Consider the following 144,179-nt stretch of genomic DNA (forward strand, 5'->3'; position numbering starts at 1 on the left):
AAGTCTAGTTGTTTGGTAATAATTTCCAAAATTGGGGCGGGGGGGACGACTCTGAAAGAAACCTTTAGCTGTTTCATCCATAAGGCGTTACCCCAAAAATCTAACCCACCATCAGGAACACCTGGGAAAATTAATGAGCTGGCTAGTGAATCTGGGCCACCATTGCCCTCCATTGGATCAAATCAGAACTGTTCAACTATGGGTCACAGGCCCTATACTGCTAATGGAGATTCTCCTTCAGATCAAATGGCAGGAGCTCATGCGCTGGGGGCAGGAGGGTCTGGGTTCCATCACCGTAGATTGGCAGTCGCCATGGAGTTCTGAACGGCCAAGGGTGTGTGGCATAGCAACAGCAGAGAAGTTCCCGAATGGCCAGAGATTTGTTACAATACTACCTTATTGCCCGCAAAGCTTGTAAAGAAAATGGTGCTGCGGAGGCGGCCAAACACGATAGCGTGGCTAACCCTGCCCTCGGCTAGCTGCATGCCAGGCCTGCTGTGCTGCTGGGGAGAGACGTGCCCACGTCGCCAAGGGCAGAATTTAGCATGTGGCCCTTCATCATGCAGATGGGTGCAGTTTTGCTCTAAAGGAGGAAGAGCAAAATATGATCCGGGCGGCTCTTCTGCTTCCACCTCCGGCCGGCGTGTAGAGCGAGGATGTGCTGAGTGGAGAGTACTCAGCTCAGAGCAGAGGGACAGGAGGGAATAGGGGGAAGGGGACAGTTTGTACATTTCCGGCACTTAGGTTTGTAAATGGATTTAAAAAACAACAACACAAAAACCCTTCTTCTATTTTCCAAGCCTGTTAGGTTTTATCTATGGCCTCATCTACTTTAGCAAGGGTTTGGATGGATGGAAGGAAGAGGGTGTATGGGATGGATGGATGGAGGCTGTATGGGGATGGATGGATGGATGGATGGATGGATGGAGGAGGGTGTATGGGATGGATGGATGGATGGAGGCTGCATGGGGATGGATGGATGGAGGAGGGTGTATGGGGATGGATGGAGGTTCCCCGAACGGTTGTATGCAATTCCCCAAACAAAATCTGTTGTACTGGCAAAAGGGTTTTTTTGTACTGGTCTAACTCCATCTACTCTGGGCTTTTGCCAGTAGAGCCACAGCAGTTGAGAGGGGATTTTTTCCAGGTGCCCGCCCTCGCCAGCCGGCAGGACGTGGAAGGGTTGACCAGTCCTGTGTCTGCAGGAGGAAAAGGGGCCATTTGAGGTCATTGCGATGACTCCGCTAAGAGGGTGACTATCATTCCCGTCAGCCCCAGCCCCCCCGTCCTATGTGGCGGGTAGATGACTTGTGCCACCCCATACTGGGGGGCACAATCTAAAATGGAGAACACATGACTGCCCTGCGTGTCTCCTCTGCCCAGTGACACTCTCCCCACCCCAAGCCACTGCGCTCTCCCGGCCCCATGTTACCTGCAGGGATGGGGGGGGGGGTTTGCGCTCCCCTCCCCCCCATGTTTGGCAGCTCTCCCTGGCAGCCAGGCGGAGAACAGGATGGAGCCACTTCTGCCTGAGAGAGCCTGACTGGGAGACCTCAGCAGCGGCCTGCTCCGTGCCTGGGCTCGGCTGCCGGGGACAGGGGCAGAGCATGCCGGGGGGCGATGGGGGACTCCAGCTCGCTTACGGGGCCTGGGCAGGGGCTGGCCCACTGCCGCCCCAGCTGCCGGGCAGAGGGGCCAAGCGAGCGGAAACATGCTGGAAGGGAAAGGGGGCCCCTCTTTCTCCCTGCCCCCTGCAGGCCAATCGGGGGGGGGGCACTTGACCTTCCATGCCCCCCCTCCACACGGCACCTGGGACCATCCCTGACAAGGTTTTGCTAAGTGAGCTGCTCTGGATCAAAGAAGAATGACTTCGGGGAAGCTCTGGGCCTGTTCTGCAGAGCTCAGACTAGATTGCAGAGGTCCCTGCTAGCTATACAATCTAAGACCTGCCCGGGGGGAGATGCAGGCACATCCCCACACCCCCGGCCAAGTAGGGGAGCAGGCATCAATCTCTGGGCAAAGAGCCCGTCCCAGGCAGGCGCCTGGCATGGCAAGCCAGGCGCAGCAGGGAAGATGGATGTGAGCGGGGAGGGACACAGCCAGGGAACCCCGGGGGAAGCAGGGTGGGACTGTCGGATGTTGCAGCCGGGAGCAGGTCGGTGCAGGGTACAGGGAGAAGCAACAGAGGGGCCCCTATGAGACACAGAACTACCTGATCCTGGCCTGGAAGCCTGCAAGCTGTTTGCTTTTAATGGAGGACTAGCCTAGACAGGCACTAGACCCAGAGAGCCTTAACTGTCGACTGGACTGCCCCAGGGGCCCACATAAAACCCACTACCGCTCCCTTTGAATTGCAACTCTGCACGGAGACTAGTGCCACCTCTCCCTTTTGCGCCACCCCTTCCCATTAGCCATGCGTCTGAGCGGTGGGGCGAGCGCCGCCGCCTCCCATGCCGACAGTACCTGCCTCTGAGCTGTGGCTCACCTGGCATGTTACTGGACCTTCCGCGGTTGGGTGCACTCCAGCCCTGAGCCGCTCTGAAAGTGCTGCCCGTGTGGCCAGCCCCAGGAGTTCACAAGCCAGGAGCCAGGCCCCAATAATCATCAGGTTGACTTAAAAAAACCCATATGGTTGAGCCTGTGGGCACCGCAGCGGCAAGCTTTTCTCCATGACCACGAGGACTCGAAACAGACGCAGGTTTTGTTTTGTTTTAAATAAAAGCCAAGATTCTCACGTGATCACCTGACTCCAGGAGCTGGGGCTTTAAAACCCCCCACCAAATATCACGATGGTTTTCAACACTGATCTCCCCTCCTCAGCACAAACCTGGCCTGAGGTGCAGGGAAAGTAACTGACCTCCTAACCCCACACAGAGAGTTAGTGAGAGAGTAGGAAGCAGAACCCAGGACTCCTGAGATACAGGCTCCCAGCTCTGGCCACTAGGAAACCCGTCCCACTCTGGAATTAACTTGTAGGTTAATAAAAGCCATTAAATGAGGTAGGATCCTTTCCCTTTATCTCTGTCTGTGCCCATCACAGGGGTAACCGGCCTTTCCAGCCATTTACTTCCATTGCTCCTGCAATACTAGGTCAGTCACAAGCAATAGAGTAACCTATGTTAGAAGTATCTAGGTTAGTCGCTGCCATCCAGAAAAACATAAGCCAGATTCCGCAGCAGAAACGAGCCCGTTCCCCCCGTCTGTCAGCAGCCCCCCAAGGGCCCAGCCAGACCCCGGTGCTACGGCTGGATTTGGCCCCGAGTTTTCTGGGTTCGTTCAACCCCCGAAGTCAGAGTGAAATTGTCTTGGGGAAGCGAACCTGCAAGAAGTGTGACAAGGGGGAAAAAAGCATTCTCGGATTCTGTAGGGCTTGTAGAAAATCGGGGACGCAGACAATAGGCAGAATGGGTCAAACCCTGGACCAATGGCACCATAAGCATAAGCCCCTGCCACTTGTCTTGAACTAAAGGAGCTAACCTTAATTATTGGTAAGCAGCAGGAATTTATCTTCATTGGGGTCAGCTACTGGAGGGAGACAGGCAGCTGCATTTAGCCAGCACATTGCATCCTCGTTGCAGTAGCTGAATTACTCACACTATTAATAGTTGGAAGGTGGAGCTCATTTCTGGTTTCTTGCAGTGATAAGAGCTGATAACGGATTCCTTTTGCATCAGGTCTTATGATACAATTGTTTGGAGAACTTCTAGCATATGCCATGAGATGGAATTGCTGGCTTTGTGTTGATTAAATCAAGCTATGTCCACAGCCATAAACAGACTTGCGCACAACTTGAGTTCCAGCTTTGTCGTCCTGTTCACCAAGTCTGGATCTCTATACATCGCAGAGATCTCTAGTGACTAAATAATATATTGGAAGTAAATACCATTACAGTGTACACAGGTACACATGCTGCCCCTGACCATCACAAGTTGAAACCTCGGCTCCATCACCAAAACATCACTGCTGAGCATCAGCGAGTGTAGCAAATGTGACGGGGAGCAAAGAGAGAGACCTCTATCTGCAGAAATGACTGGGCTCCAGCCCATTCAGGGCTTTGAATATGAGGCCGTTGGTTAGATTCATGTACCAAGTCTGTGGTCTGCATGACAGAGGAAGAAGATGCGGATCTGGGCACGCCAGTGTCAGCAGAGTGTGTCGAGTCCATGCCCCCCTAGCAGCCTTGCAGAGACGCTGACTGAGACGTGATCAGACTGATCTCTGCAGGCTCCTAGCTCCTCTCTTAAAGAACCAGCACACTTACCAGCGTTTCCAGGCTGCTGCCACCTCCCATTCACTGGGGCTCCTCCGAAGCCTTGCACTTACCACCAGCTCAAGCCCTGTGACAGCAGTAAGTAATGGGCAATGGCTGCTATAGCTGGGGTCTCCGGCTGGTAAGAGCATCTGCCCCCAAAATGTACAGTTTGCAGAGAGGAAGGACAGCCTGGTGGTTCAGGTGTTAGCCTGGGACATGGAAGAGCTGGGTTCAATTCCCTGCTCCTGCTCTCTATGGGCCACTTTGTCTCCCTCTGCCTGAGTGCTCCATGTATACAAATTATGTTCTGCTGGGAGCTCAAAGCGTGAGCTTGGGAAGGAGGAAGCGTGGTTAATGCGGCTGCCCCCGGACTGAGCAACAGCAGATACTGTGGCCTTATAGCGGGAAGAAATCAGTGATGCAGTCTGGGTATTTCCCTAGTACACACACCAAGCCCTTGGCCGGAGGCAAGCCCCTATGTCAGGAATCTCTGCCCAATGCCTGGATCCCAGGTGGCAATTCTGTCCCCCAGATTGACCCTCGTTGGCGAGATGAAGGCACGCAGCAAACTCCTGCTGCTTCCAACCGCTCCCCCAAAGAAACTCCCAGCGTTTGTCCAAAGCCCCCCAGCTGCAGGCTAAGAAAAAGACTTGAGACAGCCTGTCGAACAGCACTGCCCAGACGCTTCCTCCATAATAATGGATTGGTTGAGGTCAAACTATTTGGGGGAGAATTTAGGGGGCCACCATCTTCGTCCTTAAGGGAAACGGAGCCGCTCTCCCCAAAAGATCAGAGTGGGCATAAACTTCCTGACTCTCACTCCCCCACCTAGCTGCAGTAACTGCAACCACAAGTGCCATTTTCAGGCAGAGAGGATTAAAAGGACACACCCCACTAGTCTCAAATGGGGGGGGAGGAGGGGGAAATGTGATGAGACTGGGGAAGAGCTAAATTTCAATCTCGTGAAGCACAGGGTTTGAATACTGGGGTATGAACAGGGCACCTCTCTTTGATGCTAACCACCTACAGACCCAGAGGCAGAAGGTCTGGGCTTTACCCCCCAAACCCTTCAGGAGAGGTCAGCGGTCTCTGTTTCTCCAAGGCTTTCACAGGATGAGTGCCCCAATCCAAGGAGGACACCCTCCTTTTGACAGATGTGATACCCACACACTGCAGCATCAGTAGTATTCGCTGCCGGGGTTTAGAAGACTACTACTATGCAAGATACCCAGGAGTGAATTGCCCCTCTCTTAGAGCCATGGGAATGACTAGCGACTGACCTATATATAAACCTGACCTAGCTCTATATAAAATGGACCAAAGCAGGAGAACAAGCTACAGGAAAACAATGAATTGGAAAGATGGCCTACTGCATGGCCGGGGACTCAGGGCTTTTATAACCTCACTGAGGACACTGGCACATGTCACAGCTGTTTTCAGTTATTGCTGTTCAAACCATTCCAGGACTCAGGGAACTGGGATGTGAGATCACAGGCTCAGGGAATTGCAGAGGAAATTCTCAACCAAGTCTGAGTCCTTGTCTATCTCCTTTCTTCCCAAAGGGCCAAGAGTCTTACAGGCATTGGCCCTGACCCTTCAGCCCCTTATACAAAGAAGTGTCTTTGTGCTACTCACATGAAGAGAGACCTGCAGGACCAAACCCTAAAGAAACAGAGAACCAACATAATGCAGCCACCTCTAGAGAGGAGCAAGCCAGCCAGCCAGCAACACCCAGGCTGGTGCGGGGAAGAGGAGCGGTGCTGGTTAAGGATACCGGTGCAAACGCTTATTCTTCAGAAATGTGCCATGCAATCTTTAATATCTATGCCGTCATTGGGGCTTAAGAACCCGTCTCACTTTATGAAGGGCTTGTCTGCCTGGCAAGTTACTGTGTGCAAGCAGGGGTGTGAATGCGCAGTGCACCGGCTTGGTGCACAGTAACATCCCACCATGTCTGCTTCAGTGCAGCGAAAGTCCAGCTCAGCGTGTACAATGACTTCAGCACTGCTGTGCTGCAGATTCACACCTGGGCCTGCTAGGCCGTAACTGGCCGTGTAGACAAGTCCTTAGATGCCTTGTCATTCTCTCGCTCTCATCTTGCCGGATGTCACCCATCCTCAGCCCCAAGTTACCCATGTTCCTCATTTTATTAACACTATTTATGTGGGACAAAGGATCTTACAGTCATTTACATGGAGCAGAGAGGAAGGATGGCCTAGTGGTTAGAGCGCTAGCCTGAGCTGTGGGAGACCTGGGTTCATTCCCAGCTCTGCCACAACCATCCTGTGTGACTGGCATGAGTCACAGTCTCCTGCCTCTCTGTTCCCACCTGCCCACTGGGACCAGTAGCTGGGCCTGGCCTCCTGGGGGTGCTGAGAGGGTAAATACATTACAGACTGGGAGGCACTTGCATACTTCAGTGAGGTACCCCATCACTGAAGTATGCGAGTACCTTAAATGGATAAATACACTAAAGGAATCAATTCCACAGCATACTACTTTCCAGGAATAATTTCTTTGGATCCCTTCTTCTGGGTCTGTCCCAGACCGAGACCTCATCTAGGGTTGCCAGGTGTCCGGTTTTCGACCGGAACACCCAGTTGAAAAGGGACGCTGGTGGCTTTGGTCAGCACCGTTGACCAGGCCGTCAAAAGTCTGGTTGGCAGCGCAGCGGGTGCAGGGGGGCTGGCAGGGTCCCGGAAGCAGCCGGCATGTCACTCTGGCTCCTAAGTGCAGGGGTGGCCACGGGGGCTCCACATGCTGCCCCTGACCTAAGCAACGGAGGAAGGGATGATGGAGTGGGTGAGGGGGGGTGGGCAAGGACAGGGCAAGGGTGTTCAGTTTTCTGCAATTAGCAAGTAGGCAACCCTAGAGCCCTCATCAGGTTTAGAGATCTGATCACAGAGGGGAAAATGTAGCAATTTTGATGGACAAATCCCATTTTCTTTTAGCCAAAAATGCAAAAGAAGGGGGGCAAGTTCTAGTGGGAGAAGTGACTTTTTGATCCCCCATGGCTTCAACCTGCCACGTGTTCAAACCTGTAATCAGCTCACATGCAGCCTCTTTGTTCTTAAAGACCCCATGGGATGAAGTGGAATTACTGTAATTATTTTTAATGATGCCCATGTGTGCCTCAGTTTCCCCTAAATGTAGCATTGTTACCCAGTTGGAGGTGGGGGAAGGGATTAAGTTTGCTTCAGGGCAAACTAAAATCCATAGGTAGGTGACACCTCCCTTTCTGGGTAGAATGAAGAGTTGTTAAGGAACTGGTTGAAACCAGCCCAGATTAACAGCAGGGGGCCAGAGAGACAAGGCCAGCTCCTAGGACTCAGGGAATTCCCTCACCTCTCAGCTGGGAGGCTGAACAAAGACCCCCACTTGAGAACAAAAGACTGATAAGTGTAATGGGGGGCGGGAGGTAAAGTGCTGGCTTCTGGAGGAAGCTGGGAGCTCTCTCACCTGGAAACTGACTACAGCTTGGCTGGGCTCTGGGCTCCAGGTAGGGCCAAGCGATCACCTTAATTTCTCTGGGCTAACCTGAGGATTGCCCATGCTGTCCGCTGACGGGATAATAAACGCGCCTGTTCTGAAAACGCTGCCCGAGTGTCTCTGCAGATGCTTGGTGATCCCTGAGGAGTGGACAAGTCTCCAGCAGGGCCTGTCTCAGTTGGACTCTCATGGTGTGAAGCCAGAAGGCTCAAGCCCAGAGATTCAGTCTCAGGAGGTGGTGAGGCCTGATAGGAAGAGTGAGACCCCTCTGGGGTCTGGGACTAAGGGGTTCTTCCAAGAGACTGTTCCAAATTTGGGAGCCTATCACAGATCCCAAGGATCTGACACACCCCACTGCAGCCGACTAATCCCCCAGTCACCTATTACTAAGATAAAACCCTGCTGATGCCTCACAGGGAGTGGAGCCAGAAGGAAGCAATGCTGCTTTCCTAAGCACATATTACTTCTGCATGTACCCTTCCTTAGCACGTGCTTGATGTGCAGAAAGGCGAGCCCTGGCCCCAAAAAGGTACAACGCAACTGCCTGATCCAATTCCCCGTCCACTGGGAGCTGGACTGGGTCCTAAACACACACGGCGCAGACGGAGGAGTGGGAGAGGAAACGTGAGCACAGATTACATTTCTTGCAGTTTTCTACTCTTGTCTATCCACCCCCCCTTCAGCTCACTCACTGAACACAAAAAAAGGCTAATCCTCGATTCCTAAAGGACTAATCTTAAACCAGCTGCCCATCCCATCCCTTTGGCCTGCTACCCCTCCCAGCCGCCAATACCCCCAGTTTCCCTGCAGACATCACCAGCTCACTCAGGTTTGGCTCCGCTAATGGCCCTGGGGTGGGGGTAGACCCGAGACCCTGAGGGGTTTTATCGCTGAATGGACACATTATTATTTGTATTACTGCCGCACTTCAGAGCCCCAATCAGGGACCAGGGCCCCCTTGTGGTAGGTGCTGTACACACACAGACTGTCCCTGCCCTCTAAGAGTTGACAATCTAAGTCTAAGAAAAGTGACAATCGATGGCAAGCGGACAGACGGGCGAATACAAGAAAACGATGAGACAATACGGGTCAGCATGCGAGGTGCTGGTCTGAGCACTCCGGCGGCTTTGCAGGTGTCCAGGTTTTGGAGGCCTCATGGCAAAGGAGAGTTTTGAAGGCAAATAATGAATTTGGATTGTGAGTGTTTACCAGGGAGCTTCTCTCAGGCACAAGGGAAAGCACCGGAGAAAGCAGGTAGGTGCTTGTTTGGAAATGTAACGAGTGGGCGATGGAAGCTGACGTCATGGGCCGATCGTTTCTCTGCTCCTGGGGCTTTTGCTCCCTCCACTTGCAATTTCATAATAATGCAGTCCCCAGGCTGCGCTAGCGTGCCAGGGTGCTTAGACGCGAGGGCGATTGGCGCACTACAGCCATGTACAGATGAAAGGCTGTGATTGGAGATTGGAAGAAGGAGCAGAAAAGGTGAATTTTGAGAACTGGGAGATGGAGAAGACTATGCAAGTCCCACCCCCAGCCAAGATGAGCCACGTCCAAGACCCTAGGCACGTACTCGGGGGAGCTAGCCCGTCCCACCACTCGCACACTGGTGACTACATCCTATTTTTAGCATGTTAGCTCAATGAGAACCAGCGCGTCAACTTGAGCCGGTAACCACACCCCCAGCAGTAAGGGTAGACGTCCTATGGGACAAGTGTTCTGATGCAAATGTTGCCAGCAACAAGCCAAGGGAGAGAAGCCTGGGGAAGATCAGGCAGGAGAAAACAGAAGACCCATTCTCTTGACATTTTCCCTTGCGGGGGGTGGTCAGCAACTCTTTACACGTTTCCTGGGCAAGAATTACTACACTGATGCAGGTCGAAGCATGTGCAAGTTATTAAGTGCTGGGCCAGATCACGGCCACTGGCTGCACCGGCAGAGGATGTTTATGTCCTAGTTTTTATAGAGACTTTTTTTTTAAAGATACTTTATTTTTCTCATTGCACAAACACTTGATGGGGAAAAACTAACCTGAATCTGCTGCCCAGGCACCAAGAGTGTACGTGGACTCAGATCATGGCAGCACTTTCCAGACTGCAGAGCTTCCTTTGAAACCTGGTCTGGATCAAATCCCACCTCCAACTCCCACAGACGGTGGAGCCTTTACACTCCAGATGTGAAATCCTGGCCCCACTGAAGTCAGTGCGAGTTTGGCTATAGACTCCGCTGAAGGAGTCAAAAAGTAAAATGGACCACAAGGGTCAGCTAGTCTCAGCCTCTGCCAGACGTAGGGTTTGTTGTGTCTAAACACTTCGCTCATCTCAAATTGGGGGATTAACCCACAGACAACTGCCCAGCTCGCATCTATGTGAAACGGTTGCTTTCGAGGGATTGTTTTAGGGGACGCCTAAGGGATGGTAGTGTAGGAAGTGAAGCCAATCCCACACGCCTTCTCTTCTGCTATTGGAAACCCTTGCTGACCTCAGGCCTGTGCTCCTCAGCTGACCCACCTCTCTGCTACGGGTTTCCAACCCCACCTGGGCTGGTTACCAGAGTGACAGGGAGTGGGGCAGGGCAGCCTGGAGAGGAGATGGATGGACCCCCCCGAATGGGAGCATTTTGTGAGGCGTGTAAATGTGGGGAGAGGGGCTTTGTTCAGTTTGAGGTCCCGCCGCTGGCGATATAAGGCTCCTCTCCACGCCTGGGGGAACGGGAGAGGAACCACACCAGACTTGTCCAAGTTGCCTCCACTATCATCAGGGCTTAGCAGGGTTTTAGGAAGGACCTATTTCCCTTTTACTCTCCGGGCCGTACCCGGGGCTGTCGCAGTTATTAGCTTAGCTCAGAACTTCCTACAATAGACAGCATTTATTCAGAAACTAACGTCTCACCAGTGAAAAGGGCCAGCTGGTAATGTACATCAGTTAAACAAATTCAGGGATGATCCTGGAAGTCGTTATTCAGTTTGGTTCCGCTAACTGTGATTTCTGGGACACAATGGCCGTCGGCTGCTCAGAAACCAGCTGAGAACGCTGAAGCCTTCGATTTAGATATAATTCTGCTTATGTAATGACATCAGCTATGTTGCGTCTCTTCCCTCAGTCTGGGCTGCTCAGGATATTTGCATGGGGAAAAACAGGATATGAGTGTGTGTCTCTGAAGAGTTCAGATGGGGAATGGGCAGGGACGTTACAAAACAAAAGACCCTGCTTTCTTCACGTTCTTGCTAACTAAGGATGTTCGTAAGATGAGAGAAGCAACAGACAAATGTGTTTATGACAGCAGAAAACTTGAGGCTTTTCACGTCTTTTTCCATGAGGCATCAGAACGGATGCTTTCCCACAAATTGCACTTGGCATCACATGAAGTGAAAGTTTGGAAATCTTAACGACCCTGTAAAAGAATAAAGCCAAACCTACTGTAAGCAGATTTCGTTCTGTGTCCTGGTGGGAATGCAGAGATGAGCAATATGTGATTATAGGGGGAGGGGTTCGCAGGATGGTTTGAGAAGACAAAAATATGACCAAAGATCTGGCCAGGTCTTTATACGGTGATCAGCACCGTTGTACCTTAGCATTGGGATAGCCTGGTTGAATGACAATTTACTCAGGGGAAAACATAAGGACTTGAATATTTCAAGGGTTTAAACATACAAGGGAGGAAAGGAATTGCTTGGACAATGTGTGTTTGGGGAGGGCAATACCTCAGGCAACATCTACATGAGACACTAACAAAAAAACTTCCCACTGATTCAGCTGCGTCAGTGCAGTAGGCAGGGCACTGAACTAGAACTCTGGAGACCTGGGTTCTATTCCCAACTCTGGCACATCACTGCCCCACTCTGTGCCTCAGTTTCCCCTCCCACTCTCTGCAAGTTCTCCAAGGCAGGGGCTGTCTCTTGCAGTATGTTTGTACAGCACCTAGCACCACAGGGCCTGATCTCAGTGGAGGCCCCTAGGGATGGTTATAACACAAATCATTAATAGTGTAGACAAGGCTCCAGTGATGACCAATATTTTTAGACTGTCAGTTTAAACGTGCTCGCTGACTGGACGCTGGTATGCCGAGGGAGAAGAGGAGCAAATTTATCCCTGGGGTAATTACTGACTCCCATAGTGTGAAGACATTTTTTAAAAATTGGAAGGCAAATCCTACTGAGGAAAACAGAAAGGAGCATAAACTCTGGCAAGTCAAGTATAATTAACCAGGCTAAAGCAGAATTTGAAGAGCAACCAGCAAACACCACAAAAAACAACAGCAACATTTTTTTTTAAGTTAATCAGAAGCAGGAAGCCTGCCAAACAATCAGTGGGGCCCCTGGACAATTGAGGTGCTAAAGGAGCACTCAAGGAAGACAAGGCTGTTGCTGAGAAGCTACATGAATTCTTTGCATCGGTCTTCACTGCAGATGATGTCAAGATTCCCACACCTGAGACCTTCTTTTTAGGTGATAAATCTGAGGAACTGTCCCAGACTAAGGTGTTAGTAGAGGTGGTGTTGGAACAAATTGATAAATTAAACAGTAATAAGTCACTAGGACAAGATGGTATTCACCCAAGAGTTCTGAAGGAACTCAAATATGAAATTACAGAATTACTAAGAGTGGCATGTAACGAGTCGCTTAAATCAGCCTCGGTACTAGGCGACTAATGTTACAGTGGTTTTTTAAAAAGGTTTCAGAGGCGATCCTGGCAATTACAGGCCAGTGAGCCTAACTTCAGTACCAGGCAAACTGGTTGAAACTAGTAAAGAATAGAATTCTCACACACACACAGATGAACACAATATACTGGGGAAGAGTCAACACGGCTTTTGTAAAGGGAAATCATGCCTCACCAATCCATTAGAATTCTTTGAGGGTGTCAACAAACACGGACCAGGCTGATCCACTGGATATAGTGGACTTGGACTTTCAGAAAGCCTTTGACATGGTCCTTTACCGAAGGCTCTTAAGCGAAGTAGGCAGTCATGGGGTAGAGGAGGGAAGGTCCTCTCATGGATCAGTAACTGGTTAAAAGACAGGAAACAAAGGGTAGGAATAAATGGTCAGTTTTCACAGTGGAAAGAGGTAAATTACAGTGTCCCCCAAGGAGCTGTATGGGACCAGTGCTGTTCAACAGATTCATAAATGAGCTGGTAAAAGCGGTAAACAGTGAGGTCACAAAGTTTGCAGATGATAGAAAATTACTCAAGATAGTCCAAAGTTGACTGCAAAGAGGATCAAAACTGGGTGACTGGGCAACAAAATGGCAGATGAAATTCAGTATTGATAAATGCAAAGTTATGTACATTGGAAAACATATTCCCAACTATATATATAAAATGATGGGGTCTAAATTAGCTGTTACCACTCAAGAAAGATCTTGGAGTCATCATGGATAGTTCTCAACATCTGCTCAATGCGCAGCAGCAATCAAAAAAGCTAACAGACCCACTAGGAGCCATTAAGAAAAGGTAGATAAGACAGAAAATATCACATTGCCATTATACAAATCCATGTTACAGCCACACCTTGAATACTGCATGCAGATATGGTCGTCCCATCTCAAAAAAGATATATGAAAATTGGAAGAAGTACAGAGGGCAACAAAAATGATCAGGGGTATGGAGAAGCTTCCATATGAGGAGGGATTAAAAAGACTGGGACTGTTCAGTTTAGAAAAGTGATGATGTAGGGGCGATAAGACAGAGGTCTATAAAATCATGACTGGTGTGGAGAAAGCGAATGGGGAAGTGTTATTTACTCCTTCACATAACATAGGAACCAGGGGTCACCCAATGAAATTAATAGGCTGCCGGTTTAAAATAAACATAAGGAAGTACTGTGGAACTTGTTGCCAGTGGATGTTGCGAAGGCCTAAAGTATAACTAGGCTCATAACAAAAATTAGAAAGTTCATGGTTGCTTGGTCCATTAACGGCTATTAGCCAAGATGGTCAGGGACACAACCCCATGCTCTGGGTGTCCCTAGGCCTCTGACTGCCAAAGCTGGGACTGGACGACAGGGGATGGATGACTTGGAAGTTGCCCTGTTCTGTTCATTCCTCCTGAAGCATCTGGCGCAGGCAGGACACTGTTGGAAGGCAGGACACCGGGCTAGATGGACCACTGGCCTGACTCAGTATGGCTGTTCTGATGACCCAAAGGATGGATTTGGGCCATGGGGGGAGGGATAGCTCAGTGGTTTGCGCATTGGCCTACTAAATGCAGAGTTGTGACTTCAATCCTTGAGGGGGGGGGCCACTTAGGGATCTGGGGCAAAAATCAGTACTTGGTCCTGCTAGTGAAGGCAGGGGACTGGACTCAATGGTCCCTTCCAATCCTGATATGCTAAATACAGAACTTATTTATTTAGAGGCTTTCCAATGGTGCTGATCATCAGAGTACCTGAGCACTTCACTGACTTGCAGGGAGGAAGGGAAGTACTGTCCCTATTGTACAGATGCAGAAAGTAACTTGCTTAAGGTCACACAAGATGCCTATGGCAGGAGCAGGAATTGAACCAAGGTCTTCCTACTCACAGTATCTTAAGCACAAGCCTTAAGCACAAGGCCAACCTTCCTCTCAAACACAACTTTCAATGTACCTAAAAGTTGGCCTTTAACCTTCACTTAGCTCCTCCTGCTCCAGTGCCAGACCTGTATCCCCCTTAGTCTCTCCTCCTCCCCCAAGAGTGTGTACTTTTCACCCGGGATCTTCTGTGACACACTCATTTCAAATTACCCAGAGTCTCCTGCTGCACAGAGACAGCCAGGGCTCAAGAAATGTGGACGAGGTGTCTAGCAAACAAGTCCTCCAGCTGCACCCTTACCTGGAGAGTGCGGTTGTAGGTATGGGGAGGGCTCCCTCTTCCATGGATGGGAGGAAAGACCCAAGGTCTGTCCCCTGGTTTCCATGTCCAAGCTGGTAGCAAGCCCCAGATCGGCTCTGTCCAGGTACCAATGCACTTCTTGTTAATAGCGTGAGTGCCTTTGAAGCCTGCTCTCCTTGAAATTAACGTTAATTAATGCTGGAGTTAAAGGAGGCTGTACTGTAGAGGCACTACAGTGCAATACTTTCTAGAAAAGTACCAGTGCCTCACCAGTGCGTGGGTGTGTTCTCTCTTCTCATCCCCCTCTCCTTTTTCCTGCAGAAAACCTAGGAAATTAAATGCAAACACCTCTGTTCATGTAATACTAAGGTTGCATAGTTAAAGGAAATGCAAAGGTTAAGACTCCTACAGCAATGCTAATTCTGCCATGTTTTCTTCCTGTATACAGCATAGTGTGTTTAATATAGATTCCTCCCAGGGAGGTATTCAGAGAGCACTCATCACTTGGTACCGAGCATCATGTTCAATGTACACTGCCCCCAACAGAGAAAGTGCAATCTGGCCAAGTTAGCAAAACTGCAAGACCCTTCACTTTCACATTTGCCAAGTTTATTTGGACTGTCAAATCGTAAGGTTGCAAAACCCCCTAAATTAACGCATTTCATAAGCCCCAGAGAAAGCTGAATTTTCTCCAGTGACTAGTCCAGTAGCCACCTTACTTATCCCTTAGCTGAGGATGGCAGCATGAACAATGGCTCAGTGTAGCTCAGAGGCCAATGCAGCGCTTGCAGCAAGATGTGGTTTATTAAACGGAATTCAGTGTGACACTGGGAAAGTAAATTGATTGGAACGAATTGTAATTACAACTCGGAATGGCTGCTCTATGAATGAGAAGCAAACGGATCAGTCAAGAACCCAGCAAGCTAATGCAATGTGCTGACGGTGTTATTTTCTGCATTTAGAGGATTCTAAATGTTCTTGAACATCTGCAGCTTTAGAAGAGACCAAGGCCCCTCACGGTTGAGTGCTTTGTGAATTCCCAAAAGGCAGATAAAGCAATGGAACCTCTGAACATTTTGGAAGCTACAATTAAAGAATACAAAGGTGCTATGGTACTAAGCTAATGACAATGTGAATTAATATACCCTCCTTGTGGGGGAAAGACCGTGGCATGCTTTATGAAGAAGGGAAAGTACCATTTTCCATTTTATGGAGGTGGGAACCCTCAACCTGTCGCATTGCAAGTCTGTGACAGACCCAGAGTTACAGCCTACGTCTCCTGACTCGGGGGAGAGCCTTTCATACACCATGCGGGTGAAGTGCTAGTGACTCAAATGAGTTTTGCTCTTGACATCAGTTGGAGCGGGCCCTTCGGCAGATCCCAGTCCAGGCCCAAGGATGGGATGAGCGGTTTCTGTTTGCTCTGCCCAGACCTGGCCCATACATTCATTCTAAACGTGGCATGGGCAGAGAACCAGTTAATGATTTCGGTATTTTCACCTTGGCCCCAGCAGAGCGCTTTTCAATGAGTGTCCAGCTAAGCTCGCCATCAGCAGTGCTGCCCTAGCGGGACTGAAAGGACTTCCATAGGGAAAGGGTTCCCAACAGGACTAGGCCACCTCCAGAGGCGCTCACCTGACATACAGTTGATCCAAAAGGTCAGCTAAAAAAATAGTTAAGATCTCTCAGTTTCTAGCCCTGCGGCTCCAACTTTGACTCAACACCCAGCAAAGGGTCTTCAACATGCACCAGAAGGTTATGGCTCCGTCCTTGCCAGTCTTTCCCTGCTGCAGACATTCCTTTGGCGTTCATTTCCTCTCTCTTTTTAGTCCTGTTGGACACAAGGTTACACAACACTCACTGGGGACGGGTAAGAAAGAGCAGAGAGCTATTTTCCTGCAGCAGACAGAGCACTTGCTAGATAGGGTGGGTGATAACTTTCAAATACCTGCAGGCCCCTCCGCTCCGGGCAGCCGGCCAGATGAACCGAGCCAGCCCCAACCCTCGGAACACAGCTGTTCTCTGATCAAAAACAAATCAAACAAGAAATGCTGCGTCATTAATTCCACCCGCCTGGCCATTGCGCTGCCCCCAGCGGGGTTGCCGCTGCCCCAGTTTGCCCCAGAATGTGAGAAAGACCCATAGTGAGCCCTGTAATATGGGGTGGTCGCTACCCGAGCATCCACCCCTGGCCTGCTTGCCCCTTCTTCCGGGCTCTGTAAAGATTCAGTCCAAAGAAAATTCCCATTCGGGGTCGAATTGATTCAGTCCTCACGTGCACACTGGTCTTCCAGGGCCCCAACCCCAGGTCAGTGTCTCTCTCCCCTATTTCGCAGAGCTGGGTCACGGCTCAATGTCTCTACAGGAGCCAGACTTGCTCCCTCGAGCTGCTACTTCAAGCCAGCTTCTCAGGTTTCTGTTTTCGGAGCATCCCTTCGCTGCAGCTACCTCTCGCATGTGTAACCCCTTAAGTAATCGGGGTTGGCTTGCCCCAGACACTCCAGCCATGAGGGGGCGACCCCAGATACGACCAGCGCCTGCCAATAGTTGGTGGGGGGGGGAGGGGCAGAGTGAGGGCAGCTGGCTTCAGCAGTGTTACTGGGCCTGCTCAGTACAAGCCAAGCAGCAAATATGGGAGCAGGAGGGTGTGTGACCCCACATGCCCCCCACGTCAGGTCTGGGCAATCCCTGCCCCTCTTACAGTCCCATTTGCCAAAGCAAAGATTCACTTTAGAGGACACGTAGTATTGCTACTGAGCAGCCTCAGTTTCCCCATTGGGTGTGTGTAGGGGGCGGGGGAGGTTTAGCCCCCTCCAAGGGCTCTCTAGGAAGACGAAGACCACAAATCAGGCCACCCCCCTGGGAATCCTGTCTGAGGCCCTTTCCCAGACACCACCATCCATTTCTTGGCTACACTGACCCTCTTTGCAGGACCCACCCACCAAGCTGAAGGGGGATGGCTAGCTGGTGTACAAGCACCGCAGCCCCATTTGCAGCTTGTGAAGGACGGTGGCTTTACCCTAGTGCTTCATCCCAGGTGGACATGACTAACCTCCCTGTGTTCCGGCTTGCCGGGGGTGTGGGTGAGTGGGGCACTGGTGGCAGGTTGGGGAATGACTTTGCAACAGGTTTCATTTCCAATGTCAAGCCACACGCCTTGGAGCAGGAGAGATGGGATCAAGGCAAACTGAATCAGAGCCTGATGGGAAGCATGACAATGAGGGTTATAGGGAATCCATCATTCTGTGAACCTAAAGGAGGAGGAGGAGGAGATGGGGGGTTGAACCGCACCAGAGGGAGAGAAGTGCTAGTTTCTTGCAATCACATCTTAGAGGGTTTCCCCATTTTGCTGGCCTTGGTGTAGGCATAAAAAGCAGACGGAACTATCCCTCAGGCTGGTGTTCTGCCCTCAAATTAGCTTGGCCCACCGGCAAAACTTGCTCACCAAGTACGTGCGACAGAGAGAAAGAGACAGAAGCTCTTGTGCCCTTTTAAAATCTTGAAACATTTAGAAAGTAGGCAGATTAGTGACGCTCCCAAGGTCATTGGTACAGAGATCCAGCAGCCTCTTGGCTCCTGATCCAGAATGAGAGTTCAAGGCAGGTTATGGCTGGGTGCCCCAGACGCCACTTGCTAACAAATTTAGCGCCGTCTGCTAATTTCACCTTGGTCATAACAATGATCCAGTTTCTCGGGTTTCCTAGCAAGCTTCTACGGTATTACTTGAGAAGCTGATAAGGGCTGAAATACCTCTCCCCTTCACCCCGGCCCAGCCCTTGAATTAGGCAGACATGATCTACTAAAGCACCAAACACTCAGGCTATGGCTACACTAGCACTTCTGTTGGTCGGGGTGTGCTCTCCCGCCAGCATAGAGCACCTAAACGGGAAACCTTACAGCTGTGCCGCTGTAAGGCCTGTAGTGTAGACCTGGGCCTCTCACCTTCCTTTCCAAGCCAAGGAACAGTCAGCTAGTCACTAAATGTAGAGCATTTCACATGAGGGCGTGCCCTGAACTCAGCAGAGACAGAGGAACGGATTGCAGATCCGAAGTGATGGTGGACGGAGGAGCAGAAGCACAAAGTAAGACAGATGATGTTTTAGGAAATTCTGGATTGGGATCAAAAATACTCTCTGGATTTAGGTTTAAGTTCATCTGCTGGGATAGAGTTTCAATTCCTGAATTTTGTGTGTTGTGTTCTCTCTCTCTCTCTCACACACACACATGCACAAAAAGTTTAAAACAACATGTAATAATCCTGTAACCACATTATGAGCAATTACAAAACAGCCTTACGATGAGTTTGTGTGTGACCATTGATGTTCTACTAAAGTCAAAAATGCCCAGCAAATGCACAGGGCTGACACTTCAGACCATGATAATGCAATTCCACTTTCCAGGCAGTGCATATCAGGGTGGCTAAGTTCTGATTGCTCCAGTTACCTTCTGCCTAGCTAAATTCTTCTGTAGCTTCAAACGGCTCTTCTCTTCCTGTCCTAAAGCGATGGATGCTGTGGATTGCCGAGTACTGTTGAGAAGTTACTGGGGTTTACCCCACAGGCAACTGAAGTTCAATAGCGAGTGAACAGATCCTACTATAAATATTTTTAATACCACAGAATCGTTCAGAAATAGGCAGTGTGTGCGTGTCTATTTAAACATTACTATCACTAGCACCTGAAGCGTGTTGTCTGCATAAATTGTTTGAAACACAATCACAAGCCAGACATATTAACTCACTGTCTCTATTATACAGATTTATCCACCCCACCCTCCCTTCATGCCTTGTATTGAGCAAACCTTAAATTTATACTTACTGCTCTGAGTGTCACAGAAAGAACCAGTGGGTCTATGTTTGGTTTGTTTGCTCTCCACCTGCAGAGTTACCCTAGGGTCATTTTCTGGAGCCAGAGCGCAATATTTTGCAAATTAAGATCAAGTGAAAGCCCATTGTCATAGCTTTTAGGGGAAAAAAATCCTATAGAAAGATATCGAACAATGAAAAATTATAGAGTTGGTATGTCTCACTGAGCCTGGCTATGCCCTTAAATGCCAGAGATTCTGGTACCACCCTCAGCACCGTACTGTCTTTGCTCAGGAAATAGAAAAGCTAGTCTCAAACTCTGGGCTAAAGACCACAGTTGAGCACTCCACTGCTCACGCTCAGTGGAACTGCAATGGGGTATACAAACCGCACCGGGTTAACGAGCTGCAGCGGGTTCAGCCCTGCGAGGCTCATAGGAAGGGGTTAAAAGGGGAGAGCACGGCTCAGGTGCGGCTGGCTGGGAAGGAGAGCAGAGCTCTAGCTAGCACTCAGAGCCGGCTGCCTCTCACAGCCTCCCTGAGGCGAGGGAGGCCTTATACCTGTTCGTTACCGGCGCCTTGTTTGCCGCTGTGGGGTAAAACTGCAGCAGGGGGAGGCCCTGCCTGAAGGGGGCAACAGCCAAATAACCCCCCTTTTGGCTTGGTTAGTCATGGTAGCGGTTTGTCCTGAGCTCAGGAGCGACCCTGGTCCCATGGGGTGGAGAACACAGGTCACAACCTCTCCCTGTGCAAGGGAGAGTCCACCGTGACCCAGCGAGTGAGACGGGCAGAGGCAGCCCCAGCAGCTACTGCCAAGCTGCCCTGGGCACCTGGTGAGGATGCTCCCAATCAGCATGTGGCCACCCCCCCAGATCTGGCTCCTTGAGGCTCTGTGGCCACACGCAGCCTCCTGGGGCCGACTTCCCACAGTGTCTTGGATCAGCAAGTTGGATCGGCTCCCCATGGATGTCAGCAATTCTCCCCAGCTAAGCTGAGAGAGAAACTAGAAGGCAGGAAACTGACGGTGATGGGGAAGCGTGAGAAGGAAATGGAGTTGGTGGCTGCAGGCTGCTCCCATCATGAACACAGAGCAGCTCTCCTGACTTGACTCTCCAAACCATGCTCTGCTCCCTGCCCGAGGACGGGCAGCTCCACAGTGAGGTGCTACATCTGCAGGTGGCAGGGCCAGAAGAGAGCGCCATTCCCATCAGTCTGCCAAGGGCCAATGGTCTGCTTCTCACGCGAGCACCCAGGCGCCAGTGCAGATACTGCTCGTACCTGGAGTGCAGCTGCAGGCAGGTGTGGATGGCAGAAAGCCAGAAACAAGCTGTTTGGGCCAAAGTCACCATCCCCATCCAAATAAATGGGGCTGAGGCCATAGAACTGGTCTGTTCAGGGTGTGGCCAAATTCTTCTCCTGGACCACTCAGTAGAGGCCAGAGGTCCCGGGAGAGACTATAGAATTACATTCCGGGGAATGCAAAACTCCACTCAAGTATGCAGTCCAACTGACCCTACAGGAATGTACAGGGACCCCTGTAGTAGGGCTGGCCTCACTTACCCAGTTATTCTAGTTCAGGACTGGGAGTACTCTGGGAAAGTATGGAAGAGATTTGGAGAGCCTTCTGATACTATGACCCAGGCTGCCTCAGCAGATGGGGGCCAGGAACCCAGGAAGCTGGTAGGTGAAGAGGCAGGACCTGCAGAGGGGAGTTCCAGACAACAAGAGGCCCCCTCAGACTCCCAAGCAGGTGAGGAGCCAAGGGTGCCCCCTTCAAGCATCAAACATTTTAATGTGCTGTTCTGACTTTGCAGGAGGACAATGGAGAGATGAGACACTGAATCAGTTGGCCATTGTGAATGGAGAGGTGACAAATTCCCCTCCAACCCCTAATCAAACCAGGGATTCCTGTGGTTCAGAATCGGAGCCGAGTGGCTTTACTGTCCAGAGAAGGACAACCAGGTGGGGGAAGTATGAACACAGCTCACAGTACTGCAGCTATAGCATCAGGATGTCTTATGATTGGCAGGACACTTAGGCCGGGAGAAAATCCTGCTCAGAGGCAGAGTCCATTTCTTCTGGCTCAGGATCTGTAAGGAGATCAGTGAGGTCTGTGGCTCTTGCCCCAAGCATCCTAAAAAGAGTTTCAAAAGCTCCTCTAGTCCCTCTCCCTTTGAATACACAGGGATGGACTTGGTTGGGCCCCTGGAGAACAGTGCCATATGGCACCACGCTGGTGACGCTGTATTATTCCATGAGGTGCCTGGAAGCAATCCCAATATGCTCTAGGAAGGCTAAGACCATCGCGACCAACTTGATAAAGGTCTTTGCCAGGATACGGGTGAGCTGGGAGATCTTCACCGACCCGGGGACCAACTTAATGTCACAGCTGATGAAGGAGTTATGTAGCCTGTTAAAGATTAAAACCACCCAGACCTCCTTGTACCACCCTTAAATGGATAGTCCTGTGGAGTGCTTATACTAGACACTGAAAAGAATGCCCAAGAAACCTTGGGATGCCCAATAGCCTTGTTCATAGACCCTTATCTGCTAGAGTTAGGAGCCCACGCAGCATCGCCTATACACATAAGGGAGAACCTTCTGCCAGCACAGAAAGTCCAAGTGCAGCAGACTCATTCCCTTCTTTTTCACCTGAATTAGGGCAAACCCACTTAACCTATCACACTATCGAAACTGAGCAGGTCACAGAGGTAGACACACCCCATCTTCCTGCAAAGGAGCCAGGGGAAGTTGTTAAACAGGAGCTCCAAGCCATGCTGGAACTGGGAGTTACCGAGGAGTCCCATCGCGAGTGGAGAAGTCCTGGAATGTTGGCCATCAAACTAGATGGCACCTCCCAGTTCTGCATCAGTTTCTCCCACGCCCAGAGTGGACAACCTGCTAGAGTGGTAGGGTGAAGCCAATTACATCACCACACTGGCAGATGCTTCTTGCACCCAGATCCCATGAGAAGTCTGGCTTCTCGGCTCTGTACGGGCTCTATCAATGCCAGGTCATGCCGTGTGGCCCCCACAGAGCACCTGCAACCATTCAGCAGCTGATGGACTGGGTCCTCCAGCCACAGGCCCAATACGCCATAGTTTATTTGGATGATGTGGTCATGTATCGCCATGGCGGGGAGATCCACTTAAATAACGCGGTGGCCACCCTCAGGTACCTAGACGACACTGGGTTGATAGCAAACCCAGCTAAGGACAAAATAGGGAAGGAGAAAACCACCTACCTGGGGTACACGTTGGGGAAGGGCCAGGTCCAGCCCCTTGTCAATCAAGTGCAGACCTTGAAAGCTTGACCCGCTTCCCCCACAAAACCGGTACAACAGTTCCTGGGACCCGGGGTCCTATCTCTGCTTTGTGCATGGATTCTCCACCACAGCAACCCCCCATCATGGGCATGATGGAAGGGCCTAGGAAGGGCTGCTGGTCAGAAGCTTGTGAAATAGCCTTGCTGACACATGGATGGGTAGGAAATCGGTCGCTTAACAGTCTAGATATCCCCTCCTATACATTAACTGGAAGCTGAATCCCCAAGACATGGCATACTCCATCACTGAGAAGGAAGGCCTGGTGATGAAGTGGGCCATGGATACACTCTGATATTATGTCTTCGAAACCCATTCACCCTGATCACAGATGACAACCCCCCTATGACGGCTAACTGCCATGAAAGACAAGTACCCATCCAGCTGTACTCAGTTAAGATACAACATAAGGTGGGAAAGGCCTCCCCAACTGCCTGCATATCCTTCCAAGGCAGTGGAGAGAGCTGATGGTACCATCTTAAGGGGGAGGGTGTGAGGGACGAGACACCCCACACTGGCCAGGAAAGGGTTAACGAACTGCTGTGGGCTCCCTCAGTCCCACCCTACAACCCCTGCAGCAGGTGTCAGGCTTGGAGGGAGGGGTTAAAAGGGGAGAGCACAGCTCCTTTAGGGTTAGCTAGGAGGGAGAGCAGACCCCCGGCCCCTACTCTGTGTGAGGGGCCTGGCTGGAGCCACGAATTTCTTGAGAACCTGCTGCCTTGTCAGAGCCTCTCTGAGGAGAGGTAGGCCTGATGCAGGACTGTTGTTTGCTACCAGCGCCTTGCTGCGGTCGGGTAAGACTGTGGCAGGTGGTGCCCTGTGTGAACAGGGTGGCAGCCAAATGAACCTCTTTTTGTTCCGTTACACCTGGCCAAGATTACACTAGTGATTTTCCCTGAGCCCATCTGAGACCCTGGTCACAGGATCTTTCTACCACAAGGGTAAAGATGGTTGGGGGGGGGGGGGGAAATAGTTTGTGCCCTTTTTGCTTCTTTATGATCTACAAAAGCAGCCTGAAAGGGTTTTTTAAGCACAACAAAAGTCCTTGTTTCTCACCTTAGAAATGTCAGAACTATCAACTCATTTTCCTTTTTTGCTGGAGAGGATCTTGAAGATTGAGAGAACTGAAGTGGGAGCTTCCTTACCCTTAAACTGAAAAGGCAGGAGTGTTGCAAACTAACTGTAGTAAGATGAAGCCCTGGAACAGAAACCCTTATATCAGAGGCCCGGTATGAGGCCTGAGCTAAAATAATGGTCAAGACTTTGCTAACATAAAGCAAAGTTAAGCTGTGAGTGAGAGGCAGGCCCTGCTCACAGAAGCTGGCAAGGAAAGGGCTGATGCTGCAAAAAGAGACATACCTAAAAGGTACTGGACACCAGATATCAGAGCATTCACATACTTGCACATTCCACACAGATAACAAGGAACAGGCTGACCCACCCTAAAGACAGGGTCAAAAGGGTAATATGATGGATAGAGTTTTGTTCGAACCAACATGTACAAGGTGAGAGGCGGCACCTTACTGCGTAGAAGGGTTGTACCTCAATAGGTCAGGAGTGTTGTGTAACTTGTGAATGCACCCCTGGGGCGGTGTCTTTGTCTGGCCTAGGTGGCAGTGGACAGTCCCGCGACTGACTGAGCCGGTCCATTGTCAGGGAGCACATATGTACTAGCAAAACTGTAGACATCTGATCCGGGAAGCTAGAGACTGTGTTTTGTTTGACAATAAACCTGGCGGGGTGCCTTCGTACCTTATCGGAGTCTGTGGTCACTGGGGATTCTCTCGGGTCTGCTGTGCCAGCGATCTGCAGAGCTGGGGCAGCACACAGAGGGAACACACGCATGCAGCCGACTGTTATCAACATTGAACAGAGCAGAGCACCACACCAGTGGCCACCTGGACCACACTAACAAGGAGAGCTTTTCTCCTAAAGGTCTGCGAGGCCAGATTCAACATGTGGGATGTAGGGAGGAAATGTTCAGGGAGGAGAAGGTGGAGGTATAGGATTCTTATCATTAAAATCCTGCTTTCTGAAAGTTGTTAAATGCTTTTTAAGCTTCCTTGAAATATGTGAGGGAGAGAGTTTAACAACTTGCAGGTCAATTCTGTAGATGACAGATTTTAGTTCTCTCCCCAAAGGGAAGAAATGATCAATGAACACAGCAGCTGGTGACAATTCTCCATGGGGGAAGGGTGAGGAACAGAATTCCTAGGCTTCCAGCAAATGATCAGTTCCCTACTTGTGTGAGCCACGGTAAGTCTGGTCATACTATACAAAGAGCCAGTCAGAACAATTAATGTGCCATAGAGTATTTTTTAAACCACATGCACACACCATAGCATGGAACGGGCTTTGATGAATCTCAATGAAAGACTGTTTCAATGCATCCTAATGTAGAAATTGCAATCCTAGTTGCAGTGACCTGCTTCATGTAAGGCTGTTTGTGGGGGAGGGGAGAGAAATAGCTGCCCTTTAAAAAAAAGTTGCCCATTACAGACGAACAAGCACATACTAAAATGCGCTATCTTCTGTAGAGAGGAAAAGTATTTAAATGAGACAAATCCACGTGTTACAAGCAGAACATTGTGTATCTCAAGTAAAATGTAAACACAGATTTTTCTTCTCCGTTCACAAAATGACACACATGCGAGTGATCAGAAAAGGCATTATATTTGGTTTCCACGTTACTGAAAACTGATTTTGGTTTCGATCAATCAAATCTGAATGCCTGCGTCAAGGTTTCAATTTCCCTCCGTAACAGTAATGTTCAAGACGACCATAAGTAAAGGAAAGCCAGAGGGAAACCCAAGCACACTTCATATATAACTTGACTCCTGCCCTCTTCCACAGGAATGCTCCAGGGAATGTTAGTTTCAGCGGTTTGTTTTTTTTTCCTTCGGGTTATACTAACAAAAACTCTACTGTTTATTAAAGCAAAGCTACAGTAAATTTTCTTGCAGTCTTACAGCAGGTTTCATATGACCAGTAGGACATGCATGCATGTATTGCAGTCACACACATACACGCTCAGACATTATACAGTAGCCATTTGCCACCTTACGAAAAAAAAAAAGAAAAAACCCTAGACATTCATTTCTTGTAAGTGGTCAGCATTAGAATCGCACCGAACTTTTGGATTTAAAAAAGAATACTGCACAGATCTCCGCTGTAAGTAATCCTTTTGCAACGGACGGAGCTTTTGTCTCCATTTGTTCAACACGCATCACTGAAACTTGAAGGCACACTGGTCAAAGACAGCCCTGGTTTTCATTTTGTCATCTTAACTAAAGTGCTGCCCTAAAGGGACAAAAATAAAATGAAAAAAGGCCAAACCTTTTGCAGCACACAAGTTGAATGTCATTTAGAGACACCACAGTACTTGGAAAGGCAGCCCAGCTGCCTGGTTCTAACTCATAGCTGTGCTCTGAGAGGCATTGATTAAAGGAATATATTTGCCTGGAAAAAAAAAAAGTATGTAAAGGCAAAATCTGCCACCCTTTTTGCAACTTGCATGCTATAGACTAATATTCCATCTGGAAGAAACTGGTCCTTCAGTTACCAGCTTCAAGTGGGGAATCTCCTACCCCCCTATCTGTTGCTGAAGCACCAGAGATTACAGCGCTGTTCTGATGTAGTGATTTCTCGATTCGGGGAAATGTGGATTAGCTCTACTCCCCTCAAGAGCACTAATCAAACCAGAACTCTCGGGCTGCTGACTGCCAGTGCTATCAGAAGCTGTGCGCTTCTGGGAAGACACCTGGAGGGTGGAGCCATACTGCATTTCTGATCCTCACAGGGTTAGACTTGCTGAGCTTCATGACTTGCAAGATAAAGCAGGTTTTGGAAAACTAAAACCAAACAATAATAATCCATCACCAAAATCATCATTAGGAAAGTTCCATTTTACAAAGGTCTCCTTTTGAAACCAAAGTCCCTACTATGTGTACAAGGAGGGATGTGATTTTAAAAAAACAAGAGCAGTTGCCCGCCCTCCCAAGCAGTGCTTTTGGGGATCTTCCCAAAATTACATCTGGGGTGAGAAAAAAGGTTGTGTGACCTTTTTAAAAGTTGTTCTTAATCCTTTTACAGACTCTCCCTTACAACTCAGCCACTTTAGCTGGGAGAGTGATTAGTATGAGAGTTTGGAGAGTCCTGTTCGTTTATGGTGTTCAGGAGGACACACACCGGCTGCCGAGGCAGATGGTGGTGGTTATGTTCACGGTGCTGCTCTTCGGAGGCACTGAAAAGCCCTTCTTCCTCATCCCCATGGAGGCGGCCACTGCAGCTGTCACAGAAGTCCAGGGACCCATCTGAAGTATCGTCGATGAGCCCATCAAGCTCCTTAAGGTCGTCGTCATGGTGGCCCCGGTTGCAGACGCAGACTTCGATGCCTGAGTCGCCAGTGAAACGGCGGTGCCTGCCAGGAGTCTTGTCCTTGGCATCGGGAATAGCGCTGTTCTGGTCTAAGCTTTCACAGCTGTAATCTTTAAGCAGTTCCTCCTTGCACTCGGAATCCTTATCCGGGAAGGACACAGGATCGGCCATCTCCTCCAACTCAGCTCCGGTGCTGGAGTGGCCTGGTTCCGTAGCCTGCATCTTGGTGACAGTTCGTTCAACCAGTGTCATGGAGGATTCAGGGTCCCGGACACTGAGGGACCCAGTGCTGTCAGTGCTGCTGTTATTACCACCTGGTGGTGGAGGAGAGCTTGTCTGTGCTGGCTGGAGGCTTCTTGGAGTATCCGGGATTGTGCTACTGCTGCCCGCCGGGACACACTGCTGATGTAAGGCACTATATGGTGGGGGAGGGGTTGGAGGTCGGTTCACCACTTCCTCATAGGGAGGTAGTAAATAATTTGGCAAAAATCCTAAAATGGGGAGGTAGAAGTTATTTCATGTGCAATTTCATGACATTTGTTATTTAAAATAGATCACTGTCATTCACGTAATTTATGATACTTTGCCCATCTCTAGCAGCTTCTAAACCAGCAGTTCTCAAACTGTGGGTCAGGACCTCAAAGTGGGTCGCAACCCCATTTTAATAGGGTCACCAGGGCTGGCTGGGGCCCGGGGCCAAAGCCCCACCTCCCAGGGCCAAATCCCGAGGGTTTTAGCCCTGGGTGGCGGGGCTCAGGGTGGAGGGGCCCTGCTGCCTGGGAGTGAAGCCCTTGGGCTTCGGCTTTGGCCCCTCAGCCTGGGGCAGTGTGACTTGGGTTTTGCCCCCCTCTTGTCCCCCAGGACGGTGGGGATCAGGCGAGCTCAGGCTTTGGTCCCCCTTCCTGGGATCGTGTAGTAATTTTTGTTGTCAGAAGGGGGTCGTGGTGCAACGAAGTTTGAGAACCCCTGGATTCTAAATCAAGCAATAATGAGTTAGCATCATCCCCTACGTGAGGCTGTAATTATCACATTTTAGAGAAGGTGAAACTGAGGCACAGAGAGACAACGTGACTAGATCAAGGTCAGAGGGAGTCTGTACAGAGCTGGGAATAAAATCCAGATCTCCTGACTCCCTTTCCCATGCTTAGCTACTAGACCACCCTGGACACAGCACTATAAATTACACCAGAGAATAATCCTGTATTGGTTGCAGGAAATTGATTAGGTGACTTCAGAAATTTCTAGGCTGGGGTTCTATAATCACTGGTGTTTACATTTCCAAAAAAAAAAAATCAAAGATTTCACTCCTGAAGGAGGCAGCAATTACAAGAAAATTAAGAGATTTGTCCACATTTTGTTTTAACATTGGATTCAGTATTTGTGGTGTGGCCAGAGCGAAACCCTATCACCGCGAGTGACGAGGGGAACATTATATTTGTGCTTATAATGCACCTACAAATCAATTAAATATTTTCCTAAGCAGGCAAAACAGGCTAAAGTGGACTGAATTAAGCAACTGATCAAAACACTCTTTAAAAAGTATAACTTCAAGTGAAATGTCCTTATATCATAATACACCAGGGCAACTGCACTCTCTCCTCTTTCTGCCAATATAGCTCCCCCAGAGGCAGTACCAGTGGATCTGTTAACTCACTGGAAATCTAGCATGGTCTAGTAGGCAGAGTATAGGATTGGGAACCAGGAGGGTCCCAGCTGAGTCACCATTCCCACCTGGCCCCTGGGTGACCAACCTCTGTCAAGCCACTTTCTTTACCTCAGTCAAACCAGCTGCAAAAACAGGTTACATAGCAGGCGTATCAAAGATAGATCGCTCCAAGCTTTCCTGAATATGGGCTTTTAAAACCTCTCCACAGCTCCAGGAAAAGGTACAGGTAACCCAGGAGCAGAAAAATGCCCTGTTGCTGGCACAGTTCTGCTTCCAGAGTCAGCAGGGCACATGTTCCAGGCAGCTAGAATGTACCACCTCCTCTCCACAAGCCACAGGTCAGGCAGCAGCAGCCCCCAACCTCCCTCTGCCCCAGCAGCTTCTCCCCACCTCCACCCGACATGGCGAATTCTTTGGTCTTTACTCTTTCAAAAGCCAGCCTGCTCCCTCTTGCATCTAGGAAGATCTGTAGGAAGTACATACGGAAATAAAATGGCAGGGCTGAGTAGTTATGGGCTTCTCGGTAAGCAATCAGGTTAATCTCGTGCTGCCGCTGCTGTGCCTGGAGGCGGTGTTTGGCACGCCGATGATGGCAAACGCAACAGCAGCTTAGTATGATGATGATAGTCCACACCAGCCAGAACCCTGGGAACAAACAGGGAGGGAAGAACCGGTTATTTACAGTGCAAGTCATTTCCTTGGGGGCGGGGGGGGAATGCGAAATACACACAAGACGCAGTGGAAAAGATTATGGGATAATATTTAAAGCAACGAGGTGCAAACCTAAAGCTGCAATGTCTGCAGATGTTCATACGTTACACTTGTGTTCAAAAATATACAGGCTCCACGGCAATATACTGACCCTAACCACAAACTGGGCAATTTTATGTGTGCTTCAGCACTCGAAAGAGCAGAGTTCTGGGAGAGATCACGAGCATGCTGGGGACACAGCTCCAAGTTGTCCAGGCACCGTGCTTCCTGTCAAACATCTCACCCATCATAAATGTTTGTTCTAGCCAAAAAATATGGTTCCATATAGAACTGATGATGGCAAAACAGATGACTCTAGAGTGGAAGGATACTTCATCTTCAAAGGACAGGTCTCACCCAAGCAGCAGTATACATCGGCACTGAGTTTTTCTTTTCCCCAACCCCGCTCTGGCCCCCACTCCACTCCCTCCTGAGGCCCCACCCTTGTTCCGCCTCTTCCTTCCCCTGCTCTGCCCCCTCCCCAGTTCCCAGCCTGCTTGCTGCTCTCTTCCCTACCCAAGCCCCTCTCCTAGCCGTCAATCAGCAAATCAGGGGCGCCTCCAAACAGCTGTTGCTGTTTTTTTTCCGGGAGTGCTCATGGAGTCGGCGCGTATGGCAGTATATGAAGAACTTGTGGATCTAAAGGTGGAGGAGGCCTGGAATTACTTCAAGTCAAAGTTGCAGAAACTATCAGAAGCCTGCATCCCAAGAAAGGGGAAAAAAATCATAAGCAGAAGTTGTAGACCAAGCTGGATGAGCAAGCATCTCAGAGAGGTGATTAAGAAAAAGCAGAAAGCCTACAAGGAGTGGAAGATGGGAGGGATCAGCAAGGAAAGCTACCTTATTGAGGTCAGAACATGTAGGGATAAAGTGAGAAAGGCCAAAAGCCATGTAGAGTTGGACCTTGCAAAGCGAATTAAAACCAACAGTAAAAGGTTCTATAGCCATATAAATAAGAAGAAAACAAAGAAAGAAGAAGTGGGACCGCTAAACACTGAGGATGGAGTGGAGGTTAAGGATCATCTAGGCATGGCCCAATATCTAAACAAATACTTTGCCTCAGTCTTTAATGAGGCTAATGAGGAGCTTAGGGATAATGGGAGGATGACAAATAGGAATGAGGATATGAAGGTAGATATTACCACATCCGAGGTAGAAGCCAAACTCGAACAGCTTAATGGGACTAAATCGGGGGGTCCAGATTATCTTCATCCAAGAATATTAAAGGAACTGGCACATGAAATTGCAAACCCATTAGCAAAAATTTTTAAGGAATCGGTAAACTCAGGGGTTGTACCGTACAACTGGAGAATTGCAAACATAGTTCCTATTTTTAAGAAAGGAAAAAACGGTGATCCAAGTAACTATAGGCCTGTTAGTTTGACATCTGTAGTATGCAAGGTCTTGGAAAAATTTTTGAAGGAGAAAGTAGTTAAGGACATTGAGGTTAATGGTAATTGGGACAAAATACAACATGGTTTTACAAAAGGTAGATCGTGCCAAACCAACCTGATCTACTTCTTTGAGAAGGTAACAGATTTTTTAGACAAAGGAAATGCAGTGGATCTAATTTACCGCGATTTCAGTAAGGCATCTGATACGGTTCCACATGGGGAATTATTAGCTAAATTGGAAAAGATGGGGATCAATATGAAAATTGAAAGGTGGATAAGGAACTGGTTAAAGGGGAGACTACAACAGGTCATGCTGAAAGGTGAACGGTCAGGCTGGAAGGAAGCTGCTAGTGGAGTTCCTCAGGGATCGGTTTTGGGACCAATCTTATTTAATCTTTTTATTATGGACCTTGGCACAAAAAGTGGGAATGTGCTAATTAAGTTTTCAGATGACACAAAGCTGGGAGGTATTGCTAATACAGAGAAGGACCGGGATATCATACAGGAAGATCTGGATGACTTTGTAAACTGGGGTAATAGTAATAGGATGAAATTTAATAGTGAAAAGTGCAAGGTCATGCATTTAGGGATTAACAACAAGAATACTGGTTATAAATTGGGGACACATCAGTTGGAAGTAACAGAGGAGGAGAAGGACCTCGGAGTATTGGTTGATCACAGGATGACTATGAGCCGCCAATGTGATATGACCATTAAAAAAGCTAATGTGGTCTTGGGATGCATCAGGCGAGGTATTTCCAGTAAAGATAAGGAGGTGTTAGTACCGTTATACAAGGCACTGGTGAGACCTCATCTGGAATATTGTGTGCAGTTCTGGTCTCCCATGTTTAAGAAGGATGAATTCAAACTGGAACAGGTACAGAGAAGGGCTACTAGGATGATCCGAGGAATGGAAAACCTGTCTTATGAAAGGAGACTCAAAGAGCTTGGCTTGTTTAGCTTAACCAAAAGAAGGCTGAGGGGAGATATGATTGCTCTTTATAAATATATCAGAGGGATAAATACTAGGGAGGGAGAGGAATTATTTAAGCTTAGTACCAACGTGGACGCAAGAACAAATGGATATAAACTGGACAGTAGGAAGTTTAGACTTGAAATTAGACGAAGGTTTCTAACCATTAGAGGAGTGAAGTTCTGGAACAACCTTCCAAGGGGAGCAGTGGAGGCAAAAGACATATCTGGCTTCAAGGCTAAGCTTGATAAGTTTATGGAGGGGATGGTATGATGGGATAGCCTAATTTTGGCAATTAATTGATCTTTGATTATTAGCGGTAAATATGCACAATGGTCTGTGATGGGATGTTAGATGGAGTGGGATCTGAGTTACAGAGAATTCTTTCCTGGGTGCTGGCTGGTGAGTCTTGCCCACATGCTCAGGGTTTAGCTGATCACCATATTTGGGATCGGGAAGGAATTTTCCTCCAGGGCAGATTGGCAGAGGCCCTGGAGGTTTTTTGCCTTCCTCTGCAGTGTGGGGCACGGGTCACTTGCTGGAGGATTCTCTGCACCTTGAGGTCTTTAAACCATGATTTGAGGACTTCAATAACTTCGACATAGGTTGGGGGTTTGTTACAGGAGTGGGTGGGTGAGATTCTGTGGCCTGCGTTGTGCAGGAGATCATATTAGATGATCATAATGGTCCCTTCTGACCTTAAAGTCTATGAATCTATGAGACCCTGACAGATTGCAAAGCAAGTCTAACATTTAAGGACAGAGAACAAGTCTGATATTGATCTGACTAGAGACTAACACTTCTCATTAGTAAATTATTGAATATGTAAACTTTGGTGTGACCTGGCACACACATGAAAGGGGTGGACATGGACGACGACCTTGAGGACTTTACCTTCTGTGGCTGCCTAAGAGATGGGATATGGGAGGCTCTGGTGAGAGGAGACGGGTGGGGGGGACTAGGGCTTGTGCCTCCTGCATGGCATGGGGTTGGAACAGGGGAGCCACAGCAGTGCCAGGCCCGCAGAGGACCTCCCGGGGTCTCAGCTGGGGTCAGCTCTAGGGCCGTGTTTTTCAAAACGTGGGTCGCAGCATGTAAGGAGCTGGGTCACCTTGCTTTGGTTAGCACCACCGACCAGGACGTTAAAAGTCTCATTGGTGGTGCTGCCCAGCTAAGGTAGGCTAGTGCCTACCTTTTCCGACACTGCGCTGTGCCCCGGAAGCAGCCAGCAGCGGGTCTGGCTTCTAGGCGGGGAGGGGGGGCCACGGGGCTCCGCACGCTGCCCCGTCCCGAGCACTGGCTCCGCACTCCCATTGGCTGGCTTGGGGGAGGGCTGGGGGTGCCTGCGGGCGAGAGTCACGTGGAACCAGACCTGCTGCTGGCCACTTCCGGGGCGCAGCGTGGTCCGCGGTGCACCCCGGCTGAGATGCTGACCGGGAGCTGCCGGAGGTAAGTCTGTGCCTCAACCCCGTGCCCCAAACCCCTGTCCTGAGCCCCCCCAAACCTGGAATCCCTTCCTGCACCCCAAACCCCTCATCCCAGGCCCCACATCAGAGCCTGCGCCCGCAGCCCAGAGCCCTGACCCCCTCCCACAACCCAACCTCCTGCCCCAGCCCTGAGCCCCCTCTCAAACCCAGAGCCCCTCCTGCACCCCAAACCCCTCATTCCCAGTCACACCCCGCAGCCCTCACCCCCCACACCCCAACCCTCTGCCCCAGCCCAGAGCCCTGACCCCTCTGCATCCCAACCCCCTACCCCAGCCCTGAGCTTCGCCAAACCTTTTGGAGTGCAGCACCTTTGATAATCCAAAAGGAAACTTAAAAAAAAAAAACAACACACCAGTGTTTTCCACTGGTTGTGGTCACTGCTGCTTTCATTCTCTCATTCTGGACAACATAAAGTCAACCGTTCAAACTCTTTGGTTTTTGTACATTAACACAATGCTTTTTCACAAGGGAATTTTAAAACAAAATTCTTTTATCCAACTCTCTCCAAAAAGCAAACCAACCCCAACCACTCTACACCAGGACAATATTTTTAGAAATATTTGTTTTACATAGGATTCCGCCTTCCTAGCCACAATATTTAGGGGTGTTTGGTTCATTCTTTTTAAACCTAATTTTTGGCCTAACTTACTTAGCAGCGCCCCTTTACAAATAAATATATGTGTGTGTATATATATATATATATATATATATATATATATATATATATATACACACACACACACACACACAGGTGCTGAGAGCATCTCCATAGTTAATGTTGCAAAAAGATTTTCCTATTAATGGGACCTTTGCAATTTTCTATTACACTCTCTCTTTCTCACACAATATATATTGACATTAACGCCCACTTCCAATGCTGTAATTATACACTAACAAAACTATTTTTTGCCAAGTATAAAGTTGTATTAATAACTGAAAAAAATATGAAATTCAGGAGGTCCCCTCCTGAGAAAAGAAGTGTGTTTATTTTTAGAAGGTGGGGAGAGGGAGGAAGAAAAACCTAGGAATCTCAGGAACGAGCAATCATTCATTTCAAACTCAGGACAGAAAGTAGTGCACCACAGCACTAACATGGAATAATTTCACTGTTCTCAGTTCAAACAAACAAATACAATATACTGTGCCTCCACGTTCTTAGAATGGCACCTTCTCTTGACATCGTGAGATACACAAATCAGCCCAAATTCCTATCTTGGCCAAGCAGATTGAAGTATTGGATCTCTCTTTCATTATACAATTAATTCTCCTAGAGGAACGGAAATCTATCTTGTGCCCAAAAGTGTTAATGTTTTATGAGTACTCTGCATCTCCTGATATCTGTAGGTAAGTCGTATTTAAAGCTCCCATGCAGTTTTTCTAGCTAGTCCACTCTGCCGGGCTTACTGTAAGGGTGACAGAAAAGAATGTAAAAACAATGAGTCCTTGTGGCATCTTAGAGACTAACAGCTGTATTGGGGCATAAGTTTTCGTGGGCTAAAACCCACTTCACCAGATGCATGGAGTGAAAAATACAGTAAGCAGCATATATATTACAGAATGTAAAAAGATGGGAGTTGCCTTACCGAGTGGGGGGGCTCAGTGCTAACGAGGCCAATGCAATTAAGGTGGACATTGCCCATTTCCAACAATTGACAAGAAGGTGTGAGTATCAGTAGAGGAAAAATGACTCTTTGTAGTGACCCATCCACTCCCAAATTTGTTAGTCTCTAAGGTGCCACACAATCTCCCTGTTGTTTTTGCTGATACAGACTACCACTCAGAAAAGAATGTGAACTTTTGAGTAACAAGAGTGACAAGGAATGCCTGTGGCACTCAATGTTCCATCCTGATGTCAGAATTTTGGTATTTCTCTCCCCCAGTCACTCCCACTCCAAAGAGGCCTTTATCCAGAGATTGCCCCACTCCAATCTCCAACACTGCCTGGAGGGACTGATTTGCAATCAGCACCTTTCCGGTTGAAGAAGAATGGACAGAGATGTTATCCACTCACTGAAGCCCTAGCTAGACTAGAAAGTGAGAAACCAGTCACTGAAATCAGGTCTTTCACATAGCATCATTATGGAGCCAGCACCATGGTCGGCCTAGATTTCATTTAATCACCTTTCTGAATTTAATCTCGAGAAGAAAAGAAAAAGAAAAGAGGAGAAAGATTTGGAGAAAGTCATCCACATCCATATTCAAAACACAGCTCTGAATTACCCCCACCCTTTCCCAACTGTTACAGGGTTGTTAAAATAAACAAACGCAGATTACTGCAGTACATTTTATCAGTGAATTTCCCCAGGAATTATTCACGGACTGGTAAGCTGTGCATGTTCAGCTAAGATGTGCTGGAGAGATGCCACTGGTAAGCAATTGCAGCTGAGGCAGCAGAATTCTTCTATTGGGATAGCTGCTCCCTCCCACGTCTTAGTCCTCCAGATACAAGTCAAATATTTCTATATGAATCCTATTGCAAAGGAATCCAAAGTGCTTTCCAAGACAAACTGATAGATAAGCTGGAGGAACTCAAGTAAAGCACAGTTACCTCTGGGGTGAAGTGTGGCAACTGTACAATGCACAGCAATATCACACAACAGTTCAGGATAGTAAATTAATGCTGGATTCCACTGAAACTGCAGCTGGACTTTGAGGAAGGCAGAACATAATTAACTGGGTTGTTGTCTGACCAACACACCAGGAACAACACACCCTATTCTTATGGAAAGGGTCATGGGATTGTTCTTGAACAGAAGCAATCAAGACTTCTGCTGTATTCCTCATATGAACTTCTGGAACCAGAGCCAGCAAACACCATGTGGAAGGACTGGTTCACTGACCAACACCACTTCTTGCATCTTGTAGGTATTCATAGGTGGCCTCCCCACCATGCCCCAATTACTGACTCAGCCCAGGCCAGAATAGCTTGTTCGATCAGAGGATCACAGTGCAAGATGTTAAAAGTTGCAGGCCATAAAAATCTTAAAACCTAGCAAATATTTAGTGCAATGATTTATTTGAAGTGAAAGTATGACTAGAAGGCTAAGCGCAAAGATGTCTCGTAAGATACATTGAAAATACTGTACTGTGCTTACGAGGGGGGGAAAAGCACATTAGGGAGTGAACGGTACATGAGTGCACCGAGTGTTGACTGACCTGGAATGAGTGATGGTGCAAATGTGAACAGAAACACCTGCAGGATCATGCAGAGAATAGGTTGTTCTTTCTGGAGGTGGGGGAGAGTAGGGGATTTCCAAAGTCACCCCCTCAAGACTGGCCACGTAGCAATTAACAGAAAACCCACAGAGATGAAAAATGGCGAGAGAATGAGCTATTGGTTGACTGACGGTGATCCTGAGCTGGCAAAGCATGGCTGAGCACAATGGCAGAGGCTGCACTCCTAATTTGGAGAAACATTCATCGATTCCAAGGCCAGAGGAACCATTATGACCATCTAGTCTGACCTCCTGTATAGCACAGGTCATAGAACTTCCCCAGAATAATTCCTAGAGCAGAGCTTTTAGAACCACCACCAATCCCCTAAGCATGGCCTGCTTTTTGTTTCCTACCCTTGGAACATGAACACAAAAGAAAACGTGTTTTCCATTACGCACAGGATAAAATATACTTCTGGAGGGACTAAATAAAAGCCTTTCAAGTGTTGTTTCAAAGACCGAGAAAGCAGAGAGCAAGTCTACCTCATACAAACAATGGGGGAGATATTCAAAAGGCAAAACAGAAGTCTGGCACCCAACTCCCAATGAAAGTCAATATGAGTCAGGCACCTACCTGCCCTCTGTGCCTTTGAAAATCTTCCCCTGATGTGTTTCAACAACTTTCTCCCTCCGACGTGGAAGATACCTGCTGGCTTCATTTTGGGCTGAGCAAAATTATCCTTCCAGGGAAGGTGATAAAAGAACAGGCAGGGATCAAGCTACCCTGAGATGGAAAGTGCCTTCTTTGGAAGAATGACCAATCACTTCTTGGCCTATTGGTCAATGGCGTCAAGATCTCTCAAATAGACAGAAATGACAGAGCGTCTCATGTTCTTGGTTAAAAAGATATACAGGACAATCATCAAATTCACGGAAGTTTCAGAATATTTCTCAGTTCACTAAATCAGTTTAGTCAAAAACAGAGACTGTCCTCGTCTCAAAAAAGGTCTACCTCTGAGACAGACTGGTATCAACAGCAATCTGTGGAGAATATGGCAATAGTGATGCACTCAAAAGTGTTTATTGCATCAGTAACAGCCAGGGAGTTAAGGTTTTCCACAAGAGCTCTGTGCCACAAAGTGTCAAAAGCTTTTATTAAAAGATATTCATCAGCTCCATACACGGCATCAAACACACTGTCCAGGTAACAACAGTATGAATACTGATCGCAGCCAAAACAGATGCTATACTAGGATTTTTGTGGGTGGAGGTTCTGTTCCCAATACAATCAAACACTTTCTACTACACATCGGTGTATTTGGCGATACCTATAACAACATTTCACCAAGAGGGGGGAGGTCGTCATTTTCTGTCTCACAACAGGATGCACAAATACCATGTTCACCAAGGGCAACATTCCAAGCAAAGATTTCACTGAGGGAAGCTCCTTTTATCCAGTGCAAAATGGAAAACATGTTTTCTTTCATGTTCGTGTTGCAAGGGTAGAACAGAATAATCTGCCCTAGAGATCACAGTAAACTTAGGTAAATGCCACTGTTCTGTTGGCAGGAAACTCACTAAGGCCAAGCCAAAATATACCACAGAGGGCTTCTCTGTCTGACAAGCACGTTGGGTAATGATCTTGGATTCACAATATCTGGTCCAACAGGAGGGGATGTGGGGCAGTTTCACTGACTGAAAGGCATACTTCCAAGTAGCAGCATCTTCCTCAAAGATGCTTGAATAAAAGCTAGTTGAAGGGTCAATATTTTTGTCACCCAAGAATGGGAGACCACTTTAATCAATGTCGCAATCTTGGTGTAGTGGAGTTTTGCAGATCGCGCCAGGAAAAGACATCTCTGACCTCAAAGGCCATGTCAATATCCTGCCTTTTCAGAGAGGAGGCTGCTCTAAATCAGTACCGTCCCTTAAGAAGGGATTATGAGGCTACTGACAAAGTGAGTGATCATACAACGGTAGAAGCTGCCAAGTGTAACAAATATTTGTACAGTGGAATGGTCAAAACTCCAGCCCCTGTTTATTTGCCCTCAGAGCTGCTGACTTGAACATGTGATGGACGTTAACTGCAGCTAATTCTTAGCCTCCTGGATGGTGGTGAATATACACACGGTGCAACTACGGTATAAAACCTGAAGAGACACATAACAAACAGTATTGAACATCCCTGCTCGTAGCTTCATCATCTTTCAACAATATGAGGCAGCAAATCAGCAAATGCTATTTAAGTCTCTGTCCTGGGGAAAGATTATTTAGAGATAAATAACTTCTTTATGCTCCAGATGAAACAACAGTGCTACAGGCCTAGTGAGGACCAGCCTAGGACAACTGATCCCCAGTCTCGGTTACTAGAATACAAATGGCAAGTTGAACAACGGCCTCAAATGAATCCAAGGTGCACATCAAGTTTCAGAACATGTCCAGGCCACTGGAGAACCAACTCCAAGATAATATTTTACACAGGCAAACCAAAGTGGCGAGAGGTGCAGAAGAAGGTTGGAAGTAAAATGACCATTGAGGATATGTCCACACTGCAATTAGACACCCGTGGCTGGCCCGTGTCCGCTGACTCAGGCTAGCCAGACTCGGGCTAAGGGGAAGTTTAATTGCGGTACAGACGTTCAGGTTTAGGCTGGCGTCTGGGCTCTAGGACCCTGCAAGGTGGGAGGATCCCAGAGCTCAGGCTGCAGCCTGACCCCATCTACACCGCAATTAAACATCCCCTTCACTTGAGCCCCTCAGTCCGAGTCGGCTGGCCTGGGCCAGCCCCGGGTGTCTAGCTGCAGTGTAGACATACCCTAGGAAGGGTTCCTAAGGAACTATCCTGCCTTTCCTTGATGTTTAAGAGGTAAGGTAGTTGAGACTTGGCAAGACTGTTGCTGCTCCTATATAATACATCAGTAAAGAGGGCCAAAATCTCTGTACTGTATATCTCCTCCATTACCCTTCTATCTGTGACTCTTACCAACCTACATTGAACAGCTTAAGATGATTTTGCCAAACCTTTATCTTCTGAAACTGGCTATAAACGGTGAGACAGTAAGTGACAAAATTTCAGAAACGTTAACAGTGACAAGTTGTTTTTTATTTAATTTCTCCTTCTCTGTTTTAGTCTAGGCTTCTAAATGGCAGCAATGGATTGAAACACTAGCTGATACTGGAGCAGCAAAGCTATCGAAGGTACAGAGGGGGAGAGCCAAGCTAGGTAAGGAGCTGAAAGAAAAGTAAGGTGTAGCACAACCCTCTATAAGGAAAACGGACACAGGTATGCCGAAGGACAGATGGGGGTGAAAACAAAAGAGGACAAATCAAAGGGAATGGGAGACTAACAAACTCTTGGACATGAATCTCAGTTACAAATCCTCCCTGGAATATGCACGTGTTGCAGCATCGAGAAGGTTTTAGAAACTAACAGGGTCTCAGCACAAATTTCCGGACTGAGGATTTTTTTTGGGGGGGGGAGGGGAATAAAAACAACAACTCTCTCTCACTCTCTCAAGGTTCCCGGGAACGCATGCAGAGGGCTAAGTGAGAACATGGTTCAGAACAGCAATAATATAACTGGTGCTGTCTGCAAACGGAGAACGTTTTTCATTTATAATCCTTCTCGCAGTGGCTGCATATTAAAGATTTTTTTGCTTTCAGAATTGAGGTGATCAGTATCACTGCTCAGGGGTAAAAGCAGCAGAGGAAACGTAGATCTAGAAATAATTCTAACTGCCAAGAATTCTTGCTCACTGAGCACCTATCTGTATACAAGTTCCATAGAATAAAACTGCCAGTAAAACACAGTGGCTACTCAGTTAAACACTCAAAAACCATGAAATGCCAAAATTAAGATTGCACATGCAACTTGACTCGGCTAATTGCGCACATGTGTTATGATTCATTCTTGATACAATTAGGCTAGTCTTCCAATGTACAGTATTTTCCTACAAGCCTAAGTTGTTGGTTTGGTTCGGTTTTTTTTACACCCTTTAGGGACTATTTGCCTTGTCAGGCATCAGACTTAGGGCATATCTACACTTACCGTGGATTGATGCGGCGGCGATCGATCCACCGGGGTCGATTTAGCGTCTTCACTAGACCCGCTAAAACGACCGCAGGTCGCTCTCCCGTCAACTCTGGTACTCCAGAGGAATGAGAAGCATAAGGGAAGTCAACGGGAGAGTTTCTCCCGTCGACCCAGTGCAGTGTAGACACTGCAATAAGTCGACCTAAGCTACGTGAATAACGTAGCTGGAATTGCGTAATTTAGGTCGACTTAATCCCATAGTGTATACCTACCCTCAGACTTCAAGTCCAGAAGGGCTCATCGTGATCAGCTTGTCTGACATACTGCACGTTGCAGGCCCCAGAACCTGACCCACACATTCCTGTAATAGGCCCATAACCTCTGGCTGAGTTACTGAAGTCCTCACCTCTTGATTTACAGATTACAAATTACAGAGATTCCACCATTTCCTCCAGTTCAAACACCAGCAGCCCCATTCTGCCCAAGAAGGCAAAAACACCCCAGGGTCTCTGCCAATCTCACCTGGGGGAAAATTCCTTCCGGATCCCAAATGCGTTAGATCCTGAACATGTGGGTGAGATTCACAAGCCAAGCACTTGGGAAAGAATTTTCTATAGTAACTCAGAGCTCTCCCCATCTAGTGTCCCATTTCTGGCAGCTGGAGATATTGGTAATAGTTACAGATGGGCCATATGCCACCGTAGGCAACCACCATAAACTCAAACTCAGTATTGAAACAAGTTAGGGTTTTTTGCCCCTACTACTCCTCTTGGAAGGTTGTTCCAGAGTTTTACTCCTCTGATGGTTAGAAACATTTGTCTAATTTCAAGCCGAAACTTATTGATGGCCAGTTTATATCTATTTCTTATTCCGCCAACATTGGCTCTTAACTTAAATAATTCCTATTCCTCCCCCTGGTGTTTATTCCTTTGATGCATTTATAGAGAGTAATCATATTTCCCCTCAGACTTTGTTCAGTTAGGAAAAACAAGCCAAGCTCTATGAGTCTCCTCGCATAAGGTAGGTTTTCCATTCCTCTCATCATCCTAATAGCCCTTCTCTGCACCTGTTCCAGTTTGAATTCATCTTTCTTAAACATAGGAGACCAGAATTGCATGCAGTATGCCAAATGAGGTCTCACCAGTGCTTTGTATAATGGTGCTAATACTTGTCTCTCTCTACTGGCAATACCTTGTCTAATGCACCTAGGATTGAATTAGCTTTTTTCACAGCCGCATGACATTGGCAGCTCATAGTCATCCTGTGATCAACCAATACACCCAGGTATTTTCTCTCTGTTGTTTCCAATGGCTAAGTCCTCAGCTTGCAACAAAAATTCTTGTTTTTAGTCCCTAAATTGATGACCTCAGACTTTGCACTATTAAATTTCATCCCATTTCTATTCCTCCAGTTTTCAATTTTATCCAAATCTGCTTATGTTATATTCCAGTCCTCCTATGTACTGGCAATACCTCCCAACTTTGTGTCCTCTGCAAATATCACTAGCACACTCCCACATTTTGTGCCAAGGTCATTAACGAAAATGTTAAATAAGATTGGTCCCCTGACTAATATAGTGTCTGACTTTATTGACTCAATGACCAATAGCTATTGAGGGTGGTCTTGTGGTAAAAGACCAAGAATAGGTGTCAGGAGACCTAAATTTGATTCCCAAAGCTGCTATACATTTCATTTATATAATATAATAATGGAGATATCCCATCTCCTAGAACTGGAAGGGACCTTGAAAGATCATCGAGTCCAACCCCCTGCCTTCACTAGCAGGACCAAGTCCTGATTTTTGCCCCAGATCCCTAAGTGGCCCCCTCAAGGACTGAACTCACAACGCTGGGTTTAGCTGGCCAATGCTCAAACCACTGAGCTATCCCTCCCCCTTAAATACTTTGGACAGGTCACAACGTCTGAGCCTCAATTTCCTCATCTGTAAAATGACAGTACCTACTTCATGTGTATCCTCTTCCTCCTTTCTCCATGCTCAGAGATGACATTTCAGCTTCAACATTCAAAAATGACACCTTGGGACAAAGGCTGAGCTCAGAAATTTCCAGCAAATTATAAGCAAATGAAAAGGGGATTAAAATGGAAACCGTTAGCAACCTCTCTACAGTGGCTACTGCCCTCTCACTATTTACCACTTGGCTAGCGCCTCCCAACTGGGGATTCCAAAAGCACTTTAAAAACATGAAGGCAACTCAACACCTCTGCAACGTAGGTGTTCTCTGCATTTCAAATCCTCATCTAAAAGAAAGGAAGGCTCTATTCAAAGCAACATTCTCCATTTCATCTTCTCCTGGGGCTTAGCAACAGATAATTCAGACTGTAGAGCTATATTTTTTGGCACCAAGGCATTCAAATTTTGTTTTACTAAGGGATGGGTGGGGAATCTGGACCAAGCTGCTATCTAATTTTAAACACAGCCTGTCCACCTGCTTGACATATGTTCTTTATTCCTCCACTCCACCCCTTAACAAAATAATACAACGATTTTGCTTCCTATTCTGCCCCCGCCGCCACACACATACCATCATCTCCTTTAATTGGTTCATAACACTACATACCTCTCACTCCCAGTTATTTCTAGAACTTTTCAGACCCCCTGATTTCTAAACTAAGACTCCCTCCAACTCCTGAAAGTGGAAAGAGAACCTGTTTACGGGAACTACTCCCACTACCCACAAGATAGGATCATACTACAGGAGGCACGTCCGGCCTGCACTAAGTTTCTTTCCATTCCAAAAAACATTTATTCACATAGCTGGAGTTGCGTAGCGTAGGTCGACTTACTGCGGTAGCGTAGACATAGCCTTAATGTGCATTGCAGGAAGTACAAAGAAGTAACAACAACAACGTAAGTATGTGTTGGGAGGCGAGTGTGAGAGACACTGTCGCATGAGAGAGAGAGAGACAAGACAGGCAGGAGCGTGAGAGACTGTGTGTGCTGGCTGCTGGAGAATTCTATAAAGAGACAGCGCACACCTTCTCAAGGCACTTACCTGAAGGCTCAGACCACAGCAGCTCTCCTGCTACTGAGCTCTGTCCCTCCTCCCCTGCTCTGTGGAGATGGGGTACATGGGGAAGGAGGGGGTGGGGGAAGGGGGCACCCTCACATGTTTAAGTGTAAACATACTCTAGATCTGACATCTCCAGGCCTTGTGAGTCAGCAGATGTATTTGCAGCATAAAGCAATCCTGTCCTCCGACTCAATTAGAAGACAAAATATGGGCAATCTCAGTTCCTTAGGTAAAAAAATTGAGCTAGCAAGGAGTGTGGACAACAGTGTACATGAATCAGCGCCCCATATACCTACTCTACATCCATGGACTCTGCCCAGAATCCATTCCTCACCAGAGGAATTGTGCTCCGAATCTGAACTTATTTTTAAAAAAAGATGAAATTTCTAGTCCTGATGCTTAAGAAAACCTTATAAATAAGGCTACAATTATGTCACGGAATCCATGACTTCCAGAGATCTCCGGGACATTTTTTGCTTCAGCCCTGAGGCAGCTCTCACCTGCTGCTAGCAGCGCTCCCCTCCCCTCCCCCCGCACCTCCCAGCCCCTGGGCAGCAAGGGGACCTGGAGCTCCCCGCCTCTGCAAGGGGACCCGAGACCCCACACAGCTGCTGCCGTGACGCCCCCAAAAGCTCCCTGCCACAGCAGGTGGCAAGAACCCCCAGAGCTGCCCAGCTGCAGCGGGCATGGGAGAAGGGGACCCCAGAGCTGCCCAGCCGTTGCAGGTGCTGGACCCTCCGTCCCTCCCCATTTTGTCAGGGATATTTTTAGTAAAAGTCAGGGACAAGTCACAGGGTTCTGTGAATTTCTGGTTATTGCCCGGGATCTGTCCCTGACATTTACTAAAAATATCCAAGACAAAATCTTAACTTTACTTCTAAACAAAGTGAATCAACTGTAAACCAACCCAGTGTTGTACAGTACGTCTGTTGCAGATAGCCTAAAATAATGAAAGATAAAGCTGTGCTCGTCTCTGAAGCTAAACACAACTGCCTGAGCCAAATGGAGAAGGTTTTGTTGTTGAAAACTCCCAAGTACTCTGTCATGGCTGTTGGTAGGAAGTACCACAGCCATTACACCAGAAGATGCCAGGCTAACCAGGCCTAATTACCACAACACTCTAGCCCAACCCAAAGCAGGGATCCAGTTGTTGCCACTGCTATAGTACAATTCAAAGGAATTTAAGGAGGAAACCCAGAAGAAGGATCAGAAAGGCTCATGGTCATGCAGATTATGAAGGGAGTCTATAAAAAAAAGGGGACTTACACCAGAGTTCATAGTAGTAGTTGCAACACTGTGACTGTCCACAACAGTGGCCTGTTTCACATATATAACTTTGATTGTTGACGCCCAGGCAGGTTTGCTTGTCCTAAAATTAAACACAGAGACACACAAGTTACTAACATGATATTTTTAAAATATAACTATATAACGCCTTCCACACAAGGCTCTCAAAGCATTTTAAACATATGCATTAGATTTCTCAAGACACTAGTGAGGTACGTAAGTATTAACTCCAATTTACACAAACAGAGAGAGAGCGAAAGCACTGCCCAAGTCTATTCCATAATTGAGAAGAGAATCCAGGTCAACCAACTGTATGTGGTCTTTAACGACTAGACCATGTTGCCTTTTATTACACACCCTCCGGGTCATTTTTAAGATATCACATTTTGTGCTCTGGACATTTTGTACATAGGCGAGAGAGATTTTGTTCCACATTTTACTTTGTTGTATTACTGAGGCCGTGTGTCAGGCAGAGGGAATGCTTTATAAATAGAGAATGTTGTAATCCGAGTGAGAACTGCTTGAGTTTATTTAAATCCAAGTGGCAATTACGGTATATTCTTGTAAAATTCGGCTCTGAAATTATTCTCTTATAATTAGCAGCCTAGTTGATATAAAATCAGCTTTCCAGTAAAGATTCTTCCTGGAAGCTTCAGCATTCTAGGAGTGGAGCCAAATCCGCTGTACTTTATCACCTTGCAGTCTTCCCTCGCTGTGGTTCTCAACCTGCAGCCCAGGTAACACATTGTGGGCCGCACGTGTGGCCCACAACGATAAATCGTTGAGAACCACTGGTTTACGTGTTACTACAAATAGGACTACACGTTTAAGTGGTGTGTTTTCAAGTACAGACCATAATAGGTGAAGAACATCTGTCATATTCTTGGTTTTACCAAGGCCAACAGGTTCACTGGATACCCTGTGTATTTTTTATTCCTTCATTTTAGGGGTTTTTTTGTTTGTTTTTTTTTAACCAAGTGGTATTTCACTTTCGTTGAACATACCACTCAGACCAATTATAGTTCATGTAAATGAAACCCCATACACTATATATATATATTTTTAAAGACAACATTCTATTTTTGGATTCAAGGAACATGTGAGTATCAGTATTAAAACATTCCCACCCCTCCCGCCAACCCAATCAAGAGTTAGCACACACCACAAAAGCCACACTTCTGGCTTCAACTCCTCAAGTGCCTGCATCGAAGTAGCAGTGTAGTTTCTAAAAGAAAAACCTCCTACGTCCCCTTACACAGCAAAAAGAGCCCTGCTCCATTTCTTCCATAAGAAGAGCTCCCAGAGCCTTGCAAACTGTAAAGGAGTTTTTGAGCATGTGCACAGCTTCATGAAAATACAGAACAGTGTGCTACTTTCCCTTCATCTGAATTGGGGAAGAGGCCATAAAAAGATATCAGCATTCCACCTGCTTAATAGACAGAAGGAGAGAGGGCTGCCTGTCCTGCTAGCTTGGCAGAGGCAGCAGAACCTTCTGCCAGACAAACCTGCCTAGGGTGACCAGACGTCCCGATAAAATCAGGACTGTCCCGATATTTTGGGGGTACTGTCCCGATATCCGCCAACAGCGCTTTTTTTTTTTTTTTTTTTTGATCCAGCGGCAGGGACTGACTCGTTTTTTGGGGGTTTTTTTTGGCCCCCCCCGCCCAATGTGTCCCGATTTTTTTCTTTCCCTCATCTGGTCACCCTAAACCTCCCAAAGAGCCTGGCTGCAAGTGACTGCTTTTTCCACTCACAACCCTGCTGCTAGACTTGCTTTGAAATCAAGTTAGTTCAATCATGAAGTACTAATGCAATTAAACAGTGTTACAAAGTGTCACGCGTTTTATGTTCTTTATTGGAGGGGCTTTTTTTTTTTCTTTTTTTTTTTTTAAATGGTAGATGCAGAAAGCAGATGTCCCACGCCTTGATAGGGTGAAAGGTCTTTTCCACCTGTAATTTTCTAAGATGACAGTCAAATGTGCAAGTCACTCTGCTGAGCTATCATAGCATTTTATATTTCAATTTCTTTAACCACAGCATTTGTTTCCCAGTGTGCAATTATGGTCAAGGAAATAACTAGAAATGCCACATCTCACAATGTCTCTGTGGCCGATGTATCCCAAGTCATATCTGTCCACTTACTAACCATTTTTTCTCCTATTAGCCACGCAGCAGCAATGCTATTGGAGAATGAACTAGATCCTTTCCTGGCTCATACATCAACAGAATTGAGACTTAAGGTCTAAATCAGGGGTAGGTAACCTATGGCATGTGTGCCGAAGGCGGCACACGAGCTGATTTTCAGTGGCACTCATGCTGCCTGGGTCCTGGCCACCGGTCCGGTGATGCAAACCTGATTTAGAGAGTCTCCCCCTCGCCCTCTCCCCCGATATTCAATGTCTTGTAGGCACAGAAGGCTGCATGGAATATCACATTTTCCTCTGTTTATATGGCAGGCTGCCACCCACTTAACTCAATCACACAGCCTGAAAACCCTCTTTTCCCACAAGGCCTGCAAATGTTAAACTTACTTCAACAACATGCCATTCCCATTCAGATTATACGAAAGATTTAAGTTATCACTATCCCAAGTCTCCGAACATGTTCTTGTTGGGGCTTTGTGATTTAGGCAAAGCTTTTCTTGGGTAAGGGATGCATTTATAAACACTCTCTTTAGACTATTATTCGGAACACTAAACACATGGTGCTTCTATAATAATTAAGGTAGCCTTCAACTGCAGCTCTTTTAAATGAAGATTAATTTTTACAAAATTCCAGCCATTGAATTATTAGTTACCAAGATACCCCAAACAATGTGACTCTTATTTCAAATGTCTCCTGGGCAAACACCATGTATCTTTATTATTAATTATTAAAGTGAGGCACGAAAGGGGGGGAGGGGAAACAGGTGTGGGCAAGACAAAGGACAGGAAGACTATTTTTGTAATAAGCGAATGCATGCATGCAAAAAATTATTGTCTCACGGAGGCAAAAATTAAAGGATTAATGCATTGTGCTAAATTGCTTTTGTGTCTAGCAGCTATTTTTAGACAAGTAGTTGTAAAAGTCATTTTAATCAGAGAAAGGACTTTCTGTGCTAATAATAATGGAACAATTAGATAGTTGCAGTTTTAAAAAGGACACCGGCAAATGCCGCTTTTTGTTTTGTTCTTGTTCTCACGTGTAAGTTTTATTATCAGAAATGGGAAAAAAAAAATCTTAGCGGACCAATTTCCCCCCTCGTTTTATTAAAGCATTATTCTTTCCCATAGTTACTAGAGCTGCAATGCAGGGGTTCTATTGGACACTACTGGCTGTCAAGTGGCAACAATTCGCAAGCATGCTTCTCCCACCTCAACCTTCACTGGGCTAATAGCAACCATTCTTCTCTGCTGGTAACCTCTCCACAGTTATCCATTTACTGTCACCTCCAGAATACCTTCCTGCAGTGGAGTCTAGACGGGACTACTCTGGAAGGCCATTCAAACTTCGGCTTAGAGCAGAAAGTGCCAGTCTGCTTACTTAGCATTTTGGGCATGCCCCCGTTACATCTATTCTGCAAAGACTGATTGGCTTCCAACTAGTTTCCAGGTACAATTCAAGGAGTTGGCTCTCCCCATAAAGTTCTGTATACTCTGGGTTCTAGGTACATTACAGACTGCCTCTTTTAGACTATCCTCCAAGAGCCAGGACCTATCTGGGACACAAACTGAGCCAGCGTTAGGGGGTAGCAAGCAGGGCAAAATCCCACGTCCCCATGCCACAGGACTTCAGCCCCGAGCTGCAGGGCCAGGGCTCCAGCTTCAGCCTGGTGGGGCTGGGGCTTTGGCTTCAGCAACATTGCAGAAATCCAATGTGTGAGCAGGTAAGGAAGGCAGGGTGGGGGCCCACTCCTTAGTTTCTGCCCTTGGCCCCAGCAAATCTAATGCCATTCTTGCATGTGAGCTGACAGAATGTTGATACGTACCATTTTGGGGGCAGGCGTTTTCAGCGGCGGGCCCTCAAGCCCGGCACTCAGTTCCTACGCCCCCTTGGTACGACAGAGCCAGCCCAGCAAGCTGACGAGCATGCTGCAAGGCCCATCTATTGCTCGGGATTTTTCTGAGGGTGAGTTGGCAGAGTCCGAGGAGCCTTTCTGTACTGTTTTGACACGTTCATCTGGATTATTTTTGCATTACACCTATAGTATTTATTATACACACTATATAAATACATAAAAGTAAACTTGGCTATTTTGGTTCGTTTCCCCGTAGATGATAAACCCACTGCTGTGTTGATAACTCCACAACTAACGGGGACGTGCAAAGCTGTTTTTATTTACACCTTGTATAAATAATGATTTAAAATTATATAGTACACTACTTTCAAAACTGTATTAATATGGGCTAATTAGGATTTCTATAAACACTTCATATTCAGAGTGCTTTACAAACACCCATCTGGAGGTGGGCATATGCGGAACCTGAGACAGCATCGTTAAGCGATTTGTTTAAAACCACAGAGAACACTAATACATCTGTGCTGGGATTAGGAATCAAATTTCTTACTCCTAGTTCTGCACGCAGACCTCACTGTGTATCCAAGTCATAAACTTAAGGAAGGTCAATTTTGAGACTAAACTACTTAATGTCTCTAACCTTCACACATATGGTACCTGAACGGTCAGTCACAAACAAGCAATAAATAAGATTACATTTATATAACTATAGAATGAGAGAGACAAGGTAGGTGAAGTAATATCTTTTATTGGACCAAATTCTGTTGGTGAGAGAGACAAGCTTTCGAGCTTACACAGAGCTCTTCTTCAGGTATAGGAAAGGTACTCGGAATATCACAACTAAATACAAGGTGGAACAGATAAGGAGTTAACACACGGCACAAGAGACCAGTCAAGAGGAAGTGGGCAGTAACACGTCTACAGTCGTAGGACAAAGGAGGGTTATAGTGGGTTACAGACTGTTGTAATGAGCCATTAATCCAGTGTCTTTATTAAGTCCATGATTTTGGTGTTTAGCTGAGTTATGAATTAAGTTCCCAGGCTTGATTTTAAAAGGTGTTGGGCAGGTTTCCTTGGAGGATGAGGTCAGAGGGATTTTTTTTCTCCCTTTACTGAAGCATGCTTTCTTGGGGTATTTGGGTGGCCCGGTCCTGATGCAATCTACTTATCTGGTGGTATGTCCTTGTTTGGCAAACGCGGTTTTAAGTGCATTAGGTGTGTATCTGGACTTCTCCTCAGAGCACATTCGAGGGTCTCTGTGTTTAGCTGTAGCTAACAGATTTCTTGACGTGTTTGGGGTGATACTGGATCTGGTTTCTTGTATATAATTGTCTGTAGGATCCATTATTGAAACTGATTGTGGTGCCCAGGAAATTGATGCTGGTGTGGGAGTGTTTCAGACAGAGTTTAATGGATGGGTGGTGGAATTCTATGAGGGAGTTCAGGTCATCTGTCCAGAGGATGATGAAAATATCATCAATATATCTCAGTGTATCCTTGATTTAGTGATGCATTTGTCCAGAAATTCTTCCTCAAGGCGGCCCATGAAGAGGTTGGCACATTCTGGGGAGCTGTCCTACTATCCAGGGCTGTTCCCAAAGTTTGGAGAAAAAGTGTTTGTTGTTGAATATAAAAAACTGCTATGGGTGAGGATGAAATGGATGAGTTGGCAATGTTTGGGGTGGAGATCTGAGTGCTGTCCACTGTCTTGTAAATATTTGTGACAGCCAACAAAGCTGTCCTTATGAGGGATGCTGGTGTATAGGGAGGTGACATCCAAGGTGGCAAGGGTGGTGTTCTGAGCAAGGTTAGCCCTGTAACCATGACACAAACATCTTCTTGATAACATTCAGAACATACAAGAAATTTGAGTTTACACACACCCCTTTAAAACCCCCCCCCCCCCCAAAATCTTCAACTACCACCTCTGATCTGACCACCCGCGCTGCTTCCCGCAGCTCCCATTGGCCGGGAACAGTGAACGGCAGCCACTGGGAGCTGCAGGCCGCTGTGCCTGTGGATGGTCAATGTAAACAGTGTCTTGCCGCCTGCCAGCGGGTTACCCTGACGGGCCGCAGGTTGCCCACCACTGCTCTTGATGCACTATCCACTGATGTGGAATAGCACTATACAAACAAAAAGCATTTATTAATGTATGGTATTTTCTCCCCAAATCATGCTTTGGTGTTAGCTGCTACTGATTTAAAGTGATTCATAAGGATTCATGACTCCCTCTGAAATCCATGAATATACAAAAATTTCTGGCTGCTCTCCACTTTCCATGAGGTTTCACAGATCTCAGGAAAGACCCTAACAAGCAGCGACTACATTAATCATGGCCACGTTCTTTTCTTAGTATGAAAATCTCATTAGTTGTGGTCACCAGTCCTTAGCTGCTGACAGAATCACAGAAATGTAGGACTGGAAGGGACCTCGATAGATCATCTTGTCCAGTCTCCTGCACTGAGGCAGGACTAAGACTTAGCTAGTCAATCCCGGATAGCTGTTCATCTAACTTCTTCTCAAAAACCTCCAATGATGGAGATTCCACAACCTCCCTAGGTAATTTCTTCTAGTGCTTAACTACCCATAGAATTAGGAAGTTTTTCCTAATGTCTAACCTAAATCTCCTTTGATGCAATTTAAATCCATTACTTCTTGTCCTGTCCTCAGTGGTGATCCTCTTTTACTAACCTGAAGACTTATCAGGTCCCCCCTCAGTCTTTTCTTCAAACTAAACAAATCCAATTTTTTCAATGCTTCCTCATAGTTCATATTTCTAAACCTGTAATCATTTTTTGTTGTGCTCCTTTGAACTTTCTACAATTTCTCCACAACTTTCCTGAAGTGTGATGCCCAGAACTGAACACAATACTCCAGCTGAGGCCTAATCAATGCGGAGTAAAGCGGAAGAATTACTTCTCATGTCTTGCTTACAACACTCCTGCTAATACATGCCAGAATGATGTACACTTTTTTTGAAACAGTGTTACATTGTTGACTCATTAGTCTGTGATCCACTATAACCCCTCATAGTATTCCTTCCTAGGCAGTCATTTCCCATTTTGTATTTTTTCATTGATTATTCCTTCCTAAGTGGAGTACTTTGCATTTGTACTTACTGAATTTCATCCTATTTATTTCAGACCATTTCTCTAGGTTTTCAAGATCAGTTTGACTTCTAATCCTCTCCTCCAAAGTGCTTGCAACCCCTCCCAGCTTATCATCGGCCAACTTTATAAGTGTACTCTGTATACCATTATCCAAATCATTTATGAAGATGTTGAATAGCACAGACTCCTGCGGGACCCCAATCAATATATCCTCCCATCTTGACTGTGAACCAGTTGTGCACCTACCTTATAGTAGATTCATCTAGTCTGTATTTTCCTAGTTTGTTTATGAAAAGGTCACGTGAGACAATATCAAAAGCCTTACTGAAGTAGAGATATCACATCTACTGTTTGCCCCCATACACAAGGCTTGTTCCCCTATCAGGGAAGGATATTGGGTTGGTTTGACATGATTTGCTCTTGACAAATCCACATTGACTGTTACTTATTATTTTCTAGCTGCTTACAAACTGATTATTTGCTCCATTATCTTTCCAGCTATCCAAGTTCAGCTGACAGGTCTGTAATTCCCCAGCTTGTCCTTATTCCCCTTTTTATAGATAGGTACTATATTTGCCCTTTCACCCGTCCTCCACAAGTTCACTTAACAATTCCCATGATGAGATTTGGGAGAGTCACCAAAAGGACTTTTATTTTATCATTCTAATTCAAACTAATTTTCCTTATCTGGCCTCACCAAACTACCCAAAATCAAAGTAACCATGCTCACTTCACAAGTTTCACTCTGCACCATTGTGGCTGGTCTTCATCATACAGCATTAGTCTATGTTCAAGCACTGAATTAAATTGAGACACTGACAGATATGGCAATTTCCTGCAATATCCTTCAGAGAGCTTACGGAATTAAGTTTAAGTAGGTTTGGGGTCCACTGTATGGTATTTGTACGATTGTGGGCCAGGATTGTATGCAACTTCTAAGAGGGGAATGGGGATACGAACCCAGGGAAGTGTTATGAACTTCAATGTAGTATACTGAACAATGTGCTAAACAATGGGCTTACGGGGCAAACGGTGTCAAGTGGTTTGCCTGGGAATCCGTAGGGGGAGGTGAATGCTAATTCCCCTTGTCTCCCCACCTTGATTATGCAAAAATCCAGCCTTTTGACGCTACACCTTGAGAAGTGGACCATTGTCTACTGATAACCTGTTCCCAGAGTCTCAGGATCGAAGGCGCAAGCTGTATAAAGCAAAGACTAATCTATTCATAGGTATGCTAGTTTGGAGTGAAGGCTGTTATTACATGAACCTGTAACAGACACAAGATGGGTGAGGTAATATCTTTTATTGGACCAACTTCTGTTGGTAGAAGGGACGACACCACGGCAATGAACTTGTTACTACAGAGAACTCCCTTGATTGGGGTTTGATGGAACTGATTCTTGCAGAGTCCTTGTTGGGGTAATCTCTGGTAAACTTATTAGCATGCTTGTAAATTCTTTTATTGTATTTAATGTGTTTTTACTGTAATGCTTTCACTTTAAGAATAAACGTGGTTGCTGATAAAAGTCTGTATGGTACCTTATAACTCACTACACTGTTTGTAAGTCTTCAAAGAGAAAACAATGCTCAGACACTGGCCTGTTTAGGCAGTCTGGCTTGCTGGGAATATCACAGCATAAGCAGCGGACTGGGCAGCCTGGAAAACCTTGGTCAGGAGGGAGAGAGACATGGATCTCTACACAGGAGAAGTGGTGGCTGAGAGGCATGGAACCTAGGGTGGGTGCCCTCCAGGAACTAAGGCGCACTTGCACTGAACTTGACATACAAGTGGATGAAAAAGGGGAAAGCAGTAGAGAGGCCATATTTATGAGCCACTATTAGTCAGAGTTAAGGAAGTAAATCAGAAAGCCTTCATAAAATGGATAGACACAAACTTTGTATTTCGATTAATTCACAATCAGCTCCTATACTATATATTTTGTAACCCTCCAACAGTAACAAAAGGGGAGAATGGGTGTCTACCAACACACGAAAAGTGTCCAAGAATCATCAGCCATAAAAACTCATAAGCAAATCTATCAAATGCAAGTTTGTGTCTTGATTTTATTAGGTTTCACATATCAGACTGTAACTAGCCATTGGCTAGTCCTGTCCATCATTAATACCTCATGACAGAGTACACACAAGGGAACTGAAGTAAACCAGTGTCTGCGCTGAACTAACGAGGGCTTACGTGGCTGTGGGTTTAATGAACTAGTCTTTTACTGCTGAAGATTTTAGCTGAAATGCTGACTCAGGTCACAAGTGCAACTGCATTTAGTGATTCATCACTGCCCTCAGTTGTGCATGTCATAAATTCACTTTATAATCTATTATACTCAAGATAATCTCTGAGCTGTAAAATGGTACCCAGTCAAGGCCAAGTCTCGCCCTGGACTCCAAACTGTGCAGGGGAGACCCCCATATACTCTGGGGGCACTAGGAGCCAGATAGTGCCCCTCCTGCTCCCATCATGGGTCTTGGGGGAGAACAGCAGAGGATGAGGAGCCAGCCATAGATTCCAGCTGGTAGAAGCAGGAGCAGCCAAAGCAGAGACGGCTGCACATTCCAGTCAAAACTCATTCCAGTCTCAGACTTCCTCTGCCCTGTGCTGATCAGCTGTTTGCTCCCATCCGCCCCCTCCCTCCTCACAGTCTCTTCACTTTAGCTTCCCTCCACAGCCACTCCTCCAACCCTCTTCTCCCCTGCCATGTGCTTCTCATCTTCACTTCCCTTTCCAATTAGCTGATCTAGCTAAACCAGTGGTTCCCAAACTTTAACAATCAGTGAACCGCTTTCACTAAAATGTCAAGTCTCACGAACCCCCTCCTAAAAATGAGTATTTCCAGGGATTTTCTCCTTTACCTGAGTATAAATTATAAAAGCAGTGCTCTTGGAAATATAAAAATTGTTTTATTATATGCTTATTACACACTATTTATTAATTATTATCATTAAAGTATTTTTATTACATTATGAAAACAGCAACACTCTTCCACGATCTCACTTTCGTAGCTTGTATCACTTTGAATAAGCCTGTTATAAGACCAGGCGCCTATGTTTCATCAAGGAGTATCAGATATGAAATAGCATGAAGGTATTTAAGAAGCCAACTCAAAGAGTTCCTCCTACACAAGCATTCAGGTTTTGAGCAATCCTGGCAAATAATGCACGTTACAACAGAGCTTAAACTTGTTCTTCATAATAATTTTAAAAATACTAGCTGCCTATTTAATTATAAAAACAGCAAAAAATATCCACCTCCCTTTCCATTTCTTATAAGGAGTCTTGAAGTTTTAATCTCCACAGTGTGATAGAGATGCTTGCTTTGATCTGCTTAGCTCTGACCGCCATTAGGGAATTTTTTCCCGAAAACCCCTTGTAACATTTCACGAACCCCAGTTTGGGAACCACTGATCTAAACTTACTCCATGCCCACAAAAATCATGGAACTAACCTGCTGTTTTTGCTGCCATCAATTGTTCACTCTTCTTCTGTATTATACACCCCTTCCCCCATCCTGTGTCTGTCTTGTCTATTAGACTGTAAACTCTTTGAGGGCAATGGGCCATCTACTACTGTGTGTGTGTATGGTGCTTAACACAATGGGGTCCCACTCTTGAATGCCCCTTAGACAACACCTTAATAAACCTGAATAACAACAACAGCCAGCTAGCATTGCAGGCCAGGACTGAGATGCACTGGCAGAACCATAAAGCACTGGACTAGTAGAGATAATGCAACCCAAGACTGCATTACATTGGCCAGGCTGTGTGCGGCACTAGATTAACCTTGTAGGTACCGTTGCTGGTCAGAATTGAGGCATAATTGTGAGAACTGTGCAGTGAACTACCCAATATCATTACAGATCTTCATTTCTAGAAGCGCTAAATTCCTCAGACACATGGGAGAAAGGAAAAATTAACAAATATTTGCATTTAAGTATTGTGACTTCGCCAGCATCATTTAATGCAAGCATGACTAGGCAGGAGTTGGGTAAAGGTGCAAATTATGATCATTATGTAACAGTAACTATTGGAATCTGTGGGTATTGATCTGTGCCACATCACACGGACAATAACCTCTTGTAAGCCTGACCCAAATCAGGTGACTGGGGCTAGGGAATAAAGAAGTCTTATCAACTCTCCTGCACGCTATACCTTTAGTACAAATGGTGACATGTTAAGTTTTACCTTTTAGATATGAAAAAATGCCAGATAAAAGGAATATTTTGAGACAAGTGAGCACCAAAAGTTGACAGTGTAGTGAAGTGTAAAGAAAACATACATCAAAGCTGCCCAAACACAAGAGAAGGGCCCCCAAATAGGAGTTTCAAAATACACTGCTTGGTGCTTTGCTACTGCTGGCATCATGAGAACAATATTTAACAAACATTTAATCACCAAGATTAATTGGCCACAGTGGACCCAACCTTAGCGACCAAAGCACAACGTTAGAGGTTTTATAAACACAGTTTACCTTGTGAACAAGTTGGCTCACTCATTCACTTCTATGCTTGAGAGAGACTCAACCTTTCAAGAGGGTACACTGTCACTTTAAAAATCATGCTGTACATTTTTATCCAATATTAAAGTCAGTTTTCACTTTTGAGTATAGAAACTTTCATTTTCAGGTCTTTAGTGCTGCAGTGTCTGGGCTGTAAGCATGACATGGAAATGTTTACTTGCTTAAAAACTTTTTTTTATGCCTTGAAGGAGGAGTCCTTGCTGTGTCCTGACTCCTCCCCATTGGTAATGTCATTTCCAGGAAAGAGCTATTTAGAGAACTTTTCAGAACTCGCTTGGCTTTTTTTTTTTTTTTAGTTGACAGTATTTTAAAGTTTAACCAAATATTTTTTTTAAATAAAATTAATCCAACGTTTTATTTGCCTTTTGGTTTTTGAGTCGTTAGGTTGTACTCAGGTCACGTTCCCCTCCGCAGCCAGGAGGACGAAAAACTCACTTTTAATGAAAGTTGGGATTCTTACAAAATCAAATGCGGTCACGAGCTGGAGCTTTAAGAAACACCCGAATACCACAAATATCAGACCTGAAGAAGAGCTCTGGGTAAGCTCGAAAGCTTGTCTCACCAGCAGTAGTTACTCCAATAAAAGATATTACCTCACTACCTTGTCTCTCTGACACAGTCTTCACATTCTTTTATCTTTGAAGGGGAAGTAAACATTTCATCTTGAGTGCTTTTTCTATCCAGTTGTTTTGACTGGTGTTGTCCATTGTTGCTGCTATTAGGGTTTCCAATTTTCCTTCTCAGCAGCTCTTCCCTGGCAAAAACACTTCACCAGGAAATGTGGGGCCAAAGAATAAAAGCTGCTCAAGAAGTTATTCCAAACGGAAGCAACTAGACCAATGTATTAAGGCCTGCAATGAGTGGAGTTAGAAAGGAGGCTCCACAGGCACATTTCCCTCCCAAGATCTTATTCTTCCCCTTCATCCATATTTAGTCCATTTGTTAGACTCAGTTCTGCTAGGGAAGAGGTTACATTCAGTAAAGCATGTAACTGAATCAAAACAATGGAGCAAAACTTGATGCTGTTTTAGTTCAGATCAAAATATTCTTAAGATTCATAGAAGCTGAGGGAATCAGACAAACTTTTAAAGGGCAAGATCAAATTAAAAGAGTTGCAGAGATCTATGACTCTAATATTCAAGAGAACATTTGCATGAGGCTCTCAAAAATAAATCCAGAACCTCCAACCTTTGTACATTAGGTTAAAGGAGTGATCTGAAACAGTATCCTCTTACAAATCAGCCTTTTTAATTAGAGATTTCAAAAGTGAAATTTGAACCGATCGTCACTCACCAACATTTGAAAATTCAACGGGGCATAAGGGATCAGTAGATAAAGGGGTCTAGCAAATCACTCTATTTTTCTACTTTGCAGTGAGTTTTGAAACAGATTCAAACAAACTTTTTTTTCCTGGGTGCTTTTAATTATGTGGCTGCATTTACAGTAAAAATGTGTACACCTGTTGTCCAGCTGACAAGGGTCTGGAATTTTCAGTCCTGTATCATGAAAACCAAGGCACTCCTGTCTACACTATGCTCTGTCACTGTTGCCAGGACCAGCTGAACACAGATTTTTCCAGTGTAAACAAGGCTTCTGCTAGCCCCAGGCATTAATGAAATTCTCATCCTTGCAAAAAACTTGATTGAGCCCTGCCTGATATATTACATAGCAGTGCAGAACACTACGATTAGACCAATAAGGAGCACAAGTTCTTGAGAAGACTGTAGCTGACTTAACCTTGCATGCATTTAAATTCTTCTAAACTGTAATATACTTGTCAAAGTTAAAAAAATAAAAAAATTAAAAGTGAAGACCTGGAAACATTTTTTGAAGAATAAACAGTGAAGAAAAGCGGTTATCTACAGTGATACAGGATAAAAGGGATAAAGTTTGGGTTTAAAGTTCTACACAACAAGAGGACACAATGATATTTTCCAGGATTATTCTCGTATTGATTAGGAGTGAAGAGCAACCTTGCAAGATTTGCCAGCTCAGGCAGAAACTCTACTCACTTCACCCCCTTTACCAAGATTTTTGACAATGAAAAACAGACATTTTACTTGCTTGTCAAAAAACTTGCCCAGTTCGGATAAGAACTTTGCAAGGGTGGTGAAAGAGGCCTTCAGCTCCAGGTTGGATTAAATATTTAAACTTTTTAATTGCTGTTAAACTATTGGTTACTCAAATGCAAGATGCTTTAATCTTTTCAAACCTGATCCAAGCCCACTGCAGTCAATGGAAAGATTCCCACTGATTTCAATGGGCTCTGGATACAACAACCCTACTTTATTTAGTACCAAGAATTAAATGAATTGAGAATAAGGCCAAGATACTGAAACAACAAATTCTACCAGCAAACAACACTCATAAGCCCCAAGCACAGGAGGACTTAAAAAATCCTTAAACTTGTTTCCCTACTAAACACTTAAAGACACTCAAAGACACAACACTGTTGATCTTTCCTGGATTAAAGGCTTCTAGTAGACATTTCACATTTGCTATTTACAGGACTTAAAGTGACCTAGCAAGGATGGCCTGGGCTTTGATCCTAACAAGTTTAATTACACAAATGGTACTTGACATTTTATTATATGTATTATGCAGCCATATTCCATGCTGATGGCACTAGCTCACAAGATAAGCGGATTCAGACCAATATTGAACCAAACTCCTATCATGGTGTCAAGAATGTAAAAGGTACTCCTTGAGGAGTCTCTCTCTTTACAAAAGAGGGGGTTGTAACTGCTTGTGGCCATTTTGAGCTCCATAACACTTGTTGTAAGTGTCCTGGCCAGATGCCAACTGGGGTAATTTTAATGAATTCCCCCTACAGTTTGAATACCATATTTTTCACTTCCTGTCTCAAAAACTGTTCTGTAGTTCCCATCATGGCCTGATAAACAGTTGCTCAATACCACAGGGAACTCCACTTCAGTGGTATGTGAGGTGATTCCTGCACATCAGTTATCTACAGGAAATTATCCCAAAGCATATAACCATCTTCTGTCACCTAGAAACTGACAAAATTGAAGTTGGTGTTTTTCCTACACATTAAATGAAAAAATACTTTCCCAACACTGTTTTTACCCACAAATGAAGGACAATCAAAATATACAGAAACCTGTTCTTGAGACACCACCAGCTGTTTCCCCTTCCCGTTTATGCATTATGTACCTAGAGGGTGTTTTTTTAAATGTATACCGCAAGTGGAACAAAGATAGATCAGCAGTCAGGTCTCCAATATTAAAATACCCCGTGTTGAGCTAGACAGATGAGTAAAGGGAACTCAAGAGCTCCTAAACTCTGGTTTTGCATGCTACCTGGCTACCATGCAATAATCACCCTCAATTTTTTTTTTTTTTTTTTGTGAGGGGGGAGAATATCTTCATAGATTTACAAAAGTAATCTTAAAAATAAAATATATTGACATCTGATGCTGACCCCACTTCAAAAGCTGTACTGATCTTGCAGAATTTTATTACAAATCGAAGATTTACTTAAAATCCTTAGAATAATTTCTTCAAAGGCTGAACAGCTCTTCCATACCTACTGCCCACACAACTTTCAACCACAAAGGTCTTTCCCACCACAAAGCTATGACAGCACTGTATTCCCTGTTCAACTCTGAGATTTTCAAGCAGATTCTATTTGGATTCGGTGTGCTAACAAGTGAACCATTATTAGAGCCATTATGTTCAACTGCAAAAGGTCAATGGGTTAGAGGTAGGTCATCATGTAAAACTGTTTTAGAATCAGTGAAAAATAAATAAAAACACCCTACATTTGGAGAAAAAATAAACTGGTAATTGATAAAAGTGACAAGGCTGCTTATACAGCAATTTGCTAAAAGTTAGACTCTGCTGTCCTTGTAAGCAACAGAAAGTGCCTAGTTTAAAATGCCTCGATTGGCTTGGTATTTTAATACTATATTAATAACTATAAAGCTATTTATTGTACATTACTGACTTTAGTAGTGTTGAGGACAGTTTGCAGTTAGATCTCTAGACAGACATGCCTCCCAGACCAAAACAAGTTTTAGAACTCTCAGAAACTTAAGAACAAATAGTTGGCAATGTACTCCCAGTCAGGGAGCAGCGGGTCAGTTGCTACTGTTTCTCATTCCTTGTTACATTACCAAATATAAATTGACTGTTTCTTGTTAAAACACCAACTTTCCAAAGCTATTAAATAAGTCACCAAATCCAGGATCTGCGCCTTGCTAAAACAGGCATTGTGCACATGTTAACTCTTTGCCATTTTCTGTTTTGTCTCTTCAGTGAGTTATTTTGCTACACAGCATGACTCCAGATAATAAATATTACCCATATATTAAAAAAAAAAACCTCTCCAAACACTGACAGAAGTTTTAAAGCAATGTAAACACATTTCCATATTAGGGCCTGTGGAAAGTAGACGTTAACAAAAAAAAAAGAGAGAGGGAGCACACAGGAGAATCCTCCTTTGTTGTGAATCTTGCAACAACAAAAGCTTGTTCTCCTGAACTGACGTTTTGTTTCTTCTTTGCTAATGAAAAGAAAGTTGTCTTGCAACAGCACCACCAAAACACACACACACACACTTTTACTTCTCTCCTTGGAAAGTGAGAAAATATTTTCTAAAACACAAAGTTCTCCACCGGAACCGGCAGCAACCAACCCAACCCAAACTAGTTACCTGTCTCAGACCCAAGAGGAAAGGCATCCTGCATTCTCATCATCCACACTAACGCTTTGGAACAAAGGAATTTTAAAGTCCCCCAACAACCATTTCCTCCGCTGATGTGCGCGGGGTGCGCCTGCGATCCTAGTGAACCCAGGGCTTCCGCGGCCGGGAATGTTAAGTAAACAGGGTCCCAGAACTCAGCGTGCACTCGGCTCGCTCTCCGCCCTTCCCCTCGTTCTCCTCCCACACCCTGTGACATCTCAGACGCAGCCGAGCTGTAGGGTTTGGCCAGGGGGAAATGACATCAGTTCAGACAGTGCGAAAAACTGGAGACAGCTGCTGATTAACAAGAAAAGGGCTTGCGACAAACTCGCGATGCAACTTGGTATTTAGCAACCCTGCTCTATGCAGGGGCACGAACCACCACATTTTGGGTGAACAAGGAAAACTCTCCTGGCTCTAACCAGATGCCCCAAATGGAATAAAAACCTGGATTAAAGAACAGCTCTTCAATGAATTAAAATCCCCTAAGCAAGAATACCTCAATTTCTCCTCAAAAATGGCAGTCTAGTTTGGATGTGGCTCCTTTGAGCCCCTTTGTAGTCTGCACTACCAGGCAGCGTTTCTGGAAGATGGATCAAAACCAGAATCTCCAAACTTGGAGGATTTGGCTAAAATGGAACACGGCTCTAAACCACTCCCCTGGTTTTGCCCACTTTGATTCTTTCTTTCCATAGTTCTTACTGCACTACTGGCAAATTCACCACCACAAACAACACCTCGCTTACTAAATGGCAAAGCCGCCATTTCTTTCAGTGGCAGCCGGACTGGGCCCCCACGCAAGACTACAAAGGGGTGATGCGGAAGCTATTTTTATCCTTGCCATGCAGTGAGAGCACATTGCTGTCCCATAGCGCCCTACTTCTGGGCATTAGCCATCTCCACACTTTCACACCAATGGGAGGCTGTACCTCGTAAACAAACTTATCTAGTCACCGAGAATGCCAGTCTTGTTTGTCCTCTCATAAACAAGCGGTACAGCAAGTTCTACAGCAGCAGGGGAGATGACACAGCAGACAGTAATCTAAATTTAAACTGTCTATACCTCCTACTTTAAAAGTTCAGCAACCCCCGCCCCTTTTTTTTGTTTCTCTTAAATCAGCAGCTGCTCTCAGCTGTCATATGCCAAACTAGAACACTCATCACTCCCATGCGCAGAGGCAGCAACTAAGCAGGTATTTAACAGAAGGGAAACTTCTCTTTTATTTGATCTTCTCAGCCTCTAGGCTGCTACAAATTAAAGATATTTGGGAAGGATCAGAGCAGGAGTCCTTTATGTACAGAAGCCTATTAAATCCCTTATTGGGAAATACTGGTTTTTAAATCATTTCAGGACTTTAAAAAAATGAAACTACTTACAATTCTTATAAATTCTGATTTTCAATTGCATGACATTTTTTAAAAGCCTTAAAAACAGCCAAACCCTTCACAGGCAAGTTTGGTGAGCACTAGTCTGAGACAATTACCCCCTTTTCAAACTTCAACACTCCTGAGCCACTGTTACCATGTTCTCTTAGAAGTTCCTGAATTGTTTCCAAACTGAGCATGTAGTTCTGGGGGTTCTCTGAACACAAACAGGGTGGGAGAAATGTAGTAAGTATCCTTCATACTTACACAACACTTCCTCCAAGCATTAGAAAGCCCTCTACAAACACTAACTAATCCTCTAAACGCAGAATTCAGTGTTACATGGTACCATCCCCATTTTATCAACAGGGAAACTGAGGGACAGAAGTTAGTAGTAAGTTGCATCTGCTCAGGTATTGGATTTTCTACCTTTTGCAAGTTATCAGAACTTTAAATGACCAGTCCAAAAAGTTACCCCGATGTTGATTATGCCACATAACACGTGGCTATAAACTCATGGATGAAACATTCAAACCATCATCGGTTGCTTTGCCAAGCAAATGGACAACACCAATGATAAACAGGAGCACGTTCCTGTTTTGGTCCTGGGAAGGTAGGGGCTCTTTTGCCAACATCTGAAGCATCTGGTCCTGGCCACTGTTGGAGACAGGACACTGGTCTAGGTGGACCACCAGTCTGTTCTAGTCTGGCAATTCCTATGTTCCTACTGTTAAAAGTTGACTCTCTGACAAGCTGGCAACTTCAACTGATTCTCCCTCTCTTAGCAAATCACACAAGAGTCTCCAGTACATATGCAAAAGATAAGAGCTCAGCAGTAAATCTAGCGACTCAAGATCCAGATTCTAGATACACAGTAGAAAAGGAAGTAACTGATCTTAAAGTAACAGCTTCCCAGCTTACTTAGCGCCACTCCCTCAGAAGGGGGCTTGATGCTCTATCATTGGACGAGTGAAGTTTCTCTCTTCTCTCCATGGGACGGTTCTATGCTGGGAGCCCTGTCACTGCTTGGCCCTTCCTTTGTGTGTTGGGGTGCCAGCACCAGCTCCAGCGATGATGCGGTCAGGGCCAGAGGAGCTGGTGCTGACACCAGTGCCAGGTCTGTTGGTATTGGTGCCAAAGTGATAGCTGGCAGATATGGTGTTGAGAAAGTGACAGCCAGTGCTGATGGTCCCAGCCTTGAGCTGATCAGAATCAATGTGACTGGTGTAAAATTCAAAGCATTTTCCTTCCCGGTCTTTTTTGTACCCCCTAAAGCCTGGGGTGTGGCATCTGCCTGAAGGGGCACTTGCTGAGGATGACCCTTTGGGTTCCTTGGAGGTGAATGATTCCTCCAGGTCTAAGACCATGCGCAGGTGTAGCTTCAGCCACGTGTCCCTCAATTTGCAAGTGATTGATAAGATGTATTTTCACTCTGAGTGCTTATCAGGGATGTGGCTCTTCCCCAGACAGAATAGGCATCAGCTCTACTGGGGAATGAAGTCTGGCAGCGCTTAAACCCAGGTTTAGAGTCTGCCACGGTGGTAGGCATGACGCACCTTGTTCCACTGTGCAGGGGCGTGTATGGGGAGAGGTGTCTTTTGTTCTGGTTTTAGGAAATGTCCAAAGTAGAGAACTGAAGATAAGGAGGGGTGAAGAAGTATTTGTTCTCCAATTAAATCTAGAAGATGAGTTTGAAACAAGAAGAAAAGTAGACGGTTGGACACTTGCCAGATTCAGTCTTGCTGCCTCAGGCGGTAAGAGGGAATGGAGGGAGGGTGGCAGCTGCAGTTGCTCCAGTCCTTTATGCCCTTGCACAGAAGCATGAAGTGGCACTCATGGCCTTGATGGACTCTGCAATTCAAAAAGATCCCATCTCATAGGCAGTGGGATCCACACTGACCCACAGTTGAAGAACACAGTGTTCCAGGTAATGGTATGCCAATGATTTTATATGAAGTAACAATATTTTCTATATTACTCTCCACCGCATTTCTCATGCATCCTAACGTGTTTTTCTGACCACTACTGCACATTGAGCAGAGATCCTCATTGAGCTGTCCACAATGACGCCCAAGTCTTTCTCTGGAACAGATACAGTTAATTTAGAATCCCATAAAGTGTATGAGTATTTCAAATTATTCCCTCCAGTGGGCATTACTTTGCATTTATCAACATTGAATTTTATCTGTCATTGTGTTGCTCATTCACTTACTTTAGTGCTGGTCTTCATTATGGGGAGATCCACGCTGCTACAGTTGATGCAGCAGGGATTGATTTAGCGGGTCTAGTGAAGACCTGCTAAATCAACGGCAGAGTGCTCTCCAGTCGACCCCGGTACTCCAGTTCTCCGAGAAGAGTAAGGGAAGTCAACCAGAAAGCATCTCCCGTCGACTCAGTGCAGTGAAGACACCTTAAGTCAACCTAAGCTATGTCGACTCCAGCTGTTATTCACACAGCTGGAATAGCGTAACTTAGGTTGATTTACCTCCGTAGTGAAGACAAGCCCTTAGTTAGGTCCCATTGAAGTGCCTCAGTCTTCTCTGGGCTTGATAATTTTAGATCACCTGCAAGTTTAGGAAAGCAGCAGGAAACCCAGAAGAGAACGGTTAAGATTTGTTCTTACCATTCAGTTTTACAAGAAATATAGAGGCTCTACTTCCTTTTGTATTGGCTCTGGGACTCAGCATGAATAGGTTTCCAGCCAAGTATCAATTCTGCATGGTGGATACTTGGAAGAAAACTGAAAACTCTGATTTACTGGGAGATGATAAATATAAAGAAGAGTCAGCAGTAATTGTCTCTTCCACAGCACCACCACATTGGGTGTTACTCCTTGAAAACAACACTGTGAAGAGTAAAACAGCACAGACTACAGCTAAGCATAGCAAAAGCCCCTTGAAGAGTTCTACAAATGTACCACAACTCAATCCAACCTTAAGCAATCTCCTAGGCATGCCACCCACCCCCAATTCTGACAATACACCTCAATCTTGACTTTTACCACTGTCATTATTCCACCTGTGGGTGTCTCAAACAGGAACGTTTATGTTATAGAGACAAATGCTGATAGGGACTCAGATGACACCACCAAACCAGCCAGTTAATCTGCTGGTCTACCTAGCCCCCAGGTTTCTCTGAAGTTTCTGTTGCCATCTAACAAGAAGAAACCAAACCTGTGACTAGACTGCTATAGGAAAACAGAAATACTGACAGAGCTCCAGCATAAACTTTGAGGGGTGCCTCTCCAAAAAGAGTTAGCATGCACTGACCAGTACAGTGCAGGCTCTGAAGAACAAGGAGGAAAAGACTTAAGGAGAGTCTCTTCAGGTATCTTCAAAGAACCTAAAAGCTCAACCCCAGTTAGTCAAAAGAACAGCAGTTTCTGAACATACATTATACTTAAGACATTGCACTTCTAAATTACTGTACAAAAGCCTGGCTCAAAGTAACAGAAATCTGATCTTAACTTCCATTCTCCATTACAGTGATTTTGTTTTCATACATACATTGGGAAGGGGGGGGGGAAAACACACCCAGAAACCTCAATCTTAAATATACTCTCACACTAAACGTTTTCTAAATCGCCCTACAGAGCATTTCCTTTAACATACTCATGATTCATTTGAATACTTGGGAGAAGAAATTTGATCTGTTTTTCCAAACACTGAGCTGCTCCTTTTTGAAATGTTAGAACATCTAATACAAATTAAGATGGAGTGAGGGATTGACGTGGGTGTTGTTATAAGTACAGCTCTGGACTGATTTAGTACAAGTGCTTACAGGAAACAGCGGGAAACATGTCAAGATCTTACAATCTAATGTCGCATTTACTACGTTCATTGTTTCTACTTTGGCTCATGTTTTTGCATAAACAAGGAATACTGTAGATACCCCAACTGCTCACCACCTCTCTCAAAGAATGGGCAAACCCTTCCTTTCTAATAGAGACTGCTGGATGTAATTCCCTCCAAATCTGACCAAGGCTATTGCTGGCTGCAAAGGATGACTGGACAGCAGCTCCCCACGCAGGAAGCCCAGGGCCTGTTTTGTCAGTCAGAATGGACTGCTAGAGAATCTGAGGCACTCTCTTCACAGGGCTGAATACCTTGCCTTCACAGCTCTTGTCCTTCCTTCTAGTCCAGAAAGCTTGGATTCCAACTGTGGCCCAGATCACTGAGCTGCCATTCAGGGGACCAGCCCTTTTAAATAAATAGAATGAGTGACCGGGTTCAGCTTATCTTGATCTACTCTCTATCTCTAACTCTTACATTCTCTTTTCTCTGCCTTTTGATTTATCTACTGATTCATTACTGGCCTTACAGCTGAATGCCTTTGTTTAATCAAACTGTCTTTAGCATGAGCAAATGACATCATTTATTGTCTGATGTCCAGTATTTAATTCTGCATAGCATTTTAGGACACAGTTTGTATGAAAAGTGGAAGACAAACAAAGTATTATATGAAACATTTAAAGTCAGTTTAATGGTAGAAGAGGAAAGCAACATGTCATTTGGAGGATGGGGAAAGAAAATATGTTTGTAGCTAGAGAGTCCTTAAACCCCACCAAAAAAATCTCAGATGACAGATGCCTTCCTTTCCCCCCTATGCACATACTCCCTCCCCTCTCCACTCAGCTGTCCCCTAGACCTGGAAAATCTATTAGGTTACCCAAACAAAAGCTGCCACTCAAACTCCATCTTCTCTGCAAGGCAGCAGCTAATTCAAACTACTGGGATTACCTAACTTAGTGGGCATAGGCAAAACATATCCTCCATACCTGCTCTGTTCTTGTAGAATATACCCGCCTCGGTCACCTGGATGGAGCAGGTCAGCAGACTGATTTAGATTTGTGTACAGAGATGGAGAGAATATGACCCAGTGTAGAGGATACTGAGCCAGAAGGCAAGAGAGCTTGGTTCTGTTCCTGGCTCCGCCACTGACCCACAAGCTGCTTCACTTCTTTGTCTCTATTTCCCCATCGGTAAAATAGGAGAATGTTACTCTACTTCTTCTGTAAAGTACTCCAAGATCTCCAAAGAAGGATGCTATATAAGAGGTAAGCAGTATTATATATATGCCTAGCAATCTTGACAATGACCCCTTTAAAGAAGCGACAAGCTATCCAAATATTCCCCATGTCCGTATTTTGTTATGAGCAGCTTCCCAGCAGCCTGCTGGGGCCCTGCATAACCAGTAAAATGGCAAGCGGAAGTTATGCCAGTAACACTCATGTTCCTGCGTTAACCATAACACTGCACTCTACCCAAGCATTGCTAACATTAATATCCATCTCTTTTACTGCAGTGGTGTATCCATACACCAGACAGTTTTGGCATTACAGAGGCACAACTTTCAACACCTCTCCCCCCCGCCCGCATCCTCACCTTTGGAACATCTGTAGCATCTCCCCTTGGATAATTTATGCTCAGTTTATGTAACACTTATTTTATATACTTACGTGTTCTATGATTAAAAAGCCCACTAACAAATTATCTAATAGGACAAGGCTGACCAGGAAAACTTCCTTTATTAGTATCAGGGAATAGCTTTCACCTTGCTATACTGACTGCTATAAGTTTTACTAGAGCTCATTTTCCCTTTGGGACACTAAAGGTGGAGAAATCCCAGTAATCACACTGCAATGGGTGTAAAACACAGGAGGGGGTGAATGGAGCAACCTGCCCTAATCCCCATGAACATAATGCTTGAGGTGAAGATCCTGGGTTGGCGACAGCAGAATGCATGACGGGAGGCAGTGATGGGGGGAGAAGGGGAAAGAGAAGCAGTGGCCTCTCTCCCGGGCCCACCACCAGGGGTTGGACCCCTGCCCTCCTCTGGAGCCACAAATGCCAGAGGAGCTGGCAGCTAGTGCGAGTTCCCCACCTTCCCAGAGGTGGTGGGGCTCAGGCTTCCGGCTTCAGCCCTAGGGTGGCGGGCGCCAGATTCTGGAGAATAGAGCCTGGCACCCTGCAGCCAGGCTCTATTCTCCATCGGGGGGCTTTGGGCTCCAGCCCCGGGCTCACCCCACCCCACTAAGCCTGGCCCCCACTGCCTCCCTACCCACCTCTCCATCCAGGGCTTAATTTGTCCCCTGGCTTGCGGGGGCTGCCTAAGTCTGCTATGAAAAGTGTTATTTGTATGTTTGTTAATATCACTTTTCACTGTCTCCCAGCCAGCTAGTAAGTCTGCTGTGAAAAGTGATACATACCAATATCAATTTTCACAGCAGCAGCCTTATTAGGTAGCAAGTCTAAAAAAGCAAAAGCAACAACACCAAAAAAGACAAGAATGTGCTAGGCACCTTATTTTGTTTCTATTCTGTTTAGGTCCAATAAAGCATAGAGACAACTGTACATTATTTTTATTATTGAATCTGCAAAAACACCCTACGTAAATAAATTATAATCATTTGGACATGTATATGTGCATATTTATTTGTTTTTCCTAAAGTTAAGTAAGTATTTTAGGAAACATTGTCAGAGCGGCCACCAGCAAGAGTTGATGGCCACACACTGAGGCCACCAAAAAAAACTGTGAGAACTCCATGGTCTCTGCCGGATGCTAGGACTGGACAACAGAGGATGGACGGATCACTTGATTGCTCTGTTCTATTCATTCCTTTTGAAGCATCTAGCATTGGTTACTGTCGGAAGATAGGATACTGGGCTAGATGGGCCATTGGCCTGACCCGGTATGGCCAGTCTTATGTTCTTAACCATGTATGTATGTATCCCTGCTTGGAACACCGATAGCCCCTTGTGTTTCCAGTCATCAGTTTCTTGTAAGGGCCAAATTATACCCTAAGATACATCCAAATCTCTCAGACACTGCAGTGCAAGATGTGCACCTCTCTGAGCAGAATTTGGATCCAATGGTAAAATGTCCAAAATCTGTAATAAAAACAGCAGAGATTCCACCACCTCTATATTGCAGGGAAGGTACTTATAAAATGGCAAATCCTTTGAAAATATCTCATCTATAATTCTTCTCCTTAGGTGAGTTTTATACATATACCCTAACTCTTGGAGACTCAAAAACCCGTGTATGCCTCTAAAAATAAAATAAATATTACAAACTATAGGTGAAAGGAAATCTTAATCTCTAACAACTGAAGTGAAGCATAGATTGCCTGAATAATAAAGACAGTCAATCCTAAAAAGGTAAGTTGAGGAGCGAGAACTCTGGGCCACTCAACCAGGAAAGAGAGCCCAATAACGCTTTCCTACAAATTAATGGTAAAACTCCCACTGACTTCAATACTAGATCAGGCATACATTTGTAACAACAGGTCATGACAAAAGACTTATTCCACCCACTGATCCTCTGTAAAGGTAGATAGAGAACTCAAGGATGCCCTTCAAATTTTGTGAATGGCATTTGATCAGAGGCTGGCTAGGAAACAGATTCTTTGGAGTGCCTGTGCCTTAACAGCCGTGAAATGCAGGACTGTTCAGAAATGAGTGATGCAACCAGACATTTAGTTAGATTCTTTTGGATTTACCATGACCTACTAATACAGGGTCAAAAAAAAACCAAAAATTGGATGGACAGTCTTTCTAAGGGCTTTAGTCCACTTCATATGGTAACTTTTGAAACACTGAATGTATTAAGAGATCTCACTAGAATGGAGATGCTGGCATGGGAAAAACAATAGTAGAATAATTGACTGATTAAAATGGAAGGAATCTCAGATGAGCTCATAGCCTCACCTTATCCTTGAAGAAGTTAGTGGAGGGTGGCTCAATCACTTCAGGCCTGGTCTGAAGTCACTACCACGAGAAAAAATTTGCTTCCCACACTAAGAAAGTTGAGCAACTAAAAAGGAAGTTTCATCAAGCTTCACAAAAACTACATTTATCTCATGACACCAGGGACTTTAGTGCAAAATTTCTACTGTACTAAGCCGGGCATGCACCTAGAAAGGGAATGCAGAGAAACTATTTGCATTCACCTTATTCAGAGAATGTCAAAATAGCAGCTAATGAGATCTGAAAGCTAATGAGATCTGTAACCCACACCAACAAGTGAAGGCAGTCAAAGTTTCCCTGGGGAGCAAGTATGATGGTCCCACCTGGACAATCTTGCATTAGACTGAAAACCTTTTCCTCTTGAATTGGCATGCCCTTCTGGTAGGTTCCTTTCAAACAGCAAAGATGATGTGAGACACCAAGGGCCAGATCCTTTGTACTACTCTAGCTGGGAATTCTCCTGTGGTAGGAGACACCTCAAAAGCAAAAGTTTTCAACCTGATGAGAGTGGCTTCTACAATTGCCAGTAGGGTTAGAAACCAAACCTGCCTGGGCCAGAAAGGGGCTACACAGATCATGGAACCTTTGTCTCTTTTAATCTTGACCAAGACCTTTGAATAACAAAGGGAACTGGAGAAAGGAACCTGTGAATTCCTGCCCATTCAACCAAAGAATGGAAAATAGGTCCACGGTCAGTGTTGCACTTAAGGTCTTCTACAGAACACAATTTGTTTCTCAGAGGAATGGTAAATAGATCTCTCAAGCAAACACATTAGAAAAAGATCTGTCATATCATCATACATGTAATAACTACCCACAGCCGTCTAGTCGTGATCAGCTGAGCCTGTCTGCAGTGCAGGCAACAGAAAGCAATATCCTGTTCCTTCCTTCTTAGAACACAGCAGCTCAATTTTCCACAATTAGATTTAGAGCTGCCTTTTGCAATACCAGATCTCCGAAAGCCCACAATGCATTCAGTGCCACCCTCATCTCCAGACATTCAGTTGAATGGATTCCTGGAAAAAATAAGTACCTTGAATGAGCTCCCCATTACAAACAGGATTCACCCATGGCTACTACAATCCAGATCAGTTAATTTGGAAGTCCTTTTCCTAGTTACAGGTTGTCATTGGACTGCCATCGCATCAATCTCTCTCTACCACCCAGAGAGGGTGAAAGAATTCTGCTGCTTGTAACCACTGATGGTGCCTCAAGTAAACACATTCCTACAAGTACCATGAACACTACTGTGGCCATGACGGCCAACATCGACAACACAGGTCTTGCTGAAACCTCCTGGTCCTGTCAAAGTCATCTTACCAGATCCATTATATCCTGGTCCCTTGCAGGGAAAGAAAGGATCTGAGAAAAGGATTATTTCTGAGAGAAAAACTGGTGGTGGGGCTGCTTTGATCCATTCTGGAGTGCTGCCTTTGATCAGTCAACTATCCAAATAGGAAAAACATAGGGGGAGGGATAGCTCAGTGGTTTGAGCATTGGCCTGCTAAACCCAGGGTTGTGAGTTCAGTCCTTGAGGGGGCCACTTAGGGATCTGGGGCAAAATCAGTACTTGGTCCTGCTAGTGAAGGCAGGGGGCTGGACTTGATGACCTTTCGGGGTCCCTTCCAGTTCTAGGAGATAGGTATATTAACATGCACTCCCCATGTTGATATGCCATTATGATCATCAAGTGTTTAGTAAATACATGCAATGCCAACGCCAGTCCAGAAAGCAATATCACAAGTACAAGGCACTTCTCCAGGTACATCTTCACATGCACATTAATGTCTGCAAAGCCTAGAGCAGAGAACCCGCAGTCACTTTCTTCTAGAAGAGAGACTTGTTCTCGGATACAGAGTTGGAACTTTTACTAGGTAAGTGATTCAGGATGGACCTGAGCCCGTGTTGTTGTTTTTTTCCTATGTCTTAGGGACAACCTGAAATGAAACCACTTACCCCTCTTTACCAAATAGTAGGAAATCAAAGGAGTTTTTTGCCAAGGAAAATTGAATTTCCTAGTGTCTCTTCCTAATGTAGTGTTGGACTCAAGGGCATTCTTGACTGGGGCAAGATAATTTTTCTGACCCAAATTTGGTAAGCCTATTTGAGAATAATCGATCTATATCTCTAAAGATGACCAATGGCCATCAGGGGCATTGTATTTTTAGTTTAACTCTCCGCAGGAAACTCTAATACACTTTTCCCATAAATTTCAATCAATCAAAATTTTTGCTCACGCACACTAGCACTAATTAAATGTTTTTAATAGTTTCTTTGTGAAGACTATTAAAGGTAAGTCACCTAGAAAATTGCAAGTAAGTTTCGAACTAAAAACGTTATCTTCATTTTTTTATTTTGTTCTCATAAAAATTTTGATCTTCACTAGAATATGAACATGAGTATGAAATGGTATTTTAGACAGCAAGATTCCACTTTTAAAGTTAGTTAGTAAATACTAATCTATACATTAATAAGAATATTCACTGATAACCCTAATGGGAGTGGGAATACCATGGTATGTGCAGAGGACCAGATTTGATCTCTCTCCTTTTAGGGTAACCAGAGTAATTCCAAAGAAGACAATTATGCTAGATTGACACCAGTAAAACCAAAAATCTGGCCCAGTATGCATGTTCTGTAAAGCTGTTTAATAAATTCTAGTTTGTATCATTTGGCTAGTACAATGATAGAAAAAGCCTATATTTGGAGACATCTGTTCAAGGGACACAGCCAAGGTTGAACCATGAACCCTCAGTTCTGCATCGTCTGACTTGATTCTTTGGTTTTCTCAACTTAAATGTTGTATTATCAGTAGTATTGTGGGCAAGGAAAATGAAATATTAATGCAAACGACTTCACTGCAATATTAAGATTTTAAATGTAAAAGTCAGGAAGCGAAAAGCTTCAGGTTCTCATTGCAATATTAACTCATCTACTTTACTGAGACTGGAAATAAAATGAAATTTTTATCAGTTTTACCTCAGCACATACAAAGCAGCTACATTAACAATGCAATCTTAAGGCTGAGCAGTTAAAAACAGAAGAGCCAGGAAAAGCAAGAGTTCAGATTCTCACAGCGATGTTATTTTGGCCATATTACACATCCTGTATGTTTTCCACTTCATATTTAAAAAGAAGACGAGCATTACAGCCTGTAGAGTTAATGCTTGTGCTAGAGAACACTCAAAAAAGTTCATTGACTCTTTGCTGTTACAAAGTCTCTATTTCAGTCTTTTAACTTTTTCAAAATAGAAAAAGCATTTACAGCAGGGGTCAGCAACCTTTCAGAAGTGGTGTGCCGAGTCTTCATTTATTCACTCTGATTTAAGGTTTCGCTTGCCAGTAATACATTTTAACGTTTTTAGAAGGTCTCTTTCTATAAGTCTATAATATATAACTAAACTATTGTTGTATGTAAAGTAAATAAGGTTTTTAAAATGTTTAAGAAGCTTCATTTAAAATTAAATTAAAATGCAGAGCCTCCAGGACTGGTGGCCAGGACCCGGGCAGTGTGAGTGCCACTGAAAATCAGCTCGCGTGCTGCCTTCGGCGCACGTGCCATAGGTTGCCTACCCCGATTTACAGAATTATAAATAAAGCAACCTTCAAAAACTAAAGAAGAGAGTCATATGTAATTTTGAACCACGATGATTTGCCCACCTCCTCCAAACTTTTTCCATACCGAGACACTGTTTCCCATATTTCAGACTAGAGAATTTTTAGGACCAAATTATGAAACCACAAAAATAGGAACTATCACTAATATCCTTTATTCAGAGATACAATCACATAAGAAGAAACGTGGGGAGGAGGGAAGCAGAAGTGAAAATCATGAGCTTTGCAGATTGAGAGGGATGCCAACAGAAAAGCAAAAAAAAGTTTAGTGAGTGTAAAGGAGAAATGTCTCCTACCCACACACACACGATAGCTCATCTTGTATTTTCATTCAATTTTATTTAGCTATTGCATTATATAAATGCTCTGAGAAAGACAAGATTCCCAAATTCTCCACACGCTAGGCCAAAAAGGGCTAGGAGCATACACAAAAGTAGCATACTTAGCCCACGAGTGAGGGGGGAGGGGCTGGTTAAGGAAGTGCCTCAATATTACTCGATAACCTCTTTAGGTGTTAAGTTTTAACCGGCTCCAAAAGAAGTCCTGTCCAGTCCTTCATGGCCTGAAGAAGGAGGATGGCAAGATTAAAAAGAATCAGGAGAGCAACTGAAAGGAACTTCAGGGTTCTGTAAATGATATGGAGGACCCTCGATGAAAGGAAAGGATAAGAAGGTAAGAACTGAAGCCAAAAAGCAGAGAGTGGCCTTCTACACAGAAGTGTTAAGACTGCTCTTGGAGGTGCACAAGGTGTATTTTCCACTCTAAACCACCGCTCACTCCCCATTAAAGCACACATTTTAGACTGACTGCACAAGAGTTACCAAGGTTACAGACTTGGTCTGCCTTCCAAGGCACCAAAGCATATTTATGTCTGCTACCCGCCTAACCTGTGTTGCAACCCTCACCCCTGCCAACCCCACCTTTCACATTGGTTTCTCTTACAAGACAGGTAGCACATCCACAATGCGGTCTTAGACCTTGAAATCTCAAACATTCCCATAGAGGTCCTTCCACTGCAGAGACCAAATCAGAAGAGTTAATCTGGAAGCACAACAGAAACTCAGGCTGAAACACCTTGAAATCCCCCTATTCTATTTGGTTGCCTAAACCAATCCATGCAAATAGCATAATAGTCCCATTCTACATGACACCGACAGGGAAAAAAGTTCCATTTTTATTCAGCAAGGTCTGGCTCAGCCATACTTGACACAGGAATACCTCAGAAGATTAAAGTTATTTTATATTGATATTTTGTTCTTCTACATCCTTTTTTTTCCTCTCTCTCTCTGATAAAGAAAATATGAAGCATAGTCTTTAGATTATAGAAAAGAACTTGGATTTGGGTGATCTGGGTTCTATTCTCAACTTTGCACCAGATTCTGACCTTGACAAAGTCTCAGCTTTCCTAGTCCTCACTTTCCCAGTGAGCAAAATGGGGATATTACTTACATATCTCAGAGGTGGAGGCAGCTTAATTTGTTAGAGCTTGTAAAGCACTTCAAGATCCTTATATACAAGGCACTACAGATGTACTGACCATTATATATTCTTATGCTGAGATAGGCATATTAACTAATTGGTATATAGTTGCAAATAAATGTTATGACTTCCAACAGTTCTTGTCTAAAGAAGGTAATTTTCCTTGGTTTTAGAACTGGCCACTCACCAACTCAAACATGCCAACCTTTTAAGCCTGAGGTTTATCGGCTCCCTTTAATCAGGGAAAACTTGATACAGGTAGAAGGTCATCCCCTGCACTATGAGAGTGAATAACCCTAAATAACTGCAAAAAGAACAGGAGTACTTGTGGCACCTTAGAGACTAACAAATTTATTAGAGCATAAGCTTTAGTGGGCTACAGCTCACTTCTTCGGATGCATATAGAGTGGAACATATATTGAGGAGATATATATACACACATACAGAGAGCATGAACAGGTGGGAGTTGTCTTACCAACTCTGAGAGGCCTAAATAACTGAGCAATCTTCAGAGAGTAAGAGAAAATACAGGCAATTGGATTCAATACTGAATCTTCTAGGACAGTGGTAAAAACAAGGACAAGGACTGAATGGGTACAGGGGACTGAGGCCATGTCTACACCACAAACTTTGGTTAACGCAATTTATGCCAACATACAGCTGCCAAAGTTAATCACTTGTATGCATGCATGTTTGGCCGCTTGCGTCAGTGCTGTACATCCTCACCAGGAGTTCGTGTGTCGATGCAAACCGCAGTACACCACGGGTAGGTATCCCAGTGTGCCACATGCTGCCATTTGGCACAATGCCTCCTGGGAAGTGTTCACAATGTGTTGTGGGATAGATATAACTCACCCAGGGATCAAGTTCCCAGTATGCAACTTCCTTCTTCCCATAATGTAATCCATATTCTCCCTCCCCCCCCTTTTTGAGATCTCAAACTCACGCAGCACTGTTCAGTGACAGAAGCATGGAGCCCACACAACTCTGTACTACTCTGATGAAAGTTGCAAATAAAGGATGTGTGATTCTCCACTATTATCAGAGCTGCAACAGTGGGGAACAGGACGGATTTTTTCAGGACAGATTGCTGAGGGACATAGCAGAAAACAATTCAAGGTCATTGGTGGCATTCACAGAGCAGCTGCAGACGGTGGAGCGCCATTTCTAGGCCCAAGAAACAAGCACTGAGACTTTGTCTACACTGCCACTTTACAGCACTGAAACTTTCTCGCTGAGGGGTGTGAAAAAATTTGGGATGACACAGGCACGTGGACTCCAGAACAAGAGCTGCACTGACAGCAAAGAAGCGAGTGGCAACCACGCTCTGGAAGCTTGCACTGCTGGATTGCTACCGGTCAGTGGCAAATAATCCACAGCGTGGACCTTTGTCATACAAGTGTGTAGGGCCATTGTGTCCTGCTATCCAGGACTGTGACACTCAGCAATGTGCAGGACATAGTGGATGGATTTGCAGAAATGGGCTTCCTGAACTGCAATAGGGCTATGACCCATGTACCCCTATTTTGGTACCAGCCCACCTTGCCCTTTATTCCCCGCTTGAAGTCAAAATTCTCTCTGCAGCAAGCAGTATGGCTTTACTTTAAGCGAATTTAGTCCTGAATCTTGGTGGAAGGTGTTCTCTCTCTGTAAAGCCTTATAATTGTTACCAGCCTAGACTGGATTTGAATGGATAACCTGGAGGTGAAAAGCTCCGTATCTCATTACTAATTCCTTGACCTGTACTGATTCCAAATAGCAAACACTGAAATCACAGGGGATTATGCCTTTACCAAGAGGAATCGCACCAGGAGCAGATAAACTCTTAAGAACAAAGATCATGGGTTTATGCAAATATATCAAGTAAAAAGGGAAAGACTGAATACAAAGAAGAGTGGTCTCCAGAGGTTTTATAGGTGCAATATACTACTTTGTATCTCAGTCACAGCTAACACAGATCATAGTTATTAAAAAAAAAAAAAAAAAAAAAAAAAAACACCACCACACATTTGTCTCAAAGTGTTCTAAAATGAAGGCAAGAGACTTTTCGGCTCCATTCAAATGTGCACAAGCACCACCCCACCCACCCACACCCTGACTCAATACATTAGGCAAGTAGTATTTCACAATACTTATGCCACAGATTAGAGAAATCCTGGACGCTACATCGAAAGCTATGCCTACACTGGCACTCTCGTCCCTAAAACTTGTGTCGCTCAGAGGTGTGAAAATACCCCCCCCCCCCGAGCGACAAAAGTTTTAGCAACAAAAACTGCCGGTGTGGACAGTGCTTTGTCGGCGGGAGTCGTGCTCCCGTTGACGAATCTACTGCCCCAGCTGGGGGTGGTTTTATTTTGTCGCTGGGAGAGCTTGCGCCATTGAAAGGTGCGCTGTGCAGACACAGTCTAAATGTGTGGAGCCCAGCATCTAATGTCTACCCTCCAAGAGCTATGTTGGCTCTCACTACCCAATGAACATTCACTGCATTTAGACCCTGGTACTATGCCAGTACAGATACGCGCCAGCCTTAATGATGCAAGAGGAAATTCTCACGGTGTTTCAAAGTGGCATCAGCAGAGCGAGGTCGGAAGGAAGTATCTTATATCATTTTTTTTTTTTAAACTTCGCAATGTCATACCTTCCAGAGAGGTTGGCAGACCAGGGGATAGCCACAAACAACTAAAAATGTTAATCAATGGAGTAGATGCTACTCGATACCTTTAAGTGACTACTGTATGTGCAGATTTACTGCTTCATTAGATTATCTACATCGATAGCAATAGGCAAGAAACATTCTGATCAGCAGCAGTTCCCCTAACCTCTTTCTGGTGAAGGATGTTCCTTCCCTGACTAGCCATCACTTCCACTCTACCCCTTCCAAAACAGGGATGCCCTTCGAAAACCTGTGTGGCTGTCAACCACTAACACCAGTGACCACTGTAATGTTAGGAGTATAATATAATATTTCATTGAAAGGTGACATAGGGCCAGAAAGTGTTAATTAACTCACAGACTGACCTGACCCATGGCCGAACTTTAAAGACTTATTAGGAAGATATGTAAATGAATAGAGCTTTGAAATACAAGTCTGCATTGTTAGAGATAGAAGGGTAGATGTTTGCTCAGGTCTTGTGATGTAAGCAAACAAGTCTTGTCTATTGTTATAGCTTTGATTCAAAGATCAAAAAGGAATATTAACATTTATGATGACACTTGAGTGAAAGAGTATTATTGTCTACATGTCTCTTTGAAGGTTGTGATAAACTGTATATGAACTGTTTAATGGATAAATTACACTATGCTAATTGCCATGATGTTTGGGAGACAGAAGATTAAACTTATTCTCTCAGGCCAAGAGGCTGCTGGAAAATGTATAAAAACCCTGGGACACCATCCTGTTTTATTTCAGATTTGCTTTGGGTTTCAAGACGGGGAAACCCTAAGCCATAAGAATTGAGATCCCCAGTCACTGACTGGAGTCACCCTGAATATGGACAGTGGACTATAACCTGTAGATTATTTCTAAAAGGACTTTTGGCAACTACAAACTCATCTCTGCTATGTATCTCAACCTCAAGAATTGAATTCAAGTCTGTAGGTATATTGATCTTTTAACCAACACTCACTCTCTCTTCTCTTTTTTAATAAATTTTAGTTTAGTTAACAAGAATTGACTATAAGAATGTATTCTGGGTAAGATCTAAGTCAGGGGTCAGCAACCTTTCAGCAGTGGTGTGCCGAATCTTCATTTATACACTTTAATTCAAGGCTTTGAACGCTTTTTAGAAGGTCTCTCTATAAGTCTATAATATATAACCAAACTACTGTTATATGTAAAGGGTGGCCTGCTGGGACTCCAGGCCCGAAAGCAGGATGAGCAAGGGCTGGAAACCAAGATTGGCAGCTGAGGTGAGTGGAGTAGGTGGCTGGTAGGCCTGAGCAGGGCTGTAGGCCTGGACCCTGTCTGCAAGAGCGCCTCCAACCTGAAGCAAGGTGAGTGGAGCTGCGCGGTAGAGACCCCTGCTGGCGAGGGGCCAGCAGCCAGAACCCCAGAGCAGCGACTGGCTCAGCCCAAGCCCCGCTCTGTGGTTTCGGCTGCCGGCTCTTGCCAGCTGGGATCTCAGCCTGCTGCCAGCCTGGGGTTCCTTCCCCCCAGGCCAGCAGCAGGTGCTGAGTTGGACCCGCGGCGGGTCCTGCAGGAGCCGGCAGCTGGCAGCAGGAACTCCAGAGTGGCGGCGGGGCTGAGTGGCTCAGCCCACACCGCGTGCCAGGAAAAATCGGCTCGCGTGCCAACTTTGGCACCCGTGCTGTAGGTTGCCGACCCCTGATCTAAGTTATAATTGGACCTGGGTGTGTGGCTGATTCTTTGGGGTTGAAAGAACCTTTTCTTTTATATGACGAGATAAGGTGTTCAGTAATCATCATCATATCTGACATGTGTGTCTGGATGGAAGCCTGAGGCTGGGCACTATAAGGGAACTGCGTTATTTGGACTTCTGCGTAACCAGTGAGGTAATACAGAAGCTGTTTTGTGCTGGCTTGCTAAATCTAAGTATTGGAATATCCACCAGCTTTTGAGGTTTGTCTGCCCCGTTCTGTTTGCAGTTCACCCTGAGTGACCAGAGCTGGCTCCCACGGGCAGCATCGTCACAGTCACACATAGGAAAAGAGCCGTTCACCTGCTACGGGGACATTTTTGTTCCATGTCTGTATGGTGTCTAACACAATGGGGTCCTGGTCTATGACTAGGGTACCTAGGTTCTACGGTAATACAAATTAATAATAATTTGTTGCTTTTTGTGATAGTTGAGCAGCTCTAGCCGAGATATACACATCCTCTTCTAAGCCCCTCCATCTCACACTCACATACAAAACATTCTAGCAGAAAAGAACCAAACCTACCATATTAAGACTAACTAGAAGACATGATTGTATCACAATCATGCATTTTAGGTCTCCTTGTGAAATCCTATATATCAACGTTCACATTAAAAATAGTTTGAGGGAAGGAAAGAAAAATGTAATACAAGTTAGACAAACAAATCAGAAGACTCAGGCAGGCAGTGATGACACTTTTTAAAGTGCTAGCACAGATCACGTTATAAAATGTTCTTGCAAGTGACCTTGTTTCAGTTACACATTTCTGATTAACTCTTTTGCATCTTAGAGTCTAACATAATCTCTGTTGTTGCTAAGAACATCTAGCCTGCCAAAGAAAGCACGAGCTGCCTCAGAAGCAGAATGACGCATCTAAAACAATAAATACTAATCCCCAGTGCGGATTCCACACAACTGAATTTGGTCATAGAAAATGGGATCAAAAGTTCTAAACATGCACTGGAGAAATTAGGAATCATCTCACCATCATATCCAAAGTCCGGAGCAATTCTTAAAAGAATAATTGCTGTCAAGTTAAGAAAAAGAGGAGAGCAGAAGAAAGCCAGCATGTATAAAAAGTAGCCATTAGGCAGTGTTTTGTGGACACCTTAAAAATGACACACACAGCTTATTGATCAGTGTTATCATCATTAAACCATATATGGTACTCCATCCATAACCACTCCTCACTTAAAAGCTTGAGAGAGAAAAAAAAAGATAGGCATTAGAAAGCCAAGAAAACAAACATAGTGGCTCTGACTGATAGACTGGGGGAGGCGAGGAGGGGGCCAGACCAAAGGGACTCCCACGGAGAATGCTCTACCTCCAGCCTCCAGACATTTAAATCAGCAAAACCCTTGCAGCAATGAGCAAATATACAATACTAGCTAGCATCTAGGACCTCCAGGAGAAAGAGGAACCAAGCAAAAGTAATTCTGTATACATCCACCAGGATCCGAAGATGAATCAACAAGACTTCAGGGTCAGCGGTATCAGACTGCTGCTGATAGATCTAAAAGGAACTGCATGGACACCCAACCTTTGTCTGAGACTAGAAGCTCACCAACCAGTGACTAGCATAGTCTCTTTGCCAGACCCAGGGTCAAACACTCAAGGAAGTCTGAGGATTCTATTATCTGCTCTATCTTTTGTAAGCACCAAGCAGAAAGCGGGGGACTTTGGTCATTAAATACTTCCTTAGGTTTATTTTTGAGCTTCTCTTTCCCTATACATTCCCCCAAACCCACCCCTAAATTTAGTAAACATTATTGTGCGTTTTTGTTTGGTCATTTTGTTTACTTCTCTCTGCATACCAGCATCATCCAGGGAGTCAAAGATATGCACGTGCCTGAGTGCAGACACAGATACAGTGGATGCTGGTTATGCACAACTTCTTGGTTTCCAATAAAAAGTTGCCGTTATCCAAAAGTTGTAAATAAATTAAGGTGTTTTCAAGTGCACGCACTGCATATATACAACATTACAATTATACAATTGATATACAACAACTGTCCTTACGAGTAAAACAAACAAAAAATGTTGACGTAGTTATAATCAATGCTCAAAGTGAAACAGCACGCACATTTAAAAACACAATTTATCCAATGTTGTTTGCTAATAACCAGGGTCCACTGCTCAGCTACTCACAGTTGCTTAGCAAAGGGCTTATGTAGTGCCTCCAGAACCCAAACACCAACAGCAAAACACAGGTCCACATTGTGATGGGTTACCCCCCCACTCCGGGGTGCCACCTGATGTTCTGGGGTCCCACTGAGCCCGCCTGTTCCACCAGCCTGGACTCCCTCACCCTGTCCTGCTGAGCCAGGCCCTCAAGCCTCCTCTGGCGCACACACAGGTAGGGACATGCCCAGCTGCAGAGACAGACAGACACGGACATCAGCTCTGTATGGGAGGAATCAGCTAGGGGATTGCCCAGAGCTCCAGTTCACACCCCCTCTGGGATGCAAATCCCAAATTGTATTGTCTTGCGCTACACAGAGAACTGTACAGCATAAGCTCATGAAAATCATCCCCTCCCTCAATGTGGAAGAAGACATACACAGCTTTTTGCCCTCAGTTATGAATTGCACAAACTAGTTTAGAGAAAACAAAATAAGTTTATTAACTACAAAGGATACATTTTAAGTGATTATAAGGGATAGCAAACAGATCAAAGCGGATTACTGAACAAAAAACAAACATGCAAACTAAGCTTAATACACTATAGAAACTGGCTACAAGTAGTAATTTCTCACCCTAAATGTTGTTTTAAGCAGGTTGCAGAGTTTCTTGAAGACAAGCTGCTCTTGCTTGCAGCTTAAAATGCCTGATATTCCTTTCCCAGGCCAGGCACCTTTCCCAGCCTGGGTCCAATCCTTCTCCCACCCTTTGACTCTTTCTAGATGTTCACAGCGGTCATCCTGGCTGGGGATTCAGTGAAGAATGAACCCTGATCATCTCACTCCCCTGTCTTAAAATAGGATTTACATACGGTGGGAATTCTTTATTTCCCAGTTTGATTCCCCAAGGTGGTGGAACATTTCACAACAAAGCATTGTTTTAAGTTAGGTCAAAATGTGGGTCTAAATTAACTGCCTGGAATTCTGTTAAGGATGGTTTTGCTCAAAGAAATGACTGCCATACAAAGAATGCTGTCATGAACACTCATTTCAATTAGTGCAGTGGTTCTCAAACTGGGGGTCATGGCCCCTCAGAGGGTCGTGAGGTTATCACATGGAGGGTTGTGAGCTGTCAGCCTCCAACCTCAAACCCCGCTTCACCTCCAGCATTTATAATAGTGTTATATATAAAAGAAGTGTTTTGAATTTATAAGGCGGGTCGCACGCAGAGGCTTGCTGTGTGAAAGGGGTCATCAATACAAAAGTTTGAGAATCACTGAATTAGTGGGTGAGAAACCCTACTTTTAAGAGTTATACTGAGCCAGTTATCTACATACAGAAGTTAAGACCGTTCAGAAAAAATACTTATGAGTGACAAAGCACATTAAGGGACCCTTTTCCCAACAGCATTCCACCTTATCTGGCAGAATGAATATCATGTCTGCAAAAATTGCTTTACTTATTCGGCTAGAAATGTTCCTAAGGAGTGCTAGGAATATTTATTTCAGGTGGGTTTTTCTATCACAACTTTGCACATATTTAAAAAAAAAAAGACCATCTCCGCCCTCAAAAAATTTATCATCTAGCTTAGACAAAAAGAAGAAGAGAATCATGCAAGTGCTGGTATTTTTAAATAGATGTCCACCATGGAAATCCAAGCAGTAATGGCCAATTTGGGGGGGGATTGAGGAGAGCAAAGATATTTGACGCACAAAAAGGATTCTCCTGCACAGTACTGGAAGCTCAAATACAACTGCATTTCAGCATGCTAGCACATTAAAAGTAGAACGTGAGACAGTCTAGTTTCATGACCAGACCCAGTGAAAGTCAAAACGTGATCTAGCAAAAGTATATTTGGTTTTGAAATTCCAGGTTGGCGGAGGGTGGGGGCATGGTTGGGTGGGTTGTTTGTTTTTTTAAATGTGAAAATGTAACACATCTCAGGAATTCTCTCTTCCCTCATCTCCCAGGAAGGGTGCATGTGATAACTGGTCCACTCAAGAAGCTAAAATCAATCAGATAACTGTTTGCTCCAGATGTTCCAGGCACTTTTAAGATTTAACAAAAAAAAAAAAAAATCAAATCTGACTGACAAAGCAGTTTATGGTGCCAGTTCAGCTTCTGTATTTCCTTTACAACTGGACTGTTTGTATTTGAGTGATTTCTTCCTCATTTCACTGCCCTTCTGATCTACCCTGCTGGTTTAGTCCCGATTTTGTGACTTCACCATCTGTTGCCTTCAAAGTGAATTTGATGTAAGAAATTCACCCTTTTAACTTCACTATAGAATCAAATTAAACATGAGTTGTGAAGAGGAAAACGTTTCATTCTGAATTCTTCTCTACCATATGTGAAACATGCCACATGGGCTTGTAGAGGCTCAGCAACTTAACACTTTTATAGTGCTTTACATGTCTACTGTGTATGATAGCACCGCTATGTGCCAGGTGCTTTGGAACGGTCCCTACCTTAAGGATAACAATATCTAAGAAAATACATAAGAATTCAAATTAAGTCTCCACAACTATGTATAATGAAGTTTGTCCACAATATTTAAAGCCTCTGAACATCTTGGGACAAAGATATCACAGAAGAAACCCCAAGTTTCTTAATCATTAATTGTATTTAAACCTGAAGGATCTAGTCTAATACACTGGACTCAGTAGCAGGAGATGAAAATGTGTTTTATGTGCTGCATGCCGTACAATATACACTATTTGTCTCACAATATCGCTGTAAGGAGACAGCAAGTATCAGGGTTTCTGTGCATCTGCATTAAGCGATCTGCAACAAGCATTGTGCGAGTAGTGTATAGGCATTATTATCCTGAGATTAAGGTATTTTTTTGCCTCATCTCATTGCTGCCACACAACAGTTATGGTTTGAAACAAGTGCTCAGCATTCTCATCAGACATCCCATGGTGCACTGCTCCACTTCTGTGGTGATGCATTTTGGCATTTCCCACCCTGCACATTGTAGGATACCTACTGGAAGGAAATGGAATTCTGGAGTTTAGGGAGAGGGGAAGACATCAAACTACACTCCCATGATCTCTCCCTTTTCATCCCATCATCATCTGGGTTTTGCAAGCCAGTCCCGTTTTCAAAGTGCTGTCAAGGAAGCATGGAAGAAACATTGGCATGCACTGCGATCCTTAGGATGATGACTATAAACAGGCTGCAGCAAGCATGTCGACAGTCATGCAATGAATTAAGAAGCAGGTCACCTGAAAGACAAAGGTTAACATCCAGGAAACATCTCCTAGATTTTTTTCCAGAAGCGCCTTCACTTGGAGTGCCACTTTTGGACTTGGACAACTAGCACTGACTAGTGGGACAGAATAGTGCTGTAGACCTGGATGATCAGCAGTGCTGGCAGAACTTCAGGATGTCAAAAGCCACTTTTGTACAAACCTGTGCAGAGCTCGGGCCAGGGCTGCAGTGGCAGGACACCCATGTGAGAGTTGCCCTCAGTGTGGAAAAATGTACAGCTAGTACCATCTGGAAGCTAGCCATCTCCAACTACTACTGATCAGTAACTAACTAGTTTGGTCTTGGTAAGATCAACCACTGGGGCTGTTGCCATGGACGTGTGTGCAGCTATCAAGAAAGTGTGTTGCCCCCGATTCCTAAGGCTAGGCAATGCAGGGGAGGTGAATGGGTTTGCACAATTGGAGTTCACAAATTGTATTGGGGCCATTGATGGGATCCAGGTGCCTGTTCTTTGCACCTTCACTCTCTAGCACCAGGCCGTGGAGTTCATCAAAGTTATTTCATCCTGGGGCTGCAAGGCCTGGTTGATCAGCATGGACAGTTCACCAACATTAATGTGAGGTGGTCTGGAAATGTCCATGGTGCCAGGAGCGTTAGAAACCTGAGAATTTCCTGTAATGAAAAAAAAAGAACTTTTGCTTCAGTAGTCTTTGTGGACTATGGCAGTGTCATTCCTCAGCCATTCTGGGAGACCCTGCTTATCCTCTGCTTCCCTGACTTACAAAGCCTTCTATTGGGCAATTGGACGGGAGAAAGATACACCATGAGTAACTGCAGAATAACAGTGGAACGTACATTTGGGAAACAGAAAGGTAGATGAAGGAGTGTGATGTCGAGGCTGATGAGAAATCTCCCTCTTATGATAGCTGTTTGCTGTGTTTCACACAATTTTTGAGAGAGCAAGGTGGATAGCCTTGTAGATGGCTGGAGGATAGCTAATGTAATGCCAATATTTAAAAAGGCTCTAGAGGTGATCCTGACAACTACAGACAGGTAAGGCTAACGTCAGTACCGGGCAAATTAGTTGAAACAATCGTAAAGAATAAAATTGACAGACACATAGAAGAACATAGCTTGTTGGGCAAAAGTCAACATGGTTTTTGTAAAGGGAAATCATGTCTTACTAATCTATTGGAGTTCTTTGAAGGGGTCAAACAAAGATGTGGGCAAGGGGGATCCAGTGGACATAGTGTACTTAGATTTCCAGAAAGCCTTTGACAAGGTCCCTCACCAAAGCCTCTTACTTAAATTAAGTGGTCATGGGATAAGAGGGAAGATCCTTTCATGGATTGAGAACTGGTTAAAAGACACGGAACAAAGGGTAGGAATAAATGGTAAATTTTCAGAATGGAGAGGGGTAACTAGTGGTGTTCCGCAAGGGTCAGTCCTAGGACCAATCCTATTCAACTTATTCATAAATGATCTGGAGAAAGGGGTAAAAAGTGAGGTGGCAAAGTTTGCAGATGATACTAAACTGCTCAAGATAGTTAAGACCAAAGCAGACTGTGAAGAACTTCAAAAAGGTCTCACAAAACTAAGTGATTGGGCAATAAAATGGCAAATGAAATTTAATGTGGATAAATGTAAAGTAATGCACACTGAGAAAAATAACCCCAACTATACATACAATATGATGGGGGCTAATTTAGCTACAACTAATCAGGAAAAAGATCTTGGAGTCATCGTGGATAGTTCTCTGAAGACGTCCATGCAGTGTGCAGCGGCAGTCAAAAAAGCAAACAGGATGTTAGCATGTACGTGCCATGCTGCAAAGCTCTGGCCATGCTATAAGTGGGGATTCTACTATGCTTTGTTTTAACATAGTGCATGTATGGATCTTACTCTAGTGTATGCGAAGGTGCAGTGGAGGTGGGCGTTTTCATGAGTTCTTCTAGATGCCAAGCCCAGACTACAAAAACATTTTGAAGGTATTTTTAATAAACAATACACCAATGTAAATGTTTAGATCAGTAAAAAATATTTACATACATACCAATGTGCAAAGAGTAAATGAAAAAAAAAAAAAAAAACACACACACACAGTCAAGAGTAGCACGCAGACAAGTTTCTGCTTTTAAGGTCACAAATGTGCATATGTAGGCCACTCAGCCCTGTTGTCTGCATCTTTGATACGGGAGGGCCTCTCTCTTGCGGGTATCTCCCACTGTCTACCATTTTCTTTCTTGTCCCATGGCACAGAATGCCTGGAGCAGGACCTGTTTCTGAGCATTGTTGCAGGGGACACATGGGCCACGAAGCAGTCCTTGACCAGAGAGCTAGCATGTTTTCCAGGAGGCTTTGCGCCTTTGTATCCCCAGCAGCGGTGTTTGTGAGGACCATGCCATTTTCCTGCTCTCTGTCACACTCTTCCTTCCACTCCTCTGTCCTTTTCATCTCTTTCTTTGTCCTTAGTTGCCACAAGCTGTCAGCTGCTCGGAGGGGAGGGGGAAGGGGGGAAAGGGTAGAAAAAGAACAGCTAGTTTTTGTCCAAATTGAAGTCTCAATGCCAGCAGTGATGAAATGTTGCTTTTTCCTTGATTTTGGAATGCTATTCCCACAGCTCTTCCCAGTCTTGGGTGAGCTCGGAGATGGTAAGACTTTTCACAGTCGTCTTTGTTTGTGTAGAAGCCCCGGGCCTGTGATGGGTGGTTGTTCTGCCAACTTGGGCAAAGGGATAATAAATGGGAGGTAGACTGTGGGTGTCGGGAATAGAGGCACCTCTGCAGTCTGTCCATACGTTGGAGGAACCATCTTCTCAAAAGGCAAAGGATTATGATCAAAAAGTCAATAGGCAAACAGAGAAAAATATGCCAAGCAGCTGTTTGACGGGGTGGTACCCCAAAGCTGGCGCAGGAATGGAAGGGAACCATAAGCTGAAGGAGTAGTGCCAAGAGCGCTGCATTGCTGTGCAGTCTCTGTGCACAATCAGAGCACTCTTTGGCTTAAAGCACAAAGAGTCCTGTGGCACCTTAAAGACTAACAGCTGTATTAGTCTTTAAGGTGCCACAGGACTCTTTGTTGCTTTTCACAGATCCAGACTAACACGGCTCCCCCTCTGATCTTTGGCTTAAGTTCTCTTTAACCCTTGCAGATCAGCATAAAGTGCTCTGCAAAATAAACAATGTTCTGCATTAGCCCCCTAGGGCTTACAGTATCTTTCTCAAAATGTTTGTGTACCACGCATGACTCTTCTGGTGTAACCCATAATACCTCACACTGACTAAAAGCTGAGGGCATTAATGAAAGGGTGAGCCAGATAAATGCTTAGTGCGCTCTCTTTTCTGCAATTGCTGCTACAATAGAAGTGCTTTTATTTAAAACCACCTCATTGTTAAAAATATAAAATATATGGAGATATACCTATCTCATAGAACTGGAAGGGACCCTGAAAGGTCATCGAGTCAAGCCCCCTCCCTTCACTAGCAGGACCAAATACTGATTTTGCCCCCGATCCTTAAGTGGCCCCCTCAAGGATTGAACTCAGAACCCTGGGTTTAGCAGGCCAATGCTCAAACCACTGAGCTATCCCTCCCCCCATGGTGCAGCTGATTGTAGAATGAACACTGGGGAGGGACTGGAAGGCCAACAGGCAACACAAGGGCTAGTTAGGACACAGCAAGCAAGCTATGGCTGTGTTTGCACATTGATAGAAAAACGTTGTAGAATTTATACACTCTCCAGCACAGACAGCACTATGAGCAATGGGTGGAAGGGTTAAAAGCCCAGGTGATGGAAAATGCCTATACAAACATGGCGGGTTGAAAACACATGAGGCAAAGAAGGCAGACCAACATGGCAACACCCTCAATACAGCTGTATTATAATAGATCACACAATATTTACTGCAAGTGATCCCTTCCCCAGGTCAGGTATCTTCCTGTGATCCAGATGGTTCCTCTGGCTGTGAACTGGCCATCTCCTGAGTCTCTGGGACTGCATTTCCCCCTTAGGGCTTGTACACACTAGTGCTTATTTTGACATAACTTAAGTTGCTCAGGGGTGTGGAAAAGCCACCCCTGAGTGAGGCGAGTTACACTGTCCTAAGCGCCCGTGTGGACAGCGCTACGTCATGGGGGAGACGCTCTCCCGCTGATATAGCTACTGACCTTCAAGGAGGTAGAATAATTATGAGGACGGGAGAGTTCTCTCTCATTGGCATAGAGGGTTTGCACTAGCAGTGCTACAGCCACTGTAGCAATTCTAGTGTAGACTAGCCCTTAGGTCATCAAGTCAGCAATATCAGAGATTTCATTATCAGTCTCCTCCCTCTTGGTTTGCGCCTTGGTTGACATTGGTGGAGGGTGTCCTCAAAATGAGGGGGTTCAGCGGTAAGATTTCCAGCAAGTTGACAGTCCTATTCATTATAGACGCTGCAGATGCTGCAAGCTCTCCCAGAGGTCCTATTATTGTACTTCACACTCTTATAACCCAGTCCGAGTTCCTTTCCTTTATTGCGGCATTGGCTTAAGTCCCAGTTGTACCTCCCTCTTCCATTTGTTTAGACAGCTGCTTGTATATTTGTGCATTTCGGTGACTAGAATTCAGATGGGCCTGTACATGCTCCTCTCCCCTCAGGGCAATGAAGTCTTTGACCCCAGCCGGAGGCCACACTGCAGTACAAGTCTTGACTGATCAGCATTAAGGAACATGACAGCTTTGTGACCTCCACAAGAGCTGGAATTACAAGACACAGAACCTGCACCAGCATTTAAACAGGGAGGTGACCTCCAAGTAGGATGACCCCAGGCACTAGAGAGCACACATGTAAACAGACAGTCCAACCCCAAGCCAGCAAAGCAGTGTGGGATACCAACAGGAGGAACTGGCAGACGCACCACAGTTTGGGGTGGATAAAGTCATCCCACGTCTCTCAGTAAATCTGCTTTTAAAGTGGATTGAATAATGCATGTTAAAACACCAGATGATAAGCAACAACAACAAAAAACTGACTGGGGAAGCAAGACCCTTTAACACGAAATAACGCAAGTTAACCTGCAACAAGTTCCAAGTGTAGACAAGCCCTTAGTTTCACCATCTAAACTGCAGATACTGAGGCAGAGAGGTGAAGTGATTTGTACAATAATGCTACATAAGCAAGTCAATGGCAGAACCACGATTAGAATTTAAGAATTCTTAACACCATCCTTGTGCTTTTCCTTTAAAGGTCTGACAATATACAAAAGAAAATATTTTTAAAGTGTTACAAGAGATAAAGTGCTATTTTAAAGTTCGCCCTCATGAAAATGTACCTCCTTTAAGAAAGCCTGGCTGTTCAGCCCCCTCTGTTACCACAAACTTTACACTAATCTCTAATTTGCATGTTCATCAAGATACTGCGCCCTCAAAGGCTCTTAGTTTGGAATTGACAAGAGGTCTGGTGTTGGGGTGGGGATGAAAAATGCTGACAAATGCAGAATCAGCCAGAGGCCTTTCTATGCAATATTTGTACAATCCAGAGAACATTTAAAAAAAAAACTATATAATTAAAGGTGAGAATTAAAGATATAAACAAACTAAGTTTTACCCTGCACCCAGTGTTGAAAGAAAGGACAATGACTTACAAAGATTATTGGAAAACACTTAAAGTTGTGCAAGAGACAGAAGTTTTCTTCATAAGAATTTTGACAAAGATCATGTGTGTCACTCATTTAGGAATCTATCCCAACTGTTTAAAAAAAACTGTAATGGCAGTTTAAGCGTGTAGGCTTCAAAAAATTAGATTCCTCTATACTGGAGATGCAGGACAGGAACTTACAGAACCAAAATGGAGAGGGCTAGGACACAAATGGAGGAAAGACCTGAACAACATAACAAAACAGTCATTGGACTGAAATCCCCGGGGCAAGAGGCAACAAGCAGACCGAGCACAACATGGAAACACATGACAGAAGCAGAACTGAAAGCCATCAAAATGATAACAGAAGAAGCTAAGAGTGCAGCAAGAGCCTGTCAGAGATGGAAGGCGATGGTGAAGACCCTATGTTCTGCATGGAACAAAGAGGCATAAGTCAGTCAAGTCACTCAGACAGGATATGCAGCAATAGCGCACCAGAAACCCATCCAAATGTTTATTTTCCTCCAAGTGCAAGCATGTAACTATTAATACAAATACACCCATCATCTAAGGTCCCGGTAAGTTGCGCAGCAGCCTATTAAGTGCCGTGCAGACACAAGGGGACCAAGCCCTGGCAGACCTGCCACAGCTGGGAGACAGGTGCTCCTCTCCCGGCCCGAAGCTAGCCTGGCCCCCGACCTGCCACGGTTGGGGGACAGGCGCCCCTCCCCTGGCCCGAACCTAGCCCAGCGCCTGGCCTGCCACGGCAGGGAGAGGTGTCTCCCTCCCTCCCCCCCCGCCCAGGTGCTGCTGCAGGGAGAGAGAGCTGGGGCGGGGGGGGGGGGAAAGAGTCTTCTCTCCCCGCTATAACCCCAGGGCAGCCTGCACCCCAAACCCCACATCCGCAACCCCACCCAAGAGCCCGAACCACCAGCCGGAGCCCTCATTCCCCGCACCCTCTGCCCCAGCCCTGAGCCCCTCATCCCCTGGTCCCAGCACAGAGTCCACACCCTAACCCTCTGCCCCAGCCCTGAGCCCCACATGCCCAGCCCCATCCCAGAGCCTGCACCCCCAGCCGGAGCCCTCACACCCCTGCACTCCAACCCTCTACCCCAGCTCTGACCCCCCCCTCCCACACTCCGAACCCCTCGGCCCCACACCCACCACATGAATTTTGTTATGTGCACCAATATGGAGGTGATGTGTCACACATCACCTCCTTATTGGTGCAGATAACAAAATTCATTCCGCACACGCGTGGGAAAAATTAGAGGGAACACTGCCCATCATCTATTTGCTAGATTCCAAAGGATCAAGGTATTCAGAGACCACAATACTGCATCTACACCATTCTTAGAGGGATAATGTATTTTGAACATCATTTCTCCTTCCCACTCATTCTCCTCATGTTATGTGCTCAAGAATTGGTTTGGGGTTCATATTGTGACCTGCATTCATAATTTGACCTGTAATTGGCATATAGGATTTATCAGACCCTTAATTGATCATTTCTAGTATTCTCCCGCCAGCAGTAGCCAATAACTGCTGTTTTAGAGGAAGGTGAAAAATATAACGCATGTACCCAATTACACAATGCTGTACACGCAGGCAGTGGAGAGAAAATTCCTTCCTGATCCTTGTGGCCATTAGCTTACACCTCAACCCTTACCAATGTACAACAAGACATTTAAATGCGTGACATATGACCTAAGCGTGGAACACCTGGAGTAACGATCAAATTTCTTTTTAACTTATTCTCACTGTGTGGATCAAATGAACAGATCTGCACTCTCTTACAGGAGAGGAGGTTAAGGAGAGGTTCCCTACTCAAGGGTTTGCAGAGATGTTCCCTGCCCAGGCTTCTCATAAGACATGAGGGGAGATCCCTGACCAGGCTGCCCCCAAATTCAGTAAATGCAGGCCAGACTCACCTTAGCCGGACTGCGTTGGTACTGTCATGCTACCACCACCCGACCAAAGACGCAGAAGGTCCTCAGCTCTCCTCCTCCAGCAGCTGTAGCCCCCGCCCCTTCTCCTCGCTACACTTTCCCTCCAAAAGGGGAGAGGAGTCTCGGAAGGATCGATGGTTAGGGGAAAGGGAAGGGAGAAAAATGGGGCCCCCATTACAGTTTTCACAGGAAGAGAGAGAGAAGTTGAGTCTCCTAACCCTATGAAGAACACAGCAGCCTAAGGCCTCTTCTTCTTCCTCTGTCTGTGAAAACCATATAGGCCCCAGCTGTTTCCCTTGCCCTGGGATCACAATGGGCTCCCGTCCTCAGAGGCCATGCTCTACTGCTTTAAAAGGGAAGGGAAAGCAGAGAGAGAAGCAGGGGACTTAACTGCCAAAGATGGGTCACCTTCTCTTCCCAGCCCTGCTGGCTCCGGAGGTCTGTGGAGTATCACCTAAACTGGCAGTACAGCAGCATAGGAGGCCAAATGTGCAACAAAATGTGGATCTCAAGAACTCTGGTTGGCATGATATTTGATAACTCCTTTATATTCCAAGCTAATAAAAGGTATTTTTAATTGCTCAAAAAAAGTTAGTCTTTACCATCCTGCTACAGTATTTGACTATAAGCCCCTGTTGAAGTGAATTCCCCAGGATGATTATAGTACTCTGACTATTCTGTTCTTTTTTTAAACCCAGGATTATAACCTGACGCTTTAGGGCAGCGTTTCTCAACGACCAACCCACGGACCCGCGCTGGTCCCCGAGATCTCCCTGACACAGTTTAGGAAGGCAGAAAGCCAGTCCCTGGTATCAAAAAGGTTGAGAAACACTGCTTTAGGGCATAGTATTCATTGGTGATAGCTGACGTTTATCCTGAATCCTGCTCTACCACTGCTTCCACTACATTTCTTTCCAGTCAGCATTGAAAACAAGACTGCAAATGGCTTGCAGAGGTGCTTTGTCACAGAAGTTCTGTTTTTTGTACTAGATGTATCATCAAGATACTAAGCATTCATCTAATCATTAAAAGATACCATGGCACTTTTTGCAAATGTAATGGTGTTAATTCCAGCATTTTTGCCAAATTCTAATCTATGTATTTACATTCCGTCTCCCTAATTTCCCACATCATTTCAGATGGATAAAATAGTCCCTCCAATTCCAGTTCTGAAGTGTTGTGCAATGTTACTGTGCACTACTGAACTTCTGCATTCCACCTCAGAGGAAGCGGCATCAATTCCTGTATATCGTGCAGTGGCAGGCAACCTATGGCACGTGTGCCGAAGGCGGCACGCGAGCTGATTTTCAGTGGCACTCACACTGCCCGGGTCCTGGCCACCGGTTCGGGAGGCTCTGCATTTTAATTTAATTTTAAATGAAGCTTCTTAAACATTTTAAAAACCTTATTTACTTTACATACAACAATAGTTTAGTTATATATTATAGACTTATAGAAAGAGACCTTCTAAAAACGTTAAAATGTATTACTAGCACACGAAAGCTTAAATCAGAGTGAATAAATGAAGACTCAGCACACCACTTCTGAAAGGTTGCCAACCCCTGATATAGTGTATAATATACTGTAAGCAAGCAAGGTGGAATTTTCAAGGCACCTAACCCCCACTGAAAGTAAATGAGACTTGTGTCCTAAATCAATTGTCTCTCTAATATCCTGGGGCCAACTCGGCTATAACACTGCAAACCTACCAATTAGGTGCTTTTGAAAATTCCACCCACAGTCAGTAAATGACTTTTGTAACCCTTTTTGAAGCAGAGATACTAAATTACTATGCATAATAGAAACCTTAGCATTTGTCTCACTGATTCAGACACTGCAGTCTGCACATAACAGGTTCCCAGGGTCTTCAAAGACCCTGAAGTAGGACATTCATTTTCTAAATACACTTCTACTGCTATCATTTTCCAGTTTCCAACAGTTCTAAACACTTCACAGGGAAAATATAAAACAATTTTTTATAAATACAAATCTATCCAAGTTTTACAGGAAAACAAAGACCATTTAATGCTTTAGTTCCTCATTTTCTAAAATCTTTGCGACTGGAGACTACAGTAGGAAGATTTTTGTTTAAAGGCATTACACTGTATTATGTATGTAGAAGTCTCTCCATTCCCTATCATTTTGTTCCTGTAAGTGTAGCTGTTTTGTTACAGGCCAATGAACACAGGTGAGTTTTGGCTGTGATTTGTTAACTCAGGGAACACAGCCTTGAAATCTTGATTAGCAATCACTTACCACACATGCCTCCTATCAGCCCAAAGCTATGTGGCAACAGAGAATTGAGATAAAGCAGCAAAGAGCAACACCACACAAAACTTGCCTCTTACCTCCCCCAATCTGAAAACACTCAAAACTTATTTTTGGTATTACATTTTTCAAGTTTCAGCATGCTGATGTTTGTTAAGGAGGGTCTCAGCTTCAATCATTTCATTAGGTGAAAGCTGCCCACCGTGTTTTCAAGTGTAGAGAATGATGGGAAGGAAAATAGTTTTAGACTTCTCTGGTGACTTGCATTCATCCTTGTGAGGCAGGGAAGTATCTTCATTTTGCAGATGGAGAAAAGAATCACCAGAGGTCAAAGGACTTGCCTCAAGACACAGAGCGAATCAGTGGCAGAGCTAGGAATAGAATCCACAACTCCTGATTTCTAGTCTCATGGCCTAACCACTAGATCCCACACTGCCAGTAAGAGCAAGGACAGGTTAACTTAAGTTTTTCGTTTTTCTAATGAAATTCTTTGACACTGCAATTTGAAACAGACTTTGAGGGGAAATGCTACGTCCTGGCAAATGGAATGCAATCACTGGTGATGTAACATCTGCAAAGGCTATTTTATCTAAACTTCAGATCACAAGAGACTTAACATTCAAATACAGTCAAAATGACAAGAGAGAGGTAGTTTGAAGACAGTGCTATATAAATTCAGCCCTCCTCCCAAAGCATTAACTGTTTGAAAAGCAGTCTGCAGACTGGCAAATGAGACACCCAGTAATGAAAGGAACTCATCCGAAGAAGTGGGCTGTAGTCCACGAAAGCTTATGCTCTAATAAATTTGTTAGTCTCTAAGGTGCCACAAGTACTCCTGTTCTTCTTTCATCATATAGATGGAGACATGTGTCATTATCCTTGGCTCACATTCAGGAACAAAGACATGTATGAGTAGCCAAAAAGTACTAGATACCTTCCAAACACATAGTAAGACATGGTCCCTGCCCTAAAGAGGTTACCATCTAAAAGAGTTTTGTCTAAGGTTATTATCTTTAAACATTTAGCAGCCTGTTACACAACAAGATCCTAGGTTTTGCCACATCAGCTCAGATCCGAAATCCATCTAATTCAGTATCTTGTCTCTGACAGTGACTGGTACCGGATACTTCTGAAGAAGGTGAAAGAATCCTGCAGTAGCACACTTGGTATATTCTGCCCACAGTCTCAACCTGATCTATGAGATTAGACCTCTTGGAACGCTGGGTGGTTCCAGACAACTAGAACAAAGCTAATGTTGTGCCAGTACTACTGGAACAACTTACTAGGGGTTGTGGTGGATTCTCCATCACTGGCAATTTTCAACATCAAGACTGGATGTTTTTTCTAAGAGAAAGGTTGTAGTTCAAACACGGAAGTCCTGTGACTAGGGTCCTAACAAATTCATGGCTGTGAAAAACACATCAAGGACCATGAAATCTGGTCTCCCACCGTGAGATCTGGTATTGTGTGTGTTTTTACCCTATACTATACTGATTTCACATGGGAGACCAGAGTTCTCAAATTGGTGTCCTGACCAAACAGGGAGTTACAGGGGGGTCACAAGGTTATTTTAAGGGGGATCGTGGAATTGCTACCCTTACTTCTGTGCTGCTGCCTTCAGAGCTGGGTGACCGGAGAGTGGCGGCTGCTGACTGAGGGCCCAGCTCTGCAGGCAGCAGTGCAGAAGTAAGGGTGGCAATACCATACCAGAGCTGGGCTCCCAGCCAGCAGCCGCTGCTCTTCCGTTGCTCAGCTCTGAAGGCAGCACCGCCGCCAGCAGCAGCGCAGAAGTAAGGGTAGCAGTACCGCAACCCCAGGACAACAACCTTGTGACCCCCACACAACTCCATTTTGAGTCAGGACCCCTCCAATTACAACACCGTGAAATTTCAGATTTAAATAGCTCAAATCATGAAATTTACTATTTTTAAAATTCTAAGACCGTGAAATTGACCAAAATTGATCATGAATTTGGTAGGGCCCTGCTTATGACCCATGACATACAGGAGTTCAGACTAGATGATCACAATGGTCCTTTCTGGCCTTCTAATCTATTAATCTTAGAGAATGGATTAAGCCCTGAAACATGAGGTTTAATATTTCTTCCAAAATTTGTTAGTATTAAAATTTTGGAGATATCCCATCTCCTAGAGCTGGAAGGGACCTTGAAAGGTCATTGAGTCCAGCCCCCTGCCTTCACTAGCAGGACCAAGTACTGATTTTGCCCCAGATCCCTAAGTGGCCCCCTCAAGGATTGAACTCAAAACCCTGGGCTTAACAGGCCAATGCTCAAACAACTGAGCTATCCCTATCCCCCACATGATAACCATATAAGTGTCCAATCCCTTTTTGAAGCTTGTTAAATTCTTGGCATCATCTTCTTGAGACAATCTTCACAGTCTAATTATGCATTATGTGAAAAATGTATAATATTAGTTTTGCATTTTCCACATTCTAATTTCACAGAAGGTCTTGTGTTAAGAGACAGGGAGAAGTTTTTGATGTACCTTCTTTATATCTTATTTGTCTCTGTCGCGGGGTAGGTACACCCCGTTCACAGGATAGCAGGTTGCGTGTGACATGGGGTTATAGCTGAAGTGGCTAGAGTAGATACTACTGTTTTAGCCTATAAAGCAGGGCAATGCGGCCTAGCAGCCGGAATCCTTGGGGCTGCCCTTACTCTCAGGGCAGCGTGGCCTAATGGCCAGAGTCCTTGAGTAGTGCCCACACCCTACGATAGGTGTGAGGCAGTGTACGGGGATCCGGGTCCACCATTCTCAACTGGGTCCCGATCCAGGGCCCTAAGAAACCGGTAGTCTATGGTTTGGCTCAGTTTCCTGTTTTAACAGTTGCATTCCCTGGGTTGCTTCCTACCTTTGTTTCCTGCTCTGTCAGTTCTCCTAGGAGTGTCAGCTTTCTGGCCCACTCTCGTCCCCCAGGGTCAGCGGGGATTCCGCGGTCGACCCCACCAGCTTGGCCTCCATCGTCTGTAGAGCCAGCAACTCCTTGGCAGGAGCCCACAGCATACATCCGCTCTTCTCCTCAGCCAGCCCAAACTGAACTGGGCCACTCCCTTTTAAATCTTGTCTCCAGGCTGAGCATGCCCATCAGGGGTTAGGGGGCATGGCCTCTTCATCTCACAGCATGCGGTTAACCCCGGTGGGATCAGTGCAGGGGAGGTACACCCAGTCACAGTCTCCTTTCTAAAATAAACAATCCCAGTCTTCTCAATCTCTCTTCACACCAGTTTTCTATATCCTTGATTATTCTTGTCACCATTCTCTGAACCCTACCTAATTCTGTGAGAGAGTGTACCTGACGCAACCTTCCAGATGAGAGATCATTGATTAATAAAGACATTATAACGTTCTTCATACCATTCCTTATTCATCTTAACATCTTGTTTGCTTTCTTGACTACAGCTGCATATTGAGCAGAGGTTTTCATTGAGCTGTCTGCAATGACTCCCAGGTCCCTTTCATGCATTGATACCGTTAATGTAGAACTCTGAGGGGTCTGAATAGTTACATGTATTCCTCCAAAGTTCATTACTCTGCACTTATGAACACTGGACTTCGCTTGCCATCCTGTTACCGATTCACCTAGCTTGCTTAGCTCTCTCCAAGTACACCACAGTCCTGTCTGGATTCAACGAGCCTGAACGGATCGCTCTCATTTGCACCTTTTGCTACCTTACTACTCATCCTTCCCAGATCAATAACAAACATAATTAGACAACACTGGACCTAGTATGAAACCATGATACACCCCACTATTAAACTTTTACCATGATTAAATTTGATTATTTAATCCCACTCTGTTTTCTGCCTAATATAATTTAAACAAGAAAAGGATAATAATCTTATATTTACTATATGTAATGCCTTGTACCAAAATGTTTCTGAGTAAATTGAAATATAAACTATTACACATACAAGAAACATCACAACTACCACTGAAACACAGCTACCACTCACATTAAATGTGACCCTGGTTTAATAATGCCAAGCAATAGTATACCACAGCCAACCCAGGAACCAAGCCCTGCAACAAACCCCGGTGCCAACTCTGTCCACATATCTATTCAAGGGACACCATCATAGGACCTAACCACATCAGCCACACCATCAGGGGCTTGTTCACCTGCACATCTACCAATGTGATATATGCCATCATGTGCCAGCAATGCCCCTCTGCCATGTACATTGGCCAAACCGGACAGTCTCTACGCAAAAGAATTAATGGACACAAAGACATCAGGAATCATAACATTCAAAAATCAGTAGGAGAACACTTCAATCTCTCTGGTCACTCAATAATAGACCTAAAAGTGGCAATTCTGCAACAAAAAAACCCTTCAAAAACAGACTCCAACGTGAAGCCGCAGAACTGGAATTAATTTGCAAACTGGACACCATCAGATGAGGCCTAAATAAAGAATGGGAGTGGCTGGGTCATTACAAAATTTAAACCTAATGTACCCAGTACTAATTTCCCCCCTACTGTTACTCACACCTTATTGTCAACTGTCTGAAATGGGCCATTCTCATTACTGCTTCAAAAGTTATTTTTCCTTCCTTGGTATCCTGCTGTTAATTGAATTGTCTCGTTAGACTGACCTCACACTTGGTAAGGCAACTCCCACCCTTTCATGTATTTATACCTGCTCCTGTATTTTCCACTCAATGCATCTGATGAAGTGGGTTCTAACCCATGAAAGCTTATGCCCAAATAAATTTGTTAGTCTGTAAGGTGCCACAAGGACTCCTCCTTGTTTTTTTTTCAGATACCATTGTTACAAACAGTATAAGGGATTAGAGATGGATGTTTAGGAAGAGAAGAATTTTGAGAAGAATAAAATTTGGGAGGATTATTTTAGGTAGGCAGGCCAGATAAATATCCTTTGATGGAATTTGGCCAGAATAATACATATATCCAGCAGCACTATACGGAGCCATTGGTTCAGAAGAGACTCAGAGGGAAGAATAAAAAGAATGAAGAGTACTTGTGGCACTTTAGAATCTAACACATTTATTTGGGCATAAGCTTTCGTGGTCTAGAACCTACTTCATCAGATGCAGGGAAGAATGCCACCTGCTGGATGATGCTGAGATTCAAGCCCTGACCTGGCCTGACCCTGCTTGGCTTGTGAGGTCTGACAGGATCAAAGAACAAGGTGCTATGGCTAATAGCCAGTTAGCTATAACCAGCCCCGCTAGAATCCAGCCTTATAAGAATTTTCTGGGTTGTATTTTTAAATATGCGGGGTTTTTTTTTACTGTAGTGGATTCTCAGAAAGATAATTATGAGTCCAAGTTAAAAGCAGCCCCAATTACTCAAAAAAAAACACCTCAAAGACTTACCAGGATACATTTTACATTTTCAAACCAGATTTTACATTTGTTGTATAGAAATAAATTTACGCCTCAGCTAAGATGTCAGTGGAGAAAATCATGTAATACTATATATGATTCTGAGTTCACAGCCATGTATAAAACAAGAGTTTTAATTGATGGGAAAACATGCTATGCACAGGTGGACAGCCAGTTCAGTTATGGTGCAACTATCACAGTACATGGAGTCCTTTATCCAACTTGCAGAGTTACTTAGAGATTCCCATTTTGAGCAAATACAGAATGTACTTTGATCCCCCGTCTCCTGCCAAAGCTGCAGAAATCAGTGAGCCAAAACCAATAGTCTCAAAAGATATTGTGGCAGAGGTGTAATATGGCCTCCGGTTATATACAGCAGATTTCATTCCGAAGGATCTCAATGCACTTTTAAAGCTACAGGAATAACTTCACTCACTGAATAAAAGTGAGTAGGCCAACAAAGGTCTTCTGGAGTCTAAGGCTATGTCAACTCTAGCATTTTTGTCAGTATAACTTATGTTGCTCATGGGGTGTGACAAAACACCCCCAAGTGACATAAGTTACACCAACAGCAGGGCCGGTGGGGACAGCGCTAGTCAGCAGGAGCCGCTCTCCCACCGATATAGCTACCGCCGCTCATTGGGGCTGGCTTAATTATGTCAATGGGAGAGCTCTCTCCCGTCAACATAGAGCGGCTACACAGGAAACGTTACAGAGGCGAAGCTGCATCAGTACAGCTGTGCCACTGTAAGGTCTCTAGTGTACCTGTGGCCTAAAAAGAAGGACCTGTACCCTCACCACACCCATCGGTGGATTATGGAGCTTTTACCTTGCTCTGATGTTTCAGGCACAGGCCTCTACCTGAGGCAGGATACCAGCTCGAACCCCAGGTGCTAAATGCAGCCTCATCTCAGGTGAAATGTGGCAGCTGTTTAACAGTGTACACTCATGTTATACAAAAGTTTAGAACGGGGGAGGGATAGCTCAGTGGCTTGAACATTGGTTTGCTAAACCCAGGGTTGTGAGTTCAGTCCTTAAGGGGGCCACCTAGGGATCTGGGGCAAAATCAGTACTTGGTCCTGCTAGTGAAGGCAGGGGGCTGGACTTGATGACCTTTCAAGGTCCCTTCCAGTTCTAGCAGATAGGTATATCTCTATATATTATTTAAAAAAAAAAATAGAAATGCCATACTATGATAATGCTTGACATAGCTTCAACTGCAGAGCTGTTTTGCACTTAAAGCAGGGATTTAGCCTCCTTCTTAAGTATAAAGACTAAAGAGTATCATCCCCAAAATTAGAACATTGATTTTGAACTTGGCACGAGACATTTTACAAGTAAAACCATTACACTGAGAAGACTTGTAAAATGTGTCCTTTAAGCTCTGTCAGACTGTTTTGTCCCAAATGATCTTAAGAGTGGAACAACACAGGCTCTTCAAACTTTTCATATTAGTTATACCTCATTGAACTCTGTGCATAAGCTACATTTGACAGAATATAGTTGTAATTTAGCTAAGAAATCCATACATACTAGGCATGGAAATGTACAGAAAAAGCTTTCAAACTACTTTTATTCTACCCTATAGTGACATGATACAACACCACAGAATTATGATTAATGCATTTTAGAGTTTATGGTTCCAGATTTGATAAAGTGGATTTTTTTGAAATATTTATTTTTCACTCCCCTCCCTCCACCCCCCCATTTATGGTGTCACTACAGAGCACAGTTAAAGAATCCAAACCTCCTTAACTGTTTGATTTTCTTTTCAGTTTAACCTTAACTCTAAATTTCTTGATTTGTAGTGGTTGTTTTTTGGATAACTACAATATTTTAAACCCTTAATTTACTAATACATACTCTCAAAATTAATTCCAGTTTCCTGGATACAGTTGAAATTGCAAAGAATGCTCAAGGAGGCAGAGAGTGGTTAAGCAAATTGAAGTCCAGATGGTATAGAGCAATAAAATAAGAGTTACTATAGGAAATTTTTTGGTAAAGACTACAAGCATCCTGGACTATTTTTAATCTGAAAATCAGAATCATCTGCAACAGAGCACGCTCTTGGGAACATTTGTTCAGTACAGACTCAACACTAAGAGCTCAACGTACAGTACTGAATTACACAACACATTCCCTGCAATAATAATTACCTCAATGTTCTTTAGGTCTCCCAGTGCAAGTACTGTCCCATCCTAGCTTTAGCAATGTTATTTATAAGATCTGAAGGAATCACAAACATAAAGTGGCATGGATGCAGGTGTACATGAATAAAATTTTGTTATAAGCTTATTTTCAAGATTTCACATTTCTGACGACAATTCATCATAGGCAGTGAAATAACTCTAGGTGTTTGAGATGCAGAGGTAACCTAAGATCTAAAATAAGCAATGTAGCAAATTTTATATACATGAACTAAAACTATACAAAGGAAACTTACAAAATATCTTCTTGCCTCTATCTGGTCTCCACAGGAAATACACACTACCAAGAACAGTGTACCTTCACCCATGAAATACATAAACTTTTTAAAGCAGCCCACCCACTCTCGCGCTGTCTTCCTCCCCCTATCCCCACTTCTCATATCCACCAAGGTCTATTTTGCTGTGGTATTGATTTAAAAGATTAGACGTCCAAATTGCATACTCAAGTAGTGTGCCACAAGTACTCCTGTTCTTTTTGCGGATACAGACTAACACAGCTGCTACTCTGAAACTTGCTTGTATTCCCAGTGCCATGTCACCCTCACCAATTCCTTCTTGTTTAACACACATCGTGAGGCAGGGACTAACATATCTTCTACTCACTTTACAGCAGCTACTACAACTTTGTTTGTATATAAGGGAACACAGAGGTCCACAGTTTTCTAGAAATAATTCCTCCCCCTCAATGGCACACCGCCGTTCTCACAAAGTTGAAAAATGTATTTACATTATCTCCCAAAGGAAGTGGTAGAAGCCCCATCGCTTGGGTCAGTAAAACCAAACCAAAGACACTGTCGAGTATACACAATAGGGTACAATTTTGCACTAGCCCCCACAGGAAAGGACACAAAGATTTAACAGATCTACAATTTCCATGGTCACAGATAGGCTGCATTTGAAAATATTTAAAAGATTCAAGATAGTCAGCACTCCAAAACAGCAGCCTTCATGCCACTCAGCAAAACAAGATTTTCAATCACCTTGGTAAATATATACCATCAGGAGAAGATCATACATTTTGTGGTCAGTTCTCCATCAGTTGGTCAAGACTGGGTGTCCTGAACAATATGTTTTGAGCTGGACACATATCTGGGTGACAGTCCATGATCTGAGTTACACGGGAGGTCAGAATACAGGATCATAATTATCTCTTCTGGATTTAAACCTAATAATCTGTTGAATTATTGGGGGTTGGCTGGTTATTTCTCTTTTACCTGGGTACATCATACACCCACCACACACAGTAAGAATGGCAGGGTAGGGCTGACATAGGGCAATGGGGTGAGGTACAAGAACATGAAAACATAGAGGCAAAAAGATTCAACTGAACATGGGAAGGGCAGCAGGGAGGGTTCAGATTCTTCTCCTGGGGAGCTCAGAATAAGGGGAGAAATCTGAACGGTGGGTAGGGCAGCGTAGTGAGGAAATTAACAGCACAGAAACGAAGGTGAGGGTACTAACCTGATTAGACCCCTTTCCCGGGTATAAAGGGGGTACACAGGCATGGGGGGGGAGGGGAGGGCAGCCTGCTGGGCCAGGCCCAAAGAAACACCCCCTCTCCCCTCGACCCAGGGAGTTGCATCTCGAGCCCCCACACTTCACACCCCTGAGAGATCAACGCCCCCTCCCAAGGCCTGTCCCCTGGGGCAGATCCCCTCCCCCTCCTCAGACAACTGCCCCCCAAGCCTGCTGCCCCCCCCGGCCTATCCCTGCCCCCCAAGCCTGCTGCCCCCCCCGGCCTATCCCTGCCCCCTCAGTCGCAGCCCCTCCTCCGCCAGCCCGGCCCCCCCGGCCCCTACCTGGGCGGGCTCCACGCTGGCCGGCAGCCCCTCGGGCAGGGCCTGGAAGAGCAGCAGGGCCATGGCGCCGAGGAGCCTCCTCTCCATCCCCCCCACCCCCCGCTCCCCGCCTACCTAACCCTACGGCGGCCCGGCCCGGCCCGGGACAGGACGGGAGCAGAGGGACGCCCCGGCTGCCGCCCCGCCCACCTCGCCTTCCCATTGGGCCGCCCCACGCCCCGCTCTGCCTGTCATTGGCTCATGCCGCTTCCGCTCGTGACTGGGGCTGGGCTAAGCCCGTGAGCCGCCATCTTGAGTGCGGCCCGGGGAGAACTTTTTCCGGTTTGGCTGCCATGGTGGGTGTGGCGGAAGCACATGGAAGGGGGAAGTCGGCGCCTGACATTTAAAGGGCCGGCGGTGGGAGGGAGGTGGATGATAGCTCAGGGCCATCTCCACCGGCACAGCCGTCTGGCCTGTGACACACACACACACACACACACACTCTCTCTCTCTCTCTCTCTCCTTCCCTTCCTCCCCGAGCTTGTCCCCATCACCCTGACCTGTCACCCCCTCTCCCCCCGATTGTGTCCTCATCACCCCCAGCTCCCTGCCTGTGTCCCTGTCACAGCTCTCCCTTCCCTCCCTCCCCAACTGTGTCCCCATCACCCCCAACTGTTACACCCTGACCCTCCCCCCCAACTGTGTCCCCATCACCCCCAACTGTTACACCCTGACCCTCCCCCAACCACATCCCCATCACACCCTGACCCTCCCCGCCGACCACGTCCCTGTCATGCCCCAACCCTCCCTCCTGATCATGTTCCTGTCACTCCCAGACCCTCCCTCCTGACCTTGTCCCCATCACCCCCAACTGTGTCCCTGTCACAGCTTTCCCCTCCCTCCCCGACTATGTCCCCCCATGACCCTCAACTGTGACCCTGTTACACCCTGACCCTCCCCCGACCACATCCCTGTCATGCCCCAATCCTCCTTCCCCTGACCCTGTCACACCCTGGCCCTCCCTCCTCTGTTACCATGTCCCCATCACCCCCAACTGTATTCCCTGTCTGAAACGACTTCATCCTCCTCCCCAGTATGATTGGTACTATCATCACCTGCCTTGGTGGAGAACTGAACTAGACAACCTGACAGGTCTGGTCTGGTCTCTGGCCTCATCTATGACGGTCAAGACAGACCCAGGAAGATGCCTGATGCCCAAACAGCTCCAGTGCAGGTCCCCCTGCTGCTACCACCCCATAGAAGGACAAGGGAGGGTCATGGTGGGGGAACAGGTGGGAAAGCTTCACAGTGCATAGGCCATAAGAGGCGCCATGTGGGGTGAGCCTAGGACCCCAAATTGCCTTAATCCTTTCCCGTCCAGAGCACATTCTGCTTGTGCCCACTAAAGCGGTTGAGGACCCGCAAGCCTGAGAATCCCACCCCAGCAGTCCCCCTCCTGATCAGGGGCAGGGGCAGTAGTGTAGCTAGCGGGGTGCAGGGGAAGCAGCTGCTTCCCCCACCTTTCCAAAAGCGGCCGGAGGAGTGAGGGGGGGCGCAGGTTGGCAGCCCGCAGCGCGGCCAGCAGCCATGGGGGGGGCGGCGGGGCCGGGCGGGAGGGGGGGGGCGCAGGCTGGCAGCCCGCAGCGCAGCCGGCAGCCGCGGCCAGAGGAGCGAGGGGGGGCGCAGGCTGGTGGCCCGCAGCACGGCCTGCAGCACAGCCAGCAGCCATGGGGGGGCGGCAGGCGCGGCCGGAGGAGCGGGGGGGGGGGGCCTCGGGGGGGGGGCGGCGGGGCGGGGGGGGCGGGGGGGGGGGTGCGACTGGAGGAGGAGCCAAGGGGGGGGCGCCTTTTTTATGTTTGCTCCCCCTCCTCTTAGAAGCTGGCTACGCCACTGGGCAGGGGAGGGAGAGAAAGTGGGTGTGGGAAGGGGATCAGCATGTGGCGAGTGGACACATTCCCACTGTTAAGGTGTAAGGTTGCTCCCGCTGTGTTAGCTCTGCCATGTTGCACATGCTGCATCTTCAGTGCCCAAGATTAAATAACCTGTAACGCAGTGACAACGTTAAAGAAAAGAGGAATAGAAAATGTCGCTTGACAGAGCTTAGCTTAGGAAAGGTCTTGGCTTTTTGATGTGCAGTATATCCTACCTGTCTCTTTGCACTAATGGGGGGGGGGGGATTTTTTGCATGTAATTCCCATTTGATTTGATTTTTTCTTTTCAAGATAAAACGCTGTCATGTTTCACAGTTTTGGACATCAGTTCGCTCAGGACTTGTGCTCACAATTGCTCGTATCCTCGTATCTTCGCTTAGCAAAATAAATAAATAAATAAACCCTCTGTCCCTCCCAAGGCAGCAGTGTTTGCTCAGCTTATCGCTAACCCCCTCCCCCAGCAAAACAAACAGCATGTGTTCCTCTTGAGTCAGGTACAGAGTGCCTGTACAGCATGCCAGTACTCACCGTGACAGGATAAGAACATAAGAATGTCCAGACTGGGTCAGACCAAAGGTCCATCTAGCCCAGTATCCTGTCTACCGACAGTGGCCAATGCCAGGTGTCCCAGAGGGGGTGAACCTAACAGGTAATCATAGACTATGAGGGTTGGACAGGACCTCAGGAGGTCATCTAGTCCAACCCCCTGCTCAAAGCAGGACTAATCCCCAGACAGATTTTAGCAGGCCAACGCTCAAACCACTGAGCTATCCCTCCCCAAGTGATTGCTCTTCTGCCATCTGTCTCCACCTTCTGACAAACAGAGGCTAGGGACACCCTTCCTTACCCATCCTGGCTAATAGCCATTAATGGATTTAACCTAGTCTAGTTCTCTTTTAAACCCTGTTATAGTCCTAGCCTTCACAACCTCCTCAGGCAAGGAGTTCCATAGGTTGACTGTGCGCTGTGTGAAGAAGAACTTCCTTTTATTTGTTTTAAACCTGCTGCCCATTAATTTCATTTGATGGCCCCTCGTTCTTATATTATGGCAACAAGTAAATAACTTTTCCTTCTTCACTTTCACTGAAGCAACATTCCTGGAGAAGTGAAAATGGTGGTGGCAGCATTGGCTGGTGCCTGCCTCTGTGTCTTTTGCTTCTGTATTCCAGTTTGCTTTCTTGCCCCTCTGCCTTGGGCCTGCTTTCCACTTCTCTCTGTGAGAAGAATGAAAGTCTGTGGTGGAGGACTCAGGCTCTGGGCATCTGATAGACTTTCTGCACCCAGAGTATGAGATCCCTGAGAGACCCACCTTTTTCTGAACAGTGGTGCCTTAACTGGTCCAATACGAAGTCCATCCATGGTGCTCGTCACTTGCCTGAGGCAACTCCTTAGAGAAGATGGCTGCACTCTCATTGCCAGCTGCTGTCTCTTGCTGCTACTCCATGAGCAGAGCCTTGTGCATCAGCCTTGTTTGTGTGGTCCTCCTTCACAAAGATGTAGCACTGAAGCTACTGGACAGGAAATCCACCTGGAGACATGGCTAAAGGCCAGACAACCTAGAGCTGGCTTGTTTATGATGTTACCAGCTTTGCCTGTTATTTTGGGGGTATGCTCATTTATTAGGGTTACTCTTGGGGGGGAGCAAGTGTTCTGTATTTCTATCAATGTACTGCTTGTGTCACTTGTGTTCTCATACGGAGCTCTACTTCTCCCTGCTGCAAGTTCCCTCCCAATGGAGCTATCCTGCAGGTCCTAGGTTCCCCAGGGCTGGGTTCTTCCAGCCCCAGAATCAGACGAGAACACACACACACGTTAACAGAGCACGGCTGAGAGGACTGGATTACTCAGCACTCCCAAGCTGACCCTTGTATGTCCCTGGACGCAGCAGGCTGGGTCGAGCAGCACTTCCAAGCTGTCACCCTCATATGTTCCAGGTTCAGCAAGTCCCTATCCCCACTTTCATGTTACAATTGTTCTGGTAGTAACCCACTTGATGAGCAAACCTCACGGGATTTTTGGGCACTGCAGGGATCTTTTAGCTTAGGTACGAGGAGCATTGCTGCAGAGTGAATGAGGAAACCAAAAAACACCCGGGTGGAGGGGGGGAAGAAGCAACCAGCTTAATCATGAAAGTTATTTATTGCCAGGTAACAACCACAGGGGGGCCAAACAAACAAAACAGTTATAATAGTAAATCTAACTTAAACTTGATTATAAAAGTCAGGTTTAGAAAACTACAACTGATCACACAAGTCAGGGTCAGAAGGCTATACCGAGAGAGAGAGAGAGAGAGAGAGATGGGTTCCCACCACTCCATGAAACTTGAATCGAGTGGGGGTCCCAGGTGGTGGTGGTAGCTGAGGGTCCGGAGTGCTGGAGACAGGCAGAACCCCCAGCACCATCAGTCAGGAGAAGATAAAGTCCCAATGGAACTGATGAAGAGTTTGGATCCAGGCATCAGACACTTACTTGAGCATGGGTAGGGGTTTTTGTAGAGAAACAATGGATCAAGGGAGAACACTCAGGGCCGGCTCTGGCTTTTTTGCCGCCCCAGGCAAAAAAGCCTCCCCAGGCAAAAAAGCCTCCCGCCGCCCCCCGGCGAGGAGCATGGCAGGGGAGGGCACTGAGCCCAGCCGCGACTCCGCTGTCCCCTGCGGCCGGAGCGCCGGGGGGAGGGCGGCGAGCCCAGCCGCGGCCCCACTCTCCCTGGCCGGCCGGAGCGCGGGGGGAGGGTGCGAGCCCAGCCGGGGCCCCGCTCTCCCCGACCGGCCGGGGCGCCGGGAGGAGGGCGGAGAGCCCGGCCACGGCCCCACTCTCCCTGGCCGGCTGGAGCACCGGGAGGAGGGCGGCGAGCCCAGGCGCGGCCCTGCTCTCCCCGACCGGTCAGGGCGCTGGAAGGAGGGCGGAGAGCCCGGCTGCGGCCCCGCTCTCCCCGGCCGGCCGGAGTGCCGGGGGAGGGCGGAGAGCCCGGCTGCGGCCCCGCTCTCCCCGGCCGGCCGGAGCGCCGGGAGGAGGGTGGAGAGCCCGGCCGTGGCCCCTCTCTCCCCGGGTGAGCACCGCCCCCCTCCAGGTGCCGCCCCAAGCACATGCTTGGAGGGCTCGTGCCTGGAGCCGGCCCTGAGAACACTAGATTTGTTTATGTGTAAAGAAGGGAGAATACCAAAGTTGTTTTGTTCAGGCTAGACATTGCTGATCATTCCTGGCTTTGGATGGTGTTCCTTGGAGGGAGCTCACAACGCAATTAGGGAGCTTCACTATTTTAGATACCATTAAAGGATTTATTACTGGAATTGGTCTGATAAATACTGTGCTGGGTATATGCAGACATGGGTTCATTAACATCTGGAGCAGAGATCCCCCATGATGCAGTGCTTCCCTGCTTTTTTGTTCCCAGAGTTCCTTGCAGTTCTTGCCTTGGAATCTCTGATCTCCATTCTGTATGGTAATACAGATGCCTCCCTGTCTCATCTTTGATGCAAATGAGGCTAGGGGAATTTCCTTAATCCTGTCCTCCTTATCCCAGGGGTTTAGATGTGTCTCCCACTGCCTTTTCATTGCTTTTTGTAAGTCTTTCTTCTGATACAGATTTAGTTCAAGCAGAGGCTGGGGTGGGGGTAGGGGTGTCTTTTGTGAGTCAGACAGGCTGGGTACTGCACCCTGGCTCCCCATGAACACAGAGCTGCTAGGTAACAATGATGGCGCTGTCTATGCTAGTGCCATTAATGATGTGGACATGCGTGGACATTTCTGCTGTTCTATCATGGCAAAGAACCAGTTAGTTCCCCATGGCAATGTTAGACTGGCCCACGCACAGCTGAACACAGCCTATCATTGCCATGTGGAGATGGATAACTCAGTGGTCTGAGCATTGACCTCCTTAAACCCAGGGTTGTGAGTTCAAATGCTTGAGGGGGCCATTTAGGGAACTGGGGTTAAAAAAACCCAACAACTTTCTGGGGATTTGTCCTGCTTTGAGCAGGGGGTTAGACTAGATGACCTCCTGAGGTCCCTTCCAACCCTGAGATTCTATAAACTAGCCCTGAGTCAGCACTGTTTGGGCAAAAGAAAAGCCATCTAGAACACACATGAAAATACTCTTGGGTGAGCACCACCAGGTGGCACTGTTACACATGCCTGTTTTTCTTAGCATGTGAACAAATGGTCAGTCTTGGGAAGACATGCTATGTTTGGTTAGTTTTGGGGTTCTGCAAGGTTTTTGTAAAGGTGGGATGGGGGGCTTTGGTGAGGGAGCTGTGCAAGCAGCAGGGGAATTTAATAGATGCATTTAACTAAGCTTGTCAAGATTCCATTTTTTTTTATTTCAACAGATATCAATGTTTATTTTAAAGCATTTTTAAAGATGTTTATCAATTTAAGTGTTTACAGTTGTGTGAGATTATGGGTTAAGCAGCTTTCTCTATTTTTACTGAAACACATTTTGATCTATGGGATGTGATGATGGGATGAGAGAGAATTATTTAATGACTGGTGACATGGAGATTCAAAAAGTGAAAGCTTTATAACACGCATTATCAACATCACACATCACAATACCCAAAGTCAATATCCTTACGTCAACAAGTCACGTCTGTTTTTACTAGTCCATTTGTAAAAAGCCTGATTCAAAAGTCTGAATCACTGGCTATGGATGCTAAGGTCTCAAGCAGCATTTTTCTTACTGTGCCTCTTTGTGAATTTTTATGATTATTGATGGAAATATTGTTTCTTTGTGTGTGTGTGTGTACAGTGAAATTGATGTTTACTGACATTGACCAATAAAAAAATAATTTTTCCAAGTCTAATTTTACTTACTCGGTTTCATTAAAACAGGCCCTTTACATACACATTCACAACAGTCATTAAAGGGCAGTTTGAGTAACAGGAACAACCACCAATGGCTCCCACACTCACCTGCAAGCACAACGTCCACCATGAGGGACTCACAAGTTACATCGTGCCTGAGTCTAAATCCAGCCATTAGCTGGAAGGCTCCTGTTGTACCAAATCTCTGTGCACTGGATATAATGAGAAGCAGAAGTTAGAACCATTGCTGATTAACGCCCAGGAACAAGCTACTAAGGGAAGTGGTGGATTCTCCAGCTCTTGCTGTCTCAAAATCCAGCCTGGAGGCCTTTCTGGAAGATGTGCTTTAGCCAAACAAATTATTCAGCCCAATGGGGGTGACTGAGTGAATTTCTCTGGCCTGTGTTATACAGCAGGTCAGACTAGGTGATCCTTTCTGGCCTTAACATCTATGAAGCCTGCTTTTCTTCTGCTCCAAAACTGAGAGAATGATCAAGTCATCAGGGTGCTAAGACTGGGACTCAGGAGCTCTGGGTTTAATTCACAGCTCTGCCACAGACTTCCTATGTGACCTTGGGCCAGTCACTTAGTCTCTCTTGTCCCCATGTGAAAAATGGCACTGCTGTCCCTCGCACAGAGGTGCTGTAATGATACAGACTGCCAGGTGCTTAGCTACTGCAGTCATGGTGACCAGGTAAGTACCTCAGATAGAAAAACATTCACAACGTTTAAAGCCATTTTTATTACTGCTAAGGAGCCCCATTTCCCCAGAATTAACATGTGGGATTTCCCCATTTGGGTCCCACATTATCCAGGTGGCACATCTCACACTCAGTCACCATGAGGGGGCTGAGATCCCAGCTGGGGGCCTCTGGGAGCCAAGGTAATACAAAGCACACAGAGTCACCAGCACCTGGTTTGCCACACAGGGGATTTCCAGAGCCTGTAATTTACTTTTGCAAATTGTAACCTAGTCGTGTGCCTGGCCTCAGACCCACACACAGTCTAGGTATTGTTTTTTCCTGTGTCTGTGCTCATGTGACTCTGAGGTTTCTTTTTGCCCTAACAAAGCTGATACAGTCGAAGGTACACTTTGCATTTCCCAGTGCTTGAAGGCCCAGAACACATCACATTAACCCTTCAGAGGCTGCAGGGGACTGGGGGAGCTGACAGCATTTTCTAAGAGGCGGCAGTGGCATGGACAGGGGATCCGGCTATTTAAACAACGTTCTATAATGGGTGGTGGGGGAGGGGGAGAGTTCACTCTGCATGGGCATCCAGGGTGATATTTTGTTGGTGTTTTTCTCACCCACCTGTCTACCTTCTATGGGCCTGCCATTGACAATGACTGAAGAATATCTATTTGGATTAGTTTTTGTTGTGGGTGGAGGGAGGCCGGGGGGGGAATTGTCCATGGGCTGAGTTTGGCTTAGGCATTGGACAACATGCCCACCAGTTGTTATTACAACACCTACTCCAGGCTAGCCCTTAAATTCACACACACACACACACACACACACACACACACACACCCGTAAGCAAGCTAATGGGATGAGCCCAGAAGAGGATTTGTTCATTGTTACATAATACTTTCATTAATGATCTGGAGGATGGTGTGAACTGCACCCTCAGCAAGTTTGCAGATGACACTAGACTGGGAAGAGTGGTAGATACACTGGAGAGTCAGGGCCACCCAGAGGATTCAGGGGGCCTAGGGCAAAGCAATTTCGGGAGCCCCTTCCATTAAAAAAAAGTTGCAATACTATAGTAACATGTATTTGGAAATGTAAAAAATAACCAGTGAAATACATTCAAAAATTAATTTTAATAATTTGAAAATACATGAAATACATTATTTAAAAACATTAAATGATTTAATGGTATGTATACATTTGCAATTACAAAATGCTTCTTATGAAATTGTTTTTTAACAAATTGTTCTGAACATTAATTATACAGCTGCAAATTTTTTCCTCACTTTCATTTTAGCGAACTCATTAATAATAAGAACATAAGAATGGCCGTACTGGGTCAGACCAAAGGTCCATCTAGCCCAGTATCCTGTCTACTGACAGTGGCCAATGCCAGGTGCCCCAGAGGGAGTGGACCTAACAGGCAATGATCAAGTGATCTCTCTCCTGCCATCCATCTCCATCCTCTGACAGACAGAGGCTAGGGACACCATTCCTTGCCCGTCCTGGCTAATAGCCATTAATGGACTTAACCACCATGAATTTATCCAGTTCTCTTTTAAACTCTGTTATAGTCCTAGCCTTCACAACCTCCTCAGGTAAGGAGTTCCACAAGTTGACTGTGCGCTGCGTGAAGAAGAACTTCCTTGTATTTGTTTTAAACCTGCTGCCTATTAATTTAATTTGGTGACCCCTTGTTCTTGTATTATGGGAATAAGTAAATAACTTTTCCTTATCCACTTTCTCCACATCACTCATGATTTTATATACCTCTATCACATCCCCCCTTAGTCTCCTCTTTTCCAAGCTGAAGAGTCCTAGCCTCTTTAATCTCTCCTCATATGGGACCCGTTCCAAACCCCGAATCATTTTAGTTGCCCTTTTCTGAACCTGTTCTAGTCATAATGTCATCAAAACTTGTCTTTGGCCATTTCATATTCTATGCTCAAAGGGAGCAAATGGTTCAGCCTTTCTTCCCCAGTGGCTGAACGCAAACGATTTTTAATCAATGTTAGCTTACTAAATGCACGCTCTCCCGATGCTACCGACACTGGCAACACTGTTAGTAGGCGTAAACAAACACAAATCTGTGGAAACACATTTTCCAATCCTTTTTTGAAGACAGCATTAAGAAGTGTAAGTGCAGAGGGTATATGTCCATCAACTCTTAAGTTAGAATCTTTTACAAAATAAAAAAAGATTCCAAGTTCCTCTTTAAGATCTTCTCTCTGAAGGTCTTTTGGATATGCTGTGGCCAAAGTGTCAAGACAATTTTCTATAGAAGATTCATCCACTTTATCTGGCGGACTCAAAATGGGTGAAAATAAATTTGAGACTTCAGCCATTCTTTCCCCAAGACCTCCTAGCTCTGATAGAAGCAAATCCATCGTCGGGAAGAACTCCTGTACTTTGAACTGAATATCGGGAGAGTCAAACGTATAGTCTGCATCCTCCGTGTCGTCGAAGAATCGCTTGTTCTTCTGGATCCTTGAGTCACTTTTCATTTTTGGGTCAATGCCGAGGCTTGAAGCAACTTGTTTGGCTTCTTCAAAAAAAATTGGCCAAGAATCTTTCATTATTTGAATTTCCTTGACTAAGTTGCTCACGTATTCAGCTCCCTCTTCCATTGTTAATTTGGCACTTTGTAGGACCTTCTTCTTATCATGAAGCACTTTACACCTGTACATTGAACAAGAATTGGCTTCAGTTAATTACAATGATGTGATTGAGGAATTTAAGTCCATAACACCTGGTGAGCGACGTCTCATTCTCTAGGACAGGAAGATGAAGAAACCTTAATCTGGTTTGGTCAATTTGGGTTAGCTCATTATCTGGTTAAAGATAAAGATCATGAAAATTGACTGTATCTTTGTATATGCCTGGTTATCACTACAGCAAACATTTGGAATTTTGTGTCCCTGCCCCACCCCCCCACAGCCCATTTACCCAGCTCCTGGAATCCCATGTTGTTGCCTGGGAACCCCTTGGCCACGTGCCGAGCAGGGGTCACAGGGCTGCTCCCCTCCTGCTCTGCCCAGGGCTAGCACCAGGCCAAGCTGCCCGCGCATGCTGCCCAGGGCAGAGGTCCAGTCCATTACTGTGTGGCTTTCCAGGCTCAGCCCCTCAGTGGGCAGGGATTCTGCTGGCGCCTCTGTCCTGGGGGTGACAGAGCTGTGGCCTGCGTCACTGCCAGGACAAGGCGCAGACATGACTCTGCCGCTGTCCCGTGGCATGAATCAGTTTCCAGAGCCGACATCAAAATCAGCATCGGCCCCGGGTGGCAGAGTTGGCACATCCTGGACCTGAGCGGGGCAGGACACACCTCCCCTAGCTGAGCGGGGCCAAGCTCTCCCGCTGCCCAGGCAGATGTCCCTGCGCTGGTTACGTTATGGGCACTTTGGGATCTTTTCCACACACCCAGGCCGCTAGAGACGGACTTTTTAAAGCAATGAAGGCCGAGACTGTGAGAAGAGCCAGCAGCTGGAGAGGGGTGGGGGCATGGCACCCGTTGACTCAGAGCCCTGGCACCACAGCAGTGGGCACCAGGCTGGGCGGCCCCACATTTGGCCCTGAAGGAAACCACAGAGCCATCAGAGCACGAGGGAATTGAGGGAGGAGCTGTAAGCCAGGAAGGGTCAAAAAGGAAAATATACATTTATTGAGCCAGCTCTCCCTCGTCCAGCTCATGGGCCTCGCTGCCCACCTGCATGGCCAGCAGGTCCAGCATGCATTGGGCCACGGTGGGCGAGGGGCTGAGTGCTTGAGCAGCTCGCAGGCATTGACGTTGCGGTCCGTCTCAAAGGCCCAGAACTGCACCCACATCTCGCTGTGCAGCTGCCAATGGCGCCGGAAGTAGCGCACGAAGCGCTGGGGGACAATGACCTTCATCTCCTGCACCGCCTGCTGATAGGCGGACGGCGACTTGGATGCAGCCAGCCGGCAGAGCAGGGGCCAGATGCACTCATCTTCGGCGGCACCCAGCTCCTGCGCCCTGCTGAAGAGTGTCTCCAGCACCTGGGAGTGACAGATCTGCACGCGGCATTGGGCAGCAGCTCCTTCACCGCCTCCAGGTGGGCAATCTCCACGCCCAGCGTGATGCACCGCACCTGCAGCTTGACCTCAGGCACGCTCTGCACCAGCGAGGCCAGCGTGAAGTGCAGCAGGTCGGGCGTCTCCCGCTGCATCAGGCAGTAGGCCACCTCGCGGCCGCGCCGCACCCCGTCCATGCACAGCACCGAATACAGGTCAAACTCCTCGTTCAGCCCCACTATGCGGTCAAAGAACAGCATGAGCGGGACGCGCCGGCTCAGTGCCATCATGCGCGAGCTCAGGAAGAAGATGGTCTGGACGATGACCTTGTCCTCCATGAGGACTTGGCGCTGGGGTTGCTGGCGAAGAGCCCGTCCAGCACCCTGTGGTCACAGCTCTTGCAGTAGGAAAGCAGGCGCTGCACGTACGCCCCCCTCCAAAACTGCTTGGAGATCTTGGTGGTGGTGGTGCGCACCGGCAGGCACGAGTTGGCCATCAGGTAGCCCTTCTTGAAGTAGCAGGCAAACTCGATGGGGCACAGGGCGAAGTTGTGGGCCAGCTGGCACTCGGTGACCATTAGCCCGTCCTTCTTGGGGCTCATCTTCAGCACAATGCTGGCACAGCAGCCCTTGTGCTGCCCCCTATGGGCAGAGAGAGAGGCTGAGCAGGCGGGGACCCCAGCACACGCCTCACCCATGGGCCAGCAGGCAGCTGTGGGAGCTGGCAGAGTGGGGCCTATGCTCACCCCATGCCTGGCGGGTGAGCACGTTCTACTATTCGAGCAGGTTGAGGCAAGGGGTGGACCTCAGTGCTCCTCGAAAAGGAACGGGCCCATTTTTGCCCAAAGATGGGATTTGAAGCACATCATAGAAAGCCCACGCTGTCCCCAAAGCAGTAACATGGACGAAGACAAGGGACCAGGCAAATCCCAACGGCATGGTATTGGAATCAACATCCACCAGTTACCTCAGGTATGCATTTCAAAATTCAGCAGCAGCTGGCTCGTTAGCAACCCGTGTAACCAGGATCCCGTCCCCTGTTCTCCACTCCCTCCTCTGGCTCTCTGTGGAACACGGCCTCAAATTTAAAGTCTTAGCCTTTATTTTCAAAGCCCTGATGGTCTGGGAGCAGGACACCTAGAAGTCCACCTCCAGCTTCAGCCAGTTGCCATGGACAGTTCTGCTCTGACACAATGGAGCAGTCTACACCCAAGGGACAACCAGTGTGCATGGGAGACACTGGTGTCTTCGGGGATGGTCCAGGACTGTGGGATCCTGCCAAAACTCAGGACAACAAATATAGTCCTACTATCAGACTCATCTTCAGTGGTGTGTTCCCCCTAAGCACGTCATGGCTGCAGCATGGGAATCAAACTAGAAAACGGTTGTCCCCATCTCTATCGAAAGGGATTAATCAGCCTTAATGTTCAAACCCTGATGGTATCTAAGTCCATCCAGCATCTCCTCGAGGAATCAGCTGCTGCTGCAGTCATGGCAACAACAAAACTGAAGCACACCTGAGTTCTGGTGGCAGGGAGGAGTCCCCTCAAGAAGCTAAGGACCTTAATGCCGAAGTAGGAGGGCATGTTTGTTTTGAATAGCAGTGGCACATTGTGTTACAAGAATCGACTTGTTAACAAGGCATGAGGCTCCTTGGCTCCAAGCACAGGCATGGCTGGTATGCACGCCGCCGAGCCCGGGTGGGGTGTGTTTGCCACAGGCTCAGCACAATTCCAGACAAATTGTGCTTGTGCAGCCTGTGCAAAAAAAGCTGCAGGGAGGGAGAGGAAAGAGGAGTGATTCCCCTCGTCTCGGGCCTCTTCCCTCCCCAGGAGAAATTGGCCCTTATTTCATTGGGGATTAGAAATATCTGAGATGCCGAATTACCTCCATTCTGTACTAACAGCAGAACGGCACCCGAGAACCCCGACCCCAGACTCAAAGCCATCGTCCAGCTGCGACCTGTTTGTTATTTACGAGTGCCCAAAATGGGGACTGAGGCCCTGCCCAGGATTGAGATGTGATCCCAGCCCCCAAGAGCTTACAGTCTGAAACCCTTCTCCTGCAGCCAGATCCACGCAGGCAATGGAGCCCCACCTGAGCCAACTGCAGGATCAGGGCCTACATTCAGACCTAACAAGTGAGGATCGTAAGAAAAAAGGGATGGAGAGCGGGATGAGATCGGGAGAACCATGAGGAGATCAGGTGGTTCATCAATAAGACACTCAATTAGGGCTTTTAACAATTGTTCGCAGGCCTCGCCTAGGGGAGACAGCGAGGGAGGTGTTTGGGGTGAATGGGTTTTGGGAGGGTGCCTCAAGCAGGGGGCAAAGATCACAGATGGCACGATGGTAGCAGGGGGAGGGGGAAAAGGAGACCAGGGTGGAGATGTAGAGGCCGAATGGCCTAAAGGCCTTCAAAGCAGGCCAGGATGCTTGGGCTCGTTGCCTAGGACAACGGGGAGCCCAGTGGAGCTGGTCACACGGGACTGCTGATTAGGGACACAGCGACTGGGATAGACTGGAAGGGGCAGGCCAGCCGGGGAGATTGCCGTCATTGAGTCAGCAGGGAACGGATGAGCAATTTCGCCAAGAGAAGGGAAAGGAGCGGGCACCGTTCAATCGGCCATGGGGCTCAGTGCTGGTCTTGAAACGTTCAGAGCAGGCAGAGGGAGGGTCAATCTCAGGAGTTCAGCCTTTTCGTATTCACCCTGATCTCCAGCCCACGCACCCGCCTGCTGCTCATCTCCTCCCAACCACAGCATGGTCATTGTACGTTAAAGCTGCAGCCTCCTATGACTCGAGGATGGAAGTTGCTGCACTCACAGGGTGGTCACAACTTTCATCTCCCACTAGGCTGGGGGGCATTGCAAACAGCCCAGCCACGGCCCGGAGTGCTCTTTGCCAGGGCAATCAGAAGGGTGTGCTGCTGTCACGCCCTTCTCTGGCCAGGTGGCCACTCGACTACAGATCAGCTCACACAGCCTTAGACATTCGAACCTGCTCCCCTCGGGCCAGGACAGCAAGATTATTATCCCAGGAGCTCAAATTGCCACCTGGAGCGTTCCGCAGACAAGGGCAGAAGAGAGCCCAGCTCGAGTCTCACCTGGTCGATGGCACCTCGACTAGCAGCCAGGAGGCCAGGCCACGCTTGCATGGCGGAGACGCAGTCTGCAGGGCTTGCTCTGGCGCAGGAACTACTTGCTAAGTGTACGTGTCCCCATGACGGATTTCAGCCCTCACCCTTGCACAGCAATAACCGAACTATTGGACAGTTGTCCTGGCAGTTTGTCCTGGCTGCGCCCCACCCTCTCGAGCTACCCCTTCCCCAATACACCACCCCAGCCACACATCCTTGCCACACTAATAAAGATGCACCTTCCTTCCCTCCCCCACCACTATGATGTGTGCGTGCACTCCCCCCCCGCCCCCAACCAGAAAATGGAGCTGAGGTACAGTTCAGTAACTTAAGGCCATAAAACATCACAGGGATGTTGTAATTATCCCAGAACCGAGCATTAGAACACCAGGAAAGTCAGCATTAAGCTTAATTTAAAAGAAATCAAACTATGTTAAGGTATGAAAAGACAAGTTAGGGACCCCAAGCAACCTTAACTCTGCCCAGTAATGCCATTCGGGGTTGAGGGAAGAGAACGAAAACTGCATCTATCAATTTCATCTAATGTTGGAGAACAAACTAAAATGTCTTAATTATAACCATATGCTTATTGCATAGCATCACTAGAGGGCAGCATGGACTTTTTAGTCTGTGGCTGTACAGCACCTAGCACACAGGCGTACTGGTCCACAGTTAGAGCTCCTGGTCTCAGACAGTTGCTAAAACTGGTGCTGAATTCCCACTGGGGAGGTTGACAGTGTCTCTTCAGTTCCTGTCCTAAAATGTTGTGCAGGGCTGCTATTTGCTACTAAACAGCTGCCACGTTCCACCCCAGAGGTGACTGCATTTCAGTGCTGGGTGAAGTGAAACTTAAGGATATAGACACACACTCATGGACAACTTTGTATATCCGTTAGTAAAGTGCTTTGGGTAGGAAGCATCATCAAAACGTCACCCATTCAGTAATTCTTAGCACAGACCAAACTGGAACCTGAGAATCGTGCAGGGAGCGGTCTTGGGTGCTCATGTGAGGGCAGAATTTGGACTCCCAACATTCAGATCCTCAAAATGCTCCAAAGCGCAAGGCAGTTCAGGCTGCAAGGGGCAGCAGCCATCACAAACACACAGACGGCCCTCGCAGGCGCTTTAAAGCAAGTGTCCACATGAAACACAACAACGGTGTCGGCGACAGTTTTAAAAATCCTCAGATTTTATTTCCTCCCCCCCTCCGTTGTTTGTAACAACTTCTCCCATTCAAAAGCTTACAACTAACATTTCCTTATCCAGCAGGTTTCTAGTGAATCAGGAAGTTTTCCTCCCTCACCTTAAAGGAGGCTGAAATCTACAGAGATCAGTTGCATTGATGCTAGCACAGCTCCAAGAGTAGCATTGAGCAGTGGGTAGGACCTACACAAACAGTGGTGATCATCCGTTCTTCCAATTACAGGCAATGGTATTGTGGATTTAAAAAAAAAAGAGCATAAAACATCAGGGCATTTCACACTCCATTGCATGGACTGCAAAGCAAGACAAATCTGGGACCTAAAATACTTGAGGGCGAGGGACACGTTTTCAAAACACACTGTTCCTTGTGCATGCAAGTGCTCAATCTGTTTGCACTGCTCAAATGCTGACAACCTGGCCCTACATGTTTACAGAAAGGCCATGGCCGTTTAAGACTGCAACCACATTTGGTTATTAGTTCTTTAGTCAGAAGAGGCTGTCCAGAACAAAGACCAGAACAAATTCTGATCTCACTTAATCTGGTGTGTAACTGGAGTAATGGCACCTGTTTAACTGAGAGCAGAATTCAGTTCCCAGCTGAAGGACAGAAGCTGGCATTGTTTGTACTGTATATGACCCACACCAGGGATGGCAGAGCCCATCCTGCCTCCCTGAACAGAAGAGAGATAGCACCATGTGTATATTACCCCAGCTACCCCCATCCTGCTAAGCAGGGGGAGCAAGGGCAGGGGAGGGAGCCGTCTAAACAGGGGAACAGAGCAGTAATCTGTCACAGAGAGAGGGGCACAGGACTACAAGAGCCTTCAGCCACGTGCTCTGCACCGGGGGCCCTGGCTGGGATACCTACAGCAATCAGACCAGTTCTCAGGCACTTTGTAACAGGTGGCATCAGTCCAACGACTAAGAGAACAGGATCCGGGCACGCCGAGGTCCTGTTCCAGCCTCCCACGGGTCAGAGCCAACGGGAGGGGTTAAGGCAGCAGGAGTTGTGCTTCCCTGGATTAGCCTGCGACAAGGAGGAGTTGCTGCTAAGGCCCAGGGATGTGTTGACCTATGGTGCCCAGTGACGGCTTTGCTGAAGACGGCGCATTTCCGCTTCTGTCCACTAGCAGGCCAGCACCAGTGCAACAGACATAGTGGCCCCCAGCTGGTGTCAGTCACTCAGGGGCAGGCCCCAAATCTGGTTGGGGGAGCAGAAGATACAGGGTTGAACCAAAGAGGAGCCAGAAGTCCCCCCCCCCCAAATACTTTGGCAGCCAGGGTGGGGGATCCAGGTCTGATTGGCATGTCCTGAGCCTGTCTCCAGCTTACAGCCCCATAGCCGCACGTGGCCCCACGGAGCACGATGCAGGGCTGTAGACGGCTCCCGAGGTAGATGCTCGATTTACAATCCCTTGTTAAAATAGACATAAGGCACGCAGTCCCCGTGCTTGGCCTGGATGGAGGCTCGGAGCTCCGGCTCCAGGCTAGACAGCGCCAGAGAGCTGCAGGAAGAGGAGACGGACAGTCAGGCTTTGATTTGCTCTGCACTTCTTCTCCCTGACCCTGTTGGAAGTGTCCTTGGTCTGGGTAGGGCCTTCTCTCCAGCTGGCTGGGGCGGGCAGGAGGCAGGCCTTCTGCAGCCAGATCTTAACAGTGGCCATGGAAGCAAGTCACCGGCTAATATGAGCTACTCTCAGGGCAGGCAGCAGAGGGGAATCCAGCCCCAGCCTGCAGCCCGCTCCCAGGGCATGGGGCAGAGCTCACAGACTCGGGGAATCCAGCTCCCTCCCAGAGCCCTGGGGAGTCCAGCCCAGCCCCATTCTGTGCCCTGGTCCCAGGGCAGGTGGCAGAGCACAGAGACAGGGACTCATCTCCCCCATTCCCCCACTCAGGACAGAGCGCACAGCGTGGGGATTAGCATCTGTGCGCAGGTCAGACCCTTTGGAAGGGCAGCGCTGGCTGCAAGCCCTCAAGCTGACCAAGTTCCCAGGGACAGGCCAGGCCTGTCCAGAAGATGCCCGCGCCCCCCGGGGTATGCGGAGGATAGCTCGGGAGAGGGGTTCTCAGGGAGGGAGAAGCAGCGCAGCTGGTACCATCTCTGTGGGAACAGCGAGCAGGCAACCGGCACCATGAACAGGAGGCTGCAGGACAGAGAAAATCCAAGCGTTACTGGCGACAACTCAACATCCGCTCTCGGATCAAGAGCCAACTCTCGGTGACACTGACTGCCCCCGTAAGTCACCTCTCCTGGGGGGTGCAAAGACGGAGACCCCTCGCCGTCATTCGAGCTCCCACGAGGTGGGGAGTTAGCCCTGGGGAATCCTTGCTCCACTCCCCACCTCCTCTCCTCAAAGGCCCCAGTGTGGCTTGTGGCACGCCAGCTAAGTGGCCAGGTCACAGCGGCTGGCTGATTTCAGTGCTGGGTGGGGAGATCTAGCTCTGCACCCCTATAGAGCATCCTGGGGGTGGCTCTGGTGAATGTCACTTTGGTGCAGGGGCCAAGGTTCAGTTCCCAGCTGGGCTGGTGAAGTCCAAGGGGCCTGATTAACACCAAGGTGCAGGTAAGCACGTTGCCCCAGACTCTCATACAAACACCAGCGAACTGGCCACCCACACTCGGCCCGGCAGAGCGGCTTCTCGCTCCGGAGCGTCCTTCCGTGCAGCTCTCTCCAGCAAGGTGGCTGAACTGGGAGTCCGGAGATCGGGGTTAAATTCCCAGCTCACACCCAGACTCGCAGTGGTATGTGACCTTGGGCAAATCTGTCTCGTGCCTCAGTCTCCCCCAGCTGTAGAACGGGGATAATCGTCTCTTCCTCCAGGAGACCCAGGGCTGATTTCACAAGACACTCCCATGCTACAGCTATGGGGGTTGGAAAAGCCAAGGGATGGACCTGCCCAGTAGGATGAAGCCTGGGCCCCCAACCCCTGGTGCAGGGCAGGACCTCCCTTGTGGGGCCCCCTGTCCCAGTTGCAAACTGCTCCCACTTCTGACTGTCACAACTGCTCCAGGCCCGATTCCCCAGAGTGCTGGCAACCCCTGGATTTCCCCTGAAGCTGGGGCAGCTCGGAGGCTCTGAGAGCGAGGGCCTACGGGAACCTGGGGGATGGTCCCTGACACGCCTCAGGAGAGCCCACAGCAGTTAGCATTGCTTGGGTCCAGGGGATTTAGACACAGAGGAGAAGGAATACCATTGGGAAAGGGACGGTCTAGCATCTGCTCCTTTGCAGCATAGCAGGGACCCTGGGCTCAACCTTTACCAAGGGGGACCTTCTCCTTGGGTTAATGATGGTCCTTCCCCCTTCCTCTGACCCACAGCACAGCAGTAGGGCCCAGTGTATTGCAGATCCTTGGTCTGCTCCTGATGCTTCTTTCTCCTTCACTTCTGGAGATCAGTCACACAAGGATTCAGCAGGGGCCTGTCTACATTAGGGATCATCACGTGCTGTGGAGTGAAGTTGGGCATGGCCCCTATGTGACTCAGCCGGGTTTCACTGGTGCCATTAAGGCTGGGACAAGCACCCTACACCAGAGGTGCAAGCAGCTTCTCCTCCCCAGCTGTTGGGGCGTGTGATACAGAGGGAATGTCGTCTAGTGGTTAGAGCAGGGGATGGCCGCAGGATTCCTGGGTTCCATCGCCTAGTTCCGCCTCACTTTGCAGTGCTAGGCAAATCACAAACCCCCCGCATTTGTGTCTCTGCTTCACCAGCTCTGAAATGGGGATATAATAATTATTACCTGCCTGAAAGAAGCACTGGGAGAATCCACTAATGATTGATTATTATTACTGAGGTTCTTATCTGTGGCAGGGAAGCCCTGGACTCTGAGCTTGACAGAAGGTGGGAAAGGAAAGAGATTTTCAGAGTCCCTTCCTGGAAAGAGCCAGCTGTTTGCTCCTGTTAGGGCCAGATGCTGACTGGGTTCTGTAGAAGGTTGTTTTCTGAACCCAAAGCTGCAAGGCCAGAGCTGAGGAAGGGTGGCGGTTCGGGAAGGAAGATACTTACAAGCCCCCAGCCAGCATCACTTGTAAAGGCGCGTGGAGGACCTGAATTCTCTGCAAAGAAATCAGCCCAGGAGAAGGTGAGCCAGGAACGTCGTCCCTGAAGTTATCACAGCCAACGTCCAATCCAGCCAGGGGCGAAGGAAGTCTTTCCCCCCCAAGGAGCTCAACGTGCTTGGTGGATCTGTGACCAGATCTAGTCTGGCAAATCCTTTGTTCATATCCCTGATACCCACATGCTTTCTGGGGTCCCCTTAAGGTCATCTGGAGCTCCAGTGGGCCCCCATAACCCAAGAGGGCCAGCAGAGGCAGGGGAAATGGAGGAAAGAGCACAAGTGAGAGAACCCAACCCCTACAGACGGTCTGGGGGGGGGGGCAAAGGGAGAAAAGAGGGGGTAACAGAGCCATGGGGAGGTCTGACTACCAGGAGAGGGGAGCTGGATATGGATGTGGACAGGATGCCACTGGATGGGGATGATGGAGGAGGAACTCAGACCCTCCTGAACCACTCACCTTCATGAAGGGGAACTTCTCCAGCCGCTCCATGAGAATCGGCACAAGAACTAGCCAGAAAGAGAGAGAGAGGAGTCAGGATGTTATCAGTCCAGCTGCCCCATTCTCTGCCAGCCGAGCTCACTGAAGAGCCAGGGGCCAGGCAAGGCGAGATCCAACCACAAGGAAAAAGCCGTCATGGGAGGTCACCCCTTGAGGTCTCCCTGCCTGGCTCCTAGTGGCCAGAGACACACTTCGTGTCAGAGCCACCACACCAGTGCTCCCACTGCCAGTCGCTTACACCCAGGAGGGCCAACATCCCTGCCCCGGCCCACCTTCTGACTGGGGAGCAGAGCAAGCACCCCTGCTCCAAGCCAAGGGCAGGGAAAGGAAGGGGGCATCTCCTGTCGCTCGGCAGAACCCCCTGGTGGCAGGTACCAGAGGGGCACAATGACCAAGGGGAAGATTTCCATCCAGTGGCTGAGTCATGGGGCCATCAAGGTGCGTGGGTGGTGGTGGAGGGGAGCTAAAGAACAAGGGTGCGGGGAATCCCCAGGGGCTGGAGGAGAAGGGAATGGTCCTTTAGACCAAACAGGCAATACTTGGACTGTCTATACAATGCCTTCCATCAGAGGGTCTTGGCGCGCTCTGCAGACACAAAACAAACCACCCCGAGAGGCAGGCACGCTGGCCATTGTACAGATGGGGAAACTGAGGCAGAAAGAGGTTCTGGGTGTCAGAGCCGGGACTAGGCCCCAGCCATCAGCAGTTCCCAACCTTCTACTCTACTCACTGGCATATCCTAGGCACCACCCTTTCTGTGCCCAAATGGCTCCCCAGCCCTAGTTTTCTCCCTCCTCTGCCTCCCACCAGCCTGTGTACTGGTGGGTTGTTTGGCCGGTTGCAGGCTGCCTCCTCCCCAGATTGCGGGGGCAGTGTCGCTGGTGCTCACCCATGCCAGGCGCTGCCATGACGATCCTGGAGACCACCACCTGGGTAATCCCCTTGACTGCAGCAACCTAAAAAGCAAGAACAACAGTCAGCCAAGCCCCTCCAAGGGCTACATCTGATGGGGCAGTAACACGACCAGCTGGGCTGGTTAGTGCTCACTGCTCCAACGCCTTCGTGGGTCGCTGGGGGAGAGGGGGTGTCCAGGTCTGAAGCAGCTGTGTCATTTACTCCAGTCCCAGCCCGCAACCCCCCCGGGAACGTGAGCGAACACGGCTGGATTTGGCCTTGCGATGGCAGAGTTCGGATCAGAAAGTTGGCAAGGCAGGGAGCTCAGACCTTTCTGCAGTTTGTCTCATGGGCCCCACACCCCACCCCCATTCCCGTGCCAGCTGCGGCATCAGCTTCCACGGAGATGCGATCCCAGAAAAGGATTCAACATGTTTTCAGGCGGCTTGGCTTGCAGGATCGGGGCCACATAAGCAAAGCAGCCAGGCCATCAGAACCCATTGGCAACAGTCACCCCGCCCTGCTCCGCAACATACCCTGGAATGGCCCAGCTCACAGTCCTTCTCATCCGTCACCATGATCCCGTTAATGAGCTCCCTAAACACAAACAGGGAGCCATGAGCGCCTCAAACCCAGTCTCCTGAGTCACCCTGTCCACTCCCCACGAAAACAGGATAGGCCCTCCTCTCCTCCCGCCCCCCCACCCCCAACAGTGCAGAATGGTCCACACCTCCCATCCCGCCCCGGTTTAGCACAACAGCCTCCCCTCCCCCCAACTCTAGGCCACACCTACTCTACCTTTGCACAAGGGGCTGCAGACACCTCCAAAATTGGCTCACTGGGGGTTTATAGGCTTTGGCCCTTGACCCTGGTGCTATCGTGCAGCCCAGTGCATTGTGGGTGTAAAATGCTACCCAGCTGGCAAGGCAGTCATCTGATCTGAGCGAGGAGAAGGCGGGGAGGCAATGGAGAATCGGGCCCTTTTCAAACCTTCTGCCACATGGCCGAGAACCACGTGAACAAGGGCCGACGAGGAGGGCGGAAGGGTTGCAGTGTCTCTGTTTTTGTTGTGTGTTTGTACAGCACATACCACCGTGAGGTCCCGGCCCCATGAGTGGGGTCCCGGTGCTACAATGTGCCCTCCCCAAAATCACCTGTGGCTCCCTCATTTATCATCTTTCCCTGGGTTGGAGCAGCACCTCAGGCTGGCATTACCCGCAATAACCTCAGCTAGACAGAGCATGGCATGGACATCTCCCACCCGGCTTGTCTGGCACAACTGATGCCCCTTCCCTACACCCTACTGAAAGGTGCTACCCTAATTCAAACAGGAATTATTTTGGGGAGGGTCCCTGGCCTGCATTACCCAGGAGGTCACACTCGCAGATCACAGGGGTCCCGCCTGGCCTTGGGATCTATGACCGTTCATAGGAAAGTAGAGTTTTGCCATGGTGACTAAGACTCCCGGCCTGTTTCTACCCATACAGACCACTTTGTGTTGGTCTTTATCCACTCCTGGCCCGCCCCTCTGCTGCCAAATTCATTAGAATAAAGCAGTTGCAACCGCCCATAGCAAGACTCGCCCGTCAGTGTTTTAATACACGATTCAGACAACGTGCCCCAGTAAATCTCCAGCAGCGAGATCAGGTAACCGCTCGGCCCCCTCGTCATCATCCCGATGCAGGATTTATCGCTAAACCCCAGGGCTGCCCTTCTCTGGCCACGAAATGGGCAGAGGGGGTGAAATGAACGGCTTGTGCAATGCTGCCACCTATGGGAGGCTGCTGGAAATAGCACCTACCCATCTCATAGGACCACTGCGGGAGCGTGGGGACAGCTCTGCTATCTGTTAATACCCTGGCCCCACCAGCCACTCCAAGTGCTGGAGGGCAACTGAAAAACCCTCCAGGGGAAAAGAGGATTTTGTCACTGAGACGCAGGTTTGATTTTAAAGAGAACGCTCAGCTGCTGGTTCCGTAACCATAACAGGAGCACCCCGGATGACGTTAGCTGACATACCCAATGCCATTACACATGCTAAGATAAAGACAACCAGGCCTCAAGCTTCAGAGCCACAGGGGTCAGGAAGGAAAGGTCCTCTTCTCTAGGTCCGTTTTGCCAGGTCCATCAAGGCGTTTTCCCCCTTCCTCTGAAGGGTCAGCTACATTGAAAGAGGCCAGATACAGGCCTTCATGGTCAGGTCTGGTCTGGCAACCCCCATGAACCAGTGGTCCATCTAGTCCTGCATCCCGTCACCAATAGCAACCAGACACTGCAGAGGAAGATGCAAGTGCCTCCCTCAAGGACGACCTCACAGCAACATGCCAATAGGTCAATGGTTTATTCTTAGCCTAGGCAGCCACCAGTTGGTGACGGTCCTCATGCAGGTGGGGGAGAGTTAAAGGGTTTAGGTTAAAAAGCCTCAAAGCAGAAAAGCCTAGAGCCTGTGTTTATAAAACAGACACTGAGAAGCCCCCACTTACCCACTGCCAGCGAGATTTGCTTACAAACACCACCTCACACAACCACTAGTGGGCCTTTTATACAGGTTCCTCCCCTGGGGCCCGTTTTCAGCAGCCTCTAAACAGCCACTCACAGCCCAGATGGGACGTTAAAGGCAAAGATTGGTGTGTTTAAACCCGCCAATCAACAGCTGTTTTTACTCCTAAAACACCTGAGCCATAGTCGGGCTCAGAATAACCCAGCCCAAACCCAAACCCCTAGCTACAAGTCAAGGCAGACGCTTCCCATCCAGTTCTGCTGAGAGTTTAGAACGTGGGGGCGGCTCTCTCAGCCACACAGGCAAGAGCTGGCTTTTAGGAATAATATTAAACATGTACATCAATCTTTGTACAGTGTCAAGAGCTGTCCAGACATTAACAACCTAGCTCAGTACCATCACACTGACGGGGAAACTGAGGCGGAGAGAGGGGAAGTGACCTGCCCTCACAGCAAGCTAGTGACAGACAAGAACAGAGCCCAGGAGTCCTGGCTCTTGGATCTAGGCTCCAACCACTGGTTAACACGACCTGTCTCCTCATTATAAGAGTCACCTCTGCCTGCGGTTCCAGATCCCCCATCCTTGCCTGGTTTTTGACAGGGTCCCACAGGCCGGAGCACATCCCTGGAGAACAGAGACAGACTTACTGTTGCCTCATCATGGGGATGTTCACACAGTTGGCGGCAGCTACAGCCGCGAATGGGACCCAGCGTGCCACGAGGGGCGGGGCTCTCTAGGAAGGAAAGAGACCGAGGTGAGCATGGCCATCACAGCAGGCCTGGAACTGTCCTCAGCGTCCCCTAGGTGAAAGGAGTTGCTGGGCCTCACCCCAGCAGAAAGCCAGCAGCATGAGAACTGGCGCCCTCAGCAGGGAGGAGTGACTGACTCTCAGGGACTGAGCCCCGGGGCAGGGCTGACTGTCAGAAGCAGAGATGCACGGGGAAGCTTGCTCGCTGCCGTATGGGCCAGGCCTTCAATGAAACCCTCCAACCTTCAGGGCTGTCGGCCAGCACCTTTCACCCAAATCAGACCCAGCCGCTAAACCAGGCAGAAAAAAATCCTGAGACCCAACTCCCTTATTCAACCCACTCCCCTGTGCTACAACAGCCTGGCCGGCTGGTAGCTAGTAGCTGTGTCCGGCTGCACCTGGGGCTAGTGCTGGAGTACTGCCGAACGCATCAGCAGGGCTGGGAAGATCAGCACCCAAAGGCCTCGCAAGGAGCATGTGAGGCAGACCCCAATGAGACAGGTTTGGGCACTGGGATCTACTCAGAAACCTGCTGCTATCTTCACAAGGAGGGAGAGCTGGTCCCAGCAGACGCCACATTTGCATGGCTGTATGCTAGGGGCGAAGGCATAGCTGCAAAGGTGCTTTGGACAAGGAACACAACTAGGCATCGGGGTTGTGACCGCCGGGTTATTAAAATGGGAGGAAGGGTGTAGTATGGGAAAGGAGAACTGCTGTATTACAGCAAGGGGATTTTAGCTCCTGGAGTGGACAGGAAAGACCAGGTCCCCTGCAGTGTATGCTGAATGCCAGATCTCTGGACCTTTAATGGGCTGTTGAATCAGCGGCTTGTCCATGGAACTGACACTCCTGCAGAAAGCCTTTGGGGGAGAACACGGAGCCGCTGCAGGTCTGCTTCTGTATTCAACCTGGGGCCACTTTACGCTCAATTGCAACAGCCATCAGCCGCCTGACACGCAGGGGGCGTCCATGCACCCAAGGAAGCTACCCCGGGCACCGGCGCGGACCTGTCTCAGTGGCACCATCGGAGAAGCGGATCTGACAAGCGGTGGAGCCAGCAGCGCCCGCGAAGGCAAGTCCCCCTGGTTTGCAAGCAGAGAGCCTCCCATGCTGCACCAATGCCCTCCTGAGATACCCCCGCTCCACAGTGTCTGACCGCCGCATGTACGCATAGTGGAGCCCCCCCCCCGCGGTACCTTGGTGTACAGGTTGAGTCCCACTGCAGTCGCCAGGGCTGTGCTGGTGGCGGTGACGTAAGCCACTCCGATTTGCCTAGACAGTAATTTACAGGGGGGAATAACACAACTCAGCAATTCCCAGAGGCTGCCTGAACAAGTGCCCGTCCCCTGGGAGAGGCTGGGGGGCAAGAGGGGCACATCCTGAGCGCTCTCCCAGACAGGTTCGGGACTGGCTCCTGGAAGCCCCACATGGAGCTCCCAAAGGGCTGCAATTCACACCCTTGGAACGTTTCCACTTGGGGGAAGAGAATGCAGGAAGCGCGGCCTCATGGTTAAGGCACAGGACTGCGAGGTGGGGAAACTGGACTCTGTTCCCGTGCCTCAGTTTCCCCATCTGTGAAATGGGTTGATATTACGTCTCTCAGTGTTTGTAACGTGCTTTCGGACCCTTTATGGTAGGGGTCAGAATATTCTTGTTAAAGTGCTGAAATCCTGCGGCTCATTACATGCCCTTGCTGGGATCTAACTCCCAAACTCTCCTCCTTGGCACATCAGATTTAGGCAGCTCCTACAGTTATCAACTTTCCAAAGACGCACAGCCACCTCTGGGGTAGAGGGCAGCAGCCACCCGGCGCACACGCCGCCGCTCTGTGATGCAAAGAGGGGATGTGTTGGCCAAGGACACCAGGGCAGATTGCTGTCCACACAGAGCAGAATGGACCTTGGTGACTATAATGCCCTGGGGGAGGGATAGCTCAGTGGTTTGAGCATTGGCCTGCTAAACCCAGGGTTGTGAGTTCAATCCTTGAGGGGGCCACCTAGGGATCTGGGGCAAAAATCAGGACATGGTCCTGCTAGTGAAGGCAGGGGGCTGGACTCAATGACCTTTCAAGGTCCCTTCCAGTTCTAGGAGATAGGATATCTCCATTAATTTGTGGGTGGGAAGGGCTGCCCCCCTTGCGGGTCACCTCTGATGAACTGCTCCTAACACAGAGCCTGGGGAGAGGGACCTCTGGGAACGTCTAGGGGCTCATGGGAGGGACAGCTCTTCGGTGAGGTCAAAAAGGACTCAGGTCCAGATATCTAAGCCAGGCAGCCTCCAGCCCCATGTGCCTTTAGACTCTGCCCTGGGGTTGATCCTGGGCATGACAGCAGCGCTATGCCTAGTCACCAGCGCCACAGCCCCTCAGCCACCACCTGTTCAGAGACAGCCTAGAGATGTCACAGACCAAACAGGAGCCCATCTCACCCAGTGCCTGGGGAAGAATGGCAGGATTGCTCCCGACAGGGCATTTCCTCTTCCGGTGACAGGGCGGATACCTGGTTGCGAAGCCCAGCAGGCCCTGGGGCAGCGGCAGGAGGCCCCGGGCAGATACTCACGTGAGCGAGATGGGGCAGGCCGCGTTCCTGTTGGTGTAGTTCACCAAGGCATTGAACGACTGGTTCACCCACTGCCAGAAAACCACCGCTGGGACTGTCCTGTCGGGGGGAGGGGGGGAGACACCAGAGCTCAGCCTGTGCGTTCTGCCCTCCCCCAACCCGCCAGAGCACCAAGGCTCAGGGCTGAGCTAGCCCCTTCCTGGGGCTGGGGAACTGCCGCAGGCTGCCGTCGGTGCCCACCTCACAGCCGTCCTGCTGCCAGGGGTTGGCGGGGACGCTCAGGAAGGATAAACGCTGGGTTCGATACACACAAGACACCCAGACCCCACTGCAGCTGCAGGCCCTGCCCGTCTGGAGTCACATGGGGCCAGTCTTTGGGGGACACAACACACACCCAACCCCTCCCCCACCCGTCCTGAGAGGGCTTTAAAAAGCATGCACGTAAGTGTGAGAGAGTAAACACCCCCCCCATTTTGCCAAGAAGGAAATTGAGACACAGCTACCCTAGAGCAGCAAGGGGGCCGAGCAGCGGGCAGGAGCCTGGGCTCTCAGCTGGGCAGGGAGGGCTCCTGCGGGATTTGTTCATTACTGCCGAGCTCAGGGGCGGGGCTGCGGTGGGCTCCGCCCCCACAGCCACTCACTCCAGCAGACACTACATCAACCTGGCTGAGTTCTGCTCCATAGCCTGCCGTGTCCCTACCCCTTCGAAGGGAAGAACGGTCTGTGGTGACGGCATGTGGGTGGGACTAAGGATCCCAGCAGAGATCCCCAGCTCCGCCAGCGACTCATGGGGACTCCTCGGGCACCTCAATTTACCCATCTGTCAAATGGGGGCAGAGGGGATTTGTTCCTTGTCTCACTTGGGTTGCCAACGTGACTTCACTGTCTGCAAAGCACTTGGGGATCTGTGGGCAGACTGGATGCTCTGCCCTTTAAAGGCCAGGAAAGGGATAAAGATAATGGCTGAGAGCATCTTGAGCCAAACAGTTTATTGCTCAGGCAAAGGGAGACTCCACCTTCATTAATCCAATTGGTCATTGGCAATCCAGGTAGCCAATGGCAATACGAGTTTAGAAAAGAGGCAGAGCTAAGGGCCTTTTTACTCCTCCCCCTCCTAGTGAGGAGGTCTTGTCAGGCTCCTCCCAGAGGAGAGCAAACCAACCCGCCAGCGTCTGACTCTACACTAGAGCTGGAAAAGGTCCCCGCCTAGTCTGTTGTCTGGAGTCAGGGCAGGATCATTCCCTACAGAACATTCTCCTTGAACGGTATAGGAGGGACATGGAGGAAGGCAAACACGGGGGAACCTTTTAATTCCACTGACACACACCAGAGCAGGAGAGGTTTTTTCCAAGGGCGAGAAAGGAAAACATTGTGCTACAGATTAGGAACTGTCTCTCTTCAACAGTGGCACTCGCTGGGAGAGGTGGGATCCGGGATTTCAGAGGATACAAAGGAACCAGGAGAGGCAAGTTTAAAAAAAGAGCAGGCAGAACCCAGGACTGGCTTTGGGTTAATAATTAAAGGGTTTTTAATCAACAGCAGAATTGGTTAATAAGATAAAGAAAAACGTGCGAGTGAAGCAAAGGAAAGACATGGTTTTAATTGGACAAAGGACTCACTTTTTGCCCAAATATTTGGATGTGTTAGAGGCTGGGGCAGAGAGGAGGGATTTAAATCTAATCCAACAGAAATGTTAGCAGGCCTTTTTTTTTTTTTTTTTTTTAATTTAAAATGGTGTCTTTGTGCTGCGTTTTAACATTTCCCTGCCGGGTTGCAGATCCCAACCCGGCCATGTCTTGCTGGAACCTGACAACGAAACTGATCAGAAGGCGGGACAGTGAAATTGACCAGTTTACCTTTCACCCCTTTTTGAAACTAACACCCCCCCCAAAAAAGATGAATTAGCAGAAATGGTGACAAGTAATTTCACTTGCTGTAACCTCAGAGCAAGGACATGTTTCCTCCACAAGCTCAGGGTTTCTATGGTGACCACCTTTAGGCTCCTGTGGCTGGGTGGAAGGGCCAGAATTTCAAAACATGGCGGAGGAGGAAGCTGTGGGGGCTTGGCACAAGCCCAGACCGTGTAGCTGTCGGTGCAGGTATTTGTTAGGTCAGGCATGGGCATAAGTTAAGGCAGTAAAGTAATGATCTTGCAGGCCTCAGTCCTGTAAGAAAATAGCTTAGCTAAACAAGGCGTACAGCCCAAAAGACTTAACTGCTTATGCTAACTAGGAGTAGGCCTAGATCATAAGATATGGGCTACCTAGGGAGGTGGTGGAATCTCCTTCCTTAGAGGTTTTTAAGGTCAGGCTTGACAAAGCCCTGGCTGGGATGATTTAGTTGGGGATTGGTCCTGCTTTGAGCAGGGGGTTGGACTAGATGACCTCCTGAAGTTCCCTCCAACCCTGATATTCTCTGATTCTATGACACCACGGAGGGTTGTCTGACCACAAGAATGCCATGGTAACTAATTGGCATATACGCTAATAAGTTTGAAGTAAACAAACATGTAACCTATGGGAGAAGGGCATCCCAACATTAGTAGGGCGAGGAAATACAAAGAAAACCCTCCTAAACATGCATTAAGCACAGCGACGTCAGCCTAACACATTATAAAAGTTGTATCCCGGCCTGTACGCCTTGGGGAGCTGTAACACATGGGAGATGCCAGGATGGGGACACTGAGGGTGAAGAGGACGAACACTTTGAGTCCTTCTGCAAAGGGCGGTGGGAGCATACAGATGCCCACTCTGTATTAGCTCCATCTACCATGCTGGGCTGGAGTGTTTGCAACTTCACTAAGTGTGTTAATAAAACTAATACAAATACAGAAGGTATTTCCCAAGAATGAGCGTTGCAACCGTGCACATCGGGGTTCCCAGTTGAACCGTAATTTTAATAATACTGGGCCTGAGCTCGGGAGAGTTGATGGGGAATTCTTAAGTAATCAATACACAATCTCTAGACCAGCAACAACTATACGGAGAGGAGAGGGAGGACTGAGAGGCTAGCCCAAAGGTCGTGAACCCAAGGTCGAGGGCAAGCACATAGTGCAAGGAATACAACCTGTAAATAACATTCTAGCAGCGTATGAAAAGTGCTACTTAGGCCCATCTGTCTGCCTGCATGAAGATCACCAACGTTTCAGGACAGGGGTCAGCTCCAACAGGAGACTGGATCGGAAATCCTGGGGAAATTACCTTGCCCATGAGGTGTAACATGGCCAGGACCTTTAATAGTTCAGGAGGATGCTGCACTGAGTGGTCAGAAAGACTCAGAGATGGAAGATCCGGTTTCTCTTCATGTGGTCCAGCCCTTGCATCTCCCCTCTAGCTAAGTGTTTAGGCCGTGCCCGTTACTATGGCATCTATGCTAGTGGGACTGACATTAGAATCCATGGTGCTGCTGAGTCTGTCCCCCTGCCCTTCGCCACCAGGAGGGAGCTAATCCATACGGTCCGATGCGGCTTCCTGCAACTCACTGTGGTCAATTCCCTGTTCAGCCTAACAGGGACAGCTTTAAAGGGGGACTGGGAAAGGGGCTCTCGCTGCCCCCTGCAGCCCCTTACCTGTAAAACTGCAGCATGAAACCAGTGATGGCCATTCCCCCAGGCACCTGAAAGGACATCCTCCCAATCAGGTTCATCTTCTCGCCAGAGTCTGGGTGGAATGCAGAGTCGTAGAGCTTCTTGGCATAGAACAGCTGTTCCTGGCTGGTTCCCGGGGGAACCAGGCCAGCCCTGCAGGTAACAGAAAGGGCAACATCCTGGGAGTTTGTCAGCTCACCATCCCCAGCTAGTATCAGACTCCTGCTAATCTCCAGCCTTCACATACTGCCATGCCTGCAGTGTGTCTACAGAATGGGCTTAGGTGAGCACGGCTCAGCTGGGGCAAGGATGTGTTTGGTATATGCTCTGAAAGGGGAGCTTCCATATTCTCCCCCTCGGTATCACCGCACTAAGCAAGACCCCTGCTCTCGAGCCCCACCACCTCTAGGATGTCCAGATATTATCATCACCACCTTACCTACCCGGAAGGGTTGCATGAGAGCTCCCTGTGGGACCTGCTGGTGCAGATCCTTAAGAAGCCAAAAACACTGCTGCGTAATATGAGATGCCCCTCCTGATCCCAATCCCTGGGGCTGAGCACACGCAATCTACTGGCTGGCATGGGGTTGCTCCCGCTCTCGGCTGGACCAAACGTACTGTCTGCTCCAGCACATGCTGTGTCACCCCCTTGTGGTGACGAGGGTACAATACCACTGCTGAACAGAGAGGGAAGCTTTCCTCACCCCAGAGGTTTACCTCTCTCATACAGCAAGGGCAGGCTGCAAACAGCCTTCTACCTTCCTTCAGATCCAGTGGCCGCGCGGCCACTTACCTGCAGCTTTCCACCAGCGCCTTAGCCCTGTCTAGCTCATGTTCCGACACCAGCACCGTCCGCGGGTCTGTGATGTTGAAGAAATGCTTTAGGCGCCCCAGAAAAGTGCTCTGGTCCCAGCGTGGGGCGTCAATGCAAAAATTGGTCAGCCTGGTCATCGTTTTAGCGGGGATCTGGAGGGGAAAGAGAAAGGGGAGAACTTTTAAGAGGAAACCTTCCCCTAAACCCTGTAAGGTTCCTGTACGAGAGTACTGCCACGTGATCGGCTTTCAGTCAGCACTTCCCCATCAAATGGCCTGGTGAGCAAACACGGGAGAAGATCTTTCCTCCCAGGGCCAGGAAGAAAACCCAGTGAGTAAGAGTTAGGAGTAGACCTCAGGAGTTGCTCAATCCACTAGCCCAAACTGCCTTTCGGCCTAGCCTCCCTTTCTAGCCAGCCTGGATGTGAGCCGACAGGTAAGTGAAAGGGAGGGCCCAGAGCCAGGGGGAAGAAGGCATTCACCTGACATGAGCTCGGCCTGCAGGGAGTCAAGAAAGTAGATTTAAAAAAAAAAAAAAAAAAAAATCCTCTAGCCAGACCCCTTCCAGAGTTTGATTTCTGAAAAGAGCTGAGCAGCTAACCCCAGGCCAAGCCAGGGGAAGGAGTAAAGGGAAGCTGAAGTCAAGGTACTCCACCTTTGATCCTATAGTAAAGGCTTCCTCCCGGGAGGCCTGGTGCCCCCGCTCCATTGGGGCACATGGCCCTGTCTCCTTCCACCTCACCTTCCATCCGGGCAGCTCTCCTTGTTAGCTAGCCTGCCTCCCCTGCTCTGCCTGCTTCATTAGCCATCTCACCCTGCATCACAGGGCGTGCGACATACTATGGAGCGGTGAGAAAGAACACATGCGGCTAAAAACAAGCCCTGGCTAATGTGCTTCTCTCTCCAAAGTGCGCCTGGCTTTAGCCAAGTATTTAATTAGCCACCACGAACTTCTTTTCCTTGCTTGCAGATTATAGTGATCTCAGCCCAAGAAGCCCTGGAATGTGATTCCTTCGGAGGATAAAAACCAACGAGGAGTCCTTGTGGCACCTTAGCGATTAACAAATTTATTTGGGCATAAGCTTGTGGGCTAAAACCCACTTCATCAGATGCATGGAGTGGGAAATAGAGTAGGCAGGTATAAATACACAGCACATGAAAAGATAGGAGTTACCTTACCAAGTGGGGGGGGTTCAGTGCTAATGAGGCCAATTCAGTTAAGGTGGAAGCGGGCTATTCTCAACAGTTGACAAAAGAAGGGGTGAAAATAACTTTTGTGGTGCTAATGAGTCCAATGTAATCAAAGTGGCCCATTTCAAACAGTTGACAAGGTATGAGTATCAGCAGGGAGAAATTAGTTTTTGTAGTGACCCATCCACTTCCAGTCTCTATGCAGACCTAATTTGATGGTATCCAGTTTGCAAACTAATTCCAGTTCTGCAGTTTCTCGTTGGAGTCTGTTTTTGTTGTTGAAGAATTGCCACTTTTAAGTCTGTTATTGAGTGTCCAGGGAGAATGAAGTGTTCGCCTACTGGTTTTTGAATGTTATAATTCTTGATGTCTGATTTGTGCCCATTTATTCTTTTACATAGAGACTGTCCGGTTTGGCCAATGTATATGGCAGAGGGGCATTGCTGGCACATGATGGCATCTATCATATTGGTAGATGTGCAGGTGAATGAGCCCCTGATGGTGTAGCTGATGTGATGGTGTCCCTTAAATAGATATGTGGACAGAGTTGGCAACAGGGTTTGTTGCAGGGATTGGTTCCTGGGTTAGTGTTTTTGTTGTGTGGTGCGTAGTTGCTGGTGAGTATTTGCTTCAGGTTGGGGGACGCTGTCTGTAGGCGAGGACTGGCCTGTGTCCCAAGGTCTGTGAGAGTGAAGGATCATCCTTCAGGATAGGTTGTAGATCCTCGATGATGCGCTGGAGAGGTTTTAGTTGGGGGCTGAAGGTGACAGCGAGTGGCGTTCTGTTACTTTCTTTGTTGGGCCTATCCTAAAGTAGGTGACTTCTGGGTAGTCTTCTGGCTCTGTCTGTTTCTTCACTTCAGCAGGTGGGTATTGTATTTTTAAGAACACTTGATAAGAGATCTTGTAGGTGCTTGTCTCTGTCTGAGGGACTGAAGCAAATGCGGTTGTATCTTAGAGCTTGGCTGTAGACAACGGGTCGTGTGGTGTGGTCTGGATGAAAGCTGGAGGCACGTAGGTAAGTATAGCGGTTAGTAGGTTTCCGATATAGGATGGTGTCTGAGGACATGCTCAATTGAGACGTAATATTGACTTGGTGTCCAACAGAATGTAGTAAGAGGAGCATGGAATCGATTTTAACAACACTACTGAGCTGCTCGCGACTGACTGGGACTATACTCGCCTGGGCATGTGCGTGTGTGTGTGTATAAAATTCTCTGTTGAATACTCTGAACATTTTATTGAGTGACATTTTAGACTCCTTTGAGTGCTTAAACAGCTACATGTAGTGACTTTTCAAGATTTGTCTGGTGACTTCCTGCTATGTGGAGTTGGCAACATCGCCAGGCTGAGTCTCTGTGGGCTCCTCACTCCTGGCCCTCTCTGCTTGGACCTTCCAACTCTGGTGTTACAACGGATACCTGCTCCCTAGGAACTGTACTGGGATCCCATAGCTCATTGCATGGAGGCTGCCACACAGCCATCATGACCTTTGCCTTCACCTATGGACTGGAACTGAACCAGCAACCTAGGATGAGAACAGCTCCTTGCCCCATAACCATTCCCTTGAGCCAGCCTGGCCCAACGTCAGCCAAGTGCTGATGTTGCGGGACAGTGGAGGTTTCAGATGCTTTGCCCACTGGCACTTTATTTGGGATTTTTTTTTTTTTAACCCCACTGATAAACTCCTTGGGAAGTTCAAAGCCCCTGGAATTCTGAACTGGATCCCTCTGGAAGTTCACCTGAAAAATAGTCTGCCTTAAAGAGAGATTTCTGTCCTGCTGCCAGGAACAGAGCCACCTAGCTACCCAGCAGGAAAGTGAATCCACAGCGCAGCCTTTACCAACACACTATTTACTTACATCACACCATCAAATGCACATTAAATGCACCACGCTCCCCAACCCTACTTAGCACTAATGCAATATTAAGGTTGATAACGCTTAGCCTTCCTTTAAATAGGTCTGTCCACATTCCACATGCTTCACGGACACTATCTAATTAATCAAAGACTTTCAAACTCTCAGACTTCCGGAGAAGTTAATGCTGCTCTTAGGACATTAACTTTGGCACATTGCACATCCTGCTCGTTTCACTAGGGGATTTAACAAGCAAGCAATATACTAAGTTGTATAGTTAACAAAGAACACCGGAAGCTAAGACACTGAATTTCAGCAACATTGAAAAAGTAGCTTTAACTTGGCATTCCTAGACATCATTTTTCATAGATTCCAAGGCCAGAAGGGACCATTGTGACCATCTAGTCTGACCCCCTGTATAGCACAGTCCTTCTGAGCACTTGACCCAACACTAAACTTGCAGTATCAAGACCACTTTTTTGCAATTAATTTCCCTGGGGTTTTTAAAGCCAAAGGAGACAGCTGAAGGTATTTTGCTTGGGCAATTTGCAGTCTGTGCTAACAGAGCTCGTAAATTCTTTGATCCTGGGCCTATGCCAGAGACTTTTAGCCCAGCGGTGCACTCTCAGTTTATAAATACTGCAAACTTCCTCTATTCTTGATGGACTTTATAACGTCCTTGGATATGGAATTATTTGGCCTGTAGAGTATACAGGATCCATCAGCTTGGTTAATGGACTGAGTAGGTTTGTTGTTATCAAACCTGCAAGAAGACAGAAGTTCTAAAGAAAAATCTGCAAGATGGGCAACTTCTGACCTCGTTGGCTGATAAATGCCAAGTATTCTCATTCTTGTATTCTAGAGAGCCAGCAATCATTGCAGTACTGGCCTGGGAGCTAGGAACAGCAGAGTCCTAATCATAGGGACATAGGCCTGGAAGGGACCTCCTGGATCTGCACCTGTTCCAATTTAAATTCCCCTTTTTTGAACATGGGTGAGCAGAATTGTATAGTTTTTCAGCTGAGGCCTGTCCAGTGCCTTGTGCAATGGTATTAATACTTTCCCATCGCTACTGGACATACCTCCTAGGATTGCATTTGCCTTTTTCCACAGCCACATCACAATGGTAGCTCGTAGTCATCCTGGGATCAATTAATACACCCAGGTCTTTTTCCTGTCACTTTCAACTGTGGTGCCCTCAGCTTTTAGGAGACAATTATTAGACCCTCAGTGCACGACCTTGTGTTTTGTACTAGAAATGGTATAACATTTAATATTACTCCAGTCTTCTAGATCATCTTCTAGATCATCCAGTTCTTCCTCTAATATTCCAATCTTCCTACATATTGACAGTGCCTCCCAATTTTGGGTTTTCAGTAGATTTCACTAGCGCACTCCTACTTTTCATGCCCAGGTCATGAATGAAAATATTAAAGATTAGACCCAAGAGTGAACCTTGAGGAACTCCATTAGGAACCTCCCTCCATCCTGACAGTCCTTCAGCGACGCCCATTACCATCTCCCCTTTAGTTAGTTCCTTCCTCATTTTACAGTTCTGTACTAATCTTCATCTTGTCCCCTTTAACTAATAATTTCCTGTGGCATTGTATCAAATGCTTTATTGACGTCCAAATAGATTAGATCTACTGAATTTCCCATCTAAAATAATCATTTACCTTATCGAAAGAAATATCAGGTTTATCCGGCACTATTTTTGGTAAACTTGTTGCATTTCATCTCATTTTCCATTGACCTCCACGTTGTTAATTATTTGTTTCTTCAAAATTTGTTCTAAAGCCTTACATACTGCTAAGGTCAGACTAATGGGTCTATAGTTTCCCAGATCACTCACCCCCCCCTTTGTTAAATAGACACTATATTTACTATTCTCCATTCATATTTACCACACCCAATTTGATAGATTTATTAAAAATCCTTGCTATTGGACTTGCAGTTTCAAGTATCCATTCTTTCAGTGTTCTGAAATGACGATTATCTGGTTCCCCAACCAGAACACAAACTCTTTGCTTCCTACCTCAGATGTGGTTATTTCCATTTCTAGATGCTCATTCGCACTAGTCATCCTGCCTTTGCCACCCCGTGTTCTCCATCCTCAGCCTTGCTAAAAACTGAGGCAAAGTATTCATTTGTTTTTGGACCATACCTAGCTTACACTTAATTTCTACCCCATCATCACTGCATGGCAACCCCACTTCTTTGCTTGCACTTTTTATTTATATAGCCAAAGAATCTTTTACTATTTGTTTTAACTTCGTTTGCAAGGTCTAAGTACTTTTGACAAATCTCACTTTCTCCCTACGCTTTCAACACCAACATGGAGCTTTTGTTTGCTGATCAATCTCTTTCTCGTAGGCTCTCTGTTTCCTCCTACTAGCCTTTCTGAGCTGGTTCTTCAACCAGCTAGAACTGGAGAGCTTCTCCATAAGTTTTTCTCCCCCATGCCGGGATACAAATTCCATGTCATATTCCAACCCCCTCCTGCACATTGAAATTTCCCCAAGATCTGCCCTTTTGTAATCAAAAACCTTAGTTACCAACTAAAAATCTGTCCGCAATCACATCCAGAAATAACTGGACCCTACCACTGCCAGAAGTGTTTGCTCTCCAGTCTATAGTCAGAAAGTTAGTCTCCCACAATGACAATTTCGGGTACTATTTCTAACATGATGACTCCAACACAAACTTATGGGACCTGTTAGACTCCCTGTACCTCACTGTCTCCCATCATCTTAACGAGGATCATTATACTTACCAGCCTTGCCAGGCTGAACTGATGTTTGTGCAAGGCTCTGAAAATGAGAAAAGCCGTATGAAATAGCCACGTATTGATATTCAGGAAAGGGGGTGACCCTGATGGTCAGATTCAGAAGAAGAGTAATATGAGGATCCTTGGGATTGGAAGGATTCTGCTGCCCTCCTTAGAATCACCAGTTACAAGACAAATTAAGCCTGTGCTACCACCTTCTCTACTGGCAAAGGTGAAGCGACAGGAATGGAAGAACTTAAAATTAACGCACCCCAAACTCGTAGGTTTAAGAACTGATGGACCTTGAGCCCAATCTGAGCTGCTAGCTCTAACCTTGCTGGGCATATACTTATTTTCTTTTTTTTTTAAGAATTATTGCTTGGCTTTAAAGTAGCCAGGTAACGGATTGCGAGTTTCATAGCATGTTAAAGGGATCCCTACACATTAGCACTTGAACCGATGGACCGTCACCAGGCTCATGAAAGAAACAGGACGGCGATCTGCTCTCAGATTTTACAAAGCAAATAGCCTGCTAAGACTTAGCACCAACACAGCCTTTCCCGCCAGCAGATCTCCCTGCAGTCGCCAACGAGAAGCAAGTTTTGCTCTTCCCATTTTACAGACAAACGTCACACAGCCAGACAGTGGCAGTGCTGGGGATTCATCCATGGAGCCATGTTATGTTTTAAAGGAACATTTCTCTAGATCCATTTCCAATGCAGAATACATATAGTCTAAGCCCTCCTTTGAGCTAGGCAATGGAATACACACCTATGGGCGTTTGGCATCAACCTACCACTTTTCGGTAACAGATCTTCCTAACGCCATGCCTGGGAGAGGTGTCACAGCACATGGCCTTAGGAAATCACAGGAAAGAGAGAGAGAGAGAGAGAGAGAGAGAGAGAGAAAAGGATTCTNGCATGACTATCTTTAATTTCTAGAGACTCCAGACGGGAGGGATAGCTCAGTGATTTGAGCATTGGCCTGCTAAACCCAGGGTTGTAAATTCAATCCTTCAAGGAGCCATTTAGAGATCTGGGGCAAAAATCTGTTTGGGGATTGGTCCTGCTTTGAGCAGGGGGTTGGACTAGATACCCCCTGAGGTCCCTTCCAACCCTGAGATTCTATGAATCCTAGAGTGTTGGCAACTCTAGATGCGAGTGCCCTGGGAAGGCTGCGGAATTCTTCTCTGCCTCTAAAACGGTACCCCTGCCTCGGTGGGGTGGCTTTTCCCAGGCCCCGAATGCCCCTCTCTCATTCTGTGATGGCCCTGCTTGGGGAGGAAGGGCCACAGCCTTCTCCACATTCGTGATTTTGTGCCTACGCTCGTACCTGTGGCTGGCGCCACCTCCCTCAAGGAGAGGGTTCGCATTCGCCTCAGCTAACAGCACTAGAGATCCAGCGCGGGGCATCTGAACTGAAAGGGCATCAGCTGCCCAGAGATCAAGAGGAAATAATAAAACCAAAAAGGTGTCCAGCTGGCTCCGTGCTGCTATGGAAAAACAGGCCCTGAACTCGAGTCACAGAGGGAGAGTTTACTGTGCAGAAGACCTTTGTCTTACCTCTCTGACAGCTGACGCTGTCTTATTCCCAGCCCAGAAGTACTGCGGAGGGGCAAGGCTTGTGCTTTCGGGGCATGAGCCAAACCTCACTGCGGTTCCTGGGAGTTTTTCCATTGATTTCAATGGACTCTGGCTCTGGCCTTTTGTGCTAGAGGTCCCCGTCCCCGGCTCGATCCCAACCGATAACTAATGTGGGGCTGGTTAGAGTGTCATTGTGACCTCATAGTCCTGGTGTCCGGCAGCCTTGCTGAGTAGTAGCTTGTTCGTCAGGAGGGAGTGGCTTAAGCAGACCGTTGTTGATTGTTGGAGCAGGGGTGGCCCAGGAACCAGACAAGGCCCCTCTGATGTATTGATCCAACCCCCACCCCGCTCTCCTGCAACCTCCCCTGCAATCAGTCCAGGTGCCAGCTTCGAGCACCAAGACAGAGTCGCTCCCTGTGCGCCGAGCTGACTGCATAGTGAAACTGACCACGCTCACGGGTCGGATTCTCTTTGCAGGTGCAGCTGCTTGGGCGAAAGGGCTTGACGCAGGAGGCTCTGTAGGCAGTGACTGATGAAAGGAAAGGAAAGGAACTAAGATCGCCTAGGGAACAAGAGCAGGCACTGTCCCTGCTGCTCAGCGTTCGAGCATAAAACGGGAGCGAGCCACAGGGCAACTGTCCCGAGTTACACACACAGCTCTGCCAGCTAAGCAGGACGGGTTCCTCCCTGCCCATGACCTTGGGCCTCGGTCCCCTTCCCGCCACTTCAGCCTGCTGCCCATCTTCCCCCCCACAACCCCTGTATGTTCCCTAGTTCTTCACATGCAGCCAGACCAGAAGCCCAGGTGAACGGCTTCCCAGGCTGCCGGCAGGCAGATGGACGGACAGGCGGACACGCCAGGCAGATCCGTGCTCCAAAGTGGCTTTGTTTCCTGGGCTGTGGTTTGACGCTGAAGGGCCTGTGCTGCGGGCCAGCACTTCCCCCCCACTCCAAGTCGCCATCAACATCCCCCTGCCTGAGACAGATCCCTCGTTGTCTGACCAAGGGGCTCGGGCAGCGTAAGAATGGACGTTGTGTCTGTAGCATTGCCACCTG

General features: G+C 47.0%; 3 protein-coding genes across 4 annotated transcripts; all 3 read right to left on the reverse strand.

Annotated features, from left to right (window-relative positions):
* Positions 1 to 25,328: 25,328 nt before the first annotated feature.
* WBP1L (WW domain binding protein 1 like) lies at positions 25,329 to 104,445 on the reverse strand. 2 transcript variants are annotated; one of them, XM_034775401.1, is made up of 4 exons: positions 104,296 to 104,445; positions 44,808 to 44,910; positions 29,201 to 29,362; positions 25,329 to 27,542 (listed from the first exon to the last, which is right to left on the reverse strand). In XM_034775401.1, the coding sequence occupies exons 1-4, from the start codon at positions 104,380 to 104,382 to the stop codon at positions 26,791 to 26,793; spliced, it is 1,104 nt and encodes a 367-aa protein (XP_034631292.1). In that variant the 5' UTR covers positions 104,383 to 104,445; the 3' UTR covers positions 25,329 to 26,790. The 2 variants fall into 2 exon arrangements, with proteins under 2 accessions (XP_034631292.1, XP_034631293.1); XM_034775402.1 differs by lacking the exon at positions 104,296 to 104,445 and adding an exon at positions 61,140 to 61,368.
* Positions 104,446 to 115,355: 10,910 nt separating this feature from the next.
* Positions 115,356 to 116,426, reverse strand: LOC117880594 (uncharacterized protein ZSWIM9-like). The gene is given in 4 exon segments (XM_034776877.1): positions 115,356 to 115,459; positions 115,462 to 115,740; positions 115,743 to 116,072; positions 116,075 to 116,426. Coding segments are annotated over 4 exon segments (1,065 nt in total).
* Positions 116,427 to 120,032: 3,606 nt separating this feature from the next.
* On the reverse strand, positions 120,033 to 135,903 carry SFXN2 (sideroflexin 2). Its single transcript, XM_034777016.1, has 11 exons — positions 135,705 to 135,903; positions 134,894 to 135,064; positions 131,326 to 131,424; positions 129,964 to 130,039; positions 128,667 to 128,752; positions 126,056 to 126,116; positions 125,515 to 125,581; positions 124,584 to 124,633; positions 124,075 to 124,124; positions 122,166 to 122,213; positions 120,033 to 121,574 (listed from the first exon to the last, which is right to left on the reverse strand). Exons 1-11 carry the CDS (start codon positions 135,860 to 135,862, stop codon positions 121,475 to 121,477), a joined length of 966 nt encoding a protein of 321 aa, XP_034632907.1. The 5' UTR covers positions 135,863 to 135,903; the 3' UTR covers positions 120,033 to 121,474.
* Between the last annotated feature and the right edge of the window lie 8,276 nt (positions 135,904 to 144,179).

The sequence above is a fragment of the Trachemys scripta genome, chromosome 7 (genome assembly GCF_013100865.1).
Source record: "Trachemys scripta elegans isolate TJP31775 chromosome 7, CAS_Tse_1.0, whole genome shotgun sequence".
NCBI classification, from domain to species: domain Eukaryota; kingdom Metazoa; phylum Chordata; order Testudines; family Emydidae; genus Trachemys; species Trachemys scripta.

Excerpts from the sequence above, each read along its gene's own strand:
- WBP1L (XM_034775401.1), bottom strand. The coding sequence starts at position 104,382 with ATGGAGAGGAGGCTCCTCGGCGCCATGGCCCTGCTGCTCTTCCAGGCC. Across the intron at positions 44,911-104,295 it reads CCAGCGTGGAGCCCGCCCAG|GACAAGCAAACCTGCCTGGG; the intron begins GTAGGGGCCGGG and ends GTTTAATTTTAG. Across the intron at positions 27,543-29,200 it reads AGCCCTGCCATTTTATTTCC|GATTTTTGCCAAATTATTTA; the intron begins GTATGTACTTCC and ends TCCCCATTTTAG.
- SFXN2 (XM_034777016.1), bottom strand. The coding sequence starts at position 135,862 with ATGACCAGGCTGACCAATTTTTGCATTGACGCCCCACGCTGGGACCAG. Across the intron at positions 135,065-135,704 it reads GCGCTGGTGGAAAGCTGCAG|GGCTGGCCTGGTTCCCCCGG; the intron begins GTAAGTGGCCGC and ends TGTTACCTGCAG. Across the intron at positions 125,582-126,055 it reads GTGAGCTGGGCCATTCCAGG|GTTGCTGCAGTCAAGGGGAT; the intron begins GTATGTTGCGGA and ends CTTGCTTTTTAG.